We start from the raw sequence: 143,349 nt of genomic DNA on the forward strand, positions 1-143,349 counted from the left end.
CGGAACGAGCGAGCGCCGCTCCGGCCCCGCCGCCAGCGCGGCCGCGGCTCCCGCTGCCGGCGGGGCGGGGAGGCACGGGAGGGCGGGCGGGCGGCTGCCGCCGCGGCTCCTTCCGGAGCAGGCGAAGCGCTCCGCTGACAGGCAGCACTGCCGCCCCTCGGTGCGCGCCCAGCCAGGCGGATCGGCCTCCGGGGAGGCAGCGGCGCGGGGCGCCGTGCGTGGAGGGTGGACGGGCAGTTCCCCCGATTGATGTCATTTCCCTCTGCCTTTTGTTTAATTATTTTAAACTCAATTCCACGGTGAGGAAAAAAAACCCAACAAAAACAACAAAACCTACCAGCACCAATAATAACAACAACAACAACACAAAAACAACTTCAGGCTTCCAGATGCCATTACACTAATTTCTCTTAATTGCCTTCCCGATGCAAACAGAGCTGGGCTCCTGCGCGGCGCCGCCCGGCCCGGCTCCCTCCCAGCCTCCTTCCCTGCCTCCCGCTCGTCGGTGGGCGCTCGCGGGGCTCGGGCCAGGGGTGCGGAGCCCCCTCCCCGCCGCCCCGTTTCCAAAGCCGCCGTTCCCCGCCGCCTCCCCGGGCGCGGAGCCTCCCCCGAGCGTCCCCGCCGCAGCGACTGCCCAGGCCCAGCCCCCCCCCCCCCCCGGAACGCCCCCACGCCCAGAGGGGCCTCGGCCCCCCCCTGACACCCCCGAACGACGCGGCGCGGGGGCTTCTCCCCGCCGAGCCCGGGGGTCCCCCCTCGCCGTGCCACCGCCGGACCCCCCCGTCAGCGCACTCCCCCCGCAGCGCTGCCCCCCCGGGCAGAGCCCCCCCCCCCGCTCCGGGCCGGGCGCCGGAGCCGCCCCTACCTGTGGCTGCAGCATCCCCGTCCCCCCGCCGCCCTCGCTCCGCCGCCTGCCTGGCTCTTTGTTTCCTGCCGCGGGCCGGACGGGAGAGCGGCTCCCCCCCGCCTCCTCCTCACACTCATTGAAAGCAAACAAGCATCATGGCGGCGCTGGCGGCGGCGGCGGCTGCGGGCGGGCCGGCCCCCCTCCTCCTCCTCCTCTTCCTCCTCCTCCTTCTTCTTCTCCTCCTCCTCCTTCTTCTTCCTCTCCTCCTCCTCCTCTCCTGTCCGCTCTCCGCCCCACCTGCCCAGGCCGCCCGCACTGCGCGCACGCTCCGCGGCCGCGGAGGGAGCCCGGCGAGGGGGCGGCAGGGCCGGGGGGGCCGCGGGGTGATGCGGAGGGAGGAGTTTGGAGCGTGTTTTGGGGTACGGCCGCAGGAACGCGGCGGGGGGAAAAGCAGGTGAAAGTAATGTGTGGGCTGCGGAGTAAGGCATGCAACCCGTGCAAGTGGTGTGTGTCAGGGAAGGGGTTCCTAACAGGAGCCCCAGGAAGGCGAATGGGAATAGTCACTTGTTTGGAAAAGAACTTTTAAATTCTCCTGCAAAAGCCCAAATGGGAAACTCAGCCTTGAAGTGGATGAGCTCAGACACGGTGCGGGTGATAGGCCGGACGCTTTTTAGGAAGGAGAACATTTCTTCTATGTTTGTGTCTTTAATGGTAAACCAGTGCCTCGGATCCTTCGCAGTGACATACTCAGGAACAATGTTTACTGTGAAATGTCCCCCAGAATCGCCAGCAGCACCTTTCTGAAACTTGAGTTGCGGCTCGGCTTACATCATTTTCTCCTATGAACTGATTATTGGATGCAAACCAAGATATTTAGAAAAATAAAGTGCTTTCTCATTAAGTGTTACTATTACTGTCCCTGCACAACTAGACTTTATGATGAGAGATGCCAAGTGAAATGATGGCGGGGAAGTGCCATCCATGGTATAATATTAGCAAAACTCCTAAATAATGACTTCCAAATTAAGGATTTTCTCCGTTTTTCAGAGCATTGATGATGCTGCAGCAAATGAGCGCTTGGTTCCGCTTCATCCAAAGGAATAGTGGGGACAAAGACACTGTCCCAGATACAGAACCCTGTTTCTGATCTGGGAAAGCTGAATAGGAATTTAGGCCTCAATTTTGATATAACTGGATATGTAGCTGGAAATAAATGGCACTCACACTGTTGTGCAGTGAGGCATTCTCTTTTAACATAATGTGAAAGAGGATGGTACCTAGTCCAGCTTCTGAAGAACACCATCCCCATCCATCTGAGGCCAGTACTTTGGAAAACATGACCCTGGCATGCTGCGGACCAAACCTGCTCGCTTCAAACCTGCTCAGAACGTCCTCCACTGAAAGGCTGACACTTCGTTGGACATAATCCTGCTGTACTTCAGATTTATGCTCAGCCTTATCATATCATATATCTGAAATGCTCTTGGATGATAAACTATCTCCTCTCCACATGGTGCAGTCCTGCGCTAAGATATCCTAGCCTGCTCCATTACGGATGTGCACAGGCTCCGGCAGAATGCCATATCTGTTTCCCGGTCTTGGCTGGCTCTGGAGAGCTGACAGTCATTCAGAACTAACTCAAGTAGCTCTACATGTCATTCTCCAGCACTGCATGTCTTTTCTTTCCGATAAGCAGCTGTCCTGCACATTCTTCAGTTAATACTTTCTGGGTCAGATATGGCCTCAATAGACTATATCATTTTGCCCAGAGCTAATTCTCCAAAAGCAGTAGGAAAGTCTTTGAATACGTCGCAGGATTTTCCAGGAATTGCTGCTCAGCAAAGAAAATTCAGTTGATCATAAGTTTCTCGAAAATGCTTGCAGGGAACCTTTGTTCTTCAGGGATGGATGCTGGGGTAATAATACCTTAAACATGGAAAGGTCTACTGGCCTTCAGCACTGCAAGTGGAGAACAAATGGCAGAAAATACTGTAATTCTCAAATAACTGAGATAAGCAAATGAGAACATTAGAGAAAATAATTTAAAAGCAATTAAAAACAATTTTGTATTATTGTCCACTGTACAGACTAACAGCAGATTACAGCAATTTGGCAGATTTCAAGTTAGTGAATTTTGTGATGATGTTACAGGTTATTTATAAAAAACCAGCAATATTTGAAGTACCTAAAGTTATGGCCTTTTATGTAAACAATTTTTTTTTAACTGCCAGCTTGTGTGGTTTGAAACAGCAGAATGAAGTAAAAACAGGTATGTGGGGTTTTTTTTTTTTAGAAACTGTTATGTTCCACTGAATTTCCTGTTCAGAAGTGCTGTTGCTCAACTGTATGTCTGATTAACTTTTGCTCCCTGAAAGTGTTATCAGACCTGTAACCAGGCAAACAGCAGAGCAGATGGCCAGTGCCAGTATCGGTGTTTCTGGTCTGGGTGCTTAATGAGATCTGAGAGTGTAACATGAGCCTCTTTCATTTTGTCTGTCTCACATGGCAGATATACTTGGTGCAAGTGCTCTGGTTGCTCAAGGTCACAGATTCATCAATCAAAAGAGAGCCCTTCCCATTAATCTTTTACCTGCCCATGACAGTTCCATACATTTCAGGAGCTGCCATGTCACTCTGAGTGCTGTTGTCCTGAGTTTGGGACAGTAGTGCTGTGAAAGACAACGAGGTTAAGCAGAAATTAGTCACGGTTTAAAACACAACATTAGATGTACTGTACCATGAGTGTAAGTTTTCACTGATTAACCCTAAACAAAAAATGCCTTTTTATGCTGCAGAATAAACCTTCAGTTGGGCCAAATCTCCCGTCCCACACAATCACATGTCCCACACTATGAAGGTGAACATCCTACAACATTTCTGACCCTGCACTTGGAGATAGAAATATTTGCTGTGAGTGGTTTAAAAAACCTCAACACCACCCACCATCTTCCCTCTGCATGCACATGTCCGAGGCTGGAGCTGGGAGTGTGCCTGGGAGGCCTCAGGGAGGCTGCTGGGTGCATTTGACCAACATTTACAGCTGGTTCGAGGTCCTGGTGCCTCTGTGTGCTGACAGAGGGATGTGAAACTTGTGGTAGGGAGTTATCTTTGTGGCTGAGCAATGGTACTTTTTTGCTTTGTTTAAATGGCTAAATTTGGTGACAATATACTCTTGAAATACCATGTCGAGTTACACAGTAGAGGCTTGTTTGACTTCTAAGTTCTTTGTAGTAAAGGACATGTCCTTCATCCTGCATGGTTCATACATCACCCCATCCTCAGGGAGAGCAGGGACAGAGGTGTTGTGGCTTGTGCAATCTCTTGTGTCTGGGGTTACTGAAGAGGTGACCAAGGAAAAGTTCAGTCCTACCCACTCCCTCACTTTCTGTGCCCAGGAAATGTGACAAAAGCAGTGTAACTGGAGACAGGAAAGGAATCGGGGAGGAGAGCACAGTTATGGTAAAGCAGGGGAGATAATGAGGAGGAAAGAAGAAGTAACTCGGAGATGGAGAGGGATCCCAAATAGGAGGGCAGAGCCTAATTATGGTCTGCATTTTCAGTCTGCGTGGGTTTAGATACAGGGATCTGAACTGCAGGATAGCTTCCATGGCTGTTGAGATCAGTGGGATAGCTGCTCTGAACATGGCATATGCCTAAAATGACAGGTAGTCTGAAAAATGAGGACTTGGAGCACTCATATTGTGCTTCTGAAATCATTGCATTTTTAATGATTTCAGCCTTAAGTTTTATGGCCTGTTCTCCATCTACCGAGTGAATATAAGAGCATCTTCTTTCACAGCTGGATAGTAAAGATAAATCTCTGATGTTTATTGAGCATTAAAACTACAGTGAAAGCTCCATACAAAAAGCATTGAGGCAATTAATATTCCTGCTTTTCTCTGTGTGGAATGGAGTTCAGTGGTTTCCAGAAGACCTATATGTAAAAAGGTAATTGAAGTCTCCCCTTATGCATATCCACAACAGAGATGAATTCAGGAATTTTAATCCTGGCATGGCACAATTTGTAGGTAAGGTCTTTGGAGCCTTAGAATTACTTTAATATGCATTGTTAGACAAAAGTGGAATAAGTACTTTGAAAGAAACTGAATATGATCAAAAGCTTTTTTTCTAGAAATATCTGCATTTTAGTAGGAAGACTTCCACAGTGAGAGAAGGGTTTCTAACTCCTTTTTGCCAGTTATGGATACTACTGTTTAACTCTGCCACTGTCTGAGATGCTTGTGTACTATGTTTAGATGACTCATAATTGTTTAGATATTTGATAAATTGTCAGGATGGTAGCAGTTTAAAATGTGCATTGAATCTTGTTCTCTACCTCAAGCATGCAGGTCTGTGGAACATTGAGTCATTAATACTTTTTAGTGTGTGCATTTGTTCTATGCTGTAGCAGTGAAGTAACAGATCTAAGAATGCCATAATTCTTACTTGTCCTAATCAAAGATTAAAATCTGAAGGCTGTTAAGAAGCTGGATTTACGAACCATGATGTTGTTTACCTCATTGTCATTTTTTAGACACAGGCTGATTCTTGCAAGTTTTTGTTTCTAGAATCACCTCTCCAACTCTTGGTCACCTCTCTCCAAGAAGACATCCATCTTTTCATCTTAGAACTAAGTTAATAATATGAAAGAAAATGTTAATGGTATGACCTGCCTGCATTCATTACATGGGCAGAGCTCTTGGTTGCATTCAGAGCTCTGCAAAAAGAGCACAAGGCTTTGCCTTTCACAGCAAAAGCTTTTATGTATGTGACTGAATAGAGCAAATTGCTATGAAATACCTGAATGCCCAGTTATGGAGTCACAACTGAGAGGTTAAATGCCAAATAATGACATTATTGATATAAGATGGAAGGATTCTCTTTAGTGGAAAGCCAGTGTTCAAACTACCCATCCAGATTTTTGGTGTTTTCTACCATATTGTTTCCCTTTGTATCCATTTTGGCGGTTTTTTCCCCTTCCTCTGTCAGCATTTTATTTTTCATCTTTATTCATCGTTGCTTTCTATGCTTTTCTCTAGCAACAGAAACATCTTTACTTGCAAGCTGATCCCATCTGTGCTCCCGCATTGTAAAGCTTCCCCTGCCGTGGCACTGCATGTCTGATGGAGTTTCATACAACGGGTGGGAAGCTCCAGCCTTCCGGAGTGCCAGGATTTCACACCGCGGATCAGGCAGGCAGGGCACTGCCCACTGGGCGTGGTTTTTTAAAAAAGAGAGGGTGGGCAGTTTTTCTTGTGTAAGAAAATGCAATAATACTGTAATCATTTGTCGCCTGACCGTTCACTGAAATGGAAGAGTGCTGAACTTTTAATTTAATTGGGTCTCTCGTGCTTGCACTGCTTCCTGCTCATGAACCAGAATATATGCGGACTATAACTCAAATATACACTAAACTGTCCCTGCTGCAGTCTCATCCCTTGCAAATTAAGTAGGATCAGGACTCAAAAGAGATAACTAGGGGTCCTATGTCCTGGAGGAAATTACCGTGAATTACAAAATGATGGTTTCTCTCTTAATAAAAAATGAACTAATGCTCCAGTGTGACACTATGGAACTTTTCAGTTTGTAAAGGTACTGTCTTTCAGGAAATATATATGTTAATCCAGCTGTCATGCATAAATTCTCATTTGGGACCTGATCTAATTCCCGTTGAAGTAGAGATGGACTCAATCTACTTAAATTTCTCCATGCAGTTTCACGGCTTTCCACTATCTTCATCTGTTGTATCACATTACTGTGTGTGGGTAGAGTTGCCACATTCCACCCATGACACAACTGTTTCAGTGGCAAGTGAAGTGCTACGTGCATATGGCACACGCAGGCTTTACACAAACCGTATGCTTTCAGACAGCTATCTGTGTAATTGAGGGATGTTAGAGAGGCTTCCTGAAGAAAAAGTCCATTTGCTACATTATTAGAAAATTTTGCAAACTTTGTTTATTATTGCCATGATCTTACTTTTGATATTTGAGGGACAGGATGAGTGATTTATTGCTTACCTTTCATAAATTAGTAAGTCAGATTGATTACTTTGAATAACAATAAAACGGTTGCATGAGGATTTTGGAATCAATCTCTTTAATTTTATTATTTACTGTGTCAAATCTTAGGCCCAAATTTTGCTTATTTAACAGTGAGCGACTTCATAAAATTACCAATTACAGTCATACATAGTCTTCTTTATACTATGTGTTTCACATTTCCAAGATGTTGAATGTCCTCATTGCTGAATGTTTTATGTAGCAGATTATTATTATTTCTATGAAGAATTTTGGCTAAGGGCAGTCTCTGTTGGGGCAAAAACCCTCCAGAGAATTTATAAAGTACACTTTAATCTTGAGGCTATTATAGGCCTACTATTCTTGGGGTTTTTTTCTTTCATGGTTGCAAAAAAAATTACAAACTGTCTGAATAAATTTAGCTGGTCGTTAAGTGTGGCTATTTCTATATTATCTGAATTGACAATATACTTTCCTTAGGACATTAGGTATGCAGAGAGAGGGGACAACATAGTATTGGGTGAAACACCAACACAGTCAGCATAATTTAATATGAAAACTCATCAGCCTCTCATGGAGCTACATATTAGATCACTTCCCTCCTGCATGGCTGGATCCATTGCTTTGGGACACACTGGAGTAGGATCACCTGGAGTAGTGTGGGCACATCTGTGTGTGTGAGCTGCTCACCGAAGGATGCCTCTGCACTCAGAGGAGGCTGCAGTACCTTGGGGCTCTAATTTCTTTTTGAAGGCTTTGAAGGCAGGCATTGGAGCTGAGGTAATGAAACTGGAAGAGATTTGTTTCCAAGCGCTGGGAGACCTCAGTGAGCGGAAGGAAAGCAGGGCATTAACTGCTGCGACGGGCAGGGTGTGACTCTGTCTGCAGCCATGCCAGCTAAAAGGCTGCACCACAGAGCAGCTTCTGCTCAGAAGAAGGGTGAAAATCATTGCCTGCTTCCCAGGTGATCACTGCAGGTGACAGGAAGAAAATTTGTCCATCGTTCACAGCTGGTGATTGGTGTAGTACATTAAGGGCTTTTCCACTACTTCCAAAATATTAGACACTTTGAATAAATGCCCCCGGGAGGGACAAAATGCCAAGTTGAACAAGCCACTGATCTGACCTGCTGTTGTTTCCTCTGTGTCCAGAATTTCTGGTCTGCAAGATTAAAAAGGGACAAAAAATTTTCAGATAAAAAAATCAAAATGTTTGAGCCTAATGCAGCAGGCTTAGGCTAAATCAAGTTTCCCAAAGTGTGGCTTTCAATATCAAGCCTACTCCTGAGGAACTGGCAAATGCTCAACGAGCTCAACACGGAGACAACTGGCAGCCTGAGTCATTTTCGCATGTGATTGTTGAATGTGACAGATTGAGAATAGCAAGGAGTACGAGTTCATGCTATGAGAGTGAAGTAACCCAGCATCCGCTTGCTTGCTTGAGCCTACAGAGGGATGTGGAGTGCTGTGGCAGAGAAATGCCATCGAGGCTTTGGAAAAATGGGTTTAGCACACATGTTGTTTTCTTCCTTTGCTCATTTTTATTTCACCATAGAATGTTTCTTTCTTGTCTTCATGGCAGATAGAAAGTAAGAGAAAAACCCTTGACATGTTTGTAAAGCCTGGATTGACATTAACTTATTTGCCTTTTTATTTTTTCTCTGATTACCTTTTGCCTTTCTACTTGTAGATACTGTATTGGCCTTTTTATTCCTCGGTAGTTACTGCTCCAGAATGTTGGCTATACAGAAATGGTTTTGGATAAAACTGGGGTACAGTTGCTTATGGAAATGATCCCTTCCGAACCAACCTGGTGAGGTTTCTGTTCAGAACAAACTGCAACGTGTTGGGGAAGTCCAGAGGAGTTACCAATGAAATATCTGCTGCAAACCAACCTTCTGTTGCAGTTGATCTGAGTATTATATCCGAGTCATTTATTAATTAAATTTAGCCACACTTTATTTTCACACATGTTTTTGGAAGAGGCAACTTCTTCCCAATTTCTTACTCAGAAATGTTTGACGTGTGGTCTCTGCCAGCACAGCTGAGCACTTCGGCTGTTCGGGACATGTCTGTAATGTGTTCTGCACTGAGCTGCTGTTGGAAGTTGGCTGCTCAGCTATGTAACATTGTATGTGAGAGATTAGTTCATTTAATCTTTGTAAAAAAATGTGCTTGATTAATTAGTTGTAGAGGTGTTCGAGGGTTTTGGATGAGAGACATCATGGACCAGTGACATGTTTCAAAAAGACTTTGAGATGGGTAACATTGATGCCCAGGGCCCTTGCAAAAAGAGAAGCCTCTGCACAGGTTGAGAAGGATAAAGGCAGATTTTTGATCTGTCCAGAATTTTTTTTCATATTTTTTCTCCTGTAAGAGAGAATGTGGAACCATGGGTTCAGGACATATGTGGTTCTGTTTACAACAATTAGAACCAAACCCTTTTTCTCCCTTAATTCTTTATTTGCCAAGACTTTGGGAAGATGCTTCCTGGGAGCCCTTTGGCTGCAGTGAATAGTGAGTATCTGGACTGACTCCACTGGTCTCCATCTTGTTCTACAATTAATTATAGGTAATACATTAACACAGATTGCTGCCTACTGCACCGGGCACGCTCTGTTTGCTCACCACAGCAACAGAAAAGGATTAAATGCATTCTTTGTGTTTGTGAGCTCTGAGCCGTTATTCTTGCCAGCCCGAGGTGATTTATTGCTTCAGATCTGAGTTGCCAGTCCCTGGTGGGGATGTGTGGAAGTGAAGTGACCTGTACAGAAATTGGTCTATTTAAACCCATATTTATTCGGTGAATCGTTTGCCTTAATGGCTGTTTGTGACAGCAGCTGCCTGTCAGAAATGTGCCAGCTGGTGATGAGGGACCCCAGGAGAGCACCCAGGATGTGGATTTCTGAAGCTGCCATTCCTGTCTTCTCCATCTTGGTACCTCCACGTCTGTCCATGGATCCAACACCACAAGAAACTGCACCAGCCTGGGCACCCTTCTGACATTTAACCGCATCTCCTAATTCTCTCCTTGATGCTGCTTTTTGTTCATGAGAACTCAACAAAATCCCTTCTCTCTTTGGTGACTGGTACCCCTGAGTACCAAGACTGGCCCTACATAGACTGAAGCTGCTCTCAGTGTCCTGGGGCCAGAGTGGGACTTGGGGAGAGACTGTGGGTGCCAGGCCCTGCTGGGGACCCTGCTCTTCCAAATAATGGACAGCAGGTGGTAGCACATGTTCATTTCATCACTTTTGGGGTTTTTTAAGAATTAGGCTTTGCAAAGCTTCATGTGATTTTCTAGAAAGGGAGAGGGTGGGAAGGCTGCTTCCAAAGAGGATGAGCACCTGGCTTGCTTCCAAGTTTTTCAGTTTTTCCACAAAAGCTCAAGCCCCTGACATTTCTACAGACACTTTCCTCCCATGAGCTCCTTCACCGTGTAACCGAAAGAGCTTGTCTTGGCTTGACTGCAATCCTTGCTGGATAATTTCCCTGCGGAAGTGCACAGGTAGTGCTGAGCCAGCAGAGCACCAGGGCTGGGAACAGCAGCGAGCTGAGACAGACTCTGTGGAACTGAATTAAAGCTGAATTAAACTGGTTGCATCAGCTACCGGGGCTGCTGAAAGGAAACATGCTCTTCCAGCCCAAAATCCTCCTGAGAGGTGTGAAGGTAGCCAAGGCAGCATGTCAGACAGACAGGGCTGAGTCCACCCTCCAGCTGGCAGACAAAATATACAGATCCCTCTGCCCTGCAAGCTGAGTGGCAACAGGAGCAACGGAAGCATCTTTGGACAAATACTCCTGCAGGGTTTGTGATAAGACAGTACTTTTTGTTTGGCCTGGTGAGAGTGTCTGCATGGGCAAAGGCACAGACATGGTTTCGAAATATGCAGCCCAGTTAATCCATATGTCAATAATATATTCATTCTGAGATTTATTTAATACAGACACTTGGTTTACTGCTGGCTTTGGAAATATTTCAGCTCCAATAAAAGTGCAAACTTGTTTGTTTTTTTAATAACTGGACTTATATAATTAACTGACATGTTATGACAGTCCACTGTGGCTTGAAAAGCAGAGCTTCAATCACATGTCTTAAATGAAATTAAGACAATCTAACCTCAGGTTTCTTGTTTGACTGGGTTTATAATTGCTTTCAGACTGCTCTTAAAAACAGCCACATGTGGACGACAACACCTGCAGTTTGGCCATTGGGATAACCACTGAGTTGTTTCCTTTTCAGACCTGGGCCAGAGCCCAGCTGATGAGTGCCAGGAGGCTGAACCCTCCTACGTGGCCTGTGTTTCCAGGTGTAGCTGGTTGTGTAAAAAATATTAGATGTCTAATCTCTTGTATCTGTATATATCTATTTGTAGCAGGGAGAGCAGAAATGCCAGCATTTTATGCTCTGGGAAATGGATACTGTCACAGGAATATGTGATTTAGCGTGTCTCCAATTATTTTGAACTGTTTAGGTTTTCTCAGGACTGAACTACAAGCCTATTGTAATTAAATTGTGTTTAAGCTTTTATGTCTTGATTCTGACAATCCAGAACTTTTCTTCTGCAGCAGCAGGCTGGGATTCTGTTCCCAACTTAAATTTAGAAAAAGTAGCAATTTTCCAAGGAACTGGCCAGAATTCCAAATCTTCCAGAACTTCTGAGTAGTTTAAATTGGTTCTCAATACACTTTACTCACTGTGTCATCTGTTTTTCACTGCAAACCTGTCTCAGGCAGGTGCTTATTACCATATCTGGCAATACAACCTTTTGTTTCATTAAACTTTTACCGGTAAAACCTCATTCATTTTCATCTGGATAATCTAGAAGATGAATTACCACTGCAGTCCTCCTGCTTTCCAGAGTTGTAGTTGAGCCAAACCCCAGGTTTTCCAGAAAAGTGAATATTAATTTTGTATCCCAGTTGCTGGTAAATCACATGGTAACTGTTAATAGCAAAAATGGTTTCTCAATGACATTGCATTTTTTGTAAAGTTATTTTCTGTAATGTTTACAGAAAAAAAAATACTCTCTAGTAAACCATCCTATGAAAGACACATTTGAAGTGGAGAATAAGGGGTTTTGCTAGCCGTGACTTATTTGTTCTTAAGTGAATGTAGAAGTAGTAATTGATATGAAACTGCTGGTCAAACTTAGCCAAATTCTGACGTGTAAGTGCAACATGCTGCTTCATAAGGGTGGTGCTTGCAGAAATATCAGTGTATGTAAGTAAATACCCTTCAGGATGGGTTGATAGGAAAGCTCTGGGAACAAGTCCTGAAGCAGACTGGGTGTCCTGCCAGTAACCTTCACTGTGGTGACGTGGGAGGAACCACCCATTGTAGTAGCGCAGATGGCTCATGTTATTAGAGATGTCCCTGACAGGCTGGTCAGTTCTTTATTATTTAATTTCAGTACAGCAGGGAACATGCTATTAATTGGAGAAGGGATGTGGATCTGCAGGATCCTGTCCTGCTCTATAAACAGGGTCGAAAACCTCAATCTCCCTTCCATCTTCTCATACCCGGTGCTGATGGTATCAGGGGTTGGACCAGGGTCCAGGACAAATTCCTTCCTTTGTGTGGTGTCTTTTGTGCCTCCCAGCAAAAGAACCCAAGTTGTGAATAAACACTAGCATGGAGGTGGGTCTGGGACAATCTGGTTTTGCTTAGTGGTGTAAATGATTTTAACTTTGTTTCTCAGTCCTGGCTTTAAAAAAAATAAATAGAATTTCTCAGAGACAAGTCACAGACCTTCATTCAGGAACAGAGGCACTTCAGTGTGAAAGGCCAACTGAGCTGATGCAGGTTTTTCTCTGATTTGGGAAGCCCTGCCATTCGACTCCCTTGGTGGTGGTTCACATGGTGTAATACTTAAATGTGTCCCTTGACTGTCATTTAGTGCTGTTTTCTAGCCCAAGAGACAACATGGGCATGCCTAGAGAATAAAGTGATGCTTCATTTAGTTTTGGCACAGAACACAGTTCTCCTGCCATTACTGATGGGTGAGCAGGTTAAAGGCTGTGTCCTTCCCTAGTTTAGCAGAGCTGTACATCAGCTCTGGCTCCCTGGTGGGATGTCAGAGGTTCAGTTCTCTGGCTTCTGGCCAGGACAGGCAGGAACTCCCTAACACTGTCCTCCTATTACACACAGATGGGGGCTAAGGAGAGCATTAGTAATCAGAGCAACTCCACCCTATATGGTGGAGATACAGTACCCTGATGGGAGATTCTCATGGAAAACTCTGGTAAAGCTGATAAGAATCCACAACTGACCTTTGATGTCTGCAGCGTTCAGATGCAAAATGCTTAACATAAGGAAGTGGTGAATCTGACAGTGCTCCCAAGTGGATCTGGACAAGGGCAAGCCAAAAATATATTTACAGCTTTTACTATAGATGTGTGGGTTTAGTAGGGCCCAGCCAGAGGGAAAAGATTTTCCTTTCTATGAGAGGATTCTGTGGCCAATTTCCCTACAGAGCCCGGATCCTGTGAGTCTTGTTTGGTAGAAAAAAAGAGCTTCTCAGCTGGAGCTTTGCCCAAAGAGATTCAGAACATACCTGTGTTTTTCTCATCTTAAGCAGTTTTCATTTAAGTGTTTGTGCTGCTTAGGTGATGCTTGCAGAGGTCAGGATTGTTCAGGGTGTTTTATTATGTACATTTTTCTAGTGTACATCCCTGGAGGCTTGTACAGCCCTAAGGAGCACATTGGCCCTGTCACAAACTGTATCTCTCCAGCACAGAACTGAATGAAGAAAATCATAATACAGTGCAGCAGGTGAAGTAACCTTCTGGCTCATCACCATGGGAGAGCTGGAAGAGGAGGAGCAGTCCAAGCTGCAGACGTCAGAGGGGAGTGGAGGTGATCAGCATGCAGCAATGCAGAGGGGACATCTGCTCCAGACCCCAGCAGTGACAAGGCCAAGCTGCAGAAATACCCTTTTTTTTTTTTTTTTTTGGATGGGATATTTCAGGAATTCTGTCAGTTATCACTGAAAAGCAGACTGCAGCCTCAATCCTGCTTTCTCCAAGTGTGAGATGTGTGGGTTCAGATCAAAGGACCTGGTCTGTACTTACTTTGTATGGGCTCATCATGGCCCTACAAAGCATTTCAGTGCTTATGCAATGAATGTGGGTAATTTCATTGGTCTTATTGAAACTGGTGGTGTATTTAAAATTCCGTGTTGGAGTGCTTTGCATGGTTATAAAGGCTCCAGGAGAGAAAAAAAGCGATTTAATGGAAACATTCAAGCGCTTCTAAAAAAGAAAATTTTCCTTCATGCTGGACTGACTGAATTCAAATGAGGCTTCCCAGACCACCTCTTTGGGTCAGATAAAAAAAACAACCCAGATAATTCAGGGCGAAAATCTACTTTTAAAGAAAACTACCTCTGTTGGCATAGCTTCCAGTAACTTTGTTAGTGATACAGAGTTACTTGGTGCGTCACAGGGTATGTTGGGTGTATTACACCATGGTGTATGGTGTAAAATCGTTCTCATTTGGCAGGAGAACTGTTGGGCAGTAGTTTTAAGGGCCTGTAGCTTGTCCATAAAAGACCTTTGTTTTTGAACTACTGCACTGCTACGCACAGGAAAAGTGATGTTCCATATAACCAAGTTGTAAAAACCCCAGAGATTTCTGGGTTTAGCCCTAACTGGTTACCACTGTGGGCAGATGTAAAAGGCTTGCTTTTTGTTTTTTAGTTGTTTTTTTAAAATGTACTCAAAGATAAAAATGTTGCATAAATATGTCCTAATCATCAGATTTTTAATACAAGTTCTGCCTGCTCTGTAGTGTCTGATCTGTACACAGAGGGGACTGAGTTGATGCAGATGTTTTCCTTTCTGTATCACAAGTAACAGCTGAACACACAAATTCCAGCTTTTCTCAGTCAGAAATGATCATTGCCTCATACATAGCTTAGTAATATATAAAAAGTAGATTTCAAAATGTTACAGGGAGCAGAGCAATTGCCATTTTTGCCTGCTTTGTAACCCAAACCACTGTTTTCTGTATCCACTCAGATGCTCTAGTCAAGCTACCAGCTGTGAGATAAAGATATGTGTGCTTCAGTAAGTGTAACTGGCCCCAGAATGCAGGAGGAGGGTTGGGTGCTCCCTGGAGTGGCAGAGGTATGCTTTGAAGGAAGACCTTCACTGAAGGCCAGCTCGAAGTGATCATTGTTCTTCCTTTGCTCATTTAGATCTATGTCTTCCCTCTAATCAATAGTTGCCCTTACAGCATCTGACTGTGTTACAGATGATCCTTGTGCACTTAACAATATTAGAAAGGGGGCTGAAATGTGCTGTTTCTCTTTGGCACCCTTCCCAGAGGGAGTAATTGCAACTCCAAGGGACTACTCCTCACTTCCAAGCATTTGAAAGAAAGTATCTTGGATGCTCATCCCTGTAAGGCAGCAGAGAAGCTGAACCAGAGAAAAAGCAATTTAAAAAGAAATGGTGTAAATTATTTGCAGTTTGCTTTCTACAAACCAGGTTGCCTTTGCCATTGGTGAAATGCCCCAGGATAGTTGCCCAGTGGGGCATTTTAGCAGGGTTCTGGGAATACTGGAGTCCCATTTCCAAGAACCAGCAGCAGCAGGAGCAGGGCTGGTATGCCCTGTGGTTTGGCTGTGCCTGCAGTGAGGCACTGCAGAGCTTCCCCACACAGGACATTATGCTCCTTCAAAAGCCCAGCTCAGCTGTGCCAGCCACAAAGCAGAGCTTACACTGATCACTGGATTTTCCACAATTGTTCAGTTGCTTATAAGAAATTGGAAGGAAAAGCAACTCTGTTATCACCGCTGCCTTTGCAGGGAAAGGGAGTGGATTTTATGACCTGGTTACAAGCATTTTGTTACTTAATAGGAATTCCTAAATTACTCATCTGAAAGTAAGATGATTTGGGGACAAATACCTGTTGTCAACCAACAGTCTTTCCTTGGGTTCTTAGTACACCTTTAGAAGTGTTTTGATTCATACACATGTGAACCCAACTGCCAGGGTTTTTGTAAACCAGCAGCCCCCTCTTCTGTCACCATCCCCTTGTACCTGCTCCTGCCCTGCGCTGTCCTTTTCCAAAAGTGATACGGCTCTTTCTCCTTGATGTGGCAGCTCCTTCCTCTGCCTCTCTCCTGGCTTTAGTGTCTTGATCCCCTGCCCTACTTCACTCTGAAGACCAGGACTCCTCACCCTCAGACCCCCATCTGATTTTTTTTTTTGCTGCTGTGTCATCTGACTGACTGGCTATGGCCAACTAGCAAAAAGCCAGAGAAGGAGTCAGTACTAATTTGGGAAAAAAACACCCCATTAATGTTACATGCTTTAAAAACATTAATATATTTTGTGCTCTCCATCCTCCTGGCTCTCATCATTTATAAATTTGCAGCTCTCGAGAAGAACACACCCCTCAGCACAGCAGGATCCTGATTTGATCCTAATTGTGACTGCTGGGCCTGAATAGGCTGTTAGTCAGCAAACTGCCCTGTGCACACAGTGGTTGTTGGGGAGCCTGAGATGTGTGACCAGATAATGTGCCAGCCATCACCTCCCTGCCCTGTGCCATGCCAGACCCTGACTTACCTGCCAAGGAAGGGCAGGGGCACACGGACACCAAACCCACGTGGGTACAAAACTTTGAGAGCTGAGTAGATCAAGTTTTGATGGGCTAAACTCAGGACTAAGCCAAGCAAAGCTCTTTTAACTTAGTGACCACATAAAATTTTTCTAGTGTAAACATAGCCAATTTTACAAATTTTGCATCTGTAAAAGATTGCAAAAGAATACACATTTACAATTTTGTTTTCCAGACCACTTAACAGCCTATATAACCTTAAATACTTGTGAGACTCTGATTGAGCTCCACAAGAAAATATTACGGGTCAGGTTGGAAGCCCCCTGATACCTTGCTGCTCTCTGTCCCAGGAGAGCAGAAAAGTTATCTCACAGACTTATGCAATTCCTGTTTTGCATCGCTGCTGAGGGCCCTAATGAGCTCAGCTGGCTGTGCCCCTGGCCGGGGCTGTGCAAACCTGTGGCTCCCCCAGTGGAAATTGCAGTGAGATAAGTCATCTTCATTTCGTATCAGCTGGACTCCCTGCGATGAGTAGTTTTATCCTGATAATATTAGCCAGTCATTTCAGATTTTGATGGTTGCTTTCCCAATGGTGCAGATGATGTAAGAGAGAGAGATTCCTTCTCACTTACCAATGTGTACAATCCTGCAGAAAAATAACCTGAAAGAGATATGAAGCTATTTATTAAAATATTTTTTAAATTGATGAGCATGCATGCTTGTAGTCTTCTTCCATTAAACAAGTCACTCATCTATAGGATGATCCCTTTTGTGCCCCATAGTACCACAGAATTCAGCAGTGCTAGTTCTTATGGAAGTTGTGCTGAATGGTGAACAAACAGAAAACTCAACCTCATCTCCTCCAGAGCCACCAGCAACAGCCTCTATCAAGCTGGCTGGATTTAAACAAGTGACAAAGTACGGGATTCTTCTCCAGCCTTTGAGCAACCTTCCTTTTTTTAATGTTTATATTTGTATCTGCAGGTGGTATCTGATCCATAAGACAAATTAATTGAAAGCCTACTTTAATCATTAAAAAAATGTGGGAAATAGCTGGAGGGCGAAATATCAGGCTGGGATTATGAGACTAAAGCTGCATTTTACAAAGGAAAACCTTGTGCCTGGCAATTGTCCTTGTAATGTTGCAAGAGCCGGAGGCGTTGAATTAATTCCCAATACAGCTGAGTTCTAATTATCCAAATAGATCAGGGAACCCAGGAGCAACACATCCCCCACTAGTGCTCACAGAGCCACTCCAAAGCAGTGTTTCGGTGTTCCCTGAGATGTTGGGGTGTGTGCAGCCGCCATGGGTGGTACCTCAGTCAGCATCATCTCTTACCTCAGTGATATACTGAGGGATGCTGGGGTTTGTTGGTTTTAAATAAAGATGGGACATCCCCTTATTTAGGTAATTCAAGTAGGACATAACTCACTCTGAGGTAATGGAGAGTGGGATTTGAAAGGAAACCACAAAAACGAGGCTCCTGTAGGGGAGCTTGCACTCTCTAGGCAATTTTCCTTGTATTTTGAAGGACCTATATTCCCAGAAGGACAAATCAATAGTTCATGATCACATCGACCTGAAAGTTATCACATTCATTTATTTTAAATTGACAGAATAGGGTGTGGTATTTTGGGCCATGGGTGGAACATGGATTTTTGGGTGTTTTCCTGATTTATGATTGGAAATACTTAAAAAGCAATTTCTGTTCTGCAGAAGAATAGCTATGTCATCTTCCTGTGAATAACACAGGGTGTTCACATCTCCATAGTAATTGGATGTGATAAAATAAACAGATGTTCTGAGGTTCTGCGAGAAAAGTCCTGTAAAGGTCTGAGTTTTAGTGCTCCTAATGCACATATATCCCTTTGCCTTCAGATTTCTCATAAGTAACAAGGTCCACTGTGGGGCACGCTACAACTCATGGGAGAAGAAAATACAAATCTGAAGAGAATTATGGCTGAAAAAATTTTCGTTTACTTTGTTTTAAAAATATTGGAGAAGATTTTAGGAATAAGGCATGTGACTCAACATGCCTACCCTTTAGTTCCCTCTGCCCTAATCCTGTGTTCAACTTTCATTTCATATCATAATTCCTTTCCTCTTTTAGAAATGAACAGAGGTATTTCGTAAATTCCTCAGGCTCAGTCTCTTGCTCTCCCCAGGCTGCAGCAGTACAGCAGCCCCTTAAGGAAGAAGACTCTGATAAACACCCTCCTGCCCAACACAAGGCTGTTAACCTTTCACCATCGTGTTTTCGTGGGCACACACACACACACTTACCCACCACACAATTTCAGGAAGCCCTAAGAGACCACAGCAGTCAAATGAATTTGAGCCTTTATTTGAACAAATGTCAGAAATTGTTGACCTTCCTGGCGCAGCTGCAGAGCCCTTCTGCCAGAGCCAGCTCCTAGGGGGTCAGAGCAGCTTGGGGGGACTTTTGGGTCTGGGGAGGTGCTGCTGAGGTTTTGGGTTGTGTTTGCTACGCATGAGCGGCGATGGAGAGGAGGGGAGTGCTGCTGTCTAAGTCAATATATTCTTGTTGATATTTCACTGATGCCTAAAAGCCCAATGTGAGAGTGTAGCTGCTTCGTGCTCTGTGCTGCCTTTGGCCTCACACACACGCTGCTTTCCCGAAAGGCTTCATGCCCTAAATGGATGAAGCAAAGAGTGGGAGGGGAGTGTGGGGCGGTGGGGAAAGCTCCCACCCCACCTGGCAGGTCTCTGGCTGTGCTGGAGCAGCACCAAAACCTCCTGACTCCCAGCCCAGCATCTCATCCACACCTTTTCTTATCAATTTTTTTGCATTCTTAAATACATTTGATAGACTGCAGTTGCTGGAGCACCACAGATCTGCTGAGAGGCTCTCTGATGTGCTGGAAGATTCAAGTGTAAATAGAATATTTTTGGAGAGCTAGCCATATTCCACTGATAAGCCTGAGGGAAGAATGGTTCAGAACAACCCAGTCAAAGTCACTGCTGGCACATGGGGTGTCCAGCAGTTTTGGGAGTTGTCAGATTTTCTCTCACTTCATATAAATTGTAGAGAAGACAGAGTTTTGTCCTTGAAGAAAGAGGTATTGAAAGTATATTCACCACACTTTCCATCTTTAAGGTACCCTTTAATTTCAAATGCGTTGTTCCAAGTTGTTTTTGTTGAAGTAATTATAAGGTGTTGGAGTTTATCATCCTCTTGGATGACAGCCATACCTGGAAAAAGCACTGAATAAAAGCCACGTTAACAGTTAGCCCTGGGCTGGTTCCCATTGTGAGCCAAGCCCTCTCTGGAGCTCAGCTGTTTGCAGCTGGCAGTCCATTCATTTAAAAGCTGTGAAAACACCTAAATATTTTTTTCCTAGGAATTCGATGAAATTGAGTGCAATTTATTTCCGTATTTCTAGCAAGCAGTTCAATTCTTTTTGTTCCCCATTAGCTAATAAAATCTTGAGATGGAAAGCTGCTTTCCTGCCACAATGAAGAAATATTCATATTTTGCTCTTAAAAAATCAGTGTTCTTATGAGGGTCACAAAACATTTTGCAAAGGTGGATGACTGTATGGGTTGGTATGTATACACAGACATATATATATATATATATATATATATATATGCCGTCTGTCACAGGCTTTTCTGTCACACTGTTTTCTCTAACTGCAGCCACAGCTGGTTCCGGCTGGGGTGAAAGCTGACCCTCACCAAAGAAATGTGGTAACTTCCAGATCTCCAAGTTCTTTAGAGGTGGTTTAAAAAGTTTGAAAACATCCATTCAGTCTCTTTCCCTTCCTACTTTCATAAAAGAAAAAAGACTGGGAAATTTTGACTATGCTTTTTGCTAAAAAAAAAAGCAAGCAAACAACCCCCTCAGGCCAAGCTGACTGGAAGATTTATGAGGGTGAGTTGGGGGGAGCTAATTTTCTTGGAAAGTTTCAATTTCATTTCTAGGAAAGAAGAAAATAAATATTGAAGCCTCCATTTATTTTTATTTTTTAAAAATTAAATATAATGTTTTCTAGCCAATCCTAATTCTGAAAAACCCAAACAATAACTAACATGATCCAATCTTGGGTGCCAAGGAAAATCCTTTCTGGCTTGGGTAAGAGACCAGTGAGCTCTGGGCAGGCGCAGGAGCGTGGAGAAAGGTCAGAGCAGGATTTCTGGAGAGAATTTTTCCTCTCCAGGAAATCTTGATGGGAAGCCCATCAGCCCCGGATCTCTTCCCTTTATCCAACCAATAACTCAGGCTCTCAGTCCCCAGCCTGAGTCTGTCCCTTTGACAAGTCCTTTGGCCCCATCCTCAATGTCAAGGGACTGGTTCCCCTTTGGTTGTTAACAGCTAAGCCTCTTCATGCCAGCTTTTATCCTCTCCTGCATTTATCCTCACTGTCCTCTTCCTCTCCTCTTCCTCTTGTCCCTCCTCTCCTGCTCCCTCTTGTTCTCCTTCTGCTGCTCCCTCTCCCCTCCTCTCCTCTCCCCCGACACTCGCCAAGCCTGGCTTGGCCTCTCTCTTGTCAAAGCTCTGAGATGCTCCTTCTGCTCCAGTGCAGGGGAAATGTGACCACACACACTGAAAACCGGTTTGCTGTGGCTCCTTCCTGGGGAGGCGGATTTGCCAGGGAAGCAGGCAATGAACAGACTCAGTCCAGAGCCAGCAAGCATCAGTCTCGTTTGCTGCATGACGTTTTGAGGGGAAAGTCGCATGATTCTGCCTGATGTCCAATGACAAATCATGGCACTCTAATGCAAAATTGCTTCCAGTTGCTTTCCAGAAAGGGAAATGAATCCAACCCAAAACCACCCATGCAGGAGCAGATGAAGTTGCACAATGGAACATTTAACATCGGGTGATTTCTAAAGTGAGAAGATAAGGGGATATATTTCATTTAATTAGGAAAGCAACAGAGTCAGTTCAGAGATTTAGACTTATGAGCAGCAGCGAGTTTGGAAATAAAACAGACCTCTTTCAAAATTACTGTAAGAACCTTTGCCAAACATCTATTCTTATTCACCTTTCAGTGAACACTGGCCTTTTTAATTAAAAAGGGAGCAAATTCCATTATTATGAACTGCTGACTGTCAGTAGAAGCAACATCTGCCCTGTGTTAACTAAATTTTCAGGGTTTTTTCCCCAAAATGCCTCCTTTTTATAGGCTTTACTATAAATGCAATAAATTGTATCAATTTAAATATCCACCAAAATGAGCACTACACCTGACTTTTAATAACCATGGATGTAAGCCATGGAAGAGAAATCTTTATGAAATGCAGTGAAATTTTTATGAAATGGAGCGCAGTCACTGGAAGCTTTGCCATTAACTTTGCTGGAGTCAGCTTTTCCCTTCTGTCCACTTTCAACTTTCATTTCTTTCTCCAAGCACGGGGAGAATACCTGTCCCTTGTGCCACGTGGACCTAACCCAGGCTGGCCAGGCTATCCCTTCCTCTCCATCCACAGGTTTATCAGCTTCACCAAACCTGCACCACCCCCCTCTTTCCTCCCTATTGCTTTGCTGAAGGCAAGTAGAACCCAAAGCTGTCCGCAGGCCACCTGCCTGAGATGCAGCCAGAATAAAGTCTCAGGTCTGAGGCCACATCTGCACCCTGCAGAGATCAACATCAGCACTTTAGTTTAAGCACCATAAATTAGGAATTTGGCAGTAACACAGCCACCAATTTCATGAAGATTTCAAGCTGTACCACAGCATCACCTGGTGCAGGATGTGTTCCCCCAACCTTTGGCAAAATTATGGTCCCCACCTCTCCCTCCCTCCTTCCCTCCCTCAATCCCTCCCATCCTGTTCCCCTGCAGCCAACGGATTCCAATACAAGAGCTGACACTCTGAGCTGCTTGGATGCCACATAGTAAAACCTTGATGAGTATTAACTATCCTTCTTGGATTTATACATAGCTTCCAGAAATGCTGGCTTTATCAAACCGCTATAATAAATATAAATCTAAAATAATTTTTTTTCTATTAGCTAATTTCCCTCTTCAGGACTCAACAATCAACACCTTGCAGGGTATATTCTAAAATGAAGAAAAGAACATGTTCCATAACTAAGAAAGCAGGTTATAAATATTGATCAGGTTGGAAAATGAGTGGTTCTTTGGTGTTTGATGCCCATTCTTCAGTGCTGGGTACAGCGAGAGAAAATGACCCAAAAGACTCTTACCTCAGTAAAGATGCTCATTGTCTAAAATCTAGGAGACCACTCAGACTTTCTGGACACCAGCACATGTTGCTACACATGCACAAAATGCCTGGCTCGGATATTTTATTTAGCTTGGTTTGTTTTCTCGTTTCCATTCAGGCCTTGGAACTGGCCTGTTTTTCACACCTGAGGCTCACAGAAGATCTGTAGGTCAGTGCTAGACACGAGGGAAGGGGCAGGAGATGGCTGGCAGGGGAAGTGATGCTTCCAAAGGGTAATTATTTATGTAACCAGAATGTCACTTGCTGGAGCAGTGGCTGGAACAACAAGCCAGAGCACTGAGAGCTGTCTCATGCTGAGGGAATGGTGCTCCTCCAACAAGTGTTGCACTGATGGGTGGAATTTCTAAAGCAAATGCAGCCACTGCTCTGCCTCTTGTCCCAGGGCCCTGACCCAGAGCCTGCTGCAGCCAACAGGAGTCTTTCCATCAACTGGAACACACTTGGAATGGAATCTGAGCCACAGACACACTAGATCTTGTGCACAGAAAAATAATTAGAAAAATTCAGTTGGCTGCAGTTGTTACCAGCTCGCATGTTTGTGGATTTGTCTGGCTGGACACGTGGTTAGAAGAAAGAATGAGGACTGCACACAGATCCCCCTAGAGAATTAACTTCCCTTATTCCTATCTGACCAAACCACCAAAGCCAACAAACATCTTGACACCAGACTCTTTAGTAAGATGTTTGCTAATCTGTAATGGAAATGAAACTCGAAGGGCCAGATTCCATTGCTGAACAGGAGAGGGAGGACTGGCAATGTATCAGGGGAAAAAAATCTGTTTGAAGAACTCTAGGTAAATCTATCTTGTCCACAAAAATCTTTTAGCTGGAGATAAGCTCAGCCATTTGGGTCTTGGGAGGCTGGGATCCTCACTCCGGCTTGGCCATGAGCCTGCTGGGTGATCTGGGCAAGTACCTTTATTCTGTGTGGCTCATTGGAGGCACTTGAATTATTCCACAATTAGATGTTCCTGGCAGTCCAGATGCTTCACAGCTATTGGAATTTTTTTTTCCCCTTCACACTTCTGGGCACTCAATAAGAAATCTTGCATAACAGAGACTCTGGAGGCACAAGTCAGAAGTAAATCCTGGTGTCAGAGTGTCTCCAAGCCCTTCCTACAAACCTGATATTTCTGCTGACAGATCTTTTGCTGATGCCCAGTTTTACATCCACTCAACCTGGTTTTGTCCATCTACTGGGAGAAATGGTTTCTTGCTGAAGAAGAAAAGAGGGTTAATGTATGATGAAATAATGAGGGTGCTGGGGAAGCAGCCCTGAGTCAGAGGGCTGTGGGAGTGTGTTACTCACTGTGAGCACAGCCTGACTTCTGTCCGTGCTCTTCCTTGCTTAGGATCAAGCTGGACATGAGCCAGCATATCTGCACTGCAGCTAATGGAGGTTCACCTACTCATGCTAGACTTGGGTTTGCCCCAGTGTTTACATGGCTGGTAAAGATCCACTTGCCTTTTTTTCTTCACTTGAACTTTGACAAATCACAGTCAGGAGAAATATTAATCTGAAATGAGTGTACTGAACCTTTGATCGCCTTGAGCCAATGAGAAGCTGTGATTAATTTTAATCCTTTAAATGCTCAAATGCAAATCCAGAAATCTGAATTAATACATTTTGCTGGCATCAGTAGAGGATTGTGAAACAGGATATTAAGAGCACAATAACTTAAACAGAAGCTTATGAAGAAATAATGGCAGTGGTATGGGTAATGAGTCAGAGCAAAGGCTGGGCTGCTCAGAGAAGCCTGTAAGAGTGGGATACCAGTTTGGTGGGATTTGGGGACCTATTGCCCCTTAAGCTTCTGGAAAATTCCAGCCTAAAGCTGTTGCCAACACTTTATTGCAGGTTTATATATTCACAGTAAAAATTCTTAATAAAATTAGCTTTCCTCTGACCTTGTGCTGAGTCCCACCAAGGGCCTTTGCCTGGGGTATTCCTGGAGTCTATTGTCTGCAGCAAGGACTGATTTGTGTTGCATGGGAGTGATGCTTTTTCTTGGTCTTAAAATCAAGAGTCAGACACAGTTAGAAGAGAAAAAGGGATTTTAACTTTGATGCCTTAAGAGGCCTCCTAGAAACAGACTAGACAGGAGTAAGGGAATAAAAGTAGGTATTTATTTGAAGGGCCTTCAAAGGTACCCCCTGAGGAGCCAGAGGCTACTGCCAAGATGGACCCCAAGATGGACCCCAGGTCACGAGTTCTTCACACTTTTATAGGTTTGGTTCATTTGCATATCAGGGTTAATTCTCCAATTAACGCTTCAGTTATTGATGTAATTTCCCTAAGCTTGACCCCCCTTTAGAGGCTTTTGGTTTATACTTTTTGGGCCTAGGATGGTCTGGGTGTCCTTGGAGAGCAGACTCAGAGAGGCTTTGTTATGTCTACCCAGCAGGAGAGAGCAGAAATTAACAGGCTACAAGAAACTTCAGAGTTACACACTAAGCAGTACAGAATTTGAAAAAGATAAAAGTTAAAACCTAAAGCATCACCTGGTATTTATTTTAAGGATCCTTAGGTGCACTATGTCTAGGTCGAATGCACCGAAATGCACACCACAATGCACACCCCAAAAGATCTGGTATATCATTAGAGGTCTTATAATTAGCATATCTATCAAAAATTCTCCAATGAGAGGCTTGAATGAGACCCCCTCCCCAAGGAACCTTCCGCTGGATGGTTCTATCTTAGTTTACAGAATGTTTTCTGGAGAGGACCTTGGGGTCTGGGGCACACTATCCTGTACCTACGAAGCTTCTAAAATATTTGTTCTCTTAGCTGAACAAACAAGTCCAAGAATGTAGGCAAAAAGCACTAAGAATACAGGAGTAGTAAAAAAGGTATAACAGGGGTATGAAAGAAAAGGCAAAAAATCATTGTGGCATCAGGAGGAGTGGAGGAGGTCTCCATCATCACACCAAGAGATGCCGCAGTTTAATTGCTTCTTGTTTCTGATACTCGGCAGCAGCCTCACAAAACACAAGACGTAAAATGTATGTGGTGGTTTTGATCCTATAAACTTGGGTTATGCATTGTCAATTTATCTCCAGTGTCATTCATCATATTAAAAAGTGACATAAGTATTATTTATACATGATGGTTACCCTACTGAATTACTTGCAAAGATTTAATAGGTGATAGATGTTTCCATGAGGAACAGGTGTCACGAGTGAGTACAGTCATATGAGCAATAAATAACGAGTCATAAAAGACTAACTCGGTAACAACAGATTAATCATCATTAGCCCTCTCGGGAATATTTATAATTGGAATCAGTTCATTAATTTTCTGCCTACAAGCACCAACAGGTTAACCAGCCACTTGTATTACTGAGCTACACCTCTGGAGGCCTGATCCTGATGCCATTTGCAATCCCATAGGGCTGGGAGTGACCTTGCTCCAAACTCTGTGCACTGGTGCTCCTGGTGCTCTGTGCTGGGCTCCTCCATGGCTACCACAGGCAGGGGACGTCATCCCACTAACACAATCCTAAAAATACCCAAAATATTGACTGGTTTGTGTGCTAGTCAGGTCCAGGGGGAATGAGTTTGGGAGTCTGTAATGTCTCTGTTTCTCATGCTGCCGGTCTCCGTTGTCTGTAGGAGTCTGGGATTATGACTGAGCCTGTGGAGCTGAGGAACTGTGTGTGTGTGTGTGTCTGTGTCTGTGTGTGTGTGAGCCACTGCCGGAAATTCAGCATCTGGAATCCATTGTGCCACAGTCATCCTGAGCTGAGCTGGAAGCCAGAAGAGTTTCAGACTGCATGGGCGCATTTTTTTTCCTCCATGCTTGTGGGATTTTTAAAGCACGGAGAAAAACTCAAAAGAAATCCAAGTCCCAGCATCTCTAATCCTCACAAGTTGACTTCACATTCTTTGGTTTTAAGGGTCAAATTGTGACCCTTGCACAGGAGCCAGAGAAATCTCCTTCCTCCTGCCCTGTCAAACAGCACCCACCATTCCCAGGCACACCATGCTCACAAAATCCAGCCTTGGAGAGCACTGGCCACAGCTCCACACTGCCTGGGAAGGATGTGCAGCTTGATTTCACCTCTTTACGCCACTCATATGGTGGTTAACAGACCACAGAGGAGGAGGAAAATGACCCTTCCAGAATCCCATGTCTACCTCTGTGCTAGGCATCATCCCTGTGCTGTCTGCACCTCTCTCCCTTGGGGAATGCACACCAGAAGGAAGGATGGAGAGCAGAGGGAGGAAGGTGGTAGAAAGGGTGGGTGTGGGCTGCATTGTGCCAATCCTCATGAAGGGCCCTAGGGACCCTCAGTTTATCCCAGTGACCATGCCAGCTCTCCTCTGCCCCCAGAATGCCAGGAACACGAGGATTTTTACGCCTTTCGCATTGTTGAGCTAAGTTTTGCTCTATTTTAGAGAGAAGTTTCTCTCTGAGGTTTTCAGAGGCTGGAACTTGACACCTCCGTGCTGCAGGAGGCAGGAGCCAGAGCCTGGATTCAGCAGCCATGCCCAGAGGCTGGAGCAAACAACAGGACACTGGGACAGGAGCTGGAGCATCACCTGCTGTGACTCAGTCTGTGATACCTGTACAGCTAAAGAACAGCTGCCACCTCTGTGGCACATACTGCAGGGGTTCGCAGTGGCATAAATCTGGGAATAAATAATTCACCCTTTAGCACAGCCCCCTCCTGGGGAATGCCACAATTTGTGGTGCACTTAGTTGGGTTCTTTGCCTGTTGGAGGCTGTTCCAGAGCCACACTGCTCAGATGGTGCCTGATTCCGAGCCTGGACTGGTCTGTGGTCACTTAACCTCATCTGCTGCCCTGCCAAAATTGCTCTTAAGTAGCTCTTCTCTCTCACAGGCATTATCTTTCGAAGTATTTATAGAAAGCAGTCAATGTCCATTCTCACTTGTGTAGACTGAGGATGTCACTTCTCAAAATCTGTCTTTGAGGGACTCCCCAAGTGACGTGGGCAGTCAATAGTTCCTTTTTGTGCTGCTGATTTGGAATTTCCCTTTTCCACGCAAAATCAATGTTTAAATCAATTTTATCAACAGTTCCTTATCCCCTTTCCCCCAGTTTCTTTGATTTTCCTGGTGATACCTAAGCAAAGCCTTTATTGAAATCTTGGTGAGATCTACCACATTCCTGTTCTTTAGGAAATGAGGTATCAAGGAAATATTCTGAGAGTGTAATTGGTGTTACCTTTGATAACTTGCAATAGAGGTTCATCCTGTTTTTCTACATCTGAATGTGGAATGAGACTTCAGGCACATTCAGGTGCTATATTGGTTATTCCATGTATGGAATGCAGTGACTAAAGGTAGAGATTTGAAGGAGATAGATGTGGGCATCTTTTAGAAGATAGATAAAGCATCAGGAAATGAGGTTTGAAGCAAAATGAAAATGCTTTGGTTGTTAAATTTAAGAAAATCCTCCATTCTGTTGGGTTGTAAGCAAAAGAAAAAAACCAAACTGTGTTTCTTCTTTTGGTTTTTCTTTTGGTGCAGGACACACACCAAGACATGTGAGTCTTGACAGGGTGTATGAAATTGTAGATCAGATAAAGGAGACCCTCCCCTAAAATCCATTATTTCTGCCTTTCTCATACTTTCTGGTCATGTTTCCTTCCCCTCTCTCACGAACTGCCAAGCTGGAAGGTTTGGTGCCAGCTGGTGGAGAGCAAAGAGGACTGCTGCAATGGAAAACATGAATGCTCTCCCTTCAGAACAGTAAAATAAGCAGCAGGAGCCTCTGCCCATGTCTGATGAGCCTCTGGGGGTGGAAGGGATGTGATCTGCCCATCACTGATCAGAGCTGCCTTGTGCCAAAGAGATGGGAGAGATTCAGATTCAAAACCCCAGGAACCATGTTGGGTTCAATGTGGGGCTTGGAGAGCTCAGCCCAGTTTTGCCAGCCTGGTGTAAATGACACGGGAACGTCTTTCGTGTCTCTCGCACTCTGCTCTCCGTGCTGGTCACTGTGGACATCCTCTGAAGCAGATCACTGGTGTGAAACATGACAGCCCCACACAGCCCAAACAGCTCTTTCTCTTGGCACAAACCAAGGTTTGCTCCTGTGTCCTCTTGTAAACATTTTAAGTGTCATAAGAAACCAAAGAGTGTCCTATTACAATCCTGGACTTTATTGTCTTGAAACCCCACAGCTGCAGGAGTAAAAGTCCCCCTCACCACCCTCAGTACCCCAAACTGACCTAGTGATTCAAATACTCCTGATCTATCAGCTCCCTTGATCCTGCCACACAATTTATGCCAAACTCCAGCCAGCAAGTGATCACTGAGGGAGGCTTGAACTGAGAAAACAAATAAACCCTGGTGCATTCTGAAGCGATGCAGATTTTCACTGTGTATAAGCCTTGACAACATACATTATGTCTGCATTCAGCAACAAATCTGTTATCTCCTGGCCTCAAAAATATGCCACAGATGCAAGTTACAGAAAAACAGCTGCTACAAAAAAGGGGATGTGTAAGTAGTTACCATCAAAAAAATCCGCAAACCTAAACAAATGTGAACTACTATAATGTCTCACTGCTTACCACAACAGAGAAAGCAAGTCTGGTTTAGAGGGGAAATGATGCAAAGCACCGATCTCCAAATCAGAAACATCCCAACAAGACCTCCCATAGCAACAAAAGGATTAAAAATAACAGAGAGAAAAGAGGACAGGGCAGCCAGCATTACCTGGGCTGCATATTCAATTTAGAATCCCTCACTCTTAAGCCGAAAACATTCACTGTTATGCTGAAAACATTTACTGATTAAACCATCTCCACCCAGGAGATGCCACTGTCAGGAGTGGCACTGCAGTTGTGGTGCCTCCAGCATCACTGCTGTGCTTATCATGGGCTGATTACATGACATTAAGTGAGGTCTCCTAGATATGGTCTTCAGTGCACAACCCTAATTACTGAAAACCCCAAATTCTAATCAAACATATGGTTATGGTTTGGGAGAAGGAGCTAGATCAGAAAATGAGAAGCTGTGTATTTTAATTGGGCCCCTAGGATTATTGCCTGCTGCAGGGTCAGGCAGGGGTTACTGTGTTACATGAACTGCCATGTGACTATGGGACTAGAAATTAAGTGGGCCCTCAAGCACACAGGAATTGGCCATTTCTCAATTACAGGCTCACTCTTTGAGCAGTTTCAATGGACGTGGTCAGCTCTTGGCCATGAAATGTTGATGGAAAACAAATGCAGTGGATGAGCTCTTTGACTCTACCTGGTAAATGACAGATCTTCAAAGTGGGATAAGAACTGGACTTTACAGAAATTAATTAAGAATCAACATACAACAGATGGTGTATTCTGAGTTCTGGGTCTTGAAATCCTAAAATGTAGCCAGCTACTTGTACTCTTGGCTTTTATATTTTCTTTAATTACTTCAAACCTTGTCTCTTAATAGACACTTCTGTTACAAGCTACTACAGGGACTTCCCATCTCCATTCCTAGTGTGGCAGTAGGGTCTCAGACTATATTTGGATATTGGAATTTCAGGGTTGAAACAATCCACTAATTATTATTTTGGACGCTGCAGTGGCATATCAGGCTCCAACATCTTGGCTTCTTCCACTTCAGAAATCAGAGTGTCTCTGCTTCCCAGCCATGTAATGGTTATGTGCCAAGGAGCTTTCTGCCCAAGACTTTGTGGGCACATGAAGTTTACAAAATGTAAAGAAAAAAATTCCATTTAGCATTTTCTCCTGCCATTTTCGCCTACCACACTGTGACTCTGTAGTTGGTGAGCTCTTTGCCATATGAAAAGAAGAGCTTATGAAAATTCAGAGGAAAATCTCCCCAATTCCCTAAAGAACCAAAAGTGGGAACAACATAGTCTGAAAGTTCATCCTCAGCAGCCAAACTCTGATCCAACACAGATGTAGTTGAATATTGTACATGGAGAAGATTATAATTTTTATATATCGTTTCTCTTGCTTTATCATTCTCTACATTTTTATGGGCTGCCCACATCTTGCTTCATGCACTAATATAAGCACACATGTGAATGAACACTGTTGTGCAAAGTCTTTTTCGGATACCAGTAATGGGAAGTTTTCATCCCAGGGTTAGCTTACAGCACACTCACCTGCACGCTTTTGATTCCTGGGCATTATACTATTTCCTGATAATAAAAGTATGCAGCCCCAGTTTATTGCTCTCCATTTAACAAAGGAAATCAATGTTTATTTTGTATGTCTGAAAAGTACAAACTCAATTAAAGGAATGTCCGATGAAATACTGACTCAGGAGCTTGTACACACATTTAATCACATGTGTGGGAGAAACACCCCCTGGAAAACTGATTGTGCTCCCCATCAAGAATGATGTCAAAATCCATTACCTTCAACAGGAACAAGAACTGGCCAAATCTCCAAGTGCTCCAAGGCCTCTCCAGACTTGCAGTTGGCAAGAAAATTCCAGCATCTGCTGCAGGATCCTGACTTCTGCTGTGCACGCAGAAATGCTCTGTCCAGAAGAGCCCACATCTACAAGGACCCCCTGCTGCAAAGGGCAGCCAGCTGGATCCAGGCAGCCAGCAGAGAGTATCTCGGATCCCACAAAGAATTCATCCATCCTTGTGGTATTAATTTTACTGTCCTTGAGCAATGCACAAGTGTGGGCAAAGATCACAACTGAAAATGGCCAGTCATGTTGTAATGCTGAAGGGTGATGGCAGTTTGGTTGTGTATTTCCCATGCATAAATATGGCAAGTTACAAAACTCCCTAATGCCAGTTATTTAAAATATTACTGACAAATTTTAACCGTTTTATGGTTAAATTTAATGTGCCTCACTCTAGCAGCTCTTTGTCTGATTTTTAATACATGGAAAATAGAAGTTTTTTTGCTGGAACAGTCTGCATCTTCAACATCATCACTGGTAAAGCTGAAGTCACTGACAAAATTTTTCAGTTGTGTCATTTTCAGTGTGATTTGGGCACAGCCACTTTCAGATGAAAAAGACTTTAGGAAGGAAAAAAAACCCACTGGGTGTTGTAACCATAAGAGTGACCTGTTCGCTTCCCTACTACGAATGACTTGCGTAATTTGATGGTCAAGCCTCTTGAAACTACACAACATACTCTGTTTTTCAATTTCATGGACAGTGATGTAACTCCAAAACAAGCAATGATTAATGAAATATCATTCGTCCCACCCAAAGCAAGAAATGTCACACTGCTCCAAGCTTTGCAGTTACACTGAAAATGTCTAATAAAATGTCTCTAGAAGAGCTTCAGCAGTGCTGTTTCTGTCCCAGGCATGGCAGCTGGTCTTCTCTGCCACAGAAAATTCCGTGTGACATGGTAGGGATGCACTAGGTACATCTGGAGAATCATTCAAGTGGTTACAATCGGGTAATGGTTCCTTGCTCAATATCTTCAGTCATTATATCTGCTAGCTTTTGTGTTTTCTTTAAAAACAAACATTATTGGGTTATCTCATGCAAGGCCACAGCTGAAAAGGAAATATCAGAAGAGAAAATATATGAATTTGGAAATGTCTCCTTGTGGAAATGTGACTCTGTTGTGTCTCATGCATCAAAGGCTTCCTCATGCCTGAGTGCTCTGGGAGGGGTGCATGAACCCCACACCAGGAATTCACACAGAAACCTCAGAATTTCAGATAGACTTGTTCGCTGCTCAGCTTCATCTTCTTTCATCCTCATTAAAATATCATATAAACCAGGAAATCACTCAGTAAAGCTTCCTCTACATTAAACCACACTTATGGAGTGAGAGATGAAAAAGTAAAAGACAAGACTAAAGCAAGGCACACTAAATGCAGAGGCAAAGCTGCCGTGTGAGATGTGTCTGCCTCCAGGGTCACGAAAATCAACAGCAGATGTTTGAGATAACCTCTTGTGGCTGGAACTTGACATGTCAAAGAGCAGTTCTGCCCTACAGACCTTCAGTTCGTCTCCCCTTAGGAGGGTAACAGGAGATCTTTCTGTCATCCAGTGGAATTTCTCTTCTACCACGATGCTAACTCTGATAATTCGATACATATCAGCCTCTGAAACTGATATATATCAAGGGGCTGCAGAGGTAGGAATCCCTCCAAGCTCTGATACTATTTTGGGGATTTATTGGGACACTTCCATGGGGCAAAAAACTGTGCTGAAATGTTCACAGCAACCCACATTCCCTGGGGTCTGCAGCAAGTGGTGTTCTGTGGATGGGCTGCTGTTGTGCCAAGCACTAGTGGGATTTGGGGTGAATGGAGCTCACGTGCACAAGATTGATCTCTCTGTTGGTGTCACAGCTCTCCTTGCAGGTAATATAACTAAAAAAATGGTTTTTTAAGGAGGCAGTTGGGCTCTAATCCCTCACAGAAGAGCAACTGTGACATGAATGAAGCTGGCAAAAAAGCTTTGCAAAAAAAACTCAGTCATTCAGCAAGTTACTGGGATGAATACTTTGTCACCAAAAAGAGGCAATTAATTCTTCACCCAGGGGATCTCTGTCCTCTCCTCTTCCAGGCAAAAAAGTTTATATTCTGATATTCCTGCAAAGTGCATTGTAGAGACATGACAGAAACAAGAGAGGTATCTTGGATTTGATTAACCATCATATAATGAAGGCATGGAAAAAATAATGCCCAAATAAAGGCGAAACTGAAGAGGAATTTCTTCAACATCTTCATCTTTCTAGAAATAGTTTATAATTTTCACTCAGCTGCAAGGGGCAGCCCCGGGTTGGTGGGCTGGCAAGCAGGAATGTTCCTTTGGTAAGGTCACCACTGAAAGAAACCCAATTGAATCAATTCACCTGAACCGCAGCAATAACCTGGGCAGACCAAAGATCCAAACTGAGTCTTGAAGTCTGCTCTTAACTAATCCTTATTTTATCACATTGCTGCACTGTAGACAAAGGATAAGCCTTCCCTCACCCTCCATCATCACATCTTTAACACCACTACACACATATGAGTCTAAAATACCTTTATCCTCCCCAATAATTTTAATCATTTTTTTCCTTCAGAGGCTAAGTTCCTAGTTATTCTCCTCCCTGCATAACGAAAAGTACTCTAGTAAAGAAGAAAATGCTCCTGGTTATAATGAAAACCACATTATGGCAGAGCTCTGGGGACTGGGGGAGGTGGAGGCAAGGGGGCTCCCTGGCTCTGCTCAAAAGTATGATCCAATAAGTCATTTCCAGGGTAAACACATAAATCTGTCCATCTTGAACAGAATCCAAACAATCAGAAGTATTCCCCTTGCCCTATTCAAAACATCTCTGCTGCTGCTGAGGAAATAAAAGGAGTGGATAAAAACAAACACCTTTTGGTGGAAGCTGAAAAAGAAAACGTTCAGTGTAAATGTTCAGATGGCCACTGACTAACTTTGCTCAGAGGTAAAGTTCTGGCTGCTGCTGCTGTTCCCTGCCTCACTGGTGGTGTCATGCATGCCCTGATGTTGTTCAGAGTGCTAGGATGAGCTGTTAGGATGGATGCCTCAGAGAAAAGAAGAAGTGGGATGGGAAAGAAAAAAAATCTACATTTCTTCCCCTGCAGCAAATACGGTTTAGCTAATGTGCAAGTCAGGATTTGTACAGAAAGCAGAACCTACAATAGCAGCCTGTTTTCATCAGCGTGCCCTGCTGGGGAAGTGTAAGACTGGCTCAGTTGAATGGTAAAGATCAAGGAGAAAATTCTTTTCATGAGGGTCAAAACTGCTTGTAATCTGCAGTGTCAAATTAAAAACCCAAATCTGATAGACTTTGCAGTGCAAATGAAAGCTATTGAGCTGTCATAATCCAAGATCTCCCACCCCCAAAATCTAGTTCTGTGTGTAATGTCATTGAAGAAGTCACGATCTGCTACAATTAGTGTCAGGTATGGCTTGCCCTGCTGTAAACCAGTGTCTCTCTGAGGAGATTTTAGACCTAGTGCTATTGTCTGGTGTCTTGTTTAAAGCATTGTCCAGGTTGTTATCTTAAACACCTTTTCTGCAAAGGCAGTGATGTTCTTAGAGAGCTGGGGTCAAAACACCAGGTGTTACAGAAGTGTTTTCATCTAGGTAGTGATTCCAACTGAGAGTTTAAAAATGGTGATACTTGAAATCACCTCTCTAGCTATCTTCTAGGATTCATTTCTGCTGCAGAATCCTAAAACTTCCCAATTTCCTACTGAGGTGATACAAACAATTCTAAGTTTTCTACTTTAGGTCTTCATTAGGAACACTGGAAACAAAACACAATGTTCAGCTTTAGCTCTTTCCCAAATTGTGCTATTCAGTTATTTTCCTTGGAGACCCTGTCTTTAACCTCTGCTGTTAGTTTAGCCCAGCTACACTTCAAGTTTGTTTGTTTAGACAGGTTTATAACCCAGTAAAAGGTGAGCCAGGTTCCCTGAATTATGGCTGTAGATAGCACAAAGGCAAACAAGTCATGGCCAGTAGAAGTCAGGAAGATGCCACCAGTCAGTTCATCCTTTCTGTGTAACCAGCTGGATCCTGCCCTGAGGATCTACAGGCAACTCAGCAATACAACTACAGGTAATTTTCCAGCAAACACACACAGGAGACCGAATATCTCTGTGGGTCTTTTACAACTCTTTGGTAGCTGCATGCTTGTATTTCCATCTGGTCAATTCTGCTCATCAGTCCAAATCTGCCAATGTTAATGTAAATTGGCTAGCTAGAAGATGGTTTGGACTTTCTCTAGGTTGTATTTTCCCTGCCTCTTGCTCAGCTGACACCAGTCTTGAGCTTATATTTCTTGCAGGAGGTTATGAAATGTGGTTCTCGAAATTGCAAGATCTGACGCTACAACTCCAACGGGTCATTTCTGTCCTGGTCCTGCCTTCCTGCGTTAGCTCAGCTGGATGTGTCACTGAGACGCACACCATCCCGTCACTCAGCTGTTTCTACACACAGGGCAGACAGCAGAGTGAGTAGTAAGGAAGGAATTAAAATTTTTATGTCACTCCCTTCACTGGAGAGATCGTTTAGAGACATTATTGGCATTATAGTCAAGTGGAGTGTTTTCCAGAGTAGATTTCACCAAAAGGCTTCAAAACAGTTTAAGGACATAGCTTTAATATTTAGATGATTTTGCAAGGAATAGATTAATTCAGCCTTGCATTAGAGCTGAAGAAACTCCTAGCAAGAGCAAAATAAAGCCCAACACATTTTGTGCAGATGGATTCTCATTATCTGAACTCATATGGCTCCTGCAGGAGGTGTCAGGGAAATGGTCACTGGTGGGGACCAGAAAGTGGAATCTGTTCTTGTACATCGAGAAGGAAAGCAATAGAGCACCCACACAAAGAAGAGCTGGAGGGCAACTGGGGCACTTGAGAAAGGTGTGGGATGGGTTTGGCTGGTAGGGGATGGATATGTTACATACACACATCTGGGAGAGGGTTCACAGCTATTCTGGCAGAGAGAACTCTTCCTTGTCTCAGATACACATATCAGGTCAGAGAGATATATTGGGCATCTGTTTTATCATCTGATCATCTTTCATATCAGGTCAGTCGTGGGTAGATTTGATGTTTCAGTGCAGTTTATTTCCCAAAGGACATCTTTTCCTCCTTAACCATGCTCTTCCCATGTGTAACTTAAAAGTGGCTACTGAGGGCTGAAAGTGCTGCTGAGGCTCAGGACTTAAATTCCCAAGTTGCCTAAGCACAAGGCATTATAAAACCAAGGAAACTGGTACTCAAGTATTTTTAATGATCTGTATTTTAGTGACTTCCCTACATTTATATTAAAAAAATCAATGATGGAGCAGGAGATTTAAATAGGGTCTGCTAAAGCTCATTTAACCTTTCAACCCTTTAACCTTTCCCCTGGCCTAACCGGTGCTTTAGAGCTAAAGGAGAATGCCACAAGCTTATTTCTAGGGTTCGCCTCGGAGACACCCCTAAGTAGAAAGCAGATTCGACAGGTATTTCATGTCCCTGAAGGGGTACATTGTGCTTTCACAGCACTTTGTGAAGGTCAGGAAATCAGCTGCTCAGAGCCTGTTCTGAACAGTTCGCAGACTGGGAACTCCATCATCTGGGCTAGAGGGATTGTGCTTCAAAGGAAAGTCATGAGGAGTGGGGGCTCCCTTGTAAAATTGGGCTCCTACTTTGCATCCATTGATACTTCTTGTCTCGGTGAAAATTGCTGTTCCATTTCTGTGAGATGACTGCTGAAACTCTGCGTGCAGCTGCTAACAGTGGGGTGCTGGGGGATATAATGCATGTGCTAAGCCATTTTCTTGGAAGCTTTTTAGATATCTAAATTCAGTCTGGAGAAGGAAATGATTTCCCCTGAAGATACCTTCCTTTTGATGGCTTGCTCTCCCAACGGCATTCTTCTGATGCCTCACTTTGTGCTAGGAAGCAGAAAGGCTGGTTGCAAACAGTGAAGATACTGTTTTACCACAAAAGACCTGGCAAAACGTCTGTGGGTTTAGTTTCATTTTGAGCAAGATTAAGACCCAACTTCTTTCTCTTCCTGAATCAAAACATGGAAAGCAGAGGAACCACAAATACTGGAAATAAACATTTTCATAAAATCAGAGGCTGAACTTTTCCTTATAGTGTTATTACTCTAACAATTATGCCCAAATAAAACACAACCAACTGGCAAACAATACATCAATCTAAAAGAGAAAATGAAACTAATATTGGTTGATAGTTTATTTTGCATCTAACTGTTCTACCAGAACCATTAAATTTTGGTTAGCTTAGGATGGCTAATTTGATTTTGAAAGAAATCTCCATCTGTGTGATATGTTTTGTTAAATCTAAGCCAAATTCGGTAGAAAGGAATTGTAATTTTGCCTACCAGAAAAGGATATATTTCCTGCTAATTTTGCAGACCTGCCTTTTAATTTTCTGCCCAGTGCATAGATCCATTAAAAGATGGACCATGTCAGTCATTACTGAAACCTCCTCTAAGTTGTCAGTAAATGCTATTTATGAAACGTGGTCCTTTAATAAAAAGGGAACAACAACTGGATGTAGCTTACCCAGGGAACACTTCTTCGTTCTTTCTGTTGCCAAGAGGCCAAAGCTTTTATTGCATTTTGACAGCTTCACTAGCAATGCACATGACAGGACAGTAGGAACAGGTAAAGAAGAGATGGGTACTGCAATTGCTCCTTTATTTTTGTTGGCTGCAAAAAACGCATTCAGTCTCCTCTTGGATGTGTTTTCTCAAGTGTAGAATAACACATCAGCAAGAATTGCAAGGTAAGAAGAGTCTTCAAAAGCAAAATTTGTAAAGGGCAGGTCCTACCTGACTAGATCATCTGAGAGGCTTCTTGTATGGAAAAATGAAATATTTCATTACCTTTGGTTTTCAAGTGTGATCTGAGAGGTGAAAGAAGGACTGTTGTGATTGGGACAGAGACACTACAGGTGCTCCATCCTCAGCATCACACACCGCCTCTGGCTTTCTTTGGGACCTTTGGTAAGTCCTTTATCCCATGAGAAGGAGTATCTATTTATCACTATATTTATCTCCCCAGCAGATGTTTTGTCCTTTTAAAACCAAATGCAACTGTTGACTTGTAGGTGCCGTGAATAATCTGTCTTACATACAGCTCTGTTCATTAAAAGCCACAGGCACAGATCTGAGATTGCAGCTATAACAGGCAGCCCTTACCCCAGCCCCAAAGTGCATTTACTGCCCCCAGCACTATCCTTCTGTGCGTGGGAGCTTCTAGCAATAAAGACTTGCTTTCTTAGGAATTTTCCTAGCAGCTGGTTGCTTTTCTAAGGAAAAGTGACAGATACGAGCATAAGCAGACATACAGGTACCGGATGCAAATTAGCAGTGGGAGAAGATTCCCTGCGGCCAAGTCAGCCTTGGATATAGCCAGTGACCACCTAGCCTGGAGCTGATAAGAAGCAATTAAACCCAAGAATCCACCAGTCTGAATAAGAAAGGAAGAAATAGGCTTCATCTATTCATCCTCACCTATTTTGATGCACGGGATAATGCAGAGGGTAGCCCTGGGGCCAGGCTCAGGACCTGCAAAGCCACACCCAGGTGGTTGGGCAGCCCGTAGAGCACATGTACCACTGCTGCTCTTGAGCACTCCCATGTGGGCTGCTCCGTTCTGAGCCAGTTTACAGAAAGGCCTGAGGGATGCAACATTCATAAATGTAGTTTGTGCTTCCAAAAGCTCAGATCTCATCCTAAGTCCTCAAACCACCTCAATGGAAAATAGAACTAGGGTTCCTGAAGCAGCTGTGTAGTTGGGATCTTTCTTTGAAAAGCTGGTAGTCTCCACCTGTGAATTAACTCAGCTGCTGTAGATCGGGTAAATCACTCTGTTGTGTGGTTGAACTTCTCTTATTCCTGGGTGACCCTTGGCTATATTTTATTTATTTATGTAGTCATCACCAATTGTACCTGACAGGTTATGCCTATGAAGGAGAAGTGTTTCTTTTATTGTTTAGTCTTTGTTTTGTGGTTTGGGTTTGTTTTTTTTTTTTTTTATATTTTAAATCCATCAATTTAAAGGATAAGAAAGAAGTTTAAGTTGGTTAAGTATTAGCAGGTTCAAGGCAGTGAGTAAGCTGTGGTTTACACCATTAACAGAGTACAGAGCAGAAGATTTAGTATTGGGTTTTGTATTTTGCTAGTCAGAAAAATAACCAAAATAATATTTATTTCTGTTCATGGAAATTTATAGGAGCTCTGTCCCTAGGAGGAAAGATGTGCTCTATTCAAAGTTGTGCTTTTTCCCAGCCTATCTGGAAAAAATATCTTCATGTAGGCTGTAACAATTGAAGCACAAGCTATTTATGCACTGATGGGTATTTCTGACTTGAAATATTTGACAGGCTCTATGTTAAATATCTGGTTTCAGTTTCTAAATGTCTATCTCAAAGAGTCTTTTCCCCCTGTGCCTTATTAAAAGAAAGGCTGTAAGAAAGGAAATGAAGAAATTTGGAAATTAAAAACATTCTAGGAACATATAGGAAGCCTTCCATTGTATCAACTCTCCTCGCCCTCTTATTAGGGCATTGAATTTGCTATATTAATTCTATTGATCAATTAGTTTGTGTTTCTTTAAAAATTGTAAATGCATCTAGGGCTTTTTAAGGAAGAAGTTGGCATTAAGGATGGAGCTCCCAAAGACGTCAGAATCAGACTTTGCTAAAACTTTATTTACTTCACAGTATTTGCCTCTGCAGTTGATGAGGATGTGTTTAATGGGCTGAAGGTAAGAAGCAATTGCTTCAGCTGTGTCTATCTGAAGAAAATTTTGTTAGAAATCACCTTACAAAGGCAAAAAATAAACCCCTGACCTATTCAAGAGGAGCACCAGGCTGCCTGTTGTGGTTTGTGGTGGGAACCTGTCTTTTACAGGCAGGGCCTGGCTCAGGTTGGTGCCTTTGCTGTCGAGTCTCACTGATGATGCCAAATGTGCGAGCAGGAACCTTGTGCTTCTGGAGCTGGTGTCTGCAGGAGGGCATAGAAAAGTGGGTCTGAACCTCTCAGAGTCACTGAAGATCCCGTAGTATCTTTCAAAAGAGGACAGGGCTTAGTGCTAAGGCTTTAATCAGGTTCTTCCCATCAAATGGCACAATGGGGGGATGAGGCTGATGGCTGCTGATTTTGCAGAGGATACTCCAGGTGCCAGCAGCACATTCAGGGAGCACTCCAAGCTATGCCCTTGCTATGAGCAGGCTTGGATGTCCCTGATGGCCACAGAGCTGGACAAAATTTGTCTTGTTTGCAGTGTTAATGCAATGATTTGGTTTGAGAGACACTATAAGCTCAATGGACCTTCTAGTTCATACACTTACTGTCTCCTTGGAGCTGCTGGGCTGCCTGGACAACAGCAGCTAACAACAGAGCTATTTAACATCAGTAACGTGCAGCATTCCAACTCCTGCCTCCCAGGATGGGTGGTAAAAGCCCTGGTAGTGTGCTTTGCCATCCACTGGCTCCTTATTGTAAGAATTTTCAAAACCAGTGGAAATGGTTCACCTATGTAATCTTGTCTGCTTAACGTGATCAGCATAAAGCTGCTGATTTTCACAAAGTTAAAGGTAAAGATAAAGCCTTGCACTGGACCTGGTGGGTTTCTCTGCTGTTCTTCAATAACCCTGCAAATCTGAGGGTGTAGAAACACAAGCAACTGCAATATTTTGTTACCCTTCATACAGCTGTGCTTCGTTGTTGACAACATGATTGGGAGAAAGCAGATGGTTTTGCAGTCCAGAAGTCTGGAATTCATTAGTGGAAATTTTCAGACGTGGGTTGGGTTTTTTTTGATTTTTTTTTTTAAATTATTTTTTGGCTTAGCTACAAAAAGTCAAAACAAACAGAGCTGAAAATTCATCGTGAGGGGTGTTAAAGACTTTCTTTGCTCTCTTTCACCAAAGAAGTGACTGGACAGGAAAATCACTTGAAAGTTACTTTTTCCTGGTTTGCTTTATTTGTGACAGCAAACCCTTTCCTGAGAAGAGGAGCTGTTAAGACGTTCTCTGGAATTCAGGTTTATTTGGAGAACACGAACTAAAGCCTGCAGTTGTACTAACCTCAGAAAGGAAAGGGGAGGAGACAGAGAAGGGATGTTAATTTATTCACTGAAGAGTTCAAACTGTGCAGTTTTTCCCCTCCAAGGAACTTTTTCTCCTGCTCAGGAGTAAAAACTGCACAGCAAATGTTAACCTGTGACATCCTGTCTCAAGACAGGAGCGGATTGGTTTGAGTTTGTTTTCTAGGCACTTAGTGAGAGCAGACTGCAGCATTTCAATACTGCAACTGCCTGGAAGAAGATGGAGGTGGAATTTGTTTGGCAGGAGTAAAAAATTCTTTGCCTGAGTGAAAGCACAGGAGTGCTGAGCCCTCCCAAGGCAGGCACCAGCCCTGCTGCTGGTCTGGCAGTGCTCTTGGCCAGGTTCTGCTTTGAGCTCTCCCTTCTCAGAATCTCATATCTGTTTCTTTCACTTTGTAGGTTTTTCATCCATTCCCACCATCTAGATTTGTTGCTCCAGGCTCCCCCTCTTTATGGGGACAATGGCATTGTCTCAGCTCCTGGCAGCTTCTTTCTAGAGTGTTTTCCAAGAGATCCTGTGCTCCAAGCCTGCTCCAGGATCCACCCTTCCCTGCTATTCTACTTCCCATTATCCTTCAGACAACAAATATTTCCTATCTTGTTACACTCCTCTGATGCTGAGCCCCGGGAGAGCCTGGGCTCCGGTCCAGGGCCAACAGCTTTCTGACAAGCACAAGCAACACCGTAACAAATAACGCGGCTTTGGAGAGCCGCCTTTCCATAAGGAGAGGGAAGGTGGAGAGGGAAAACCGGCATGTGAAACCCCTCCTGCTAAAATCTATCAGCACACAATGTGGATCTGCTACAAAGGTTTCAACATGAGCTTCTGGAGCCTGTGCTGCTCATGGTTTACACACACCTTGTAAAGTCTGGGAAAGCCTTTAAGCCTTAGGTAAATACAGGTTACCAAAACTGTGTTGCCTGGGCCTCAGAAGTGTTAGATAAATTTCTCTGGGAGTAGGGGAATTGGTTGTTTAAAAAAAAAAAAATTATAAATCCCTGTTTCTGCTTCTCATTCTTGGTCCTCTTGGATTTCCAGGCTGAGTTAGGTGTTACTCTCCCATGCAGACGGGGAAGCAGTTTTGGTGTGTCACAGCAGCCATGAAGCAGAATTGATGTCATAAAAAAGCTTTGCCCCAGTCCAGACAGGATGATGACTGTCTCTAGTTGGACTAAGAACTAGCTAAACCCCTGGCAGCCCTCCTCTCAAATCTAATACGTAGAGAAGGTGCTGCAGCTGGTTATTTAACATCTGTGCTCCTCGCGCTCAGACAGCCAGTAAGCAATGTGACTAAGAGACAACGAAATTGGAAATTTTTTTCTGTAAACTGTAATGTGTAATTATGGTAGATGATAACCCCCCATTTCTTGGAAAAGCGAAAGATTCCTATCTGGGATTTTCTTGGCATGACACATTTCAGGAAGCACATGACTCTTCACAGAAGTCATTGCAAAGCTAAAGTCGCAAAATTCTGGTCCTTGGTGCCAAGGATGCTGGTTCTTGTGAACTGACATGCTTCTATTTGTTTTCCAACATGAAAATTCTTGTTGTAACTCCAGTGGCAGATGCAGGACAGGCTGTGAAGCTGTTCCTTCTACCTTCTTCTACTGATGCTTCTTGTAAATGAACTCAGAAGATACGTGATATAAAATACAATGGTTCTTTATTTGAAAATGTTTCGTGAACTTATGATATTTTTAGCACATCCAAGTTAAAACTGCATTCATTTATGTTGCTTAGAAGTAATTTCAATTTTTCATGCCAGGTAGATTCATAAAAGCACACACTCCTGTTAAATGTTGGCCATTTAATTCAATACCTACCTGTGTTTGAGTTAATGTAAAATGTAATCGAGCTGTATTAAAACAACATATCCAAGCTTTGAGCCTGGATTGACTGTATTGCATTCAGATCTCGGGCTGCAGCAATGCTGTGCCTGTAGCTGTACAGGCACCAGTTTAAACATTACTATGGGTAGAAGATTTTAGCAATACTTCCCTTCAAAACATGGGCAGAACTGTTGTAGCCTGTAAGGACAGAAGAGGCTTGTGATCACTCCATGTCCTACTGCAGGACCTCAGGGTTACAGCCTTGATGCAGAGTGGATGTCCTGCAACACGATCATCTGAGGGGGGTGGAGGAGAGCCCAGTGCCTGCAGCTGTACAAATAAGGGATTTAGCTGCTTGGGTTTCAAGTTTGCCAGCCAGTTTTGGTCAACTGAGTTCAAAACTGCCTGTCTTTGCTGTCAAAATGTACAGCACATAAAAAAGGTTTCAGACTTGAATTGAAATTAGATGTTTTGACTGGGGGAGAATATTTTTTAAGAGTAAATCCCTTCATTTTAAGATGTAACTAAAATACAGAAAACAGAAACATCTATTCCTCTTTAGTTTTCTAGCAACGTTCTCTTACTTCCCAAACTCTTCCTTAAATTTTGTCCAAGTTACCATGAGTTAGTATTTTTTCTCTTTAAATTGCAGAAACAGTAGGAAACATTTAAGAAATACATGCTCAGTTTCAGCACACAACTCAAAGAAGCACAGTTAAAAGTGGAGATGAAAAACCATGATCGTCTCCCACTTGCCCACATACAATGATGAGGTAAACTGCAGGCTGACAGAAAGCAGAAAACTCAATTTTGAAGCAAAACATCGTCCTCAGCTTACCCCATCTGGTATGTTCACACCAAAGTACCCAGAGCCCAATGACAATACCACAGGAACTCTGGTTGCCAAAGGCAACTTTGCAGTGCAAGAGCATAAACACCCCCACAGGGATGCCATCCTTTCATGCATCTCATGGGACACTCTGAACATGAAGTTCTAAACCCATTTAGTAATTGGAGCTGTTAGGACTAGATAGAGTCCATCTGAGTGAGGGAACCCTGAAGGGGATTTCTAATTTTACTGTAATACAAAATCCTGTGCTTAATAGAGGAAAACTATACTTACAACCAAAATGGAAAAATAAAAAAAGAGAAGGACTTTTTACTGACAGTAAAACAGTGCAATTCATAGCCTGGTCATGAGAGCTGTTTCACTGTGTAGTTGGCAGAAGCTGCCAGGGACAGATTTACTCTCCAGCCCGAGGGGCAGTGGCAGCAGAGGAGGTGGTGTGGGATGTGCACTTGAGGTGACACCGTGGGGGAGCTGCCATTTCACTGCACAACTTTTCCTCCATTCCAGGCTAACTTAAGGATATCATCCTGCACACTTTCACAGGTTGTAGAGCACTGTTTCTGTTAATTATCAACTTGTGACTTCTATTCAGTGGTCTCTATCACCCTGTTCTGTAGCAATACTCTGTGTGTAGTAAACAAAGATGCTCTGCATTGTTTTTTTTAGATGCTCCTTAATCTCTAGTACAGAGGAACTGCACAAAAACTGAACTGGTTTTGCATATGGCTGGTGACAGAAAAGTTATCTTGGAATCTCCTGTGTACAATATCTTTATTTCTACCAATGTTGATGTGCCCAAATCTGATTTTGACAACTGGTAGATTATGGCAGATCTAATAACCCCAAACCCCTGGAAACAGAGATATAGATGAGTCATTAATTGCCAGTGAAAGAAAATGACTGCTTCTATTTAAGCAGAGTTAATGTCATTTTTCTTTGAATAAGCTGCCAAAAGAACAAGATCACAAGCTGTTAGGAAAACAACTTGAAGAAGCTGTAGCTGTGATTTGTGTCAAGCTCAAAAGAAGGAAAAATATAGAATCTGTAGGCAAGAGCGGCCATCATCACAATAGCTGTGAGTCTGGGACAGAAAATAACCCACCTGTGAGCATAGTTTTGTTCAATATATATACTGTATCAGTTGCTAAACAATAGCATCACATATCTATCATAACTGGTTTTTATTTATTAAAGCTGGGGAATCCCTGGTTACCTGTGCTTGGACTTAAGGTACTTTACTTTCACCCTCCTCTAAAATAAAGAGTAGCACTGAAGCTGCAGTATTAAATACACCAGTCCTAAAAATTAGTGTTGTAGCTTCAATCTGGGCTCCCCCCATTTATTTATTTTAATCCCAAGTGGGACAAAAGGGGAAGAGGTGGTGTTTAAATTCCCAGTATGTAGTCCTTTGATGCCTATCTCAATTGGAAGGAAGTGATAGGGACAGATTAAGATTTGGGGATAGGGATAAGTAAAACAAATAGATTTGAATGTGTGGGGTAAAGCCAGATGCATCTTGTTGTATGGGCTGCTTTTAGAAATCTGGGGTTGTTTTCTTTCAGCCTAGAACTGCTGATAACTGGAGCTGTATGGCAGTAACTCACATTCCCAGCACCTTGCCTCCCTCCAGCTCATTCCAGAGGCTGCTGTAGCAGCTTCCTGCTGGGCAGTGGTGACAGAAACAATGTTAGGGTTGAGACAGTGGAGAAAACTGGACTGTTATTCAGCTTGGCTTTGTGGAGAGTACAGGTATGTGTTCCTGTCAACAGGTTTTTATTTGCAAAATCAGAAGCTTCTTGCCAGAGAACTGTTTGAAGGGGAAACCCGAGGGCAGCCAGCAGCAAAACTATTTTCTAGCTTCAGAGGTGTTCTTCTCAAAGGCCAGCACAAATCCTTGAAACATTGAAGCTGTGAAAACAAATTGAGAGAAGAATGGAATGGAATTTTTCTTACCAGAATAGCAAGCCAGGTTCATACTTAGAAATAAAATTAACCAGAGCAGTGCAGAAGTTACACCTCACCCTGCTGTGCTCCGTGGTGATGAGTGAGCCAGTGCAGCTGGGGGAGAGCAGAATTATGGTACACAGAGGGTGGTTGCTGCCAGGAGGGCTCTGCAGGAACTGTGGAAGGAGAGTGAGGCTTTCCCTCAGTGGAGGAGTAGGAGGTGATGCTGTGGCCTGTGTGCAGTGCGATGTAGCTGTATGAGCCATATGGAGTAGCTGCAGCAGCTTTTTTGGTTCTTCAGCCAGTTCCTTGCCCAAATGCTTTCAGCCAAGCCACGTTTTGGTTCATTACTGGAGAGAATTAACTTCTTGTAATGCTTTTTGCATCTTTGGATTTTAAGCTTCTTGGCTTCTTACATGGAGATGCTTTCCGCAGCTGTTGTAAGTAGCTAGCTTTGCTCCCTCCAACCCCATGTAAGCTGAGAGAATCCTGAATTTATGAAAAATAGTGAGTAGATGGACCTGATTCCCCGAAATGGAGCAGGGGAGGGCAGGTATGCAGATATCTATGTTAGTCTGTCAGCATTTCTCACTCTTGACCTGAAGGACCACACAATATGCTAAGAAATCCAGCACCAAAAGCTGGTTTGCTTGAAAAACCTACAGACTTTTCCAAGCATTTATTTTTCTCTCTGACACATGCCATCAATTTATTTGCAGCTCCTGTTATGAGGAATTTACATCAAAACCTCAGGAAACCACTTAATGCTCTTTAAAACACAATGCTTTAGATGAATTATTACTATATGTGCCTTTGTGTTTTTTAAAGTATTTAAGATCTAGTTAATTAGCTGGGTTGGTTTTACATTACACATGTTCCTCACAACACTCAGCTGAAAAGCCATCATTGAATTAAATCATGGTTACTTAATCCTCAGTCATAGGTATGATGTTGATTCACATTTACATGTAACTCCTCCTACCACACATAATTTTTATAATTTCAAAGTCAACTGTTTGACAGTTACAAGTGATGATTAACTCTCCCCTGTTCTCAAATTAAAAGCTGTTAATTACTACTATGTACTTTTAAACTGAAAATACCAATGGTTTAGCCCTAGAAAGATCCTAGGTGAGCAGCTAGTTGACACCTCCACTGAGAGAACCATCAAAATAACAAACATTTTTTTCCTCTCTTTTGAACTTCTCAGCAGAAGAAAGGTGTTGCTGTCTTCACTTCAAAGGCATTGCTGACTGTTTTCCAAACTCGCTGTGGAGCTGAAATGGATGCAGAGGGTGTCCTGAAGCGCAGCCTGACCTTCTTCACATGACAGCAAGGTCAGCACTTCGTTTTTGTTTTTTCTGTTGGTGAAATTCAGCTTCACTGGAGTGACTCCTGGTTAACAGCAGTCATCGTTAGCAGACTGGGAAGAAATCAGAGAGATCCAGACCAAGCTGTCAGCCCAAATATTCTTGAGAGCCCTGGTAGGGAATAACACTGTCCCATTTAGTTAAAATGAAAGTGATGCTGATGAGAATGTTCAGAATTTTTCCACATTTTAAATATTTTTATTTGGAGTAATAAATAAAAATTGCAGAAGTGCAGCAGCCTAGTTGAGGGGAATGATGATTTTTAATGTACAGTGGCTGCTTTTAGGCTCTCAACTTCCACATTTTGAAGCAAGAGAAACTCTAAATATATAATATATAATTATATGTAATATATAAATATATTATATAAATTGAAATAATTGATTGTTATTGTTAATATACGAACCTGTGCTGTGTATTCTAGTACGAATATAGAGACAGGCTATTAGTTCTCAGAAAATGTTGTAGCCACTCAACCAGCAGCCCAAAAAGGGCAATTTAAAAGGGGTTTTATAACCCAGCCATAATCATGCAAGTGCTGGAGTGGGAAGGGACTGCCATTTGGTCACCCCATGTCCTTCACACCACACACAGGTCACTCAGTGGTGACTTACAGGACAGGGTCTATTCCAGTGGTGTCACCAGTAAAAGGGCCACAAACCAGCCTCTGTGGCCTGGTCCATTGCATAACTGCTCCTCCTAATTTTTTCCTGATATTTATCACACTTCTTCCCTCTTGCACTTCACATCCACTGCTTTTTTCCTGCCCCTGTTTACTAATGAGAGCGGTTTGGTTCTTTCACTTCCTGGGACAAGGAACTTACTAAACTCCTCACCAGGAAATTCAGTCCCCGTGGGTGTCAAGGAACAGAACAAGGTATTCAGATGTGTATCTGTACCTCTTGAGTATGCAAATGCATTTTGAAATATCTGTCCTTAAAAGCAGCTGATGGCTGCTTTTCAGGGCAGATCATAAATGCTGTGAGAACTAGGACCTGTATTAGGCTCAGAGGGAGCCTAAAAATAAATCCCTCCTCTTTCCAGCCACACGCTCAATGATTTTCATTGCCCCTCACCTTTGCCTATTGGTGCTCCAGGCAAATTCCTCATTACCTGACACTAAAACAATGATAGAGTGATCTCCATCCTGTACCCTACTGTTTCCTACTTCTATTTTTCATCACTTGTGTGAAGACAGAAAAAAAAGAGAAAGATGTAGCTGGGCAAAAATTCCTCATCCTTTGGGTGTCACTTCAGATTCATGTTCAAACTTTACTGGGAAGCTGAACCAGCTGACCTCCCTGTTGCTTGTCAGTTGCCTGTCTCTTATGGCAGGAAAATTGTAACCTTCAATTTACAAACTCTATCAAAACTGCTCTGTTTTGTTTTGGTTTTTTTAATGGTCTCATGAGAAGAGCACTCTTCCAGAGTATGGCAGAATTTCTGGATTCTTACGATGTTGAATACAATAGGTGATACTTTCAAATATTTTGGCTTTTAGAGTTTATGAAGCTGTGAGATGGGATCAGTTCGATCATCTCATCTGAGTGCTGTAAAATGTGTCCTTCAAGCCAAAAAAACCCACCAGTAAAAAGAATTAGTGTACTCTCTAATGCACTTCCAAAAAGTCATGTAAAAGCCAAATGGCATCAGACAAATGTGTCTGGGAAGTGTTGACTGATAAGTTACCAAGGTGACACAGTAACCGCTAATTAATGCAGTTCTTACTAGCAGTTGAATCTCATTTTGTTTAGTTTTCTCCCCGGGAATGTCACATGGAAACATGAAATGTCTTGCATGAGTGGAATTTTGGGCCCTAACTCGTGATCTTTGGCAATTAGTATTGCAGTGACGTTAAAAAAAAACAAGGGTTTTTTCCTACTGACTGCATCACTCATTAGTTAAAATGCTCCACAAGGAACAAATAAAAAGTTTACCTTTATTGTATATAATTTAATATAAATAGCAGTGCTACTTAATATGCAGAGCTTCAATTAGGAATGTCCCCCTCCACTCTGGCTGGCCTGGGGGAAGCAAGATCAGAGATTACTTTAGAGGAGGAGCAGTTACCCAAACAGACTAGAAAAACTGGAATGGAGTGTCAAAATGACTTGCCTGATGTCACGATGTCACGTTGCAGGTCAGTGACAGAGCCGGGACTGCAACGCTGCAAATCATGGCCCTGTTTGGTCTTATTCTGGGAGACTGGGGGAAGGAAATACTGGCTTTTAAGGAGTATGGTGTGCATAGCTGTTTCACACATTAAGTAAAAAATACACTTAATGTATTCCTTACATAAATTAATTTAAAAGAGAATTTAAACACCTTAAATTTTATGACCTGGAAATATTTTAAACATAGTTTTTTACCTTAAAATTGAGACAAAGTTTCTCTTTCTTAAAGTGGCACAAAAAGGGTTTTTTTGTAATTGAAATGTTAATGTTCCAATCTTTATCCTTCATTCAACTTCTCCATCAAGATGAAAAGTGACAAAGTTTGAGGGAATCACTAATTTAGATTAAAAATTATCTGCAAAAACAGATGCAAGAGGAAAAGAGCCATTAAAGTCTAGCTTAAATAAGACACCTCACACTTGAATTTCAAGAACTCTATGAGATAACTAGGATCATGTCTATAAAATACTTTGGTACTTTGTAATAAGGAAGAAGAAACTATTTCGTGAAACTTTGTGTATTTTTAAAAGTCATGTTTGTTCAAATAATGGCTTAAGCTGCTCTGTGAATGCTGTCAGTCCAAGTGTGCTGCAAGGCGCTCGCTTTAAAAGCCACCATTCATTCCTTTTGGTTAGAGGAGGCACTCTGAGATAAGAGATGGGGTTCTTTTAAAGAAGATAAAGCTCGAGACACTGCATGGGCCATGTCTGCAGACCTGACCCTGCGCCAGAGGCCATGGCCTTCCTCCTTCTTGCAGTGCCTGCCCCCAGGAGAGAGCCTGGACCAGGAGGCAGCAGCTGGACAAGGCTCCTGGAGCAGTTTCTTTCTTGCCAAGTACATGGAGGAGACCACGGGCTGAGCAGGATCTTAGGCTCTCCCTCAGGTGAGCCTGGCGACCACGTTCAGCCGAGCACGGGGCAGGAGCTCCCCGTCCTGCCTGTGCGGACACAGGTGGCTGCTGAGCGTGTCTGTAAATTCTTGTGGCTGGAGGACGGGGGATCCCTTCCCCTGCCCAGCTCCAAGAGGGGCTGCCCTGACAGGACGGACTTCTTTGCTGCCTGTCCTGCTCCTTCATGGCACTGGGAGATGGAAAACCAGAATCAGGGCACAAAAAACTCCTTGTGCCGCCCATGGTCACACAGCCAGGTCTCTCTGGGGTTCGTGTCACCCCGGAAATCCCTGAGTTGGACTGAGTCACCAGACCTGAGGAGGACACGGGATTCATCCTGTCTTGACATGACTAGAGGATGTAGCCTAGAGCTGTGCCAGAGAAGGTTCAGGTTGGACATCACGTAGAATTTTTCCATGGAAAGGGATGCCAAGCATTGGAACGGACTGCCGGGGGGAGGGGCGGGTAGGGTGGAGGGGGGAGGTGTGGAGTCCCGATCCCTGGAGGTGTTCAAGAAATGATTGGACGTGTCAGTTAGTGCTCTGTTCGACCAGGTGTGATCGGTCAAAGGCTGGACTCGGTGATCTGGGAGGTCTTTTCCAAGCTTAGTAACTCCGTAACTCCGTGACTGCCCGTGAGCGGAGCTCGGCCGGGCCGGGCCGGGCAGGGCGGGAGTGGCCGCGGCCCCACCGAGCTCTGCCCCTGCGGGGGCCCGGGCAGGGGGCGGGGGAGGCAGGGCCGGCCCGGCCCTATAACCGGAGCTATAAGAGCCGCAGGCGGCGGGGCCGCGCCGGCGACAGCCGCGTTTGCCGGAGCGGGAGGGACCGTGCGCTGCCACCATGTGCGGTGAGTGCCGGAGCCGCGGGCAGAGCGGGCCGAGCTTCGACAGGGGCCGCTTTGTCCCGAGCCCAGCGCTGTCGGGGCCGCGGGTTCGCTCGGGACTGGCCCCGCTGTGTCCGTTTGGGGGATGGGAAGGACAGGGAGCGCCTGGCAGGTGAAGGTGAGGCCCCTCGGCCCGCCCGTTCTCCCAAGGAGCGGCGATCGCTGTTCCGCTCCTCTCTCCCCGAGCCCCCCGTGCCTGGCGGCGCGTCCCCGGCTCTTGGGATGGAAATCGCCCCGTTCCCACCGCCCGGCTGCTCCAGGGGTGCCCGGGGTGCGTGGTTAACCTCTGCTCCCGGTCCCGCTGCCTGTGATGCACGGGAGGCGTTGGGCTCTGTCTTTCCTAATCCGGGACTAGGGGTTGATTAATCGTGATTCACTTCCCAAGAGCAGCGATAAGGGAGAGTTTGTGGCTTTCAAACAAAGGCAGTGAAGGAGCTTAATTCTTAGCTGTTTTGAGTTTATTCACGTCATTGTACCTAATAAAGATGAGATGGTAAAGATAATTCCTACACTGTGTATACAGTTGCTTAGATATGCTTTGGATCAGATTGAAATCAAAGTGTGGGTTCAGAAGCTGCTAATGCAGTTGTATTTAGTTAAGGAGGAAAGTTTAGTGAAACTTCGCCTATCTGTCCCTGACACATCCTCTCAGGTCTGGTGAAAGTAGAAAAATTTGCACTTGTACTTCTTAGTCGTCATCAACAAAACCTCTTTTGTGGGATGCAGACTGAAAGTGAATTGAGTTACTGCTCCTAAAATTGAACTTTTGGAATTAGGTATCTTTTCCTTGCCTCCACATCCTTTTTAATTGTAACCTCAGACAGAGCAAGGAGCTGAGGAATCCTCTTTCGCTTGAAACACGAGGTGATATTGTTTCAACTCCTATTGTTTGAGCTCCTACGTGACAGATCACTATCAGTGAGACAAACTCGGTGTCTTCTAAACAAAACCCCTTCAGGTGAGAGACCTGGCCCAGTGCCTGATACACCCTAAAGTGTTCCCACTGAGTGAGACAGGTAATGGTAATATCAGAAACTTTGTGTGTCTGGGCTGTGTATTGATTGGGAAATGAAGATGTTAACAGTGTTCAAGGAGTTCAGTGAAACGTCCGATTTGGGGTGGAGTAAGTGACTCAGTATGAAATGGCAAAGAGCAGCAGTTCACGAAGGGCAAGTAAGAGCAGAGCTAGTTTTTTTCCCATCAGCATTTAGAGACCTTTTATATTACATCCCTTTTCATGAAAGATATCCTCCAGCCTGCTATGCTGATCTCTGTAGGGAGTGTAGGAGTTCTTGAGACTGCAACCAGCAGTTTCTAAATTACTTTTTTGTTGTTGTTTTTATTTTTTCATATCTTTCCAGGTTTAAGTGCTGATAATACACCCTATTGTGTTTTCTTTGGCTTCAGGTAGCATGTGAAGATTTATAGCCCTTTTATTATGTTTTGAAAATACATAGGTCATAAATAGTGCTATAAACATGCTCCTAAGGAAGCAAAGTTGAGATGTTATCATTCTTACATGTAAGAAGACAGCATAGCAAAAGTATTAAAGCAAAAGTATTCAGGGTTTAAAAAACAGTCAAGATGTACTTAAACTGATGATCTACCCATTTTAAATCAAAGTTATTTTATCAGGATATGAAGTTGAGACTCTCTCAAAGCTAAGTTTCTGGCATCAACAATGTGCTTACCCCAAGAGAGGCATCATTTTATTTTTCAAAAAATAAATAATTTCGTTCAAACTTAAAGTATAGGCTGCCCCCTTCTTGATTTTGGTGAAGTCATGCAATTGCAAGAGTTCTTGTGGAATTTTCCCACTAAAAATACTCAATTTACTTTTCCTCTTCTTGACGCTCTGCTTGTAATCCTGAAAGGGGAAGCTCTAAAGGCATGTAAAGGGAGAGCCTTGCTTTCAGTGTCTGCACGTGATTGAAGCTGGTTTTAGTAATTTTTTTACAACCTTCTGTTTCTGTTTTTAGTATCTGCTTCTAAAGGTAAGCCATATGTGATTGACCTAGTTCATCCTTCTAAGCAAACTGTAATTATGGAAAGTTATAAACTGGATTTAACATTCAGATCAAGAGGCCAGTGTCCTAGTAAAACACTTACTGGGTGCTTTTCCTGGATTTTATGTTTTTGAGTCTTCTTAGGGAAGCAAGATCTGGAAACGGCATCTAATACCTTGGGGAGGGCATCATAAAGTAACTTGTTAGCCTCACAAAACTCTTATCATAAGTATGATTCAACTGAGATTCAGTCATACTGGTGTGTGTCCAGAAAGAATTAAGTTACAAGGAGTCTTTATCAGAAGTTGTTTCTACACGACTTGAGTAATGTGCTTTAAATCTGGCCAAAATGATGACAGAGGAGGGAAAAAATATGTGAGTGGATAAATTATGAAACAGAAACGTACTAGAGAAAGTGTTACTCTCAGTGCTTAGAGTAAGATTTATTTCCCTTAACTGAAAGAGTTTATAACATGTCCTTTGAAGTCAGGCTGCTGCAATTGTTTTCATTTTAAATGGCCTCTGGTGACTTCTGCATCTTCTAATGCACGTGTGTGGAAGTGCAGCTACAATTCCCTGGAAACAAGGATCTTTTTAACAATTGCAGCACAATGGTAGCATTGTAAGGACGGTCCCAGAGGAAGGTTCTTCCTGGAGCTCTGTGTAGTGAAAGATGCCACATGGAACATACAAGGATGTTGAGGCTTAAATTCCTTTTGAAATTTGGCCTAGAAAGTAGAGCTGGATCTGGAATGAGGTGTGTGGCAATGTTTTGGAATGATGTTGAGAAATTTGTATTGAAGAAATTGAAGAATGCTGCTCTTGAGGTTGGCGATTAGTGCCAGAGAACGGTAAATATCTATCTGGAAAAATGATCAACAGGCTCTCAATCTGAAGTGACTGCTTATAACAAGAGGCATTATTTTTCAAAGCATCCATGAAGAACAGTATTAAGCAGTTCAAATTCCCAAATTCCTCCTTAAATGCAACTATTGTCTTAATGTCTCTGTTAATGTTGGATGCACTAGAAATAATTAGGCTGAGCTCCTCATAAATCTCACTTCTGAAGCAGAAAAGTATTATCCACCCTTTAATCCTTCCAAAACATTCAGAGGCAAATGCAATACTCTCTTTGTCTCACTGTCAAATCAACAGTTTTAATAGCTTATAAACCAGTGGAGTAACCAAATTCACAGCAATATTTATAAGGGAGATTTATTGGTGTATCATTATAACAGCTTCTTCACTATGGCCATTTACAGTTCAAAAGCCTTAATTGAGGGGGAAGAGGGTGTTAAATTTCAAACAAAGGCTTTCTCTATCTAAAACACTCGTCTGAACTGCTTATCTGTTGAGCTCTTAAAGTCTGGCTTTTTTCTAACTGTAGTCTCCAGTCCTGACTTGTTGCGTGGAGAAACTGTTGAAACAGTGAAATTAGTTGTTTCTGTTTTACTGGGATACAGATTTGCAAGAGTTAATAAGAGGGCCTAATGTATCCATATAAATAGCAGAATCCCAGGGAGAGCAGTAGGCAGAGAAAAGGAATGGCTGTGTTTTCCTTTGCAGGTGACTCTTTTATTACACCTTTTCTAAAGATAAAACAACATCCTCAACATCCTTCTAACAAGAAAATGCCAGTGTACTTTTGCTTTCCAGAAAAAAAAAAAAAAATAGGGTGGAGAACCAAGCCCCAAACTAAAAAAGCCTCTTCTTGGTTGATGACTGGTCTATTCAAGAGAAGAGGGATCAGACTCTCAGGCTCTTCTCAGGCTCGACTGTTTGCCGAGTAGGCAGGGAGTGAGTTCACGGCTCTCCTTGCGATGCCCCTGGAGGAGCTGACACGGGGCAGGCACAGGGCTCTGGTGTGCCTGGCTGGGTTTGGCAGGCGGGATCGTGCTGAGGCAGCACAGGGGGGAGTGCTTGTGTTTTGGGTGACCCTGTTTTGTACCTTCTGTTTCTTTCCTTTGTTGGCCTACCCTGTTGACTTCTGCCCTTTCCTCATGTTTTCTTCTCCATTCTTTTTCTGCTGGAGTGACTGTTGTATACAGGATTAAGCTGGAGCCTTTCAGAAATAGATGTTGTGCCTTGTACCTACCCATGGGTATTTAAGGCCATGACTTGGATTACAAAAGTCTCCTTGTGTTAGTACTGGTGAATATATTCCTTCTTTGAATGTCTGGATATGAAATAGATCACAATGTTCCCATTTTCAGCTGTGGTTTTCATGAAAAGTAGAATTTTTTTAACCTCTCCTAACTGTTTAACTCTTGGTGGGTAACATGAGGAGAGTGAAACTTGCCAGTAGAGTTTGTGCTGAAATGAGGCTTCTGAGTCCTTTATTGTATTTGAATTCTTTCCATTTAAAAATGCATTAGGAGGAATTGCACTAAATGGGAGGTTGGGTGCCCCTAGGATTTCTCCCTGATACTACTTTTAAAGAGTTTTAAATTGAGACTGGAGTGATGAAATTTTTTTTTAAAAGCCTTTGCTTCTTTTCCCCCCTCCTTCCTCTTTTCTCTTTAAACAGGAATTTTTGCTTATCTAAACTACAGAGTGCCTCGCACTAGGAAGGAAATATATGAAACCCTGATAAAAGGATTACAGAGACTGGAATACAGAGGATATGACTCTGCAGGTATGTTAACGAACTCAACAAATTAATTTTAGCAACCAATAGTTCGTTCCATTACTTTTTTGGGTGCTTTCAGTGTCTGGCATCTTGGATTTTTCTTTCTTTATTCTACAGATTAACAGATCAGAACTAATTAGCTTGGTTCTTGGAGTGCTACAGCTTTCCTCAGGACTTAAAACTGGGTGTTTAGCTTTGTAATTAGGTGGTTGAAGTTAGTACACATAAGCAAAACAAACAGGGTGTGGAAGAAGATCTCTATATAGGGCCATGTAGTTTGTGCCTCAGCCTTTTTTGTGCATGTGAATCCCAGTGAAGGATGGGGAAGATTAAATTTGTCTTAAATTTGAGTTGGCTCATTTCATCAGGCAAGGTATTTCAGTCTGTTGCCAACCACAATTTGAGATGGCTCATGTATGTTTTAATCTGTGCAATGGATACAGACTTGATGTAGTTTCATCTGAACATGCACAGGTCTAGGAACAGACTTCAAATATATCCCTTTAAAGGGTAATTTAAAAATACTCATTTCAGTGGTGTGAGCCTGTATTTTCTCAGCCTTTTCCTTATTCTAGTGTATTTCATGCTTTAAATAACACTTAATGACTATGTCCTGTGCTGTAGGAGTCGCAATTGATGGAAATAATAATGAAGATAAAGAAAGATTCATCAAACTAGTTAAAAAAAGAGGAAAAGTAAAGGCCCTGGAAGAAGAGCTGTACAGTAAGTGTTAAAAATGACCCCTTTACTTTGGCCTCCCAGTCAGATACCATCTGCATCTCAGCAGAAAGTCAGACCATAAAATTGCAGTTACGATTTTGTGTCAGCAATAACTGCACTGGGGAGTCCAAGCAGCTGAATTTTTTGTGCCCCTCAAATCTGCGCTCAAAAAGCAAGCTGACCTTCAGATATAGCACTGTGAAATTGTCAGTCTATACTTCCTTCTTTTGGTTGCTCCTTTGTTCCAAAGCTGGGTGTCTTTGGTGCTTTACTCATGAGATTTCTGTGCTGCATGGCTGAAACATGCACTCTGACAGAATTTACAACCATTTAAGCAGCTGGCTGTCATCACAATCTGCTTTATGCAGTGCTTCCATCTGTGAAAAGCTGAAGTTGTGTTTTAATACATTTACATTATAATTTGTAGTAATGGGGTCTGTTAGCCTGGCTGTTAGTATTGGCTAAAAACGCTCAAGTCTTGGCAAGCAAGGATTTAATCACAGTAGCTTGAACTTTTGGAAGTGTAATGTCAAGAAAGCAAATGGTTTAAAAAAAAGCCAGAAGATAGCTTTTAGAGTTTTGCCTGTAGGAATTCTCTTTGTGTTTTACTAATCGTGTGTGCATGTGTGAGAGAGAGAGAGAGAGGCAACATTAATTATTCAGTAAACTGATTTTCTCCTGTATAGAACAAGATGACCTGGATTCAAAAACAGATTTTGAAACACATTTTGGAATTGCTCATACTCGCTGGGCGACCCACGGAGTACCAAGCGCAATAAACAGTCACCCTCAGAGATCAGATAAAAGGAATGGTATGTAATCTCTGGAGCACTCAAACCACATGGATCTGAAATGATTCAATCCACAGAGCACATAGGTTCTCACTATTGTTATGATATCTATTTTTTGTACTAGGGCTAAGCTGTTGCCATTCTATTTAGCTTAAACATGTATAAAACAGCCTCTTCTCAGGCTAAAGTAACACTAAAAATTAATGAGATCTGTTCTCTGAAAATTGCATGTTAATTGAAGTACAACATTCTTGTTTTGAAAGGTGAGACTGAAAATAGAAATGTGTCAATATTGCCTGGGCCAGAAAAGGGAGATTTCAAATCATTCTTTACTTGAGATGGCTTGGTGCTCTTCTACTGGGTGTTGTTTAGAACTCTCTTAATTTGGAACTGCCTTTGTATGCTTTTAGAATTTGTAAGCTTCTGCTTTCTGTTGTCCATATTGTGATAAACTGTAGGTCTGAAAGCTATAGCTACAGTTTCAAGTGTACTTCTAAGCTTTTTTCCCCTTGTAATTTTGTGTTCTGAATTAAATATCTTAATTTTTCATTGCTCATGACTACATACACCTATTTTTTTCTCTTAGAATTTGTTGTCATCCATAATGGAATCATCACAAACTATAAGGACCTGAGAAAATTTCTGGTGAGTTTGTGGCAACTTGATTCTAAAACTAGAACATTAATACTCCTCCAAAGTACCATCTGATCTTTCATGACTTCGATGGAACTTGAATTCAAGTTTCTTGATATCATAAATAAGCTGTGTGAAAGAGTCTGCCTAATAAAGATGCTCAGGAGCTAGTACATGCAATATGTTCCTGTAATCCTAAATGCAAAGTATTTATGAGTAGAGTAGCAGTTTGTGCTGAAATTCTTTGAGAGGGTGTGTGGAGTGGGCTCTCTCCTGTCTCTTGGGGCTTGACAGATGCTAAGCAAGTCTTACTACGTGTCTTATTACAGTATTTCCCAAAGATTATCTATGGCACAATAAGTCCTTGTATTTTATCTGTAGTGATTTGTATCCACTGGTCCAATGTAGTGCTCCGAGCTGTCTGACTCTGCAGTTTCTGGTGGGAGGCAGCTGAGAGGCCCTTCAGCATTTCTGGCCTGAGGATGGACACAATTTTTACCCTTCTATATGGTATTTCAGGAGAGCAAAGGCTATGAATTTGAATCTGAAACGGATACAGAAACAATCCCCAAATTGATCAAATACATGTATGACAACAGAGAAAGTGAAGACACCAGCTTTTCAGCCTTGGTAGAGAGAGTTATTCAACAGTTGGTAAGTGGGAAATTACTTTTTTTCCTGTACCACAGTATAAGCTACGTGTGGGGTTCCTTAGCATTCTGCCTTATGCATTAAGATCCTCTGCAGGAGTTCTTAGAAGGTGCTGCAAATAACACTTTTAGGCTTCTAAACAATGCTTAATAGACCAAGAAATGATATTAAAATTTTGGGGACTTTAAAGGCTTTTCACTGTTAAATCTTTAAATTGCAGTAGCAGTGGGTTTTGTTTGTGGAATTTTTTGTTTTGTCTTGGTTTGGTTTTTTTAGCAAGAAGTTAATGCAGCTTTTTAATGAAGCAGTTTAATTTTAAAAAAAAGTAATAGGAACCTCTGGGGGTTAAAGTCTCTCATAAATGGCAGTGTGTTCTTAAAGGTTATTCTGATCGTGTTGAAACACTGCTGTGATTCAAGTTTGGCCAATGCCTTGGCTCTCCTATTTGGAAATAGATCTAAGAAGCTGGACTAGTTTCCAAACTGTGAAGTGGGAATCTACTGTTACTCAGTATGTGAATACTTAAAAACTTTGATAGATGCATTGCAAACTTGGAGAAAGCTGGCTTTGTTTCCTCCCCCAGTCTCCGGGCAGATGTTTTCCCTCCCCTTCCTGCAGTTTCTTACACTCTTTTCACCTCCCCGTCTCCTCTTTAAAGCAGCTCTGTAGGATTCCTTGGAGCGGGGCTGGAATCCACACGAAGTCAAGGCCTTTGTGGGTCAAGAGGGAACAGCAGTGCAGGCCCAGAGCTGAGGGGAAGGGAGGCTTCACCTGACCCCAGAACAGGGGCAGAGTGCTCTCAGTGGAGCCCTGTGAGAGGAGGGAATGTCACCATCTCTGTCCCACTTGCAGGGTTGGGGGACCTTGGCTCCTGCTTTGGGAATCCTCCTCCAGGATTTTGCCAGCTCTGTTAGTACTATAGATTTATTTTTTTGGTTTTTTTTATGGTGTTATGGATTTTTTGTGTGTTTTGTTTATGAAATACATTAATGAGAATTTGCTACTTGAACTAGAAATAGTAACTCCAGGTTTTTAGTTGAAACTGAATGGTAATGCTCTACATGCAAATTCTGATTGAAGGTCTGACTGAAAGTAAATGTCTAACACTCTTCATGTTGATTATGAGTAACATCTCTGACATTTTCATAACCTTTGCATTAGAAGTTATTGTTTTTATTTATAAAGAAAGGCTAAGTGCTCGCTTCCTGATCTTTCAGCTGCTGCACTGTTAATGTGCAGGTCAGCTTGTTCTGCTCCACAGCCAATTCCTTTAAAGGTGCAATTTGCCCTCCAGGATGAGATTCCTGATAGCAGTTCCTTCAGTGCCTCTTCAGAGAGGGGCCCCAGTTTAATGAGATGCAACTATTTGAGATAAGTTGTTTAGGATCTTTTTTTTTCTCCTCTGTGTTCATGGTTTCCAGGAAGGCGCTTTTGCATTGGTTTTCAAGAGCATCCATTACCCAGGTGAAGCTGTTGCTACCAGGTTAGTAAAAGTCCATTTTATACATAATGCATGCTTTTTATTAGGAAAAAAAAAAAAGCCAGCATCTCTTAAAGATACTAAAATATTGATGTTTAAAGTGCTTAATTAACCAAAACTCAGTGAGTCAATAAAGAATCTCAGTGTATCTAGTGTTTCTAAATTTGTATTAAGAGTGTGCTAACATTTTTCCTATATCAAAAAGGGGAGAGGGAAGGGATATTACTCAGTTTTAATTCCCATTGAGTAAAGACTGAGGTAAGTATATTCATGTTGGCTAAAAGACGATCATAGTAACAGGTTATACAAATAGAGTTCTATAGCTGTCATAGCATTTATGGTGTCTTTCTGTGTAAGCTCTACTTTTATTTATGACTTGGAAAACAACTTTCAGGAAATGTAAAGATATTAACATAGCAAGTGACGTAGCGGTGGGAATAAAGACTCTTTTATGTTACAACCCAAAAGCCCATTGCTTCTGTGGTCTAAAATAAGACTACATTGAAATTGTGAAAAAGCCAGCTGTACCATCACTCCAACTGGAGAACATCTTCTGAAATGAACTATTCTATATGTGGTTCAGGTTGGGGTTTTTAGGGCTGAGGGATTTAAGAGAAGCTAATCTTGTAATCTGAGTGTGACTTGTTATTTTATTCCTATGATTTTTTTTTTAATAGGGTCTTCAGTGTGACATGTAACCCATATAGTTAAAAAATGGTCTTAATATTCTACAGTTTCAGAGGTGCAGTAGTGATGGTTGATGTTTCTGAGTTTGAAAGGCTAAAGAGTGTAACAGTATTTCAATTCTAAAGAGCACGGGAGTTTATCGTTGTCTCACTTTAGAGGCAAAGTAAACTTACGTTTCAAATTGGAGCCTGTACTAAGCTGTTTTCTGATTACTGGAAAGAAAACAGCTGGCTCATATACAATTTCCTATACCTGGATGTAGTTTATGGGTAAAGAATCACCAACGCACATGGTACTTACTCATATAATAATATTTGGTGAATCTTGCAGAAGAACCAAGTTTATATAACACCTGACATGTAATGGCCTTAGAATCGTGGTTGAAGGAGGCTCTTCCTGTTTAGGAAGCTAGATGGGATATTGTCTTTTCAGCTTCACAGATGTCCTGTAACCTCTTTGTATGCACATTTTTCTTTATAAACTTGAGTGTTTTGCTTTTTGTAGGAGAGGCAGTCCTTTGCTCATTGGGGTTAGGAGCAAGTACAAACTCTCAACTGAACAGATTCCTGTTTTGTATAGAACATGTAAGTTGATAAATCAAAATACATTATTTTTAAGAACTAAAATTACTGTTACTTTATGATGAGAAATTAGGTTAATTGGTTCTTGTACCATAAAACTACCAGCTGATGCCAGAAATAGCTTCTTGGCTGAGGATATTTTTATACTACTGAATGTGTAGTTCATGTAAAAGTCCCATCCCCCAAACTATTTTTGTAACTGTGATACCCAAACCTGTATAGTCTGTAATCTTAACTTGAACAGAACTGGTTTTGCATTTAGAATGTCTCATTTCTTTAATAGGCAACATTGAGAATGTGAAGAACATCTGCAATTCCCGAATGAAAAGACTGGACAGCTCAACCTGCCTTCATGCTGTTGGGGATAAGGCAGTAGAATTCTTCTTTGCTTCAGATGCAAGGTAGTAAAAGTACTTCAACTTTTCTGAAAATACTAAAAGTGAGCTCTGAAAATCTTATGCTGTCTTGTGGCTTTCTGAAAGAAGAGCTTTTAATCCAGGTAACATCAGAAAGCCCCCAGGCTCAGATGCTCAAAAAATGTTTGCAGTTCAAATGCTACTGACAAACCTTCAGAAGTGCAGTATCTGCCAGTTGCTGACCCCTACGTGAAATACATCCAGTGTAGGAAAGTAATTTGGGTACAAATGGACACTTAACAGCTGAGCATTTGGGCAGACTATAGGTTAGTCAGGGTCATGATGTCTTTAATTCAGGTATCAGAGGAGTAAAATAGCGGTGCAGTTCCAAGCTTGGCAGGAACCTGGACATCAGGCACACATTTATCTGGAAACAAGAGCGTGACCTTAGCAGGATCCATCAGGGACCCTGGGAGGCCACTTCAGAGCAGCAGTGGTTCCTGAGCCTCCTGCTGTGGGTTGCTGTGAGAGTGCAGAAGGAGCAGCAGATGGAGCCATTGCCTTTAGGATGGCTCTGTCTGTAGTTACGTCTGAAAGGAAGAGAGAAGCAAGGCTGGAAATGCTCTTGTGGCATACTTAATTGCTTTGCTGTTACCAACTCTGACGTGTCAGGTTTGTCTTGCTTCTGTTTTTTTCTCTGTAGTGCTATAATTGAGCACACCAACAGAGTGATCTTCTTAGAAGATGATGACATTGCAGCAGTAACTGATGGGAAACTCTCAATTCACCGTCTGGAGCGTTCAGCTAGTGATGATCCTTCCCGGGCCATCCAGACCTTGCAGATGGAATTGCAGCAAATCATGAAGGGTGGGTTGAAACATCTGTAAATGAGTATCACCAAAGATGGACAGTTACTGTTTATGCAGTAGATGAGGCAGAAAACTGCTAATTGGTTGTGAAAATTACTTTTTATTCAGGCTGTTTGTACTGGGGGATGACAATTCCAAGTTTTGAGACTAAGTGAGAATGGACAGTCTGGGACCCTATCTATTTTAGCCTTGGAAAAGTCATAGATACTTCTATTCATTTCAGTATTTAGTGAAAATACAATAATGTTAGCATGTTGTCGTTGTTGGCAAAGTTTTACTGTAAATTAATAATTGAAGTGGAACAGAGCAGTTTCCTTATGAAGGAATTTATTTACCTTGTCAGTGCTGGGAGATGGAACCAACCAACCAGAGTGAACTATCCATCCTTCCTTTCGTCTTGCCTGTTCTAAGCTTTTGTTTAAGCTAACACAGTCAAGTTAGCTTGTTACCACAGGTCATCTTAGAAGTTCTCTTTGTAACTGGAATAGACTTAAAATAACAAAGCTAAGCATTGCCATGTCATGTTTTTGTAAATAGGTAACTTCAGTGCCTTCATGCAAAAGGAAATCTTTGAACAACCAGAATCAGTTGTCAACACAATGAGAGGCAGGGTGAACTTTGAGAGCAGCACAGGTAACTGAGAACAGCCCTTCAAACTGCACTAAGTTTGAAATTTGTAAACATGCTATCTAGAAAATTAAACACGCTATCGATATATGTGTATTTATTTGTTTGCAGTTCTGCTGGGGGGGCTGAAGGATCACTTGAAGGAAATCAGAAGATGCCGAAGACTGATCATTATTGGCTGTGGGACCAGTTACCACGCTGCAGTGGCTGTATGTTCCCAGCCTTGGTTGAAATGCACATATAACTGGGGTTTCAGACAACAGCTCTTCATCTGCTTTTTCTTCCATCTCAAACTCTGTCTTTCATTGAGGGGTCTCACTGTTTTATTTAGTTTTCCTTAGTGCTACATTCTTTATTAATGCTCCAATGCCATTACCTACCATGCTAGAAGCTAACTTTTTCCACCTTGGTTTTTAAAGCTCTGGTGAGCTCTAATTACCAGATCTTCTATTAAGAATCCATTTAGATTTTCTCTGACTTGTAAAATGTCCAAATGTTAGCAGGTGGCAATATTAACAAATACTGTGTGCTGCTTGAATACAGACTCGACAAGTCCTGGAAGAATTAACTGAATTGCCAGTGATGGTGGAACTTGCCAGTGACTTCCTGGATAGAAATACACCTGTATTCAGGGATGATGTGTGCTTTTTTATAAGCCAGTCAGGTGAGCTGCATTTGCTGTTGAGTGAGTGCTGTAAGATTGCTTTCCATTGCACTTTGCATCGTGTAAGTGTGGATACAGTTATTTAGAACACACTTGTGTAGAATTTCATGCTTTTCAGGAATCATTATTATCCTCTGCCAACCTGAAGTCAAGATGTGAATGTTTTCCAGGTGAAACTGCAGATACACTCATGGCCTTGAGGTACTGTAAAGAACGTCGTGCTCTGACAGTTGGCATCACAAACACAGTTGGAAGTTCAATATCCAGGGAGACTGACTGTGGTGTGCACATCAATGCAGGACCTGAGATAGGTGTGGCAAGCACAAAGGTAATTGCTGTTCAGTGTTTGACTTTCATCCTTCAGCCCTGTGGAATACAATTAAAATTTTAATTGCAGCACTTCAAACTGAGATCATATTCACTCTCTGCAGAATTAGCTGCTAAATGTTTTTATTTTGTCTGCAGGCTTATACCAGCCAATTCGTGTCTCTTGTAATGTTTGGCCTAATGATGTCTGAAGACAGAATTTCCTTGCAGAAAAGGAGACAGGAAATCATAACTGGACTAAAATCATTGCCAGGTATATTGATATTTTGGGTTTGAGGAGGTGTAGGGGATGTTGGCAGTGTAAAATACTACTCAGGGATATTTCTTTCTCATTTAAGTTTCACTCTCCCCCTCATACTGAAAGGCAGACAATATGAGAAAAATGGACTGTTAATTTCTGCACTATTTGCCAATTTTACAAGCGCCCTTCCAAGAAACTTGGCAGGAAGATTGGAATTTTCATGGGTTGGGTTTTCTAATTACAATAAGGTAGTTTTGTATGAGAAATATTACTTGATCTCCTAAATTCATGGTTAGAAATTTTTTAAGCCTCCCACTTTAAATCAGGATGGATAAAAGGAAACTAATTCAAAGTGACTTTCAAATGGATGTTTCACAACTTCCTTTAGAAATTCAAATGGGATGTATGAGCACTGCTTAAACCAATAGTTGCTTTAAATTTATTACTGTAAGGCTGGAGAAAATATCCTTAAACTGCAGTCAAAGTTGCTAAGTTAATGGTTGAATTGTATTAAGTGTATTTATTCTATTAGATAATTAGAACATTCTACTACAAGTGAACTATTTTTTCCAGTTAAAAAAAATTAATTTTTTTTTTCTGTGCCTCAATAGAAATGATTAAAGAAGTCTTGTCCTTGGATGAGAAGATACATGATTTGGCTCTTGAACTGTACAAACAAAGATCATTGCTGGTTATGGGTCGTGGGTATAATTATGCCACTTGTCTGGAAGGAGCTTTGGTAGGAACTTCTCAATATTGTTCAATATTCTTGAAAAAGAGATTTTGTGGCTTCTGCAACATAGTTTATTTCTAATATTTCATTACAATTTAATTCTACTGCAGTAAAACTGCTATCTATAACTAGGAGCATTTAATTCAACACATACATAGGGTGAACCTGGATATGATATCAGTTCCCTGTTTCACATAATAAACACAGTGTTTAATGAGTGTTTAAAAACAAGAAACTAACAATTTAAGTTGCTGACCCATTTGAAAACAACATCAGAAAAACGCAATTTGCTGATGTTGAGAAGAGATGCTCATGCAGGAAACTCATGAATTATGTTATGAACGCTCTGGTAAAATGGACACATACCCATTTCTCAGAGGAGTTTGATGTGTTAAAGGTAGACTGCAGTAGCCAAGGTTGTGCTGGGTGTTTGGTTCCTAAAATTCCTGTTGGTCACTCCATGTGCATGGGCGAGCTCTGCTGCTGCCCACAGCCTGCTAGAAATCCCAGCAGACACCCGTGTGTTTTCACTACTACTTGATACTGTGTATATGTATTTAAGTGGCAGAGGTCCAGCCTTGGTGTTTTGCTTCTTGTGGCTGTCATTTCTCAGCTGATTTAGTAATAATTTGAGGCATTTCATTTTTTTTAGAAAATAAAAGAAATCACCTATATGCACTCGGAAGGTATCCTGGCTGGTGAGCTGAAACATGGGCCCTTAGCCCTAATAGATAAACAAATGCCTGTTATCATGGTGATAATGAAGGATCCTTGTTTCACCAAGTGCCAGAATGCTCTGCAACAGGTCACTGCTCGGCAGGTATGGTGTTTAACTAATTAACTTATACCATGTCACAGGAAAAGAGATTGTGCACACTGCATTGCTGCTGACTGTGCATCTGGAAAGGGACGTACTGCTGATTATTTTTAATTATTAAGTTGTAAATAAGATGATACATCTGCATTGCAGGTTGTTATTGCAGGTTAACATTAGCAGTGAAAACTGATTTCATATGGCTTGTTTGTTTGTTTTGGGGTTTTTCTGTTTTGAAGCAAATGGAATTAATATTAAAACTCTACAGGGTGAAAACATTCAAGTCTTACAATATAGTGAAAGTCAAGAGCCATTATGCAAGACTGGTATTGCCTTTGTTAGCTAATTGAGTGTCTTCAAAGACGTGCAGGCATGCTATGAACAATATTTCGAAGTAGTTCTAGGCTAGCTGTTCACTTAACATTGCAAAATTTTATTTTCAGGGTCGTCCAATCATTCTGTGCTCTAAAGAAGACACTGAAAGCTCAAAATTCGCCTACAAAACCATTGAGCTACCTCATACAGTTGACTGCCTTCAAGGAGTGTTGAGTGTCATTCCTCTTCAGTTGCTTTCATTCCACCTGGCTGTTCTCAGAGGATATGATGTAAGTGTTTTCTATATTTAACACTCCATTTAGTGCAGTTTTGAACTTCCTCCTACCAGTGTAGAGTGAGAGACCCAGTTATATGGCATATCTAAGAGATAGCTATGAAAATAGCTAGTGAAGTTCATAGTGAGTGTGGTTATAGAGGTGGCATTTCAGTGCCAATTCTTCAGTTTTGTATTTTTAAATTAGTATCCTTCTAAAAAAATTTTAAAGCTCTTTTGCTTAGTTTGATTAGTTAAGAGTGCAAATGGGACTTTTTCAGAGAACTCAGTCTTGAAATGTGATATTGTAGTTTAACTTAAAATAGGTCAGTGCTTTGCACAGCTTGGTTTGTTGATGCGTTGGTGTGTCAGTTTGTGATGACTGCTTTGGAAAGGTACCCTGTGCAAAACAAATATGTATTTGTTAGGCGGGTTTTGGAAGCACAGATGAATTCAGCTGCGAGTCATTATCTGCAGATCTATAGCCTGTTGTGTGTGTTAATGTGTCTAGAATAAAGCAGAACTCATTAGGAAGTCTGAAAGAGCACACTAAATGAACTGTCAAATGCAGAATGTCAGTATTACTCTGTCATACTGAAAGTCTGTCTCTTCATTCTAGGTGGACTTTCCAAGAAATTTGGCCAAATCTGTTACTGTCGAATAACAGCCAAGAACAGCTGATGTGTTTGTCACCAGACCTCTGAGTTATACTTGTAGAATGTGTTGTTCTGAACTGATAGGTAAATGTTCTTTCTAAAGAGAATGACAGTGCTAACTGGAAAGTGTCAGATGGATTTATCTTGCAGCTTTAAAAGCTTTTGATGTGCCTTGTACCCAAGTGCTTTTGCTCACGGCAAATACTCCTCTAAGTTCTGAAATTGCCAAAGAAGATAAAAATTGTTTACACATGGTATACTGAATGAACTTTTTTACTGTGCAATATATATATATATATATACAGCTCTCTCCAGAGTAACTGTGAACATTTTTTTAGCCTACACTACGTAACTAGTTTTAAAGATATAGTATTTATAAGTACAATTTGTATAGCTTTTTTTAAGTTATTTTTTTAGTACGTTGCTTATCTGTAACATTGGTAATGCTCAGACTGTAAATACTGAGCGTGTTGATACTTGTGTACAGGTGTTAGGGATTTTCCTTCTTCAGCCTCAAACTGGAAATTTGTTGTCCCCTCTTCTTTCCCAGCTTCCCTTCCCCCTTTGCATCTGTGTTTCATATTTAACCAGTCATTTACAAAGTTCTTCTGTGGCTGTTAATTCCCAGCTATGTTTTAAATGTCTGCTTCTTTCAACTGTTTTGAAAAGCCAGAACGACATTTGTTTTGTATGCCACCCCAGCTCTTATTTGCATAACATGTATAGTGCAACAGAATAAGGGAACTGGATGTCTTTCAATTGATATTTTTGTTTGAAGAGGGTACAATGAAATGACAATACAATTAAAAGATTATATAATTCTTCTTGTTTTGTGGTTTGGTTTTGTGTGTTTGGGTTTTTGTTTATTTTGTTGTTGTCTTTTTTTATTTTTTTTAAATTGATGACTTCTATCTCAGATCTGAATCAAGTCCTCTTTTAGTACCATATATGTTTGCAAAAGAACGCTTCGCTAGTTGCAAACCAACTTGCAGTAGGGGGGGCTTATAAACCTGCAAAAAAATAAGGTAAATACACACAAGAAGTTCCCTGCTCATTTGTTTGGTTTTTATTTCCAAATGGCCAGAAAGCATAGTATTTAGTTTTTCTGCATTTTATTAACTAAATACTTCACTAGTAAAGCTTCCTTTATGATATTCCTCTGCAGGCTTGCTTATAAATTGAGGAGTTTGAATGTTTACTTAGGTTAAGAGGTTGAAAGTGTTACACCAGCTTGTTGTAATAGAGGCTACTTACTGGAAACTGCCCTAGTACTTTTTATAATCACATAAAAGAACCAAAATCATAACGAAAAGTATAGTACTAATCTGACCTAAATGCCAAGAATATGTAACACTGTGTCTAACATGTTTTGGTAGAATGATGAGAAGGCCCCTTTTACTCTCTGTCTAGAATTAGTATTCTCTTCATATTAAAAATTGGAACTATCAAAGCATATTGATGTCATCTACTCTATATGCTCCATTAAATTGATTTTATTGAAAAAATTGCAGGTGCGTTTTTCTAAAATCATCTGTAAGAACAGAAATCACAGAAATGAAAGGTCTCATCACTCCTGGGAGAGGTGGAAAATGGAGTTTATTTTCAGGCAGCACCTGTTTTAAAAAAACAAGCAGTTCTCATGTCAAGGTGGGGGGTATGTAATGGACAGAAGGCTTATGATTTTTGAGTGTGGTTGAAAATAGCTCGGGGAGGGAATCCCTTCCCTTCTGAGCCATCCCCCTGGAAAGGCTGTGGGAAGTCCGTGCTCCAGGGCTGTGGCAGAAGCAGCAGTTCAGGGTGTGCAGCAGCACAACGAGGCCGTGGTGTGTTGTGACGTGGTGACAGGCTGCCACCATACGATGTCATCCTGCCACTTGGAGGGCTTCTTGTCCATGGCAGGTGTTTGTGTCACGGAGGGCTTCTCCCGGCCTGCTGGAGCTGTGAGGAGCTGGCAGTAGGATTGGTGCCATAGCCAGTCATGACATGGTGCTGCAATCAAGTGACATCATGACTATCGCGACAGCCTGGTATCATGCGATGACATCACAACTCTCGTGACAGGCTGACGTCATAAGATGACATCACGATTATCGTGCCAGTCTGACGCCACGCGACGACACCACGACTGAGGGGCGGCGGCCGAACTGCCCCGTCACTGCGGGCCTTCAGAGCCCTCCCTTATATAGCAGCCAGCAGGTCCCGCCCCCAAGTCCGATTGGCTGAGCTCCCCGACGGGGGGCTGCGATTGGTCGGGGCGGCTGTCAGTCAGGGGCGGCGCCGTGCGGAGCACCGGGAGGCCATTGTGGCTGGGGCAGCGGGAGGCGGCGGCTGGGGCCGGTCCCGCCGCGTCCGACCCAGGTGAGGGGGTGGCCATGAGGGGCGTGCTGGGGCGGCGGGGCTGGAGCCGGGGCGGGACGAGCCCTGGGCCTGACGGAGTCCTCGGCTTGTCCCGCGGCGCCCGCCCGCCGTGGCGCGGGCAGAGCCGGGGCGCCCCGCGGGCCGCTGTCCGGGCCGGGCCGCGCCGGAGGGACGCGGGGGAGCGGCAAGGCCGGGCCCGTCCTCCTCTGGCCGAGCCCCCCGCCCTGCCCGTGCCGCAGTACCGGCCCTGGCGGGAGCCGCCTCTGCTCCTGCCGCTCCACTCTCGCTCCGTGCCGGCTCCGCCGGTGCCCGTGTGCGGCCGGCCCGCGCTCGGCGGTCCCCAGAGCCCCGTCCCGGGAGGGGAGCAGGACCGAGGGCTGCGGTTCCCGCTCGATGGGCCGCGTCGAGCCCGGGCTTTCTGGAGCCGAAGCGATTTCTCAGCAGAAGTTTTAGGAAAGATATGAGAAGAGTGTTTTTGCTCGGTTCTTACATAAACAGCGAAATGCACGTTTAAACTTTTTCTCTCTTTACCCCAACTTGCCCTGGCAGAGTGCTGAGATTCTTTCAGTGTTCGCGTGTGTGTGTAGCAGATAGTGGTGAAATCTTCGTTTGGTCAGTAGTAACGTGGGTTGCTTAAAGAAGAATGTCTGCTTTCCAAGAGTTTGCAGTTGCAAACTACCTCTAAACTGCTGTAATCCTTCGGCATTACTCAGCTGGTGCTTTGTTACACTTTAGTTTTAAAGGTTATGAGTAGAGGAGTGAGGTGTAACTCGCTGTGATTTTGTAGCTGGACTCTTACCTTTTGTTATATATTGCTGTAAAGATTAAAAATACCCCTTGACACTATTAGATGATAGTCCTTAAAAGAGCACACCTGAGGTTGAAGTGCTTTTGCAAGGGGGTGAACAAGGGAATAAGGGGAGATTTTCTGCACAGAATTCCCGTATGTTTTCATACACACATTTCCTACGTATGTGTGTATTCATTGCTAATATTGTCAGCAGTAGAATTTTAGCTTAAGGCTTAGAAATCAAGCTAAGTTTCGTGTTGTTCTTGTGTTTCATTGTCAGTAATAACATTTCTGTAACCAAAACAACTCTGGGAATGCGTTCCCAGTCTGTTTGTTTCATATGCTTTCGACTTGAAGATATCCAGAGGACAGATCTGGTTAATAAGAAGTTGCCATTTTAATAAATATATTTTAGGGAAGTGACTGTGTAATATAGGATATATTCTATAGTGCAGTTGCTTTCAGCTTTTAAAGATTTCTCACTGGAATTCTATATAAGCCTACTACTGGCAGGTTTGATGTGTTGGTTATTTTTCTAGTAGGAGAATAATGGATAAGGACTAAGAAACTTATTTGACAGATATACTTCCTCCTTGCACAGCAGGAAATCTGTTTTTATTTGGTGGCTCTTGCCCCCAGAATGGATTGTCTGAAGTCCTGTGAACAGATCATGGCACCTAATTTTATATTAATATGTATGTCTGAAGTAATATATGTCCTGATGCATCCAAGCAACTTGAAGCCCAAGTGAAAGTTGACTTGAGATGGAGAGGTGCTTTGCACAGAGAATGGCAAACATGTTGAAGTACATAAAGCTTGTGTGTTCTGAAGCCCAGTTCTCTCTGTGGGTCTTGTCTAAAATGCTTCCTGATTGCCTGGTGATTTTTAAAAGGTGGCTTTGTGCAGACAAGGGTTCTTAAAGGGAGGGGTTTTTCAGGATAATTTCATTTCCCCTATTTTTTTATCTCTGTTACAGAAAAGTGTACTGAAGAGATACAGCATAGTTTCTTGTGTAACTAACAAGTTGATATCCTGTAACTTGATACCCAGTTTATGCAAAACCTGTACTTTTTTGGTTTTGTCTCTAAGTCCTTGCAGAGGGAGGATCTTGACCTTTCAGCTGTGCCTTTCTTCCGATAATGAAAATTCAGTGAAAATACCATAGCTGCTCAGGAATGGTTCATCAAAAAATTTGGTACCTCAGAAAGCATAGCTTTGGAGTAATGAAAAGGGTTGGAAAGAAGAGTGGGATGTACTGGGGAAGTCTGGGAACTGCTCTTGAGGCATCACTTTGGTCTCACGTTAGTGTGAGCTGGCTGTGGAACTGCATCTGACTGCCTCTAATATGCCTATATTGTGTGGGAGATGTTGTTTTTTCCCTCCTTCTCCCTGCAACAGAGGCAGAAAGTTGGTAGCCTGCATTTTCCCTTTGCTGATTGTTTCTCCTCTAAAGCTTCTAAGAGGAAATGTCGAGTAAACTGACTGTCTAAATTGCTGCTGGAGATGACCCAGTTGAATGTCTGCCTCTTAAAATGCTGCATAGATTTGGAGAAACTAGAAAGTAAAAGGGACTCTAGACATTTCTTGACAATCTCTTAAGACTATTTCAGTTTGGTTTAAACTTAGTCTTTAATAGGATTGGGAGGTCTTCCACCTATTTTACTGCAGATTCCTTGAGTTTATCTGCTGACATAAAACATGGAAAAGGTGCTGCTCCCTCCTACGTGCACTGAGGAAGAGAGAAATCCGGATTCTAATTCTTGAAGCAACTAAAAGTTATTTCTGTGGCTTTGTGCCCTTCTAGGGTGGGTGTCTGGGTACTCTTGAGGCTTTCCTATTTTGCATTGGCTCACAGATACTTGGTGGGGCCAGTGAGGAGAGAGATGAGCTGTTCTTTCTGTAGCCGAAGCAGACAGCACAGGACCCAGCTGCTCTGGGGGAAGGGGCTGCTTGCATTTCCTGTTCTAAGGAACAAGTTTCAAGTGATCTGCCTGTGCAAATCACTCTGGGCTCTAATGGCACTGTCATAGTGAATGTAAAATGAAAAAGGGGAGAATTTGTTAGCAAATTCTTCAGTAATTACCGAGGTAATTTTCTTGTGAGGTTTGGAAGGGGGATGGACACCCAGGAAAACTGGTGGTCTGTGCTCTTGTTACTGTAGTACATCAGAGCTAAAGAGGTTTAGTCCATTACTGTGCTCTCTGATGTGATTACTTACCTCTAATTCATTCTTGACAGATGGATTTGACTTACCCTCTATTGTGGCAGGAAATAATATTGTGGCTCTTTTAAACTGTAGCACAAAACTCTAATTCTGTAGTACTGTAAGGACACTGATAGTGTCGGGTGTTGTGGTGTGTATAAAATGGGAAGGAGAATGTGTTGCCATAGGTCAGGGAAGGGTTACCTGGCAGAGGTGAGAAGGCAGAGCCCTCCTTGAAATTTCCTGCTGAACAATGCTGAAAGGGATGTTGGAGAAATTGCAGCAGCCACAGGGATTTAGGGGGCAGTTTTGTTTTTAACCAAGTCTTTTATTAAAACCCCGTTTCTTTCTGTCCATGGACTCCATGGATGTCTGCAGTCACTTTTATCTATGTACTCAGTGTTTGAATAACATAATTTTTGAATTTTTTTTCTGTAATACAGAAATTAGTACAGTCCTAGCACATAGTAGTAGTTCTAAGTTATGGAGTAACCTTCAAGGAGTAGAGAGTTGTATTTGGGTGGTTTTGTTTATACAGTTGTTTACTGAGATGCTTTTTGTTGAGGGATTGGAGTAGGAACATGCATTCCCTTAAAGTGTGAAAGCTGTAATTGCTGTCTGTCTGCAAGTACTTTTCATTAGCAATGGTAATGCACAAAACTGAAAGAATGTTTGTTTAATGGTGTGCTGTTGAAAAATTAATATGTATTAAAATATGTATACTATTTCCCATCTTGTCTGCCTGAAATTAGTGAGATATTGAACATTTGTTTTCTTTCTTTTTCTTTAAGATCTTGAAAACTTTGCCAGGTCCCTGAGAGACAAAACTACATGACGCTGCACCATGACTGAAAGTAAATGTGATAGTCAATTTTACAGTGTTCAAGTTGCAGATTCAACGTTCACTGTACTAAAACGTTACCAGCAATTGAAGCCCATAGGATCAGGGGCACAGGGCATTGTTTGGTGAGTAATAAATACTTTATTTAAATATGAAAAGCTATAAATATAAAGCAGAATTTGCATGCATTTCTGGTAGAGGTACCAGAACATAAAACACTGGTAATAAATTCTTATGTTACAGGGTTATAGACTAAATAAATTCTAAACCAATTTCTTGCTATAGTTCATGTGCAAACCTATTATTTTGTTTTGTTTTTAGGGAAAATTAATATTTGGATAACTGCATAGATTAGAATGGTCAACAGATTTCTTCATTTCTCATTAACCACTTTATTTCTGTTTCTAGTTCTCCCATTGCCCTTGTAGTTGTCATATTGCAGTGTAAGGTATGACAATGGTGAGAGATTCTGGGTTTTACTCGTTTCTTCATCATGGCCCCCTCTCTTCCCCCTCTTTTATTCCCAATCACTCCTGTCCATTTCTAGGAGCCATCAATGCAGTACCTTGCCATTAACTGGCAGGATGAGGCAAATCAGTGTCATTGTCACTCCATGGATTAACCAGAAAGGGATGCTGTGTGAGGGGTTGGGCTGGCCGGCTCTCCCTTGGTGTGTCGCCCCAGCTTTGTGTCCAGCCTCCACTGGCCCAGGACGTGGGAGTCCTTAGGCTGATCCTGAACCTTAGTCTCTTGTATGGCACCACACCTCTGGGCCAGCTAAAGGTAAACACTTTCAAATATTTTTTAGACTGCAGCAATCCATTCTGCACAGCTTAGTGCCAGCCCATATTTTGTTGGGCAAGACTTACTTGGTAACAGCAGAAATGTTTATTGATGTGGGTTTTCATTCCATAAACAGGGGAGCAAACAGATGTACTCAGGAACTCTGTGATATTAACTTAATCACAGCACATGGTGGGCTGTTCGTGCTTTGAATCCAGCCTGCAGTTTGTCTTCATCTATAAAATCTGCAGAATAAGTGTGATGACTCATGTACTGTGAACAACTTCTTGTACAGCACCTGCCCATGTCTTCTTGGCCTTTTCATAACCATAATAAGTTATATAAATAGGAAAAGAGTGCATTTTTGTTGGAGCATGTCTTTATTTTAGAATTTTTTAGATAGCCCTCTTGCCCTGCTGATAGATGATGAACAAGCAAAACGAGAACACCGTATTTCATTCTTCTTCAGTGGGCTGAGTGATGAGAGGGTCCTAGATCTTGGCCATTAGGATTTGGGTAAGATTTAGTATAGTACTGACATTTTCCAGGTATAAGTGTTCTCAGAGTTATGCTTGCTTTAGATGGCATGCAGGAATTCGGGGTGGTTGAAAGTATTTCTCCTTTCATTAGAAGCAGAGCATTTCTAAGCCAAATGACTTTGACTATGTCCCTGCTTCAAAATGAAATGCAGGTAGTGTTAAGGTCAATGTGTTGGGAAGAAGAAATTATTTGACATATTGACTTGTTTTGAAACTACTTGATTTATGGAACAACAGAGTGAAACATTGCATAAATTTTCATCTTCCTGTGAAATAACTCAAGTTGAACAAGGTGCAACATCTTAATTTCTCATAAAATCTTTACTCAAGGGAAAGATACAAAAAATTAGGAAGTAAAATGTAGAAAACTCAGTGTAAGATGGGTGCTGTCCTGCTATGTTTGGCTGAAAAAATTGTCAAGTCATTAGTGTAACACACAGAAGTGATATTTTTTTAATCATCCCATGTTTAACATAAAAATTAGGAAAAGTGTTTCTGGAGTTTTGTGTCCGGATTTTATTCCTTTTATGAGAAATTTTTAATACCGCCTGTGTCACTTTAGCTAGGAGAGGTCTAAATTTGTGCTTTTTTCCCCATTATTTTAATGGGAAACTCCATTGGTATTACTCCATGTAGTTTTATCTTTGATATTAAAATGTAGGAAAAAAAGTAGTTTTAAAAATATATGCTTGGGAAAAAAAGTAAATGAGAGCTTGAGGAAGATGAAAAAGTAACTCAGTTGTTATTTAGAGGATATTCCTAGCTCACACTGCAAACAGGCTAGGAGAGAAACTGGATATACCTTTTGTATTTTATGTACAAAGCACACATATTTAACTTACTGCACTTCTTTGTTCCTAAATATTAATACATCTGAAGTCTGGTAATCTGTTTTGAACTGAATCAAAATAACTTTTGTCTTTAACTTCCTGGCATCTTTTTTTTTCCTTTCTTGTCCTTGATTTCCTAAATTTTCTAGTCAATCTCCAAAATAAGAGGTTCAGGTGGAGTTCTTCGTATGTGCTTAGACTGAGGCTTGATACGTCTGATTTGTTAGATCACAGAGGAGCACTTCCCCTAAAATTATTCCTCTATCCACTGCTGCCCTGTGATTTACAGCTAATTCATACAGACCCTGTTGGTTACTGATTTAATACTAATTCACAGGTATAGTCATTAACATATGGAAGTCATTAAACATTAAAGGCATTGACATATAAAAATTAATTTACATGTAACATCTTTTGGATGAATATTGAAATATCAGTGCTTTCATGTTTGGGAGGAAAATAATTTCTCCAACTGTCTGGCCAGTTGCTTTCCTCCCACTTTGTGTTTCCTTTTGCACAGGCATAAAGGCTTTAAATCAGAGATTGGTCGTGGCATTCAGTAATGACTTGTGCATTTCACAGAACTAAGCTGAAATAAATGCTAGCAAGTCTTTAGGGTAAGTGGCACGTTGGTTCAAATTTGGAGGCATGTCCCAAGAAAACACAGCATCTCCTGGGTGAGCCCTGCTTTGTGGTGGTTTTGCTTTTTTCCAGGAGGGAAAGCAGCGACTTTATGCTGGGAAACTTGATATAATTTGAGTATTGTTGTTCTCAGAGGGAAGCTGTACCTTTTGTTATAGTAATGTAGTGTGATGGTCCTTTTAAGTCTGGTGTCACATATCTCGATGAGATAGGAAAGGAGCTCGCAAAGAGCTTAAATGTGCATGGAAAAAATGTGAATGAGAATTCTTTCCTACCCTATGAAAGTAACATTAAATGGAGATAGGGTAATGTGGGAATCCTTATTTCAAACTGAAACTGTTTTAAGACTCGATCTCCCGAGTAGCATGTGCTAGGAATTCACATATATTTTGCCAAATAGTCTGTGTAACTAATGAAGAATATTCCCACTTTAGTCTTGTTTTGTTTGTACAGATACTTTAGCTTTAGATTCTTATAGCTATTAAAGCAAGTGTAAACTTTGACCTCAAACTGCAGAGGGAAGGAACAAACACAACTGAAAAACAGGGTAAATTTAATGGTCATGGTCACTTCTAAACTCTTGTATTCCTCCCTTCAGTCTGAGTTTTCCATAGTTCTCAATTCAGTGCATTTTTTTCCACCCAGAAGCAGATGATGAGTGTAATTTTCTGCTAGGCACTACAGTTTTTTATCATTGCAAACTATCCATGTACAGGAGAATATTGATCCCTGCAGAGGGGATTGTGGAGACATTGTTGTCATTCTCCTTTAGCAAAGAGAAATTTCCACTGCAAATACTAAATGATTGTCAGTCAGCAAAAGTGTCCAAAAAGTATTCCAAATATACAGACTAGGCAGCTGGAATGCTTCTTGATTTCAAATAAGCCTAAAATATTTTTAGATCTTGCAATTTTGAGTGTGAGTCTTGAGTCAGCAGTTTGAGTCTAAAGACAGAAAGGAGATCAGGAAGACCTCTGATGAATGTCAGTGGCTTCTGTTTGACTTATTTGTATTTATTAAAGGATGTGTAGTTTTTAAAGGATGTTTCTTTTCTGAATTAAAATTAGATGTTGTACCAACAGGTTAGTGGATATACTTTGTCTTAAATCTTGGTTTCTTTTCCTTCCTCACTTCTGCCTCCCTTTTGCACCTCCCCCTCCCCCCCAACAGACTTCAACTTTTTGTCTTTGAACACTTCTAGTGCTGCATTTGATACAGTGCTTGGAATCAATGTTGCTGTGAAGAAGCTGAGTCGTCCTTTTCAGAACCAAACCCACGCGAAAAGGGCCTACAGAGAGCTCGTTCTTTTAAAGTGCGTCAATCACAAAAATGTGAGTTGGGCTTTGTGTTTCTCATTACTGTGTGTTATCAAAAAAGCTTAGGATTTGCTCTCTCACTTGCTGTTAGTAACCAAAGGAATGGAAATAGTGACTGGAAAGATTTGCTGGGGGCAATGCAGCTCTCCCCAATGCATGGCTCAGTTTTTGGGTGAGCTGCTTGGGGTATGAAGTGCCAAGGGGAGGAGGTTTTTGCTGTGTTGTTGGTACAGGGCTGCCATCAGTGTCAGCTTTAGAGACCAGGCCTTGGTCTCTTGTATTTGCCCTTTTTAAGTCATCTGCAGCAAAGCCTGTTTGGCACTGGGATGGTTTGTGGCTTTGACCATTGTAACTTCCCTGTATTTAAATCTTCTGAGCTTAGGCAAGATTTTTATTAAATACAGTGTTTAACTGGTGGGGTTTTTGGGGGTGCAGCACTGTCTAAAAAAGTGAAAGGCTATGGACAATACTTGCGAATTTTGAAATCCTTGAACCCCCTAAAGTGAGTCTTGATGTCAATACTTCAATGTTCAAATACAAGAATGTAGGGTTTATGTGACTGCTGTGTTCTGGTACTAATATGAACTAAAACATTGCTGGTCATTGAAGTTGTGCAGTCAAGTGTCAAACTTCCTGCAGTCAATTAGCCTTTCAGGGTTGCTTTTTAAGTAAGCTTTTGGTGAGGCCCAGATGTAGCAGAATAAAAGCAAGGTGGTTATTAAAGATGGCAGTACAGTAATTTTAGCAATTCTGGAAATAGTACATCATAATCTAAGTTTAATGGGATGGCATGGGGCACCTCTGTGCACGTGGTGTTGGACAGCCTTGGTTAAAATTCCTTGCACAGCATGTGATTTAAAAGAAGAGATTATTATTTATGGGGGGGGAAACAGGATATATTTCAGGTACTAGGGAGGGAGATAGAAGTCATATAACTTTAAAAAAGAAAAGAAGTGATTTTGTCCTATCTTGGTTGCTTTGGCACACATGCTGCAGTTTGGAACTATTTCTGAATTGGCAGTTTTTCAGCATATGTGAATTAAGTGCAGCCAAGTAACATTCAAATTGTGTATATAGTAACAGTGTGCACTTCATTTTGCATAGTAACTTCTGCAGTAGTGGAGTTTTATGTGAATTAAAGCAGATGTTTCTTCTAATGTTTGTTTTTATTTTATAGATTATTAGTTTATTAAATGTATTTACACCACAGAAGTCACTAGAAGAATTTCAGGATGTGTAAGTACTAGATTTTTTTCATTTTCTCTGACAAATACTGGCCTAAGCCCTAGAGATGGATTTCCAGTATCCTACAGACTTCACGCTTTGAAAGTCAAGAGTAGCTAAAAGCTGAAGTGGGAAATAAAAAAGGGATATTTACCTTTTATTCATCAGCCTGCCATACTTTGCTTGCACATGCATCTGGTTTCTGTGCCTTGTCCTTCAGCTGCATGCATCACCTCAGGATAATAACTTGGTCTGGATAACGTGAGAGCAATTTTTTACTGTACCAGTCACATCAGCACAACAGTATTTTGGCCTCGATTCAGAACTGAATACATTTCTTTTTTATTCAAGCATTATCAGTTGGTCTAGAAAGGATTCATGGCCATTTGATTGGTGGGGTATCTAGGTTCCAGTGAATGTGCTGTTGTGAATAGGCTGCTTGGGTAAATGAGGGAGTGTTGTGTCTGAAGCGGGTAAGTAGATGACAACTGAAAATTATTTTATGATTCTTAGTTTTCACTGTGATTATCCTAGTTTTCTTATTTTTTAGAGTAAAATGCAGTGAAAGAGCATTTATGTTGCAATATCTGCAATCTCTGCATCATCTTCACTCAGTCTTAGTTTTTCATGATGCATAAAGATAGAATTATTCTCTGTATTACTGTTTATAAAACTAGTGGAATTTTAGTATTTTGTGACGGAATATTGAACACTTAATTTTTAATAGTATAACATTCTGTATAGCTAATTTTACTTTGTAACTGTGGTCATGTGTGGGTTTTTTTATCATTGGCTTTTTGACATTTAGGTTAGCAAAGTAGTTGAATTTTTTTAAATACCTCTTATGCTAAGCTTAAACCTCATATGAAAAATAAGACTTGAGTTTTCTCAATGCTTTCTTTTTTGTGCTTTAGATATTTGGTTATGGAGCTGATGGATGCAAATTTGTGCCAGGTTATTCATATGGAATTGGATCATGAAAGAATGTCTTATCTTCTTTACCAAATGCTCTGTGGTATCAAGCATCTCCACTCAGCTGGTATCATCCACAGAGTAGGTAGTAGTAGATCATTAACAATACTCTTTGTGAACACAGTTTTTATGAAAAAGGGAGGAAGGGAGGGGGTTGTATAAATATGCACGTACACCAGAGCAGGAAAATGCAGTCGTTAGTAAAGGGAATTTTTGGCTTATCCTGATTGTGGAGGGGGGTGTGTGGGTATTATTATTAATCCTTCCTTAACTGAAGTAATTTCTTGTTAGGATTTGAAACCCAGCAACATAGTAGTAAAATCAGATTGCACGCTAAAAATCCTTGATTTTGGACTGGCAAGAACAGCATGTACTAACTTCATGATGACTCCATATGTAGTAACACGGTATTACAGAGCACCGGAGGTTATCCTGGGAATGGGATATAAAGAGAATGGTAAGCTGATGGAGTAATGCTTTAAATTATCTGTCTAAAGTATGTCTCTCTTGGAACATAACTACTTTAAAAAGAGGAGGGAGGGCTGATTTCCCCCATCAAGTTTGTTGTTATTCTAATCATGGTTTTGGAAATCAAAATTATTACAGCACAATTTTTTGTTGAGAGTATAATAGTTTTCTGTGTGCCTTTCTCCATGTAACATTTACTGCTCCCTCTGCCCTGCTGTAGTTATATCTTGTCATATATTCATCTATTATCTTTTTGCCATGTTTTTTATTCTAAGAAAACTGTTTAGACACTGATGCTGGCTGATACTAAAAAACAATAAACCAGAATATCAATATATAAATAATAAACCCTTTAATCAACGTAATTTTATTCTGAAACATCTTCTTTTGACAATGTGTCCCCTTTTACCTCTCTATTAAAATATGCTGCAGATCCCTACCATAAACCATGCCTTATATTCTCTTAAGTCTGCATAGTGCTCAAAGGGACTGGGTGTTATATTATTAAAACCAACACAGCTGTAATCTGTTGAACATTCAGCCAACGGAATTGCTGCCAAGGAAATTGTCTTTGCATTATTGGGGGTTTGCTTGCTGATTTTTCCTAGCACTGGACTTGTATGCTCTTTGCTTTATCACTAGAGCTTGTGGATGCCATGGTTTTGTATACCTGTAGTTTTGGCTGTCTAAAACAAGGGACTTGTGGGACCTTGCTGGGCCCTTGATAATGATAAAAACACTTTATTTAGTGCAGAAGTCAGCTTGTACAGCACATACTGATGTGGATCAGAACTTCAGCAGAGATTGTTCTGGTTGGGACAAAAATAAATTATCTGCAGGACTGTGGGAATACAGTGTGAGTTTTCAAATAAATAATTGTGGTATTTAAAAGAAAATGTCTTTAATCTTTTGTCCTTGTTGCACCTAACATATGATAGTGGATATCTGGTCTGTTGGGTGCATTATGGCAGAAATGGTCCTCCATAAAGTCCTGTTCCCAGGAAGAGATTGTATCCTTCTTCATGGTCATTTCACAAGTGTAAACACTGACTATGTTTTACAACATGCTAGTAACAAAATTCAGAATAGTCAATTGGTGTTGATATGATTGAAAATTCATGTGAGCAGTTTGGTTTTCCACATTGTTGTGTTTTACTGTAGATGCAGATGGTTTTGTTTGTTTTCCTCACATTTGTTCATGATACTTCATAATTTGATCATTTCACTTTTATTTTCAGTTGATATCTGGTCAGTTGGGTGCATCATGGGAGAATTGGTGAAAGGTTGTGTGATATTCCAAGGCACTGATCGTATCCTTCCCTAGTCATCCTTGAATCCCATTCCACTTCCAACAGAAACACAGTTACTTAGATCTGTATAAAAGTATAAACAATGTTTTCAAGAATATGTTTTACTAGATCCACTGTGCTCTTTGAAATTAGTGTCATTAACCAAATTGTTGAGCTTTCCATTTTATTTTCTTAGTAGACTACATTTGATGTAATTTATAGTAGTTGAATCCAATGTGTTATGAGCTTCAGCTTTTGTAGTTTAAAAGACAGATCCTGCTAGGTTTGAAATACAGAAAATATACTTAACTGCTTTTTTACTCTTGTTCTTTGTAGATAAGTGTTTTAAGCAAAAGCCTACAAAGTTACTTCTTAACTATGCATGGATTTTGCTTATTATTTATTTTAACAGTAGACTAATTTTTATTGCACAATTTTTTGAGTTTCAATCAGATTTTTTTCTTGTTTATAGCGCTTGCTGGGCAAAGGTGACCTGATGGCAAGCACACTGCATGAGATCTTTTTTTATTATTATTATTTAACATAAAAAGAAAACCTTTCTGTAGGTTCTTTTTTTTCCCCCATTTTATGAAAATTTGATTTTGTATTTACTTTTTCTATAAGATTGTTATTCTTCCATTTCTCCCTCCAATATTTTTGACCAAGATTTCATAGAATCATAATCTGAGAATAGTTTGGATTGGAAGGGGCCTGAAAAACCATCTAGTTCCAACTGCCCTGCCAAGGGCAGTGACAACTTCAACTAGACCAGGTTGCTTCAAACCCCGTGCAGCCTGGCCTTGAACACTTCCAGGGATGGGGCAACCACAGCTTCTCTGGGGAGCCTGTCTTCATAATTGTACTCCAAGTTTTTTAAGTCAATATAATATTTTTGCTCATTAGCAAGGAGCAACCACCACTAAAACATCAGGTGCCTGTTCACAGATACCTGTGTATCTTATAGAGGAGGACTTCCAATTTTAATGCTAAATTTCATGACAATGATCTTCAACAGTTGATCATGCATTATTTAGTAGTAAAATGACTAAATGTTAAATAAGTCTCTTTTTTTTTCTACCTTTCTTCCTTTCTATACTTATTATTTTACCTTTTGAAGCCTTCAGACCAACCTAACACAATTCTTCATGGATGTTATGTGTCTTTCACCTGCATGTTGTTAGCATGGGCTATTTTGATTTATTCATGAATAAATGAAGGAAATTTTGTTCATACTTGTTGAATATGCAAGTTACGGTTTGTGATTATCTCAGGGTCACTGAAGTTCCACCAGTCTATGTTTCAAGGAGTCTCCTCCTCTGATAGGGCAGTGCTTAGCTGTGCTTACAGGGATTTTTGTTTCTTGTGAGAGTTTCAGTTCTCTTTAATGTGAGATATTGAAAACTCTTTGTGTTGTTGAGGCTTTTCCTGAGTGATCACTGCGTTGGTCAGGTTGTCACCTTCAGCCGCAGGATTGTCTTGGCAGGGTGGTTTATGGGCAGTGCTGCTGTGCATGGCCATGAAGCTTTCCATTTGTTGATTGTGTTTGGGGTTTCTTTTGTTCGGTTGCTTTCTTTAAGTTAAATTTTAAAATGTCTTAGTATTTGGGCATTTAGAGGAGGGAGCTCAGTTCAGCCCATTGCCCAGTGCTTGCCCTTGACTATCTTCCGGAAAACCTACTCTTAGATTCAGCAATTTGTATTTTCCCAGATGGTGGATGGGAGTTTCTGGAATACTTGCAGCAGTGCTCTGGCTGGAATGAAGTGCTCTGCGTTGCCAGGGTGATGGGTACACAGAACCTGCTCCTGACTGTGCTGGGTAGGCCTGAGTTACTACCAGTTGCTGTTGCAGTGGAAGCGAGAAATGGAGAAAAACCAGGGAATGTAGATACTTAAGGTGAAATAATGGAAAAGCCTGGCAGCAGTGGAGTGTTTTTGATGTTCTGTCTGCCCGTATGGAGAAGGAAACTGATTGCCTGACCAATGCAAAAAGCATGAGGGGTATTTGTGCTTTCTTGGGAAAAGTCATGCTTTGTTGTGATTGTAATAAGGACTCTGTTTTCAACTTCTCTTCTTCCAGAGTCCCAAAAGGCACATAGACTTGGAATGGATTAAATGCCTGATTCCTTCTGACCCCAAAGTCTCTAGAATGGGGAGAGTGGCTTTGTCTGAAGGCTGCGAGGTCATTCACAGAGAGCTTACTCTGCCTGCTTTATACTGAAATCCCACTTGGGTTTCTGATAAGAAGCTTATTTTAAGTCCATCCTATGTTGAGAATTTTTTTTTCAACTTTTACCATCTGTAAAGCACTTTGAAACTGAGATACTGGTTTTTGCCCATTTTTACCTCTAAAGTGGGACAGGTCATTAAGTTTTCTGCCCTCCCTGTAGTCTTCTGAGACCTCAATAAACTGTTTATCTGACTAACCAGGCTGCTGTTACTCAAAGGAGAAGCATCTTGAATCTAGGTTGGTGGAGATCTCACAAAAATCAGTTTCTCAGCTAGGAACAAAATTTCCTGATGTATGTTAATTTTCTCTTTGTGTTTTGTTTTAGCATGACAGTTAACAATATTCACTTCTTAATTTTGATTTTGATATAGCTTTTCCATTGGAATGCATTCAATAAGCAAATAAAATTTTCAATCTTTGTATCAGAAGTCTAAAGTCTTAGCATGGAGCAGTGACTATACATACAATCCTAGTTATATTCTTGACACACTAACTGGAATAGAAGCACCTCAGTGTTTTTAAAATACATCTTAATTCAAAGTATAGCATATTTGTTGTTTAGTTGCATAATCTGTCTATGAGAATGGATAGGTTGAAGTGCTAGATTGTGAATTTAGCTATTAATGTTTACAAGGTCAGTGGATAGGCTCTGCTGGAATTGCACATTTTTATCAGGAAAAACTGGAAAGTGTCGATCTGAGTAGACTTAAATATCAGGAATATTAATGCAGTGTCTTCTCACTGTGATAAATGAGCTTTGTTTCCCCAGCTAGGCTGGTTCAGAGCAGGCTCTGGTATCTCTGTAATGAGTGTCACCATGTCTGGGGAAAATGCCTTCACTTGAGAGAGGGAGAAGGGACAGTTCTGAAGAAACATGAGGCACAATTTCAACCTGTGGCTTGTAAATACTGTTCTTATAAAATATTTAAATTTTGAATTCAAGAACAGAGTTATCTGGGAGTATTACCACGGTTGATACACTTAAACAAAAGAACCTGGTACAGAACCTTCTGGAATATGGATTTCCTGTTCAGAACTCTTCTGCACCTTTTCTGAAGTTGAAAAAGGAAAAGAAATCAACCCCACCCAAACACCAACCAAAAAAAGCCCCCAACCATCCAACTACACCCCTGCAAAACGCTCCAACCCAAAACTTGATTTCCTTAGGAGACAGGTACAAAATTCCTTACTTTGGATGGGATGCATTTGTGCTTTAGGGTTTTTTGTGTGTTTTTCTCTACCTTCAAGAATTTTTAGTGTTCCTGATGTTATATTGCACTTCAGAAGATTCCACAGCAGCCTTTCTTTTCTGACCTTAGAGTTGTTTTGCTATGGATACAACTGCCAAATAAAGCTTCTTTTGGACTCCAGAGAAGTATTATAATTAGAAAAAGATACTTAAGCATAATGCATTGTGCAGCACTTCCAGCCTGTCCTTCAGATTACAAAATCTGAGTCTTATTTTTGTGTCAGTGTAGCTTTTTGCATGGCAGCTCAGAATACTGCTGATGCTACCATGAAGTTCATCTTTGTGTCCTCTGTTCAAGTTTCCATTAGCTTCTCAGATTTTGTAAGTGGTATTTTTGTAGAGTGCAGACTTCAAATTGTTCAGCTGATTTTCCTAAAGATATGGTGCAGATATTGATCAATGGAATAAAGTTATTGAACAATTAGGAACACCATCAGCAGACTTCATGAAGAAACTGCAGCCTACAGTGAGGAATTATGTAGAAAACAGACCAAAATATCCTGGTATTAAGTTTGAAGAGCTCTTCCCAGACTGGATATTTCCATCAGAATCTGATCGTGACAAGTTAAAAAGTAAGGCGAGTTTTTTCTCTCCTTTTTTCTATGATGTTAATTTAAAATGTCTGTAGCACACTTCATTTAAAAACCTAATAAAAGTATTTATTGTAGTAGATGTCAACATTAAAAACTGCATATCTTCTGTTTCTTTCATTTATGACAAATTCTGGAATCTTAGTAGTAGTTACTAAATATGTACTATTTCCCTGTCCCCGGGATTCTGTTTAATTCTGTTAATTTTAATCCATTGAATAATGTCTGTCATTTAATGTTCTCCAAAAGTAATACTTGTTATTGAGATTATTGCTGATCATCTTTTTCTAGTGCATACAGCTCATGTGGGCTATGCTTTATCTTTAGATAATTACTGAGAAAGTAAACCCCCTCCCAACAATCCACCTTATTATATTCTGTAGAAAAGAAGTGAAATGTTGCAGTGCATGTCCTGTGTTCCAGTATTCATTTCCTGTGTCAGACATGAAACTCTACAGCTCTTTTACATGTGTGTTCTTTTCACCTTTACTTTCTAGCCAGCCAAGCTAGAGATTTATTGTCAAAAATGCTTGTAGTAGATCCAGACAAGAGAATTTCTGTAGATGAAGCCTTACGTCATCCTTATATTACTGTCTGGTATGATCCAGCTGAAGCAGAAGCTGTAAGTTTGCAACTAAAATAAATTTTTAAGATTCCAATTTAATAACTTTAAAAATACCTTTAGTTTTAGTCAAGAGCATGCTTTGAACTCATTCATTGGCTAGCAGGAGTCACACAGGAAGCCTTCAGATGAGCGTTAGGGGAAGAATCACCTGAAGAACAGCTGCTGGTGGGGAGCTGATGTAACTTTGAAAGTGGCTGTTAATATTTAATTTTAGTTACAGAAAGAGGTGCCTGTTTGGTGGCACTCCTGGGCTTTTTGAGACAGGGACTTGCTCTAAGGCCCTGTAAAGCATTACAATGAATTTAATTTTGGTTGATGCTTTTAAACAGCCTTTCAGGACTTAAAAGCAGGACTTAAAAGCAAATTCTGGAGTTCTAAAATGAATGTGTCTTTGAGGTATAGGGAATAAACTGCCAACAAGGAAGGTAAAAAACGCTAAAAAAGTTGTCATTTTTAGGTTTTTTAGTTAAGATTGGGTGTGTTAACCTGATGTAGTAGACACTATAGACTTCTCTTTTTTTGTAGCCTCCACCTCAAATCTATGATGCACAGTTGGAAGAAAGAGAACATGCAATTGAAGAATGGAAAGGTAAGAAGTGAGCATGACAAATTACATTTATTGTCATATCTTGTGTTATTAATGAGTGGCTGCAGCATATGCTGGATTGTGTAACAGACTGGAACCCACTATTCCAAATAAGCAGTACTGTCTGTGGCAACAGGAAAAGAAATCAGTAATGGAAACATGTTGTGTGGAGTGAATATTACATAGGTGTATGTATGTTCATATATATGTGTAGCATCCTGAAGTCTGTTCAACAAAATGCTGCAGTTTTCTATTTTCCCTTCCCATTGTAATCTGCATAGCTTTTTCCTTGATAGAGAGTTTTCTGAAAAAGAAACATGCCTCTTCTCAGTGTGCATTATTTAAGCCATATCTCTTGACAATATTTACTAGTTCATTTGTTCTAGAAATCTTAAATAGCAGAAGAGTTCTTTGGTGTGTTTTTTTTTCTTTAATCTCATTGCTTATTTATTGACCAAATAGATTAAACTGTTGACTTAAACAAAAGAGTAAACAGCAGTGTGGTACTAAAATCAATTCCACCTTACAGTTTTAGTCAAAACCATTAAATGGTGAGGCAGTTAAAATTTTAACATCTGCCATCACAAGACCAAGGGTAATAGACATCTTTTATGACTACTTTGAAAGCTGCTTGCTTTTGTAGAACAGCTTTATAAATTTCAGATATTGATTCTGGCTGATACATACATATATTATCCTTAGGGCATGCCTGCGCAGATAGGTAGGCTTCAAATCATCTTTGATTACTGCAAGGTGGAAAAGTAAAATGGATCAGCTAAATCTAATTGAATGCATTTGTAAACATTGTTACTCAGAATTGAGATCTTAATCTATTTAGATACTGTTATCTAAGTTACATTAAGATTCTGGGTATTTACACAAGCTTCTGTGATTTAAGTTACAACTCTGTATTTTTCTGGTTGTCGTTCAGGTATCCTAAGTTGTCCTTGATTAGTAAATGAGGGTTTTCATGCAATATTTTAACTGTTTACCTTCTTCAAAATATCCAGATTTTCCTCAATACATCCATGGAAATGGTTCTTCAAGAATAAATATTATGTATTATTTTGTTATCAAAGTAAAATTTCCACGGAGGTTTCCATAGAATCATATTTTGAATCCAAATCTGATTTTTAATTTTTTTTTTTTTACAGTTAATATTAGTGCATTGTAGGTATACATAAAATTTTGGGGTGGGATATTTGTTATTTTTAAGTGGACAGCTATCCTATTTATATAATATGTTGATTTTGGTACAGTCCTGATGTCTTTCTGTGATGCTTGATGAAATCTGTATAATTCTCTTATTGCTGTAGGGCTGGAAAGAGGGAAAATAAATACCTCTACTGTTCTACTTCCAGACTGACTCTTAACCATTTCCTTGTACCTTGATACAAATGTGAATTGTATGCAAATCCTCTGTGATTTTACAGTGCTTTTTCTGTCTCTTCTCTCTTTCCTCCCACCGTTCTCTCATAAGAATTAATATACAAAGAAGTTATGGATTGGGAAGAAAGGAGCAAGAATGGTGTGGTAAAAGATCAGCCCTCAGGTTAGTCATTGTTTCAGTAGTTCTGTGACTGTCACACATAGTGCTGGTCTATGAATGAAGAAATCCTGTTTAATAATGCAGGTAGGCAAAGTTTTTGTTGTTTGGGACTCTTGAGACGGATCTGCCTTTGGAACTCCATGTGCTCTGATTTTTAATTGTTACGAACTTGTAGAAAAACTTCATTAGTCTTGTGTGTGCGACACCCTGAGCTGCCTTCTCCCCAAAGGGCTCAGTCATCAAATGAAGTTACCAGCACCACGTTACTTCATCTGGTGCTCAGGTAACTTCTGTGCTGAATGCTGTTCTGTGGCTCAGCATGAACCCCTTTCCTGCAGGGTTAAACAGCCTTAGGGCTCCCTCAGGATACTGAACAGTGCAAAGTATTTGTGCCCATGATTGAATCCTTGTGTTTGCTGCTGTTCTCACGGCTCAGTAATCAGAATATTGTGCTGTCTTTTATTAACTCTATCTGTTAGATTTCTTGACACTCAAGTCACTATTCACACTATACATTGTTAGTTTTTTCTCCCTTTCCTCCACAGAGAGGGAGAGAAATAAAAATCTCTTAAAAGGTCACCTTGGCTTTTGAGTGCTGGGGCCCTTCGTGCTTGTTTTTCTCCTTTTTTATTAATTCCTTGATTTCCTATGGATTTCTGTGGGGAAAGTGCTGCTCACAGCCCAGAAGCGTAGTTATTTGTGACTGTAATATTGTCTTGCCTCAGATTTTATTATGTTTGGTTTTCTTAGCACAGATGCAGCAGTGAATAGCAACACCAGTCCTTCCCAGTCATCTTCTATCAATGACATTTCATCCATGTCAACAGAGCAAACATTGGCCTCAGACACAGACAGCAGCCTGGATGCCTTGACAGGACCCCTCGAAGGATGTCGATGATCAGCCATGACTGCAGACTTGACTTTGGAAAAGAACTCTTGTTTCCATTGGGCCTGAATTGCTTGTGAGTTAATGGAACCAAGTAGAAAAACTCCATGTTCTGCATGTTCTGCTGAAGTAATGCCTGTTGTTTTTTTTTACTCAGTTGTTATGAAATTGCCTGCTTAATGTTGTAGAATGAAAGCAAATCAATGTCTAAAGAACAAAAGAAAATTAAATTTAGACACTCTTATAGGCTTTTCTTTGTTTCAGCCTATTTCAGGTGAGCAGTTATAATAGACTTTTAGCCAATAACTCCTCTTGAGTGGGTTCATCAATCCCAGTCCAGCTGGCAGGCTTCTGTGACACAGTGGTTGTTTACATTTTAGTACAGTATTGCTCGTTGGTAGGCTTTCTGAATGTATAGTCCCTGTGAAGTTTGTTTTAATGTGTGGCTGTGGCAGTTTGCTTTATATAACAACTGGAATGTTGTGTGTAAGTGTGAGCTCACATGTGGAACACTCTCAGTACTATGTTTAAAGGGCAGTTTTTCTTCCACATAGCACGTTTTTTTTCTTTTTTCTTTTTATATCAAACCCTTTCTATCTTCACTTTTCAGCAATTCTCTCTTCTTGTAGAAGAGATAAATGTGAAGTTTAAAGCATAAAGCCATTACTTTGTATTTCACCTGAGTGTCTCTAACTTTTTCAGTCTTTTAAATGTGGATGGAAGATACAGTGGCTTAAATAAATCTTGAGGAAGGATGAGTGACTTTTCTGTGAAGCAGTGCCTGTTTGGAAGAGGACAGTGTGCTAAAATGTTCTGTATTTTCTAGCTTGCGATACTCATCCTTTAACAAACATAAACAGAAAAGGAAATTTTGTCTATGATGCTCTTCATTCACTGCAAACTGATAAAAGGAGAGGTGACTTGGAGAGACTTGCAGCCTCAAATAGCTGCATAAATATTTTCCATTTTTTTTAATGGGTCCATTCTATCCAGTGAGTAATTAAAGAAATAAAAGTACAGTAGTTCTGAGTCACTTGTAAATTAAGTATTTAGTTAACAGAGCTTAGCTCTATTCTCACCTTAGGAAACCCTCTGTACTGAGAAGAAAAATGTGTTTAATACGTATTTTCTAAACACAGTGTCAGACGAGGAGGAGGTTATTTGCTGCTTCCATACAGATTTATCAATACAGTTTTCAGAATCAGATAATACAAAATTGCCTGTTACATTGCACAATCTGTTGAATTAGAAAATGCATTTGCAGTAGAATAGGGCTTAAATTGCTTTATAACACACACTTGTGACTTTGTGCACGTTCACTTTGGAGTGCACAGGTGTGAAATTTTGCTAAAGGATCTCCTGTGTGCATGTGTGTGACTGAACTGTAGAACTGTAAGAGTAATAGACATGTACAAGGTGAGATAAAACACCACTTTCTTAAAGGCACTATATTTAGCTGTTGATCAGATACTCTTGTCTTGAATGTATAAATAGAACCTGTAACATATACTGGCCCAGCCAGCCACTGCATTACTGACATACTTCCCTTGTAAAACACAACTGTCCATTGTTCCAGACCTCATGTCTAGAAAAGCAGCACTTTCTCCTTATGCAAATACTGCTTTTATATTGATTTTTGCCCCTTTTTAATAGCTTAATTTGCTGTAGCAAAAATATCAAGATTTTAATGTCCCAGAAGATTGGGGGGAAAAAAAAAAAAGTAGTTAACTTTGGAATTATTCTGGCATCTCTGGTTTTTAAAATTCTGTTTAATTGAATTGCAAGATATTGAGGCTTGTGTTTTTTCTTATTGTTTGGTTATAAACCTATGGATAACTTACTCTGATCTTTGGATACTCACAGTATATGTGAAATATTTTTAGTGCATTCTCGTCACTGGAGAAACATTTAAAAATAACTATTTACCATATAGCAGAACAGTACAGTTTGCTGTTCATTTGCCTTTTTCAGTCCTTGTTATTTGTGTAAGTTAAAATAGCTGAAGACACCTTCTCACAGCAAACAATTAGTGATTCATTACCAAAGTCATCTGCTGGATTTCATTTTTCAGGACTTCTAAATTTTTCAGCTGAAGGTGCACTGTTCTATGTTCATTTTAACAGTTTCTGCTTTAGAAGACTTAAAGATTTATTTCTTTTTCCCCATGTGATTTGAATATTTGCAGAGTTGAGTTTTTCCTGTTGGACTTGGGCTGCTCAGCACAATGAAGGGTTGGACCAGATGACCTCCAGGTCTCTTGCAACCTAAATTATTCTGTGATTCAAATTGTCTTTTAATGTTTTTAACAAAACTGTCCTGTCTTCATTACTGGAACTGACCTTCTCCTAGTACATACACTTAGCGTGAATATATACTCATGGCACAAGACAAGAAACCCCAACCTTGAGATTAACTGAGTTTATTTGTAAATCTTGTAGGAAAAGCTGTCTCATACCTAGATTTTTTTTTTAATGTCTTCTTGCTATGGTATACATTGAAGCTTAATTACAGAATGCCTTCAGAGCATGCATGAAATGTCTGTGGGTATTGTGGATTTTGACTCCACTTTAATTCAAAACCAAATTGCAAGTGCACATGGATTTCCAGAGGACACATATGCAGACAATACACAAAAGCAGCCAGATGCATGCTGCAGTTCCCAGGTTATCCCAGAGTGTACATGCAGGCCTTCAGTGCACTGCATGCAGCTTCTCCCCATATCGCTGTTCCTGACTGCAGGGGAAATTCAGTGCCAGGTTTGTGGCATGGTTGTCAATGCCACAAGAACCTCCTCACTGATGGAAAACAAAATGCAATGTAACTTGACGGGTTTAAAAATAAGGAGAGTTTGGTGTGCAATATAATCACTTTTATTCCTAATACTAAAATTATGTATGTAAAGTGATGCAATTGACCATTGTTTTGCACTTTGGCATTTATAAATATTTATATGTATTTAAAGATTATGTGTGTGTATACATATATATTAAGGAAACAGCTCAGTTTTGTAAACGTGAATGTTACTTTCCTTTGAGAGACTTTGTATAGTGTTACCACTACTGCAGCATACATAGACAATTTATGAACTATGACTAAAATAAATGGTGGTCAACATAGATACAATCTGTAATCTTAACTGCTCACCTGAAAAAGAAAGGGATCTTTGGCTGTCAATAGATACTTTACCAGAAACTTTACTTAAACATCTGAACACTGAGTAGCTGAATGGCATTGCAGAAATGGAGTATGTTTTAAACAGTTAATTTTATCTGTGCTTATATAATTTCTCCTCAAAAAAGCCTTAGAAAAAGAAGCTTGGCATTTTGAAATCTGGGTAAGCAGCCTGTAAGTGTGCTTTGAGGAAATACTGTGATATGATAAGTGTAGGTCAAAATTAAGGCTTTGTCTGCATGGATCATAAAAACTAAACTAGTCTAAGGACTGGAAACTACAGTTTGCAAACAGCCTTTGAAGTTTTGTAATGTTTCCTGCAGGGGCTTGCATTTTCTTGTCAAAAAAATGAAAAACTCAACATTGACTAGAAATTAACTAGTTGGTTGGAGAGTTTCAAAAGCTGTTAGGAACCAGAGTGCTCTTGAGGTTTTGGTTTTTTTTACATCCAAACAGAGCATATATGTTTATTCCAAATTAATTAAAAGAAAAAAGCGATTCCATATGTTTAATTTTCCTTTCTTAAAGGAAGGACCTTAAGTGCTAAATCGCTTTCCTTAAAGTTACAATTTTATGAATGAAGTAGGATTTCTCTGTTCCAAATGTAGCTGACATAAGGAGTCTCCGAGGATGGGCTGGGTGAGCCTTGTGTTGTCACAAGGGCCTCCCTCCACTTGGGAGTGAGCTCGGAGGTCACAGCTCCAGGTGCAGACAAACCTTTGTGGTTGTTGGGGAGCGCGGGTTCAGCCTTGCAGCAGCAGAGGGTGTTTGGGTAAATGCTGAGCTGCCTTTGTCTGCATATTCTACATGTGTTGTATGGATTCTATCAGGGCTTGATGCTAAACGTAGTGAGACCATATACTGGGAACCAGATTCTTTCCTGGGATGTGTGTTGTGTAATTCCTGCTCAAAACTGGTTTTGATCCAGGGACACCTGCACCCAGATGCAGAATTTGGACTTGAGTTCTATAATGAATCTAGTGATTTCTTTGCTTTTCCAGAGTGTCTTGAGTTATTTTTTTTAACATGTTGAAATATGACAAAAAAAGTGTATTCTGGCTCATTATTTTACATATTTTAGATTGTCTTTTACATGAGTAATGTTTTAAAAGCTTCTTACACAAGTTGTCAAATCAGTTTTGGTTTTTGCCCACTCTGCATGCTAAAATAATGTCTGGAGCTAAAATAATGTTTGAAGTAAACCATCTTTTCTCATATTAGCTTTGGAGGAAAGTGGAGAGATAACCATTGTTTCTGTTTGTGTTTTATAAAATGATTATTTTTGTAGTTAAAATTTCAGTTGTTGGATTTCAGTCCCACAGTGTTGCTTTGTGGATATTATTTTTCTGGGTCCGCTATTTCAAACATGTGTATAACGTGTCCAGTATAAAATTAAACTAATAAAATGCACTCTTCTGCAATTTGTTATTGAAAAGATGGCAAATCATTTTGGTCCAAGAATTCAAAACAAAATAGAGAAAAATCCATTTAGCTATTTAAGTTTATTCCTTGATGCTGCTGCTTATTTTTTTAAAAGGTGCTTGCAGTTTTGCACAAAAGAAATCAACTTTATTAATTGCTGGGTTTAAGCACTTTAGGATTCTTCTAAATACAACCATATATGGTGTGAAAAGGAATGAAAACATGCTTAATGTGTTTAAATTTTAGTTGCAGTCTTTGCTATTCTGATAGAGTTGATCAGCATGTTTCTTTAAACCTGTTTTCAGAGATTTGAAATAAGAAACTTTTTGGGGGCTGAAATTTAACACATGGTAAGAGATCATTTGAGAAATACCTTCTGAGTGGGTCACTTGATTGGCAGTGTGACTACCTGGCCATCTATTTGATAAAGACACAGCAATGTCTGTTCCTGTAGCAAGGGCAGCTCACTGTGAGCACTAGGATTCCTTTTTTTAAACAAAGAAACTTTTCTTAACTCTTGGCTATGCATCATAAAGTAGTTGTATATGCTGTGGTGAGGCCAGGACATCTGCCTTGTGGGACTCCCTTGCAGCAGATGCTCTGTGACTCCCACAGGAAGACACTGTCCCTGCTCTGAAATGCTCCAACAAACCCCTGGTATTTGCTGGGGTGTCCTTGAGCAAGTCCCTGTGGTTTTTTTCCCCAGCTGAGCAGTAGCTCAGCACTCCACAGGCTCCTTAGGATAACAAAGCAGAGGAGGAGGGAGTCAGGTACGAAGAGCATTTGATGCTGGCTGCCTGAAGCAGAGATCATGTTTGTTGCTGATCACAGAGCTCTTCAGTACCCCTGAGCATGTGCTGTTGTCTTGTCTTCTAACTGGGAAAACCATTTTTGGAAACCCAAGTGTGTCACAAGCTTTTCTATGAATTCAGATGCTTAAATTGGTGCTAATTTTTTAAAAGAAAATGTAACAGATGGTTAGCAGTGTTATTTGTCTGTTTTTGATACCTATATTTTCTTAACTGGTGGCAAGCCAAACTTTATAAAATGACTAATGTGCATTTTCAGCTTCATTGGATTCCCAGATTTTCCTAAAGTAAAAAGTTTAAACTTTCATGGTAGCTACTGCTTCTTTGGAGCCATTGCCTTCAGGTGTTTTATACACTAATCAAATGAACACAAATAGAACAGACAGCAATACCTAATTATCCCTTTCTTTAAATCACAATGTGGTTCCCTAGGTGGTTTTAGCAGTTTAGTGTGATCAAGATGCCTAATTAAGAGCAAATCAGAGATAGCTGTGTGCAGTTAACTCAGTGCATTGAAGCCTTACCTGGTTGTTAAGATAATTTATAAAGATTATACAAATCTTAGTCTATTTTAAAGAGGGAATAACAAGCAGAAATAATTAACTGTTTTCATACAAATTAAAATGTAAATTCCAGAAAATATATTATTTAATGTATTACAGAACATGGGCTATTAAAGAGTGTAATAGGCTCATTGAGTGATTAGTTATGAAATCCAGTTTTATCCAATGACTCAAACCCCCTCCAAAATGTAGTTCTTTGAGAATTTCTTTTGAAATGCCTTCAAGTTTAACTCCCCTCACAATCCTTTGTTGGTTTGGTCCTCTTTCCCACCTTCTGTTTACTGAATGTCACCAAAAGTAGCATCAAGCCCTATCACTTCTTACAGTGTTCTGGTTTTATGGGCTTAATATCAGTTATAGTCTGGTATATAATTTCAGAAGAAAGATGTGCTTTGAAGTCTAACTATAGATACATGTGGCCTCTTCTGCCTACAGAATTAGGCTTTGATTGTCATATCTCATTCTCGATGCTTGTGCAATAGGAACATGTTCCTCTCAATGCAGTGGCTATTTTGTCTGATGCTGGACTTTGGTTTCAGGATGACTAGAAAGTTTTTTGGGGTTTGTTTGGGTTTTTTTTTTTATGGACAGCAGTCATGCTTCATTGGTTTTTTGGACTGATACTCTTTAGGAAACTAGAATTTCATAAGGAAAACTGTCAATAACTAGTCCTGTAGTTCTAGTTAAAGCCTTGTTCTGAAGCTTTTTGGTTGGTTTTTTTTTTCTTTCCAAAAACGTTATCGTAAAACAGTACTAAAGCCACTGTAAAATTGCAAATAAATATGTGTACATAAAAGATTTTAGGAGTCTGTCTTATTTACTATATTTTTTCTTTCTTGGTTCTTCCTGTGTTGAAGTGGAATGTTTTATTTAACCAATCATGTATAGATTACTTCTTTCAAAACATGCAGTTTCAGGTACCACTTTAGCTTCCAGTTAACCGAAATATAAGTGTTGGCATGAAAAAACTTTAAGAAAATGTTTGGAGCAGCTTTTTCCTGAACAACTGGAATGTTGGGGCACATTAACAGCGCTTGGTTTTGCTGCCAAGTGTGTTTTGAAACTTACTGGGGGTGGGGGGGGAGTTGTTGTTTAAATGGTAGAAGCTTGAAAAAATAGTTCCACTGTGCTTCTTTTGAGGACGATGTGAGTATTTTTGCAAAGACAGTGATGAGGTTTCCAGGCACCTCGCAGAGCTGTCTACTCTAGCTCCGGGGAATGGGGAGTAAAACTGAACTGCTGCTTTGATCTCCTGGATTTAATGAAGGGTTTCTGATATTAAAGGGAGGATTAACAGCTGCCTTCCCAGATCCAGGGTGAGGGCTCTCAGCCAGCCTTTGTTGTTGTGAAAGCTTCACCTGGGACAGTCTGAAATTCTTTTTACAGCAGTGTTAATTTCTTATGTGGAGAACATGGAAGTTTTACCTCTTCTCTACAGGGCTTTGCAATAGAGTATCTGGATAAAGCAGGGATGCCCAGTACATCCCAAAGCATCCCTGTATTAGATGATGGGATGTTTTTCAGGTTGTTGTTTGGGCTACAAGGAAGATTTAATCTGTTAAATACAGACCAACAGCAACAAAAAAATCAAGCAGGATGATGTGTGAGCGGGGAAGTGCTTTACAAAGCATTACCCAAGAACATTCCTCACTTATGCAATACCTTTTCTTTATGTTTCCTGCAAGTTCTCGATGCTGGCAGGACAGTTTTAAAAAAGTAAGGAGGAAGCGGTGTGATTAAACAAGACTCAAATATTTTTTGAGGAAAGCGGGACTTCAGAAGTTGATATTCTTCATAGCAATGAGGTCTAAAAAAGAGAGTAGAAAAAAAGAAGAAAGCAAGTGCTGGAATTCAAATGAAAAACCTGCTCATTTGTGATTGCTTGGTGGGAAGGTGGCAATGAAACAGGCTCTTGTTCAGTGATGCACTCATATGAGTGCATGGAAGGGGTTGGCCAGGAGGCACTTGGGAATGAAGATTTGCAGTGCTGCCTGGGGCTTGGAACAGAGCAGGGCTGTCTCATTCCATGAGCCTTGTGGGGTAAGACTCCGGGTTTTTGATTCATTCATGTTCGGTCTTAAAACAAGCTGCTTGCTATTCTTTGGGGAAGGAGAAAAACATCTGTGTGCTTTCTGCTTACACACCATTGGCTGCTTTGGTGACACCTCTCAGGTAGGTGGCCTCTCTTACAGTTAATCTGGCTGGAAGAGCAAATAATGAACCACATGTTTTTATCATACAAAGTATAGTTTTAGGTTGGTACAGGTTTAAGTAACATGCTATTTGTTTATGTGACAGTTCTGCAGTGGGTTAAAAGAACAGGGGTTATTTTGTTGATACTTAACTGTGTCATTAATGCTGTATCAAGGTAGTTACTGTATTTCTTGAAACTAGTGTGTTCTTCTGGGAGTGCTGTAGGGAGGCTAATTATAATGCAGAGGAGCGAATGGCTTTGTAAGAGACCTCCTCTCTCTCCATGAGTGAAGAATATCCCTTCAGTGGGAGGAACAGCACCTCTGCTCCCAGGCACAGAGTGCAGGTGGGAGCCGTAGGGAGGTGCAGTGCTGTCTCCTTGTTTCTGTGTTTGTCTCTACCTGCAACAGCTGCTTTGGGATGCAGGTAGGAGCTCAGCACTCTCGTTAAAGCCCAGGTAATACCTGTGGCACCTCTGGGATGGCTGGTAAAACACTCCAGCAGGCATGGCATCCTGAGATTAAAACCACTCAGGCATTTAGAGCATCACTCAAAGCCACCTGAAAAGTACCAGAGCGCTGCCCCAGTGCACTGCACAGGCTGGCTTGGGAGGGGATTGTGTCAAGAGTCCCAAAGATTTTTCCAGTGGTGAGAGAAAGTGTCCCTGGCATTAGCAGGGCAGTGCAGAGCTCCTGGGGGTCCCGTCGTGTTTGTAACAACTGCTCACTGCATAATTGGCAGCCAAGGTTTTCTAATTGGGTTGGGTTTCCCGTTTCACCTCAACAGGAGCCTGTGCTGACACCGGGACTGGCCTTTCTCTCTCCCCCAGTTTAGCTCCATTTCCCAGTGACGCACTCCTGTTTATTTCCACCCGTGCATTTCCCCAAAGGTTCCAAAGAACTTCTCCATTGCTCTTTGGAGCTTTTCATTTCTTCTCTCTGTATCTTCCTTTGCTCTCTCTGCATTTCTCATCCCCATCTCCCCCCAGCCTGTACCACTTACGTTGCTGTCCCAGTTTCCAAAGCATCCCCTGAAACTCCAACTGCAGTGCTCTGTTCTGCTCCAGGCTGGTAGAAACACAGATACTGTAAACCACAAGATTAATTCCCCCCTTAGAAAAGTTCTAGTCTTTTAAAGTTAGCCTTTTGAAACATATGTTCCCATAAATACAAGTATTGGCACCCCCAATATGTTTCCAGTCTTTGGTGTTATGTATTAAAAGCTGAAATTTTTAGTTATACTAATTTATAATAAGTATAAATAACCATATGGCCAAAGGAGTCAGTTTGTGGGTTGATTGGTTTTTTTAGGGTTTTGTTTTTGTAGTGGAATGCTCCAGTAGTGTAACAGCAAATGGCAATGCAATGTATTTTAGGAGACACTGATGATTCTGCTTGAATTGCAGTTCCCTTGTACTGCAGGGGAAAATAGAAGAAGAATACGGCAAAGATATTAAAAAAAAAGAAAGACTAAAATCCTACAAACAGTTCCTTTACTTAGAAGAAATTGAGGAATACTTCAGGAAGTTAAAGATTAAATGGATTTTTTTTCTTTACGCAAGGCAAAGTGTAATTTGACATTACCCACTTGCCATCTGTTCAAATGCTGCACGTTGAGGTATTTTCTGGTTTATGTCAATTTGCATGACATACTTGTAACTTTTAACTAATTAACAATGTTATATTTAAAACATTCATTCCTTTTAACTACACAATAGCAGAGCAGCAGTCCTTGGAAAGTGAAACTTGGAAATGCTGCTGCCTTTTGGCTTTGATAACAAGCTATGGGTAAATTTCTATTCAATTTCTAGTCGTGAAATTGGGAAAATACTAATGAACACTTTCCTCAGAGTTGTTAAAATTCATGACTTGCAATTTGTGAAGAATAATGACTTACTGCTAATGCTGCTGAGCAGCCTGCACATTATTCCCTGGAGAAATGCTTGATATTGGATTAAGGCAAAAAGGGAAAATACACAATAGACCAGAGGCTTTTCAAGAGCTCTGTGCAGCCCTGCAAAAAGTCTTTTAGATGCTCTGGAGTTCCTCAAGCACCTTACATGAAAATGAGTTTGGATAACTGAATAATTGCCTACCTAATCCTGTAGTGCTGGATCCTGGTGCTGTTCCCAGTGATGCAGGGAGGCATTGATTACAGCAGCATCCACAGACCCTGCACTTGGTTACGTGCTGTAGGAAAGGATGCCTTCCCTGACGCCTCATAGTGTTTAAAATCCTCTACCTTGCAATTATAGATTTGTACTCGGCCTTCTATCTGGCCATCAGCATCCTCAGAGCTGCCAGGTGGTGCTGTGAGGGTTTGCTGCCAAGTCCCCAGGGCAAGCGAAGCTGTCACTGCCATCCCCTGGGACGTGTCCTGTCTTTTCCTGATCCCACAAAACATGACTTAGAGCTGTGTTGGTTTCTTGGGAGTCTTCTGGCTGGGCAAGTTTTGATACCTTGAAGGAGAGTTCTCCTCAATCATGGTTCCTCAGCAGGAGCCTGCTGAGCTGCCCAGCCGACTGTCCCCAGGCCCTCCAGCGCTGTTACCCACTCAGTGCCTCTTCTGCTCAAGAGGGGACCTTGTTTGTGTCTGTCTTGCTCTGCCTTGACACAGGTCCTGTTTTCTTCCTCCCCACTGCTGTTTGGAGCTTTTCAAGGACTTGGAAAGGGTCCATTTTGCCAGAGCTGGGATTTTATTTCAGCCTCCAGCTTTGCTTTTTGTGTGCAGCAGGTTGAGGTCTTGAGCTGCTGTACCCATCTGCTGCCCACTCCCATTGTCACCATGGCTGGTTTTTTGCCATCTCCAGGAGCTACTGCTGCTCGCCTACCCCAGCTCGGTTGGTTGTAGCTTCTCTGACACCTGCAGGTGGCCCATTTGAGAGCTGCCCACCCTTAAATTTAACTCCCTGGCTGGAAGGGGAATTCTGCAGCACTGTCCCAGTCCCAGGGCTGTGCAGGGAGAGGGGGGTATCCCCTTTGCAGGCAGCAGGGACACAGCAGAAGCCTGTAATGTGTGTTTTGGCTGTGCTGTGCCCAGCTGGTGAGGCATGAGAAAAATTGCATGGATGTAAAATGGCTCATGCTGCTCATCCCTGGAGCATCCACTGCGTCAGCTTCAGAGCGAGCAAATCGCAGCGGTGCAGCGAGGGAGGCGACTCCTCCGGTCACGATGCTTCAAGGACAAGAAGCTGGAGGTTAAGGAAAAATAGGCCACATCAGCAGTATTTCAATTCCTTTCGGAAAAACTTTGATGTGAATAGATACAGAGTGTTTATTTTAGCTGCCTGTTCTCACATGAGAATCAAGCACAGCACAAAAATAACTCGGTTATAACTAAAGGAAGAGCAACCCTTGCAGTTTAAATGCATGTCTCAGAAATAATCATCTCTGATGGTTTAAAATAATCTGGAAAGATGTTTTCTCTCCCTCATCCCCACATGTTCAGTCTCATGATTATAAGAAATGCAAATGAACTGGTTTAAGTGCTGCTGTGTTTCTGTAAGTGTTTTACAGGTCTCATTCTGAAAACCTCTTCACATTTCCCTCTGCCCACCTGACAAAGCTGGGATGTGTTCCTGGCAGAAATTGGGTCTGGGAGGTTATTGAGACATTTTCCCATCTTAACCTACATTCCCTTCAGTAGGAAGAGTCCTTAGAAATGAGCAGGCATGTGCCAGTTTTGGGAATCTAAAGAAGGCCTGCGGTGTAATATATAAAAGCCGAGTAAGTAAGGCTTAGCTGTCTGAGGGGGAAGATGCTGTACTGGAGGAAGGTGGGGAGGAATCCACTAATTTGATTTTGCAGAAGTGAAATAATAAACTGGTTTAAATTCCACCATCAACCACCCTTCCCCACCCAGTGCTGCAGTTGCTGCAACCTACACTTTTCTTCCAAACAAAGATCTTCCTGCAGTATTAATGGCAGTGCTTTACAGGAGTTCTGTGCCTATTAATAAGCTGACAGATGGCTGTAGTTTCTGATGAACCAGATTAGGTTTCATTGATTAATCTGTTTTCGCCCTACCCCAAAGGACAGGCACAGCTGTGCCGACCAGCAGCTGCTCTTGCACAGACCTGATTTCCACAAGCACATCTGCCTGCCTGGCGAGGAAGCGATCCCGGTGCTGCTGCCCTCGGGAGGCTGGGAGGGAGCTGGTCTGGCGTCTCTGCTAAGGCAGAATGGAGAAGCAGGGCAGCCAACGGGGTCCCTGTTTGGGAGCTGAGGGACTGGGAGGAGTCCGACCTCGTGGTCCCCATTGCAGTCACACTGTTAAAACAACACCATGTGGGTGAAATCAGGGAGCTCAATGGGAAATTCGGAGCTGACCTCTGGTTGCGGTCCCCAAGCCCTGTGTATTACTGGAACTGATTCACATGACTGACAGGGGGAGACCTGTTGGAGGCAGCAGGTTTGCAGCACATGGGGCTGGGACCTGGGAACAAGCAGCCCTTAGTTCTGTGCCTCTTTTACAGGGTGGCTGCCAAGCTCCAGGATAGGAACCCAAAGTACCTCAGAGCAACATCAGTGGGGTGTCAGAGCTGGAATCTCATCTACTCTGTGCTTCCTCTCCCAGTTATGATCTCGATGAGGCAGAGCACCATATGTTGATTTCCTCCCCCACACCACTCTGGATTTACATTTATTCATATGCCAGGTTCTCCTTTCACCTTCCCTGTGGCTTCTCCAAGAAGATTGCTTGTATTAGTTTCCTGACAATGTAAAGGTCAGCAATGAAAAAGACTGTGTATTTTTTTATTTTTGCCCTGAGGCAGAGGAAGAGCTCTGTTCCAGACTTTTATCTTGCAGAGAGCTGGGATGTTTTGAAAAATTGTTTCTTATTTTGGACTGACTTGGGATGGAGCTTGTGATTCTCTGCTGTGACCTCTCCCTGGAGCGCAGAGACGATGCCATGTGTGGTTAAAATTTAACATGCTTGAAATAGTTCCTCCAGGCAAGCTGTGGGACTCAGCCTCCCTCGGTTCTGGTCCTGTGCCAGCTGCCTGTTCCCCTGCAATCGCCTCTGAGCTCTAGAAGAGAGACCAGAGTCCCCTTGCTATGCCTTTTGTGGGGTATCCTTTGCACTACAGACAGGAGATGTGACTGTTCCAAAAGGGACGTCGATCAGCCCTGGAACTGTGCAGTGTCTGGGTAAAAGCTCACAACTTCCTTCACACAAAAACTGATGGCAGAGTTAGAGAGTCATAGAATGGTTGGGGTTGGAAAGGACTTTGAAGGTAGTCCAGTTCCACCCCCTGCCATGGGCAGGGACACTTTCCACTATCCCAGGTTGGTCCAAGCCTGATTCAACCTGGCTTTGAGCACTTCCAGGAGCGGGGCAGCCACACCTTCTCTGGCAACATTTTCCAGGGCCTTACCACCCTCGCGGGGAAGAATTTCTTCCTAATATCTAACATCTACCCATCCTTTGCCAATTTGAAGCCATTCCCTCTCGTCTGGTCACTACCTGCTGTTGTCCAAGTCCCTGTCAGCTACACAGCTGGAGTGTTGTTGTAAACTGGGTTAATCAGCACTTTCTCACCTTCAGCCTGGGGCTAGAGCTGAGCTCAGCAGCCAGCAAGGGAGAAAGCAGAGGGATCTGCACACAGCTGGCAGAGCATCTCCTTGTGCCAGGCTCAGCTCTTCCAGTGTGTTAAAGTAGCTGTGTGGTTTGTGCAGGTAGCCAAGAGCTGCTCAAAAGGCATTTCCAGGTGTGCTCTGGAATGGCTGGGCTTGGCACGACCTGAACCCACCACTGTGCTCCCAAATCACCCTGTTCTCCATGAGGCCCTGGTGCAGCTGGGCTGGAGAACATGTCCTGGTATGGGGAAACACTGCTGGGAGCTGCTGCCCTCTTCTGCAGGATGCAGTCGGAGCTGTGTGTGGAATGAATTACTTTAATGCTCTTTTGGTTTGCTGTTAATGAATTGAAAGTTTTGTTCTTGCTGGGTTTTTTTTCAGCCTGGACTTCCATGATGTTGGAATAATGAATGTCATAGCCTCATCTCTTGTTTTCCTCTTGCATCTGAATTAAAAATTAAAACAGTTTCTTGTACGTTTTTTTCAAATCCCACTTGGGTTTTAACTCTGAACAAACTCTTTATTGTGCTAAATATGGTGAATAAAAGGAAACAAAGAAAATGTTCTCTGTGCACCTGCAGAAAGTGAACCAGGATGGACCAGCTTTGGCTGGGACAGGATCTGGACCCAGGCACCTGCCCATGTCCTGAGTCTGAGCTCTGTTAAACTTCTGGCAGCAATCTTGTATTGTTTGATCGCAATTGTTTTACCAAAAAAAAAAAAAAAAAAAAAAATAGACACAAAATAATAAAAAGCAAACGTTCGTAACTTGATTTTGAAATCTAATTACACTTTTAATCTTAGTTTGCCTTTTTATGATGCATGTTCTTATACAAAGGTGCTGCCACATTCCAGCAGAGGAGGAACAGGTGTGTGTGGCTCGATGCCATAAGGACTTGAGCTTTTTAAGCTTTGGGGCTTGTCAGGAATATTGGATATTGCCCGTCTGCATCACATAATGCTTCTGTGCATAAATAAAAGTCTAGGGCTGCAGCCAGACAGCATCACAGAAAACAACGGTGCTTGCCTTTGGGCAGCTGGAAGCTGCTTGAAAAATAGAGCTGGAGTCTCCTTCCTGTGACCCCAGCAAAGAACCGTGAGCACGTTTTAGTTTCTCTGGCTCATTGCCGGCTGAAGCTGAACGTGGCATCCCCCTCATCCTCCCCCAGGGCCGGGTTACGGCCCCGTGGCGGGGCTGGGGCTGCCGGGAGCCCTTCCCGGTGGGACAGCCGTCAGAGGGACGGGGATGTGTGCGAAGGGGGAAAGGACCTTTTCTCTCTGCTCTCCAGAGAAGGGCAGTGCTCAGCCGATCACCCGCTAGATGTCACGGCTGGGGCTGGGCTGGGGCTGCAGGCGCTGCCGGAGCCCAAACGCCCGGAGAGGAAAAATCCCACCCTTATTTCAAGCTCTGTGACACTTTGTAACCAACATTCTTTAAAAACAAGGCATGGAATTATTTGCATTCCTTAAAAAGGGACAAAAAGACCGGTGAGGGGGAGTATTTGAACAAACACAGGCTCCTGGCAGGAGAGGGCACTGTGTACTTTGCTATATCCGAGGGAATATGTAGCTGGGATGAGCGTGTTTCAGGTGGAAAGCTGTGCAGCCGCAGAGCAGGCACCCCAGTGCCCCTGAGGTGTGACCAGCCCTGTGCCATGGACAAAAGCACCGAGGACAGAGCTTGTGAGTGTGGAGCTGCTCCTGCTCCTCTTCCCACACCACACTGGTTTGGATTAAAACCTGCTTTGTACCTGATGCTGGCTTACAAGGGCAGAGGGGCTGCTGAAGGAGTGGGCTGGGATGAAGGCAAAGCCAGCATGGAGAGGTGGGAGACAGGGCTTCGTCATCGGCAGCATCTGCATCGCTCTGCAACAAAAGCATCCTCACCAAATATGTTCAAATACCTTTAAGATGCTTTTCTCCCTCACCAGCTGTATTTTGTATCATAACCATAACTTACCTGTTTGCTTTAATGTAGGGTTTCCATCTGGGGGATATGCAGTTTCACTGCATTTCAGATTACCTCTCTTATCCTTTGTTTTCTTCTGTAAAATAACTCCTGTTGTGTTATAGTGGGGGAAAATTGCTTGGAAGGAACCCACCCAAACTGCCTGTCTCATGGACTTGGCTTTTAATGGAGGCAGTCTTGATGTAATTCCCTACTTTAGTTTCATTTTAGCTCTACAGATCTGCAAGGAAGGATTTCAAGTATTGGGTTTGCTCAGCACTAAAGGCAAGCTCAACACTTTCTTGTGCTCTCAGAATGACCCTCAAACCCTCACAGGGAGCAGCCTGTTCAGTTCAGCATTTGTATTTCTGGTAAACATTAATGGGAGCTGCTGGTGTTCAGGCTGTCATTCAGTTTAAGGATTTTGTTTCCCTTTCAGGTTCTTCCCAAAGTGTGTTTCCATGTGGGACTTTTGTCTTTGCATAAGGACGAGGCTTTGACTTTAAAATAGGGGAAATGCTGAGAGCTCCTGGGATCCCTCTGGAAATAATCAGTGTAACAAATGCCTGCTGCTCGGCTTGAAGCGAGCTGTCGTGTTTAGCTGCATTTTGGATGGTGTCTATAAACACAGCAGCTGTCTGCATGCGAATGGGACTTTCCAGCAGTGCATAATATGAAAAGAATCTTATTACCAGTTAAAAAAAAGAAAAAGCAAGAAAGGCTCAAAGAGCTCGGATGATGCCAGCTTCCTATCAGCTCCAACAGCAGTCTAGACATCTTGGAGAGTCATCAGACTAATGTGATGTGCGTGAGGCATTTACAGCTCTGCGTGCCTTAAAGACAGCTGGGGAAAGGGAGCTTTCCTCCAGGGATCAGCACAGCTCCTCAGGGCTCCTGCTGCCCTCTGTCCCACTTCTCACCTATTTCTTCCTCTCCTGCTGGGGTTGGGGTGTCAGGGGTCACCTCTTCAATGAGGCACAGCACAGGATGATGATTTTCCTTTAGTGTCGTTAACCTCGCTGACACCTTTGCTCAGAAACCTCCTGGGTTTTTGCAAACCCTCCTGGGGCAGGGCTGTGGTCACTTCATTTTGGCTGAGCCCTGTGGCCATGGGAAGGGCTGAGGCTGTGGGAGCTGCACGGACACTGTCAGGAGGTCGAACACCTCCACTGTCCCCTGCCCTGGGCCTTTCCTCAGGGCGGTGATGGGACAAAGCCGAGGTCTGACCCCACTCCCAGCATTTCCCCCAGCCACAAGCTGCTCTTCCATCTGCTCCAAAAACTGCTGTGCCGGGGTACCCCAAGGTGGGACAGCTTGTTCTGCCACAGACCATTTCTGAGTCAAATGTCCCCATCACCTCCTGAGCCAGGCTGCTCTTTGGGGCAAGAATAAACCATCTCTCTGTTGCAGGACTCAATTTGTAAAACATTACAAAATTTTGGAAAAAAGCCCCAATCCCTTGCTATTTAGCAAGTAATTTACTTGCTTGAGTGCAAAGAGAGGGATCTAAGTGGGTTTTGTGCCATCCCTCGTGACTAGCTGAGCTGTGGGTGATGGATGCCACAGGGAAAACTTGGCTCTGCCTGCACTGAGGAGGTTCCCAAAAAAGACATACCAAAACACCAGAGGAAAGACTGCTTTAATGATAACTTCTGGCCCATCCAGAGGGAGAAAACGTCAGGAATTTCCCAAGAATATCTGTAGTCTTTGTCTTTCCAGCTGAAATCCAGAGCTGTCTGGGATGGAGGAGCACCAGAGACTGCAGGTGTCCTCCCTCCCCTCTAACACCCAGACTTGGCATTTCTCACAGGGCTCTATTTTTAATAAGATTCAACAAAATTTATTTGGTGCTTCTGGGGTTTTTGTTCTTCTGGTTTGTGTTGACAGTAGCATGTTGGGCTGGATACACGGCTTCATTGTTTGCATGTTACAGGGGGGAAAGCAGAAAGAAAATGGGGAGGCTTGTGGAAAACTAGCAGTTCTTTGCCATCATTTTTGGGGAATACGGCACAAAATTCACTGGTCCCAAGCAAAGGTACTGAAGAAAGAGGGAAGGAAAGAGATCTATCACTTAACATGTTAATTTTCCTAGGCAAAGCAAGCAGGTAGCAGCAAACAGTGGAAGGAATAAATCCATGTTCTTATTCAAACTGATAAGTAAAATGTGTATTAAAAATGCAGTGAGTGATTGCTTTAGGGGGATTAAAATTACGGCCCTAAAAAGCCCCAACAACTTACTGGTTTGAAGGTACATGACTGAAAGTGGTTCCTGTCTAATCATTTTGGCACAGAGCCACTTCCCAGTGGTCAGCAAGGAACAGCCAAAGGCCAGAGCACCAACCCTGCCTTGGATGGTGCCATGAGCTGGGGATGGCAGGGTGCCACAGCCTGGGGACAGCAGGGGGGGGACAAGGCTTTTTCCTGGGGATCCAATGCAAGTTACTCCAATTGCATGGAAGTAAAGGCTGATGTTCAAGTTACCCACCTGGCCCTGGTCCTGCTCAGGCCAGGGCTGAGGCTTCCAGCAACATTGTGAACACGAATTTGCTCTTCCCTGCACCCAGTGCTGGAGCTTTGTGCTTCAGTGCAGAGAGCTGAAATCACCTCTCAGGTCAGGATCCTGCCTGTGGGGTGGGGGATGCCAAGGGTGGGTCAGTCCGTGTCTCTCACCTCATCCCCCCATCCATGGAGGATTTTCAAGGCTGGAGGGGAGCAAGAGGAACCAAGGGTGCCTGGTTCAGTACACAATAGGGCAAAATTTTGGTGAGAATAAAGATAAACAGTGAGTGAGCCCTGTCCCGCTCTGATGCTGCCAGGGAGGAGAGGGCTGAGGCCAGCCTGGCCCAGCACAGGGGACAGAGAGGGGCAGCAGCATATTAGACCCTCTAATTCAATAATTTTTTCCTAAATGTCACTTGAAGAGAGTGGTCGTAATGTTGAGTCATTACCAACCATTTGCATGTACAATAACAACAGGGAAAAAGATAAAAAAATCAATACCAGGATCAATGGAGAGCTCCCTGCTCTGGGTCTTTTGCCTGGAGCTTATCATTAGTAGACACTCACAGAGCAGAGTGCTATTAATTCGAGGAAGCATTTGTAATCCACAGGAAATGACTGGCAGGTGGAAAACCCTTGGATTTTTTTTTTAACTGAGCTTTTGGAGGTGGGTTTGTTTTTCCTTTCACTTCTGGACTCTTCAGTGTCCTGAGTGAAGCGTCCCCTTCCCACCTGTGTTTTGAAGAAAGAGTTTTGTCACCTGGAATTACAGGAAAGGATGACTTTCCAAAAGTCAAGCTCTGCTTGAGTTTAACCCCTCTCAAATCACTGGGCAGTGAACCTCTGATGCTCCTCTCTTGCACCCTTTCCCCCAGCACTGCTCACAACCTGCTGTAGCACATAAATAACAAACATTTCTTTTGCTTTTGCAACAGCAGCTGATGAATTTCCAGGAGAGGGGGCTCTGGGCAGGCAGAGCATCCTCCAAGTACTGCTGGAAGCCTCAGCCCTGGCCTGAGCAGGACCAGGGCCAGGTGGGTAACTTGAACATCAGCCTTTACTTCCATGCAATTGGAGTAACTTGCACTGGATCCCCAGGAAAAAGCCTTGTCCCCCCTGCTGTCCCCAGGCTGTGGCACCCTGCCATCCCCAGCTCATGGCACCATCCAAGGCAGGGTTGGTGCTCTGGCCTTTGGCTGTTCCTCGCTGACCACTGGGAAGAGGCTCTGTGCCAAAATTCAGCTCCAGAGCCCCCAGCCCACCCACTGAAAACTGCAGTTGTAGATCAGCAGTGAGAAAAGTACACAATTAACTGCAAAAAATCCAATTATTTTGTTTATTTTTGACAGTTCTGTGAGCTAAAAGGAAGACAAAATGAAGTGCATGTGCTTAGGGACAGCTGTGTCATGGCTATGCCGAGGTGAAGCTGTGCCACAGCGGGGCAGGGGCTGCTCATGGATTTGTGTTGGGGAGAACCCACTGGATCTCAGGCTGAGGATGAGGACCTCAGCAAGATTTATTTTTTTATTTAGCATTTTGGGGGAGTTACCACAACTTTAAGAGTGTGAGAGTGTACACAATCCTGCCCAGACTTGCTGGGCTGTGAGCCTGGCTCTTGGCACTCTGTTTGCTTTATTGTCTGTGGTTGTGCACTTACTTTAATTAAGAAACAAACTCTGAAACCACATTTGAGATACTCTTCCTCCTCTGCATCATGGTTTAGCTGATCCCAGGCAGTCTCTATTAGATGGCTTTGTATTTTGGGGTTTTTTCTTACTTGCTATTACTACCATGAAATCATTTACAGGCCCCAGGGAAGATTGGGAAAAAAATCTCTTTAAAAACAGCAATTATTCTTAGTAAAATATTCTAAATAATTCATTGCTTACTGGCTGTAGTGCACTATTAAATGCCTTTTAGCTACTGCTTGTATAAACTCTTAAAGCCCTGGTTCAAAGCCAAGCTCGGGTTAATGATACAGCGATTTCTGTGGGAAGCTCCGTGCCCTGACAGAGCAGCTCCTGCAAAAGCCCCATGGAGCTGGAGACAGAGAGGTCTGTGTGGGCAGGTGCCTGTGTCACTGTACTTGGTTTTAACCATATGCTCGAGATTTCTGGACCTAGGAAGTCTCCTCATTCTTGGCCACCTTCTGGAGGAGCCGGGTGGACACTGTACCGTATTGGTGGAATGCTCTCCCAACAGCAACCCACGAGATTGAAGAACGTGACAACTGCCTATAAAGCATGAAAGAAAGGGCCACAGATGTGAAGCCAGCAGTGGCTCTGTTAACCTGCCTCTCCAGCAGCCTGTTCTCCATACATGGCCACTGGAGATAAAGGAGAGCAGACTGGGCTCAGTGCAGTGCCAGGCACTGCCCATCAGTGTAGTGTGAGGGTGTTTTTTCTTTTTCGTATGCCTGCCCACCTCTGCCATGTATTTGTTTCTGTTTGGTTTAATCCTAACACAGCACTTCAGCCCCTAAATCTGATCCAGATGAGTCCTTACTTGTCTGACAAAAACTTTACCTCAACACTGGTAAAAATCTGTGTAAGAGGACTGACCTGGGCACAGCATTGAACCCAAGGCATTTGCCTCCAGCTCACCTCTTTGAGCGTCACTTTTGGGTGCAGCTATAAAGAAAAGACTGAAAGATACTGAAGCACAAAAATTTAAATTTACATTTTCTGCATAAAGCTTTTTTTAGTTGCCTATTAGCAGGTATTGGCATCTCTTTGCATCCTTAACATCTGGGTAAAAAAGAAAAGCTATGACATGGCTCAGCAGCCACTGGGTACATCAGATCCCAAGGCCATTTCCATCAGCAATTCAAGCAGTGCCTGTGCAGTCTGTAGGATGGGATGTGTTTCCAGGAAAAATGGCTGGTGGAACCAATTAAAGGTTTTCCAGTTTCATTCCTGTTTAAATGACGAACATTGCAGAGTTTCAGCAGGCACTGAGCTGTTTATTTTGCCATTTCAAGTGAAAATAGTTCAATTCATGATTTAAACCTTAGAACTCTTTGCAGAGCTGATCCAGGTTAGTTTTCTAGAAACAGTAATTTGTTACTAGACCTGACAAACACCCATCTCGGCTGCTGGCCCTCATCCAGATGCTGCTTACCCCATGGCACTGGGATCTCTTCCCTCAGATCAGCCAAAGACCTGGGATTTGCAGGATTTGGCTCAGGGTGCTGTTTGGGAACCAGCAGACACGACCTAAGTTCTGTTCCCCCAAGGGTCTCCAAGTATTTCACAAATGGTGACCTTCACTTTATCTCTTGGAGGTAGGTAAATAGTAATATACTAATTTTACAGATGACTAAACAGCATAGAGCGTTTAAATGATTTGGCCAAGGTCAGAGCAGCCAGCAGTGGGGCTGGGAGGAGATCCAGTGCTGCTAAATCCCATCACCCCCTCCCACAGCTCTGAGCAGGCCCTGCCTTTCACAGAGCTCAGTGGCATGGGGTTGAATTTAAATGGATCTCAATTTCATTTACAGCAAACTCCATGATATAGACTGGGGGTTTCAGAGCAAATCTTTTATCTGGGCATTTTTTAAGGACTGTGTCATTTAAAATTGCACTTGGCAGAAATCGGGCTCTTAGAAATCAGAAAATAAGCTGCCTCCTGAATGACAGCTATGAGGGAACAGGCGAGTTAAGGGATTAATTTGTTTGATTAAATCTTTAAAGAGTTTACTGAGAGTGCAGATAGGTCTACAGATTATAGCATGGGCACAGTGGTGGGCAAAGGAGTTATTAAGATAGAGCCCAAGTGCTATCTTTCATTTTTCTCACTCCACAATTACTTATAAATAAAATAAAAGCAAAACCACAACTGAAGCTGCGGAATTAGTTACCATGCTATTTTCCTCCTCCAGGACAATAAAATAGTGTGAATGACTGATGGCAACAGTGCTTCCTGCAGCCACCAGCACCCTGACATGGGAGCTCCAGGGAGAAATCAGTGCCACAGCCCAGATGGGCTTTTGGGAAATTCCTTTTTACCTTCCCAAACATTAAGCAATCACTGAAAGCGCACATTCCGGATAGGAACTGGTTGAAAACACTGAAGTTTTTGATCATGTTAATGAGCTCTGTTTTCATTAGGGCTGAGAGGCTGGAATGTCCCTTTTGTCTCCAGGTTTTGCTGAGCCCCTGGGAAGCTCTGCTGGAGCAGCTTCCGAGAAGGGGTGTCTGTGTCACCAGCCGCTGGCTGCTGCCATGGCAAACATAAACACATTTATTTAAGCCAACAGTAATTAATGTGGGCTTTTTCTTCATTTTTCTTCCTATGATATGCAATGCAGCAGGAACCCAGGAACACAGGTTTCTACTTTCTTTAATGACTCTGAATGCAGCAGTTCCCTGCCAGCCGACGGGCTGTGAGGCAGTGGCTGCTGCAGAGCAGCAGCTGAAGGAGCTGATTATTGACTGAGGCTTCTTCCCAGGAGCCCGAGGCTTTTCACAAAATGCAACCACGGGGTAAGGTGCTGCTAACCAGGGACACCTTCTCTTGACCAGCCTTTCATGGCACACATTAGGGACAGGTGGGACTGGATCCTCCCTGCACCCTCTGGCCTAGGGGTACTCTCAGCTGCATTAATCACTTCAGGGCCAATAAATCTTTTGCCCAATTTACCATTAGCTGCCCAGAAACAGGGATGAGCTTGTTACATTTCAGCACTCCACCTGATGGCCCTGGGGTGGGTCTAAATAAGGGATAGCCCCCAAAATCTGAGGTTTGCAGTGTGGCTGAGGTTGGAGGTAGGCTGAGTTTATGAGTAAAGATTTTTGTCTTGATTGAAAGTTTTGAAGGGCTGTGAAGCTGCTGAGTTGAACCATTAAGCTGCCTAAAGGAGATGCTGGGTGAGAAATATGAAGTTTTTTAACATAAGAAATTACAGAGGAGCTCCAGACACTTAAATGCCTCACCAGGCACTTGGTGGGCTTGTGAAAGTCCCATGTGTGGAATGAGCATCTGCCTTGTGAGAATGATGGCTCAGGTGGGGGCCACATGGTGAAGCATTCAGAGTGGGATCCACACAGGATATGTCCCTGAGCACAGCTGTAGGGAGTGGTGTCCTTGGCAGCCCCTTATCCCTGTCCCATGCCCTCAGGAAGAGCTGCTGCAGGGGTTTGCTGTGTGTGGTTTGCTCTGCTGAAAGGCTACAAGTGACTGCTCTGAGGGGACTGGTGCCAGCCACGGGGGAAGTGCTGGCATATCCTGAAAGCTTGGGAACCCTCCCTAAAGCTTGAAGGCACCATGGGCCTGTGGGGTTGGGGTCTTTTTGGAAACATTTGGCATGGGAAAGGGTAGAAGTGGCCAAACGATGCTGTTGCTGTCATAAGCTGTCAGAAGCCTTGGAAGGACTTTGCTGCAGGTGGCAACTCAGAGCCTCCCCCTCTGTGCTGAGGTCCATCCGTCCCTGATGCTTTGTTCCCTCATGCCTGATTTATGAGACAGGGTTTGGTTGGTGTCCCCCCCATGAGCCCTGTCCACACAGATGTGCTGTGTGCCAACCTGTTGGGCTGGGCTTGCTCGGTGGGGGTGATGTTTCCCAGCAATGCTGAAGCATCACTGCACTATTGACAGAGCAGCTAATGGATGTGAACATCACTCTTGCTTTTTATTTGCAATTAATGCTGGGTTTGTGCCTTGAACTCTTGGCTTTTTTCAATGCACACAGACCTGTTCTGAACAATTAATCTGACAGCCAGTGAGTAGTAGCCTTTATTTTGTTGTTTTCAAAACAATACCAGTCCTTTTCTGGAAAACGAATGGAAGATCAGGTTATTAAAATACTGCAGGAGCACTGTGGTGAGGCACTGAAAAACCAAGGTCCTGCTCTTATCCCAACTGAAGACAGCAGAGCTTTGCTGACTTGTGTCAAGGCAAGGGTCTGACTTACTGTTTTGAGTTTGCTCTGGGGCAGGATGTAGCTGGCTTGGTATTGATGAGAAAATCCCCCTTTCTTCATGCACTGATTACCTGGGGGTACCACACGGTTTGGTTGAAAAGTGGTGTGTTCTCTGTAAAATGGCAGATTTTCAACACAAGCCCTGTCCTGTAGGATTTCCCACATCTGAGGACGCACGAGTCTTCTAGCTTGGTCAGTGGTGAACAGGAGCTGCGTGCACAACATATATAAACGTACACAAATTTGAAATTTCTAGTGTAAAACATAAAAATTGAAAACAAGTGTGTTTCCCACTATCCTTGTCAAAATGGTAGTGGACAAATCCAGGGCATCTCTCCTCAAGAGTGGCAGAGGCTCCAAGTCCACATGGTGTTGCTCAGAACAAGGTGAATCTTTGCAGCAAGTCTTTGCAGAGCAAAGAGTTCCTGTGCAGCAAATGGCCCTGAGCTGTAATTTAATTGCAGTTCTGATTTTTTTTTCTATTGTTATTGTTCCAGAAGCAGTTTGGACTCCTGTGCTATTCTGCTGTTAAATGCATATGTAGGCAACAGTCTGGTAGGAGGAAGCTTATGGTGTAAAAATAAATGTCCTGGGGGCCTGACTGTCTCTGAGATAAGGTTTAAACTCAGTTTCTTCATGAGTTCTCCCAAGGCCTCCCCTGAAGGAAGGGATGGGGCAGAGGAGCAGCAGGTAACATCCCTGCTTCCACTGAGAGCATTGCTGTCATTCCATCCAGCTTTGGGTTGCAGGGAGAACTTGTGAGACTTCTGCGTGGCACAGCCCAAAAATGCACAAGATGCAGCATGGAGGTAGAAACAAATATGGAAGCTATAATATTGTAGTTCTGTTGTAAAGGCTGAATCACTTGAAGAGAGAAAGGGAGTTACAATATTTTGTTCTTGTTTGCAGTTTGTAGTGTAGCCCCCCCCCTCTGCTTTCTTGTTACTGCAGCATAAGTATTTAGCAAAGCATTAATCTTGCTTGTCAGTAATAACATGCAAATTAAACACCTGCTCTAGGAATCTGTAGTGCTTTGTTCCATTAGATGGTATTGACATGTCAGGTATTTGGACTTTAATTCAGAAAAATGGTGCCATTTTCATTTATCTCCCCTAATGAAGAATGAAGGTGTGCACTGATACAGGGCTGCCCACAGCAGCGCAGCTAAAAGTGAGAAACAATACTTAATATCAGCACTAAATTACATGTGACATCTCATTTAAAGATAAACAGCCTGAAGGCATATGTCCAAGTGGCATTGATGAAATTTTTAAATGTTCCTTTGAATTTTCATTTAACCACCAATTGGGAAGTGAAGGTGCTGTGCTGGCTGGGAGATGTAACACGTTGCTGCTTTAAATGTGAGCTGAAAGGAGAAGTAGGAGAAAGCTGCAGGTCCGGAGGGCCAGGGATGTGGATTGGCCCAGACATTCCCCTCCAGTCACATGGGAAAATGGGAGCTGTGCCCAGTAGATGGTGGCTGTGAGATGGGTGGAAGCAGTTCTTAAGCTGTGAGGTGCTAAAGCTCCCTTGTCCTCACCTGCACAGTGACTCTGGTGCCAGAGGCCGGGCACAGCACAGGGGGACTTCAGCCTTGCGGGGCTGTTTCTGTGAGCAATGTCCCCTGGTCCCATGAGCTGCAGGCTGGACACTGCTGAGCCCCCACTGTGTCGCATCTGACCCCCTTTGCACATCTTGCTCTTCAGCTTTCCATCATTTTCTGGAAAAGCTCAGATCCCCATGGAGAAATGTGGTTACAACCAGGGGGAATGGTTTTAAACTGGAGGAGTAGGTTTAGACTGGATATTAAGAGGAAATTCTTCCCTGTGAGGGTTGTGAGCCCAAGTTGCTCAGAGAAGCTGCAAATGCCTCATCCCTGGAGATGTTCAAGGCCAGGTTGGATAGGACTTGGAGCAACCTGGTCTAGTGGAAGGCATCCCTGCCCATGGCAGGGGGTTGGAACTGGATGATGTTTAAAGTCCTTCTCAGCCCAAACCATTCCATTACTCTATTAAATGTTCCTTGGCAATTTAAATATGGAAATTAGGTCCTGTTTTCCATCTTAGCAGGGAAGCCCTCTGCATTTGAAACTCATCCTATTCCTTGCTTGTTTTCTTTTTTCCCCATCTAAATAATCCCAGCTCATTCCTTCTTTTTCCATGAGTTTTTCAGGCAGGTTTTGTTTTCCTCTGGACCTGTTGTGATTGGCTTTGCTGTGTCTTGCCCAGCTAGACACAGTAACTGAGCTGAGGTTCTTCCAGTGTAAAACAGAAGGAAGATCCCTTTTGTAGGGTTATATTCTGGCAATAGAAAGCCCACATCTTCAGCTGGGCTTTATCCTGTGACTTTGCTGGTGTGGGTAATCTGGGCTGTTGAAAAGCAAACCTTGTCTGTATGTGCACTTGGGGCTTCTTGGGATCTTCCACAGCCTGTTCCTAGAGGCAGGCCCTGGGGCAAAGCATCTTGTGACAGAAACAAAGACTTCCAGAAGGAAGGCACATAGTGCCATATTCTCCTGCCAATACTTGCCTGTCTCTTGAAGTGATTGCTAGAACTCGCTTCTCTATAATGTTTATCCATTGTTTTTGGATGACTTTGATTTACTTTCAACTAATTTCTTTTGAAGAGTGCTCCAGAGACGAGCTCTGTGATTTATTTTCGTCCAGATCTCCTGAATGTGTACCAGAGATTTTTTGTTTGCTTGCTTGTTTTCCCCCAGAAGGTAGCTGGCAGCAACAGGAACAAGCTTATGCAGAGGGTGCTTTTGTGGCCAGACACTGAACACACAAATGACCAGGCTGCAGATCTTCAAAAGCATCCAGCAGCATGAAAAAGCCACGCTGGAGGCAAACAGCAGGCACTGCTGGACCATTCCCTCCTAATCTTTGATTAGTCACATTTAATGGGATTTCTTCTCATGCTTTTGAGCTGCTCAGCAATGCTGGAGTTTGACCAGCATTCATGGTCACCCATTACTGGCTCCAGCCAATCTCCATACAGTCACTGAATGTTTATTTGTATCTCCTTGATAGATGTCAGGCTCAATCTAAGACACAGCTCTCAGGATTTCCTGGTATGGGGTCAGTAGGATCCAGCTCTGGGAAAGATTGCATACTTCTACTTGTTCAGTCTTGATTTTGATCAGGAGAAGAGTTGATGTCATTGCATCATTCTTAAAGCTCACCCTCCCTTTTGGCTTTTTTTTCAAAGAATATAAAGCAATTTGACACAACAGGCTGTGCTTTGTTGGTTCTTATTTGCATCTTGCAGTGTGACAATATCCATAATAAACACAGGCTGGGATTGCTTGTGGAGAATCTACCCTTATTTTGAATAGAACCTTTCCTTTTCCTCCAAAGATGTTTAAACCTTGCCTTATTAAAAATAATAGAAATGCATTTCCCCTCATATAAAATATTAAAAAGAGGTTTGATGGGTTTTATTGTTTAATAAATAGTTTGCACTCCCAAGGCTCTTTCCAGCATAGAATATGAGTACTTCACAATCCTTTCTGGTGTCTGGCCATGCATGTTGCCTCCAGCAAAGGGAGTTCTTAATTCACCAAGTACCTCCCGACGATGTGCAATTGTCAACCCCAGCCCAGCGTGCTCTAATCGCGGCTGGCACAAGCTGGCCCTGCTGACATCCACGCCGCAGGGAAGTCAGACATTTCCATACCCACTGAATCTCTGGGTATCTCCTGATGGAGGCAGCAGCCCATTAGAAGCTGGACCTACTCCACAAACCACACAGGAATGGGGTATTTCGAAGAGCAGCCGCATTTATTTACACCACTGAAGCGTCTGTGTATGTCGTAGCCATTCATTTACTTACCTCCCCCAGATCACAGAACTTGAGGTTTTTCCATGTTTCATCTTGTCCAGCTGGGAATTGAGGCCCAGAGAGAGGAGGGGACTGCTCAAGAGAGCCCGAGGCAGAGCCAGGAAGCCACGGAAGTGCACTGGTACTGCGGCCTCATCCCTGCTCCGGCTTCTCACTCACGTTTCCCTGAGCTGTGCAGCCCTGTGACAAGTGACATTTCGCAAATCATGTCAGGCTGAGGATTTGTTGATATGATTCTTCTGGCTTGATGGGAGGGGGTGGGGAGGAGGAAGCCTCTTGGTTAACAAGGAGGACTAGACGGAAATACTGCCAGATCTCTTTTCTACAGCAGCAAATACTTGCAAAAGCAATAGAGCTGTGCAGGGGAGGTGGGGCTCTGCTGAGCTTCCTCCACCTCTGTCTCTGCAGCTTCATGGCAGGTGCTGCTGTGGGTCACAGATGATGACTTGCAATGTTTTGGTGGCTTTGCCTCCTTTCCCCAGCACAATGCAGGTTATTTGGGAATGTTGAGGAGCAGCCCCTGCCAGCCCAGCCTGAGGATGGACCTCTGTGGTCCCAGCACTCAAAGAAACTTAGGCTTCATAATAACAGGCTTAAAAGTCACTATTACACAGCCAGTTATGGGGCCCTTTGTGTATATTTTCTGATTCACAGAACTCCTCTGGATGGCAAATCCAGGGCTCTCTTGGCCCACACATTGTGGCATCCTTTAGCTGGGTGTTTATGGGTGATAGCTGCTGAAGAAGGGGGGGTAAGTGGTGATCTCAGCTCTTCGCGCTAAGGGAATGGGGTGTTTGAGACTGCTGTAATGAGAAGTGAGCAAAAATGGCAGCAGGGAATAAATTCTTAATTTAAATAATGAGCACCCTTTGTTGCCTGACAGATGGTCATTTTCTGAGAAATGCGAAGTCTCTTTGGAGGGGTCAGATTGCTTGTATTTACATGGAATAATGAGGGAGAGGCACTGGTCCCAACACATGCTGTGTTTTTCACATTTTTCCAGGGGTATTCCCAGCAGTCTTTGAAAAGAACAGACTTGATCCTTTGCAAACCTTGTGTGAATCTGACCACGCGTTATTGCACGAGGAAATCAAACAGTGATGGGAGTGTCTCTGATATTCAGGCAGCTATTATAATGCCCTTTAAGCATCTTTAGCTGCTAGAAAAGAAGCTTGATACTGATGCCAGAAAACATCTTGGGCCTGAATGTGCCTTTACTTGTGCAGGGCTGGCTGCAATCCAATATCCAGCTATCTGCACGCTGGTGGTGTCTCCGGGATTTAACACGTGGGAAGGCAGATGGATGGCAAAGAACTTGTTTGGGGTAGGGCACCTTCCTACACACTTCCTCCCTTGCTGCATCCACTTTTAACGTAAGAACTAAAGATCAGGCACCCAGTACTCTGTTTTAACCATTATTTTTTCCATCAGTTCTGGCGATGGGCAGCAGGGGTTATAGAGCTGGAGCGGGTTTGGGGTACATCAGGAATTCCTTGCTGTTTCATGATAATTTAGCTGGGATGGCAGCAGCCCTGTTGGGCACCATGTCTGCTCTGGCTGAGGTGTCTCAGCTGTCCATCTGCTTCTCTGCAATGTGCAGGTTCTTGCTGTCTCATCAAACAGAGCAGAAAGGGAAGCAGCCTGTCCCGAGCCAGTGGTCAGGAGCAATGATCCTGGTTGCAATTGCTCATTCTCCCATGATGCTCAAGGACTTTGTTTCCTCCTGGCCAATGTCAATATTTTGTGTACACAAGCATTTGGAAGAGGTACAATACAAAGTAACCTTTGAAGGAGTAGTTTGACCATCCTTGAGCCCCCACGGAAGAACTCTTACTGGCAATTGGAGGTCTTAGCATGGTTCTCTTACTGTTCATCAGTCCCTACTTAGGCTGATGTTTTAGCCCAAGTAAGATCCTTACAGTCCCATTAAGCTTCTCCCAAAACAGCAAGGAAAACAAACACTAGTCTTGAACCAAAAACTTTTCTAATGGCACAGGCTGTACTTGGGTATTGGGTTTCTGGCTTTTCCTGTATGTGGGTCCCCATTCTGCCCTATTTCTTCCAGCACCAAAGAAGGATGAAGACTTTCTGTGGGTGAATGTGCAGTGCTGACAGTGTCCCAGACAAGGGAGAATTTGGTACCCCTGCAGATATCAAAACAACACTCCTCTGAGCTCCCTTCAGCAGTGTAGGGATAGGTTTTGCTATCACACTTTAAAAAGGCTAAAAAAAACCCCTGACACCTTCCCAGCCTCCTGATTCTGAAAGTGTAGAAAGGCACATACAAGTTTGAAAACACTAAAGGCAGTGCCTTTAGTTATGTTGCTCAGCAGCTGAGAGGTGCTCCCATAAAATTCAGCAGTTTTGTACATCCTCACCATGTGTTCCTTAATCTCTGGGTAGCAATGTGTTTGGAAGAAGCCAAGGCAATCAACACCCATTTTTCACAGTGAATCAACTACTAGTGTCAAATTCTGGTCTGTGTTTTGTGCCAGAAAAGGCTTGTTGTTGCCTAAATTTGGAGTATGCCATGTCAGCCTGCAAAATCACTTGTTTCCTGGACAGGGACCTAAATTTTATATTCCCTGTCAAGTCTTGGAGACTGGAACCAAAATTGTACTGACAGGGTTTTTCCCCCTTTTGGTTAATTCCTCTCCAAAGGTGGTTGCCTGCTGTTTTCCATATAACCTGTGCTCAGACTGACAGATTTGGGCAACATGGGGACCCTGTCAAGGTTTTTGCCATTCTGTTGGTTGATGCTCCTTGCCAAGAGCTCTGTGCATCTGGGAGGGAGTTCCCAAGGACCTCAAATTTCTGGACAGTTTGCAGAACACTGGCCTGATCTGCATGGTTTCCTGGCAGCATATGGAGGCATTGGATTTGCTCTGGCATGGATAAGCTCTTACAGCTTATTAAATATTTTCTTTAAAAAACATGTTTTATCTGGTTGACCTGCAGAGAACCAAATAGGTGTGTTTACCAGTGGCATGCATGTGGACAGGACTTATTTTCAGGGCTGGGAAGAAAAGGAGGAAGACAGGAGTGGCCAAGCAGTTGACAGTGTGCAGCACTGTCAGGGAGTGAAACCTATAACCAAAACCAAAGCACAGGTAATTTTTAAAGGTTAGTATTCTAAATTTAGCTTCAAAGATGCTAAAAGAAAATGGGCAGATGTGATCACAACAGATCAGTGATCTCACATGCAGTGAAAAATGTGTGTGAAGCCAAAAAACACATTCATGATCTTCTGTACCCCCTCACCCACTCAGGTTGTGCTTGTGCTCAGGGGTGGCAGTGGTGTGTACACAGGGTGGTGATATCCAGAGCTGATCTACTGGTGTGCAATGGGATGCTCCTGAAGAGCCTGCTCAGCTCTGTTGTGTTGCCTGTGAATGCAGGTAATGAAATACCAAGGGCTTTCATTACACTTCCAAATATAAAGGAAACCTTCATTTATCCATGCCTGGAGAATCGGAGAGAAAATCAGCATCAAAGAGAGCCTTCTACTGAAACCATTTGATGTTATAAAGGATAAAGAGTATCTGGCAGAGGCCTTAGAGGGGGAAAATCTGACAGGCACTCAAGTGCTACGAGCCTTGTAGCCTCCAGTTTAAACGCTCCAAGAGTACGATCATAATGCACGGGGGATCCAGAGCATAAATTGATGCTTTGTCTTTGCCCTTTTTTTTTACATTGCACTAAGAATTTGCCCTGCAGCTCCTGGATTAATTAAATGCTGACAGTCTACTAGGATAGGGGTGGAGACACTCTCCTGCCCTTTGGATGTGTTGTGCAGAGTGGAGTACACAGTGCCCCTAGGAAACAAGCTTGTTCCATTAGGCAAAATCAATAAGGCAGAAATCTCTGTGAAATTCTTCTATTAAATTACAAATAGACTAAACCCCTAAACCAGGTGACAGTGATCATTGCTTTTATGTCCAGAATAAATGCTTGTGGGAGCACTTTGGTCAAATAGGCACATGCACTTCTGCAAACATCAGCTTCAGGCTGCTTCCTGTGGTGGCTGATTTTTACCTCCTTGGGCTATAAGAACAAAATTTTATTTTGCCTCTGTGCCTATCAGCTGTTTTCTGGGGTACTTAGTGTAAATGGTATACCCGTTCGTGCAAACATTTACCATAGAAGATCATTTCATGACAATAAATTCGTGCTCCCTCCCCAAGAATGTCATCCTTAAGGTCTAATTTTCCTTGGTTGTAGCACAGAAGTTTTCTTATCACGGTGGTTTCTGGAGGGAGGTACTGGAAAGGGAAGGTGTTCTGAAAGTTTGCTTTGGTTTCTCGTTATTCTTTTTACTTTTAGTTCTGTTGGTAATAAATTTTCTTTATACTGTTTAAGTATGGACCTGTTTTGCCCTGAAGTTTTTCTCTTTTCCTCAATAATCCTTATTTCACCTTATGAAAATGAAGTTTCAGTTCCCGCCCCCCTCCCCCTCCTTGCCTGCATTCTCACCCTTCTCCCAGAACTTTCTTCCAAGTCACAGGAGTTTTTCTAAACTGCTAAACCACCACACAGTTTTATCTCTGTTCCAAGCTTGGTGCCTTTTGCCACAGTGGGGCACGAAGAGCTCAAACAGCTCTTCAGCAAGTGACACCAGTGCCCAGGCACTGCCTGAGATGAAGCAGCAGATGTGCAATGCATTTACTGTCCTTGAGCAGCCCAGAGTGACACACTGCCTGTCAGCAATTTTTTTGTCACTAATCTTTTAATATCACAATACTCTTCTTTTGCAAACACCTCTTGGACTTCTTCTTGGCTGGGGCAAAGATCAACAGGTTGATTATTCCTGAAATGGTTGGATAGGGCTTTGAGCCATCTGGTCTAGAGAAAGGTGTCACTGCTCTTGGCAGGGGCTCAGAACAAGGTGATCTTGAAGGTCTCTTCCAACCCAAACTATTCTGTCATATGTCACAGGAAACCTTTTCTCTAAAGGCAAGAGCTTGGATACCAACAGGTTTTGATGGGATCTGAGACCTGCCAGGCCTTTCACCTTCTCTCACATGTCCTGTCTCCAGCAGCTCCAGGAGCTGTTAGAGCAGCAGATGCCACAAAACCTGATCTTCTTAGGACATGCAACACAGGAAAAAAATTGCAAGGAGATCATGATCCTTATTAGTGTGATTTTCAAAGGAGATTAGTGTCCTGTTGCTCCAATCCTGAAAAAATTCATTTTACCTACTTAGATGAACGTTGGTTTTGCTTACGCCTGGTGAGTAGGGCAGGGAACAGCGGAGTTCAGCTGTAGCACCCAGGGCACATACTGGGCATTAGAAGAACTGTGGGCAGGGACTGGGTTTCTTTGGTTGGATGGGAGAGTCTCCATCTCGAGAAACTCTTAAGAACAGCCTGGATAAGTTTTGTCAGAAGTGTTTTCCCTGACTGACAGCCCAAGGAAAGGCTTAGGTCACTTCTCCTGGTCCTTCTCAGGATTATTTGTCATCAGTGCTGAAGGTCCTGTGCTGCGTTCCAAACTACTTGTTTTTTGCAGGTTTCCAGAATCAAACTGCTCCTTGCAGTTCCTGGAAAAAAAATGGCTTTTGGGAAACATATTTTGTTATGAGGGTCAGAGACTAACACCCTTCCCAGCATCCATAGCAACCTGCCTTCAGAATCTCTGCTTGGAAATCTTGTAATCTTGCTTAGATGCTTTTTGAACAATTTCCAGGAATGTTCTGCTCTTTCCCATTCACGACTACTAAATATATGCTCTGTTTGGACTGCAGACCCCAGTCTATTTTTATATTTATTGCCAGCATATTTTAATTTTTCTACCCTGGATAGAACAATTTGGTCTGTTCTTAAACCCAAGACCTTGCTGCCCCCTCTCCTGCCACTGCCTGATTTTGGCATCACTTACAAGGAGTTTATTATTCTGGGGTGCTTCTGTGTGGACAAGGACTGTGCCAGCTTCTGACTGACTGGAGACAGACTTAAAACCAGAAAAAAAAAGGGCAGGAAAGAAAGGAAATCAGTTGTCCCTACACAAAGGACTAATAAAGGGTACAGAAGTGCTTTATCCTGTTTGTAAATGGTTAACTGAGTTTTGGGGTTGAAAACACTGTAATAGAGCAGTGAATTCCTACTTGTGGAGCATTTCTCATTCCTCTGGGTTGAAATGGCCAAAGGTTTTCATGTGTGAGGCAGAAAACAAGTGGCTGCTTGCTTTCCTGTCCTCCTGTGTGCTCATATTTAGCAGGGCTTTATTTATTTGATTAGGTGCAAGGAATATAGGCTCATTGTTTACACTGCATGAACAGGAATGGCAAAAAATAGATTTTTATCAGTGCTACTCTTGCCTTTGGTTGCTACCCTGGCCTCTGGAATGTTTATTTCTACATCTGGTGAAGATTTAAGGGTAGGGAGCAGGATTTGAGAAAATATTCTCAGGCATGTGGGTAGTGAAGGACTATTCAATTTACGCTGTGTCTTGATTAAGCTTATATATCTCCTTGTGACCTTGACATGGAAATTCCCCCTTTAAATAATGTTCATAAGTCTCCAGGGTCAAATCCAGGCTTCTGTGATGCAAAACATGACTAATGAAATTACTGTGTCCTGAGCTGACAACATCTTGCTGGGCTGCAAAAGGCTGAGCCCAGAGCAGTGCTGGGATGTCCCAGCTCTGCTGGGAACCTAACTCCAGCCTTTGGGAAGGGGGTCTAAAGTCAGAAACAATGACGTCTTTAAGTGTGGGTTGAAGCATTGCGAAGCTTCAGTCCCACAGGGACAGCCATGGATCTGTCCCATTACTCCTTACTAACACCCACCACAGCAGCTGGCTTGGCTCTACTTAGTTATTTTTCCTCCAGACAAGGACTGTGACCTTTGATAGTGACAGAGGGAAACTCTCCCAGCAGTTCTGGTGCTTTAGAAATAAGGGGAAAGGAACCCAAGCCCTGTATCTGTTGCTACAGAAAAAAACCCACCGGGGCAGGATGGTGCTGCAGGATTGCTGACTGGAGTTTCCAGCAGAAAGGCAGGTGAAGGGGTTAAAGACAAAGCTGGTGCTTGTTCCTCCATGGCATTATCTGTATGATTGCTTTTCATATCTTGTTTATTGTGGTTAGCGGAGCATCTAGCACTCCGTAGCACTATAGAGTGTAGATGCAATAAATCTTGTCATTGCAAACAGCACACTTTTCATCAGAGCTCGAGGAATTGCAAGGTAAGCATTCAAAGGCAATCTATAGATTTAATTATATAGAAAGTCTAACCCGTGTGTAGATCTTAAAATAAATTATAACTGTGAAGACTGCATTATGTTCAGTTTTATTCATATTACGTGTATTATCCTGTTTTAATTGTTGCGAGGACACGGGGAATGGCATTGCCAACCCAGTGTCTTCTGTGGTTTTGTATCAGCACTGAACAGCCAAGGATGCTGGTAATTTAAGGGATGAGGGTTTTTCAGCCTTTCTGACAGCAGTGTCTGTAAATTTACGCTCCTGAGTTTTAAAATCTTCTCTGATGCTAATTGTAGCACCAAGAAATCCCATGGGGTGAAGGAAATCATCTCTGATTTTATTTACTGAAAGAGGCCTGTGACCACAAAGCAAAACACTGTGCATCAAAGTGACAGGTCCAAATTGCTCTAATCACCACACTCGGCTCCTGGCACTGGGCTGGCCACAGCCTGTCCCCACCCAAGGGGCACTCTGCATGTCCCCCTGCCTGGGGCAGGAGCGAGGAGGCGACTTACCCTGCCAGCAAAAACCACCCACCCGAGTCCTGGGTGTATGGGATTACAGCAGTTTCAGCAACTTTCATTTTTTCCTGACTTGTAAATCCCCCAGCTTGGTGGTGCTGAAGTGTGGGCCTGGGGAGGTTGGCTGGCCTGTACTGTGGTGTCCCTATGTGGGACTTTCCTCCCCCAGATCAAATTTTGTGAAGGCTGTAGGAGTGCAAGGGGTGATGTGAGAGGCTTTTGCTGAGGCTGGTGTTCTTGGGAGATGCTAATTCAACGAACCTGCTCTAAACAAGCTTCTGGGGGTTGAGCTGCTCTCCTTTGGGCAAGGTGAGGTTCACTGATGGTTCCCCCAGCTGAGGCCTGACAGGAGCTGCTCTCTCTAGAAGGGGCAGAAATAGGACTGTTAGAAATGGAGAGATGGATTTGTCATTGCCAATTAGCCACGAGACCAAGCTGGGTGAGAACAGTCCAACATGACATGATCTCTGGCTGGGAGAACCTGTTCTGGCCTTCCCAACCCAGGAGAAGCTCCTGGGTGGTAGGTAAATGTGATGCGTCACTGAAGTGTTTCACTTGGACATAGTCAAGGATGATTTTGCAACACTCCTATGGACCATGAGTCAGGAGAAGGTTGCCCAACATGCCCTCAGGGCAGCATGTTGCTCAGACAGGTTTGTCCAGGAAGGAGCACCACAAAATTCCTGCTGGAAAGCAGAGCAGGCAGTGGATGTGCTCTAAATTCTCCACACCTTTCTCATCAGCAGCCCTGAGAAGGACTGCGAGGTGTTTCTGCCCATGTCACTGACTCACTGGTCACCCTGGTCTTATGGTGGGGAAATGAGGTTCACAGCTCTGCAGATGAAAACTGTGTAAAATTGCTGCCAGTTTATTTCATTGTCTTGGGCTGTAAACTGTGACTCAGGAGTTACTTCACAAGGGCTTTTGCTATTGGTGGCACAAGAAGACTCAGGAATGGTGCCAGGCAGGAGTGGAGGGGTCCCCACAGCACCAAGACTCACAGGTTTTGGTTCTAGTCCTGTTTTTCACTCATGGCACTGCTTGAAGTCCCCTGGCTCTGCAAACTGCTGAGTTCGTCCAGTGCTTCCATTCATCATTCTTTGTTGGACACAAGGATTTCCTACTTCACAGTGAGGGTTGAAAGAGAAGTAACTGGTAACTGTAAAGGACTCTGCTTAAATGGAGAGCAGTGTAAATATGAGATAAAAACTAAAAAGCATATTTTCTTCCATCTCACTTGCATGAAGTAAACCATGTCTGACTAGAAAATGTAGTCTAAAATCAATTACAGCTAAGCTGAAACAACAAAATGCATGTATTTAATTAGCACAAAAGCACAAATTTATTTCCATTCATAAGCAAGATGCTGAGGTTTCACTCCTGTCTCATTGTCAGCAGTATCACTCTCTTTGTGCTCCCCTTGCCAAATCTCCTGAGGTCAGGGGGACAGCAGCATTTTGGATTTAACACAGTTAAGATGCTGTAGTGGTTTGCTCCAAAATACTCATTACTGTTTACCTTCTGTGAGATAAGAATTAGGAGAAATGCAAAGCAGGCACCAAACTTGGAAGAGTATAAAGAAGTTTATTAACAGACCTAAAAGGGAAAAATAAAATCATACCACACCTTCAGAACACTTCTCCTCTCCCCACCTTCCTCCCTTCTCCCACTGACAGTGTAAAAAGACAACCCTTGAGATGTTCAGTCTGTTTATCACTTCCATAATAACGTTGTTCAGTCCATTTTGGAAGAGGAGTCTCTTCTTGCTCGTGCTATAAAAACATTATCACAACGAGACAGCCGCCTGGGTTGGTTCTCTGCTCGCATGTGAGTCCCTTCTCACAACTTGCAGCTTTTCCCACAACTGCTTTCGAGGGTCCAATCTTGAAGTTCTTTGGGGTACAACTTTAAGGTTGAGCCATTCAGAAACAAAAGTTCTCTTCACCCATCTCTGGGAGCATTTCATCTCTAAGAACAGAGGCCCTTCTCCTTCCCTGGGAGCAAAGGGTCCTCCTCATCTTCATCGTTAGGACTGTCTCTGGGAGCATCTCTAGGAACAGAAGTCTTCCCCTTTCCATGTGGACTAAGAGTCCTCATCATTTCCATCTCTCCCTGTTCAAACTTCTCATCAAATTACAGCTGCTTCAGCATCTGCCTATCTCAGTGCAGGTGCTTTTGCTCACAAGTACAAGTTGAACGCTCCACCCCCCCATGCCTTCATGAGATTACAACAGGTACTCTGATACATCATAGCTTTACAACAGAATTTCAGCTTTAAGCATCTCCTCTTTCTCCTCCCTCAGGTTTTCAGCTCTTCACAGCACTAAAAGGGTTAATCTCACCCAGGCCTTGCAGCTGGAATTTCCCTTATCGCTGTTGCTCACATGATCTTTGCTGGACAGCGGTGCAGCTTTCGGCTGAATCTTGGCCGCACTGGAGAGGGGGAGCTGGGCCGCTCTGGCTGCCCACAGCAGGGCTGTGGGGGGGTTCCGTGGGTGGAACAGGGCCCATTGGCTCCAGAATGGCCGTGGCCCGGCCTGGCCTGGCCTGGCCCGAGCAGGGCCTGGGCTGAGCCCACCAACCCCCACACGGGGACCCGCAGCCACCTGTGCCAGCGCTGGAAACGAGACAGAGCTGTGGGGGGTGGGGGTTGTCTATTCTTAAGTGTGGATCACAGAGGTGGTCACAATTTGAGGTAGCTTAAAAAATTGTCCATATTCAAACTGGCCAGATGATAGGTTCTGTCAGGTCACAGAGGAGCTGTAAGAACCCCTTTGCAAGAACATCACTTCCGAGACTATGCTTTGCTAACCCATGACAGATGCTGTATGGGGTGAATTAAAAATATAATAATTGTCTGACAACTGTGCCAGTGATAAAACTTTTCATACCTATTTTCAGCTCTGTGCTGGGGTGATGGGATAGGCAGAGAATGGCTCAGTCCCTGCATGGCAGGAGCAGGGGGAGGTCACTGCCTGATCTCAGTGTGAGCAAGGGACCACCTTGGTGGGAACTTCTGCAGGCCAGCTCTCTGCTTCCCTTGCTGCGCTTTAACTTCATGGATTAGTTTTTTCAGCCATGTTAGTATACATTTGAGCAGCAGCACAAGAAAGAGGCTCTTTTGTTCATACACGCAGCAGGAGCAGAGATGTGTAATTTGTTTGTGCGGACTGGGGAAATCCCATCCCATGTTGTTTTTAACGAGGTGTTCTTAAAAGCTGTTTTTTGTGCTGATGGCAAACCTGTGATCAGAGCTGGTGTCAGCAGCTGTGCACACAAGGACTTGTGTGCTTATTAGTTCAATACAGGCATGTGATCATGAGGAGGCCTCTTCCCCAAAACCCTCCCAGGACCTGTCTGTGACCACCTCTGCCACTCCCTTTACCTCTCCTGCTTTGGTGGGAAAAGCAAAGCATCTGCTGTGACCTTCCACCTGTCCTAGTTTTTGGCAGAGCAGGAAAATCTCTCCCCTGCAGTTCTGATACTGATCTGGGTAGTTTCTCCTGTGCGGGATCCATAGCACTCAGAAGTTGGGGGCTGAGCTATACCTTGTTGCTTGCACAAACCTACGTTCTTGAAGTCCCCAGAGGAAATCCCTGTCCTGATTCATCCAGACCATAGCTGGGGTGATGCTGAGCTACCCTAATCTCACTGTTCTCTTTCCAGGGGCTTCTCCAGGGGCTGAATTCAGGATTAGACCCTGGGGACTTGTGCTGTCCCTGCTCCCTTGCTGGGCAGGTGTTGGGTTGGTGATAAATGGGCACAATCGTGGCACGTGTCTTGCTTTCAGCACGCAGAGCTGGTTTGTAAATGGAGTGTTTTGCTAATGCAAGAGGAAACGGAAGGATATTAATTGCTGTCTGGCAATTTGTCATTTTTCCTGTTGGTTATTGATGAAATATCAGGGACCTGAGGGAAAACAGCTGAAGAGACACAAATGTTAGGAACAACCTGAAGTCAGAGGAAAAACCTTATATTGGCTGGAAGCAGAAATAAGCTGCATTTTTTCCAGTAGATATACCAATACCCAAATATTTCAGCAATTCTTGGCTTCACCACACTGCTGCCTCATACCACTGCTGCAAGAAAAACTTCTTCTGAAGGTCAAAACATCCTTTCAGTATTTCAAAATGAGTCATTTTGACTTTTCTTTCAATCCCTTTGCATTCCTTTTATTATGAAAGCCACAAATTTTTGGGGAAGAAACCCCCAAAACCTAAACCTCATTCAGCCCCAGATTGAGAGCAGAGCAATATAACTTTAGTTCAAATAGAGAGGGGCCTTGTTTTGGATTCCTAAAAGTTTTGCAACTTCTCTTTTTTGCTTTTTTCTTTCAGCACATCTGCTTTCTTTAGGGGGATTGCAAACAAACTAAAATAATGATAATCATGCAATTATTTTTCTGCTGTGGATGAATTCCTCTGCTGCAGTGGAAATGGTGGGTTTATGGATGTTGGACCCAGGAAACCCTTGAGTGGACAGAGCTTAGATGAAAAATGCTGGTACTTTGGTGCATGCTGAATCCAACCAAACATCATTATGATCATCTTGGGCGAGCTCTGGGGAGGGGAGTCTTAATTACCCAGGTTAGGTCTTCATTTATTAACTGCTCCAATTTAGCATAATAATCCTGAAGAGGCAATGCTCCTTTGCCAGCAGTGGCACTCTGTGCTCCTCATGGTTCAGAGGGGAGCAATGAGCAGGTACACATATTCAATGAAATTTATTAATTTCCTATAAACAGCAGAAGGAACCAAATTATTTTGCCCTCTACAGATAGAGTTACAGCTTCTTTAAAGATGCAGATCTACAACATCCTTTGGTTGGAGGAAAGTCCAGGGGAGAACAGAGAGCACTTGAATTGCTTTTGCTGTGAGTGTATGGAAAGGTTGGACCATAAAGGGAATATTAATGCTTTGCTCTGTCTGTCTGCACGTTGCATTGCTCAGTGATGCTGCCTAGCTCTCAGCATGCTATTTCATTTATACACACAATTCTAATAATCCTCACTCCGTGCTTCAGCCTCTTCTCCATTTTTCTTTTTTTTTCCTCCAGTCCCCACATTCCTGGCAGTTGGAGTAGGTTGGGCTGTCCAAGAGCTGGTAGACAAAACAACCCTGTGCTCTCATCACCTTTAAACACAAGAAAGATAGAGGCTTTTCCTAGAGAAAAGGATTTGCTATTCTGCATTAAGTAGCACTCGAGTTTCACATCCCAAAAATGAGATTCTATCCTTCTCCCTGAGAGCAAGGCTGGGAAAAACTCTAAACAGACATAGAGCAAACAGTCACTGAAATGCATCACTCTCTCTTTTTTTTTCTTTTCTTTTCACTGCTTCCCTACCCCCCACCTATGAGGTAAACTGTAATTTGGCTGACATCTGGTGCCAGCCACATACATCCTATGCGCCATTAATATCCTTTGCACCCACTGGGCCCCTTATCCCCAGGAGGGGTGGCTGCATCATGTGTCCCCAGTATAACTGTGTTCCTGGGCAGGGGGAAATTCAGATTCCCCAAAACCCAGACGAGGAGGGATGAATGGGTTGCATAGGGCTGGTTTTACATAACCTCAAACCAAAAGTATTCATTACAGCCAGGATTGTGTGCAGGTGCTGAGACATGGCGGGGTTTGTAGGTGATAAGCAAGTGTTGGAAAACCTGCAGGAATTTTTTTTTTTAATTATATACTTGTGTGGGAAACTGTTGTTTAGACTCTTCTTGGAAGGAGTTACTTAGCATGTGTGGTATGATGCCATTCAAGAAAGCCAAGCTTAGCTGGGTTTCTGGCTTGGGGTGATGGCAGGGGCTTCTCAAACAGGGACAGACAAACACCCAAGTGACCACACAAGAGATGTCCTCTCCTTTTGGAGTGTCCTGAGGCAACCCTAGCTCAGCTGTCATGCCCCAAAGTAGCTGGAATTTAGGATCTGCCCTGATGTTTTTGCAAACACTCCAGCAAAGCAGTTCAGAGTTATTTCTCCCACTCCCTAGAGTGGGACCACGAGTCCTGTGGATGTCACTGTCACAGGTGAGAGGCACAGCAGAGCCTGGGGAAGGGACCCTGTGCGCAGCCTCCGAGCAACTCCTGCTGCCGGCGTGTTCCTGACTTCAAAGGCAGGAACTGAGAGGTTTCTCGGAGCCTCAGCTTTGTTGTTCGTCTTCTCCGATGCTCATAAATTATCAACAAACAACCTCAGCTATCAAGTTGGTGAGGAGGACTGGGTAATTATATTTGTGGTTCAAAATGAAGGTTGTCAATTTTAATTAGGGAAATCTGAGGGCACAGGGAATTTTTAATGTTACTACCTGAACTCTCGAGTGCTGCACAGAAAATAATTGTAAATGAAAAATTAATCAGGGCTTGGTAGGGAGTGCAATGGATGCTCCTTTTCCTCCTGTTTTATAATTTTGCTTTCTTTGAATCAAATTTGGGTCTAGTGATACAACTGCCACCAAGTTTGATTTTAATTACAATAAGGGGAAGGTATAAGCATGTACCAAAGGGTGATTTAAAGGGGAATCAGGTTTTCAGAGCCCAACAATTACTAATATTTGAACATATTTCTCAGGTATGAATTTCAGAATTGAATTCAGAGCACTGAAGGGTGCTGCTCCCTGGGGTTCTGGTATCAGCAAGACAATCCTCAGCTGGTGCTTATGGCTCTGGCCCTTCCTGCCGGTCTCCCTTGCCCTAATGCTCTGCTCTGGTAAAGGCAGGATTTGGGCTTTGCCTCCTTCCTGGGCAGGGTTCAGCAGTGTGCATGGAGGAATCCTAGGACTAAACATCATCCCTGTTCCTCCTAAAACTAGGGGAGTTTCATCCTTTAATGTCACCAGCAGCCAGAGGGGCTGTGGCTGTGTGACTGCGGTATCTGAAGAGCAGGCAAATGTCAGCCGAGTGTGCACTAAGTTTTAATCAGCAGGCCAGTGTCTTCTCCTAATTTATTTTCCTTCATTTAGACAGGATTTTCAGTATTGCATGTGATGCTGTGAATATTTATGATGAGATTGTTTTTTTCTTTTGCTGCTGCTGTGATTAACTAATTTGGTACTTCCCAAGGATGAGCACAGTGAAGGTTAAACCGATCAGGATGAATCCTCACCTGGCAGTGTCCTTTGAGCATCAGCAGAATGGTTAGGTGTGATTTTGGCCTGTGGGTGTTCCCTAGGAAGGGTTGTTTTTCACAGCCAGACAACTCTGCCTTGCTTCAACTGCAGTTGGTACCAGCAGAACTGGGTCCTAAATAGTCTCAAGACAGCAGAAAGATGTTTTAGTGGGCTTAGATCAGCCCAAAGGGTTTCCAGGTGTCTGCCACATAGGTGGGTAAGGTCACAAATTAAGGGAGGAAAGGAGAGGAGCTTGTGTTCCCAAACCCCCTGGTGCTCAGACACCTCTGGGGCACTTGCACATCACTTGGATGCTCACTCTGTGATTCTGAAAAGCTGGGAGATGTCTGTGGTCTGGGAGAAGAACTCAGAGGATTTTTTTTTTTGCCAGTCAGGGTGACCCAAACATCACTGATGTATCATCCCAAATCATGCTCTGGAGGCAGCTGCCTTGCTGCCTTTCATGAATTTTGACTTCTCTTGCTGCAATTACTGATTTGCAACCAGTCCTGAGGAATATTCATATCGAGGAAGGCTGTAGCCATGGGAATTTGTTTTCATGCCACTGTACCCACAGTCAGCTCTTCAACTGTTCGATACTTCAGCATTTGGAGGGAAGATATGCACAACAGAAATACTCCTGGGAGCCTGCACATTTGGGATGGTTTCTGCAAATTGCTGCTGATGGTGTTTCAGGCTTTGCTGTGATTTGGAGCTGGCAGGTCAAAGTCTGGAAACAAAACAATTTGGCCCCAAGATTTTGAGACTTGGGAACACGATTAACACACAGTTACTTGGTTCCTATTTATTATCCTTGCTCAATACAGCTTCATATCCGAAGATCTGGCCTATTTATGGGTTTCTGATGTCATGAAGAGACAAGCTGCAGGATGCTGTCCTGTAAATTGTTTGGTGCCCTCAATTATTTCTCTCCAGGAGCCTTCTTTGTTCAGCTGCTTCCCAGGCGAGTGCCTGGCATTGTCTGGAGGGCAGAAAGTGCCGTCGTTCATCTGCACCACGGTGGAGAGCTTGTAAACTGTCTGGCTGCAAATGGGATAGAGGGTGGTAATTAAAATGTGCTCTCAGAACACAGAAAGAGGTTGCAGACAAGTATTTATTGTCTCCCAGGCCTTCAACAGGCTGGTAAAACATCAGAGTACATTTAAAACAACAGCTTAATTAAATGGTACTACAGTCTTAACCTTGCCTGGGAAAATCATTGGCTTATTTCCTCTAAACTGTGCTTTTAGAGAAAGTGAAGGACGAGAACATGCACAGTCAAAAACTTGCTTGCCAAAAATACCCAAAAATGCAGCCAGGGGATAGAGCATTCGGCTGGGCTTTAGGACAATGACCCTGGTTCTGCTGATGGCAGCTTCTCTGAGTTCCCCTGCTCTCTAGGTCTCCTTCACTCTGTGCATGCAGAGGCAAAGCTGGTTTGCAAAGAGCAGAGCTGAACCAGGCAGCTGACACTGCCCTCAGTCCCTCCTGGGCAGCGCTGCCTGTGCCTAGAGGCCATGGGATGGCTTGGTCTAAAAGAGCATTAGGGGGAATAAACGGCAAATGAGTGAGGCTGAGCCTACAGTAAAACAGGGAGGAGAGGGACACGGTGCTTCCAGTCACAGGCTGGTGCCATGCCAGGCACAATCCAAACCATGTTAAACCACTGGGTAGTCACTGCTCTCCTCAGTCCTCCAGACCTAGGTGACAGGGGATAAAACAGCTTCATCAGCCGGATTTTAAAAATGCTAATGAGCCCAAATTGAGCCTGGCTTTTCTCTCTGTGCCCAGAAATGCTTCTGCTTTTCTGAGTGCTGTTCACTGGGCTGCTCTGCAAAACATCACCTTTGAGCAGGGAGCTCTGTTAAACTAAGTGAAGGGTCTGTCCTCAGTTCCTGCAGTCTGATGTGGTTTATTTTTGGAGTTTCACACAAGTGTAGCAGTGGGCTCTAGAGGCTCTCCTTGCCTGTATGTGCAAGGAGAGTGTGCTGGCCACAAGTTATACGAGCACCCCAGCAAGAGCCAGCTATCCATGCCCTGGTGCAGTGCTTTGAGTGGTTTGGGTGCTTGTTACAAAGCTAATCCCAAAGGTGACTGTAAAGAACCACAAGCGCCTTCCTCCCTGTCTGTTTGCATTTGTGGGATCCGACCTACTTCTTGTTATTTGTAACACAAAAGCCTCCCTTGTTTTCTGACTTGCAGTGAGCTGCTGCAGGAGTGCCCAGTGCCTGAGAGTCCCAGCAGCTCCAGGAGAGTCCCCGTGTCTTGCAGTGCAATGAGCTTCACCTTAGAAAAGCCCTCCAGGGAAGAAAGGTGGTTTTATGGGAGGCTGAGTTAACTGCACGTGTGGCAACCAGGACATGTCCCCAGCCTGGTATCTCTGTCCTGCCTCTCCTTGCACCTGAGCTCAGAGCCAGCCCTCCCACAGTCAGGGCTGTCAGGGTGTGGGGGTTGCTGCCTTTCTGCTCCCAAAACCCAAACGTGTAAGCCCTCAGAAATAAATCCTTCAAAATCATACTTTGTGTGGCCACAGCCTCTCTCTATTTCTGAAAGGACAAGGATGGTTAAACCCCCTTGGGGTGGGGGAGCTCTTCAGTCTCTGTGCAGCATCACTTGGCAAGGTGACATTGCCAAGAGAAGAGGGGGATGTGGAAGGGCAGGAGTGGCGCCTGCGGCTGTGCCTCGGTGCAGGGCAGCAGCACATGCTGCTCCTCTTGGTTTGCAGCACCAGCATCCCATGGCCCTGTGTGTCCCTGTGTGCCCATGGGGAGCTCAGCCCTTTTCTCTGAGGACATATATTTTGTCTTCCCTGCTGCCCATCCACCATCAATCCCTGGCTGCCCTCCCCCTGGGGCAGAAGCAGCTGATATGAGCCAGGGAAGAGGCACACAGGATGCACTGTGGAGTTTAGAACTGAGCCTGAACAGCAAGGAAACATTAATATATGCTCTTTCCCCTCGTAAATATTTCTTCAAAGACACTGCAGTTATCTGAGATGCTCCTACACAACAGCAAGTCATAAATGATGGCTTTCTTCAAGGAGAGTAGACTGGAAGTTCAGTTAAATACATCAAATTGCCTGTCAGAATAATCTTCCAGGAGTTGATGAGCCCAAAGATTAAATGGCATGTTATTTCTTCTCTCTGCTTTTTTTATCTTAGCGAAAGGGATTTGCAGTATATTCCAGAATCCATATTTTAAATGAATTGCAAATAGTTTCTAGTAGACTTGGCCTATATGAAAAGATTATTACCCAAAACAACCCCTCTGTCAGGGGGAATGTAGGTTAAAGAAAAACAGGAATGTAAATAAATGTAAAGCCTTTACAGTGAATTCTGCAGGGGCCATATTTATTTTCTCTTGAATCCCCAAACCTGGCTTCCTATGTAATTAAAGGGTCTAGCTCTTCATTGTAAAACATACCAGCATTTTTTGTGTGTGTGTGTGATCAGTAAATATTTGGGCTGAAACCGTTTAAACATAAGCTTTCAATAATCTTTGTTTTGCTTTTTCTCCTGTTCTCTGGCTGAGCATTGGTTTGAATTTCCATAGACTAAAAATGCATTATTTTATTTGAAGAGCTTAGACATCTTGTTCATTTTGCTGTTTAGCAATTTCCAGGAAAGTCTAATCCTCCCCTGACTGATGTTCAGCATCATACAGTCAAACAGGGATACAGGATGTGCAGCAAGAAGTTGTTATTCTTAACCACAGTCTTCAGGTACCTGAGCCCACTGCTGGCATTGTTCATCCACCACATATTAAATTCCATTGCCCTAACAAAAACTCCTGCTACAGGCTGGGAGAAAAATGGTAACAAATAGATGCAAAAGGGTGATAAAAGCCAGCAGTGGACAGGGTATGAGAGGCACATGGCAAAGAGAGAGATTGGTAGCTGTCAGTCCTGATTTTCAAGATAACAGCCTGACTCTGAGGCGCTGTTCCCACATTGTTCCTGTGTGAACACTGACAGGGAAGGATGGCATGTGCCCAACCCATGGCTTCAGCCTTAGCTGTGATGCTTATCCAAGGGTTTATCTGGAGCTCTGAATTTCATCTCCCCTTCTAGGATGTTTTATAGTGATTTCTTTAATTTGTTGAAAAACCTCTAGGGTAAATAAGCAGGGAGAGGAAAAGAAATCCAAAGCTTCTGGGGGATTTCCCCATTTACTGTGCTCCTGGATGTTCATGCCCAAATTTAAAAGTACCATTAATTACAAGCATCTAGAAAGGGCCATAATCATCTGTCATTCATGGTGACAGGATGACATCTCCTGTTTGGATGTTTCAGCATTATCATTTACAAGCTCAAGAGCACAGGCTGTGATGATAACTGTGTCTGACAAGCTCAGGAGACGAGTTGGACATTTTGGATGTGTGAGTGTGTGCAGGGGAGGTGGTGTGGCAGCACAGGTACGTGTTAGGGCCTTCCACAGATGAAGAGCAAACAGGTATCTTCATTATGAGCAACTTTTAGTTTGGATAAAGGTGGAAAGAGGCACAGAAGAAAGAAAGGAAAGAAAGCACTGAAGGGGAGTACCTTGTGTACTCTCCATACAGCTTCTATTGCAGATTCACCACCACATCCAGAGTCCCATAAAGCCAGATGCTGTAACACCCAATGACATTAAACTGCTCCAAACAGCCACCACACAAAGCTGTGATAAGTTTTAAAATTTGGCAGCTCAGTCATGCATCTTATTCTTGCTCAATTTCCACTTTTATCTGGAAGCACATGAAAAAAAAACTTCCCCTTTTCCAGGGTCACAGGCTGCCCACTGGCTCAGTGACCTGGCTAGAAGGGGCCTCTGTGGAGCTTAACTTCATCCTTTGCTTCTGGAAATCTCATGGATTTTCTTGCTTGCAGTATGAGTTCCAGGAGAAATGCTTGTTTGGAAAAATAAACAAACAGTAGTAGCTATTAAGAGTTGGTCTGTTTATTCCCTCCATCTATGGTGTTATGATTGCAGCTGTCATCAGAATCTTGCTTGCGAGTGCCTAAACTGAGTAAATTGGACTGGAGAGCAGCAGGGGCAGGAATGCCAGACCCAAATAATGGGTTCAGCATGCTGATCCTCCCCAGTTCAGGACTGGTAGGCACCCACGTGCAGATGAACAGATGGCCAGTATCACATCTCTGCAGAGCCAGGCCTCAGAATGGCAGGTCTTTTTTTGTCTGGGTGGGTATTTTCCCTCCTGTCAGATATCAATCTCATAGAGAGCTGACATCTCACATATCCTTCCTGGCTTTAGCTTCTCTGTGTGTCTGCATAAAGTGGGTCTGCTTCCTCCTGCTCAGTTCAGAGCAGAGTAGGAGTTGGGAGACTCTGCCTGCATTGCTGCCTGCCCCACAAAAATGTTCCTGTGTGCCCTTGTTGCCCGTCTGCTGCTGTGGCTCATCCCTGCAGTGCACTGCAGGTAGTTCACAGGCCTGGGGTTGGTCACGTAGCTCAAGTGTGTGAGGGATGCAGCATCTTCATCACTCTTGATTAATAATGTGTCAAGAGAGACAAGAGCCACTTACCTGTGAAATTCACTAATGACGTGTTGTATTAATAATAACACAAATGAAGAATAAAGAACAAAACAAACAAAAAAATCCCCATCCAACTCCAAATCCAAGTTAAATAATGTAAGGAGTGTCTCCTGTGATCATCTCACTGCAGATTAGATCAATAACAACATCTGAGTAAAGCCAGGAGAGTGGCTCTGAGCCCAGAGCTCTGCAGCACTGGCAGTATTCTCAGCCCTTATCGTGGTTTACTACAGAAATGTTTTCCCTGTGCATCACAAGGTTCCCTGGCTGGCTAATATACAGCCAATGTTGAAACAAATATTTCGTTAATTTTTTCTTGTTGGAGGAGAGATCAAGCAGTAATTGTTTGCTGCCACCTGGAAAGAATATGCAAAGCCACTTCTTCAAAAGGTCAGACTTACACCAGACACTGAATATAGATAGAAAAGGAAATCTGTGCTCATTCTCCCTTTGGGTGGATGCTTGACATCACAAAGTTTGGTGTGCATAGTATTTTTATGCTTGTGGAATAAAGTTTATAATGTGGACTCTTGAGAAAGCTTGTAAGAATCTCTGCTGGATCTTGACGTGGAGTTTCTAACTAACATGATGAATGCCTTTGTTTGCTGTGTTTATTTTTCTCCCTCAACTGAACCAGTCTCATAGTGTTTATTGTGTAGTTCATTATTTATACCGCAGCATTCAGCTGCCCTCATCGGATCAGCTCCCTCTGTGCAAACACACAGTGGGAAAGTCCCTTCTCTAAAGAACTTTAGCCATCGGTGCTAATTAGAAGACAAAGGTGCCTGCTGCTCTCCCGTACTTTGTTCTCGCTCACAATAACAGGCAGTTTGTTTTCCGCGATGTCCCAGGAGACAATGGGATCGTACCTCCCACGGGTCTTCTGCCAGGAGTCACCGCCCCAAGGGTGCAGGTTCAGAGCGGCCATGGAGGATTTACCCATCCTGCGAACAGATGAGGATTTGCAGCACACTCCTTGCCTGGAAGATGATGAAGTTCTGGCATGTCTTTGGGGTTTTTTAACATAAAATAAATATCCCAGCCGTGGGAGGTTGTCATTCAGGTGCCTTTCTGTTGGGCAACCAAAGAGACCTGGCTTTTCCTGACAGGAATGTGGCAAGAGCTGAGGTCACAGCAGTGCACTCCAAACACTCTGCTTCATTTCAAGGACTCAAAAGGATTTGAGCTGCAACTTCTTCCATCTTTCTTTATCTTCGACATTTCCAGTCTCTGTTTGGGAAGATATGAAGGAATGGTTTCCCACGTTTCTGATTATTACACAAGGGGAGTGCAATATACAATGAGAGTTAAAATGATTTATAATGTGGAATGCTCCAAAGGATACACAACACAGAGAATGAGAGAACTGCTGGAACACAATCTTTTGGCAGTGCATGAAAGCCCAGCAATGATCTTGGAAACTTATTGATTCAGGGATTAACATGAAAGGCATCAAGCTAGGATGCTTTGTTCTGTTTTGGGTGGCATCACTGGAGACCTTGAGGAAGGTCAGCAGATCACACTGACTCTCAGTCATTCCAGCTGGAAGTTGGGCAAGAAGCAAAGACCTCATGGAGGACCAGATGCTGTATCCACACTTACTGTTCCAGGATAAATAAAAGAAGAAAACACTTTTCATTTGTTTGAGCAGCTGTTGTTCTCCAGTGACTCTTCCTCTCCATCATTTTCAAATGCAAATTGGCTAACTGTACATATTTCTAATGACAAAGATAAAGAATCATTTAAATACATAATTCTGCTGCCATTGAAATGGCATCAACCATGCTTTGATAGAGCAGTCAGAAAGGTTATGAGTGTAATGACACAGAAAAGGCCGGTTGTGCTAGCCAGGCACATCTCCTGACTGCATTACACAAGTATTTTTGAGAGAGGACAGAAAAGTGGCACCATGAAATAAGACCTGGAGGATCTGAAATAGTTTTAGTTTTGTACAGCTGCTGTGACACTTGCTTCCCCATTTCCCTCCCAGCTATTTCTGCAGTGGTGGCCATCAGATGTGCCCAGAAATGCAGACTTGGCAGCATAGACTGGGTGCAAGGAATCCTCTGTATCTTAGAGGAAGATAAAGCCTTGTCAGGCTAGAAGCAGAAAGCTGATACTTTGCAGTGTAACTCTCCTCTGAGCCCTGCACAGCCTTGGGAGTGGGATGGGCAATGCTGAGACCACACGAGATCCAGTCCTGTGGGCAGCCCTGGGCATGACACTCCTGCCTGGCAGCAGCCCTGCCCTCCCCCCGAGCTGCTCCAAGCTCTGGCTCCTGCACCTCGAGCGCGAAGAGCAGCACATCCACCACTGCCGGTGCCATGGGGCCCCTGCTCACCTGGGGACAGCCCCTGGGAACACCTCTGTGAGGACACCCCTGCAGTTGGAGCAGTTCAGTCACTGATTTTTAGGAAGTTTTCACAATACACAAAGTCTGACTGCAAACTGTACAGCTCCTTAATTAATGACTTGCTGGCTTCCTTCCCAACTCACAGCTTCTCCATTTAGACTATTCCAGTCACATACACTCTCAAAGCAGCTTTAGCTTTTACAAAGGCAATCCAACAGATGAATAAATAACAATAAGCTCTGGCTGAATGCATTCAGGAAACTTTTGATAGAAACTAATTTATTTTACTTTATTATTTAGCAAGCCAATATATAAAATTACCTATCACAATAGCAGATGAGCTGATGCGCTCACTTCCTGTTAGCTTTTGGTTGCTGCTATTGAAAGGTTCAAGTATATTTTTTGCGAGGGAGTTACGTAAGAAAGAGGTTTTTTAAAAGGCAAGATATTTTCAGAGTTTCCTGACTACTGAAATAGCCCTGTATCATCAAGCCTTTAAAGTAACTAAGCTTCATCTTGAAAAGCTTCCACTGTCGACTGGTTTAAAGGAAGACATCACTGAAAACCCTTCATAAAGATTGCAGCTGACACCACCTGTCCTCAGGTGCAGTCAAACATCCCACCACATGGGAGAAGTGTTCCCAGGGGATGGCTGTGCCTCCCAGGAATGGAGCATTATCTTAGATCTCCCTATCCTCATCTCTGGAAGCAGAGCCCATTGCACTGGCTCATCTCCCCTAACATGAAAAGGGAGCAGCACACACAGTGAGAGTGAAACCCCAAATTAAATCCTATAAAAGCAAAATATTCCTTGCACGTAAGTTCTTCACTTGAGAAGATAATAGAGTGTGCACTATCCCTGCTAGCTGTGCTGTCCTTGAAGGGCACTGGCGTTTCAAGCAGTTTCTGGGCTTCTCCCTCCTGCCAGAGGCTGCAGCATCATGTTCAGGTTTGTGTGACAGAAAAACTTGTCACAGGCATGTGGGTAATCCTAGAAAGCAGGAGGACTAAAATGAATCTCCAGTAGTTTGGCTGTCCATGCACCACACTGACTCTGCTCTGACAGCACAGTGTGGGCAGACTCCCTGGAGTCAGAGGAAACCAGACAGGGCAGCAGAAAGAGCAGCCAAATATATTCCCCTGGCTGTAAATAGACACTACTGCATAAAACATCTTGGTGGATATGGTGAGTTTGCATTCCTGAAAAATACAGTTACAATGCTAAGGGTGAAAACTGGAAGAACAGTGGACTCATTGGTTTTGGATCCCCAAGATGTCCAGTAAAGGAAAGCAAATCTTCAGTAATTCCAACTATGGTGGAGTTTTTTCATCTTTAGACATTTTCTATTGTATTCTGATCTCTCTGCTAGACAAAAGAAACAGCTTGAAATGCTTAAGGCTCCATTCCTGAAAATGAGAGTCAGTTAAAGGCCTCAGTACCTGAAAAAATGTGGGGGCCTTTGCAAGAGCCATGACTATATTTCTATATGGTCATATTCTCTGAAAATCTTGTTTTGTAGAAACAAAAAACCTGATCATGGGTAACCCTGAAAATTTTATGGTGGGTCCAGACAGTAAAGAATTATTAATGGAAATCTGTCTATTGCATACCAGGAGATACTGAAAGTTGAGTGTGTCACACGCTTGAGCTGCTTTATTTGTACAGTCATTTATTCAGCAGTCATCCTGGTAGTTTTTCTACCCCTTCAACTTTGTGAAAATGTAGAACATGACACAGTTTCTTTACAAAGCTTTGTGTGGTTATATAGAAATTAAACTCATCATTACTCATAAAGGCCGCAATATGCAAGGAATTTGTTGGTATATTTAAGACTTGGAATGACATTCTGTTCCATTTTAGAACATTTAGCAATTAGTTCAGCATGAGATGTGTCTAAGAAGTCAGTAACCTGAAGATGAGAGTTTGGTAAGTAAAGGTAAATATACAATTCTTGGAGAGAAAATAAATCGAGAAGAAATCAAGAGCTTAGTAAAAGAAATCCATAACGGTGTATTTTCTTCCAGTGTATTTAAGAAGGCACTTAAATGGCCAAGACTGGCCAATGTGTAAAATAGAAAGTACTCAGATACAGACAAGTCAATTTTAAGACAGGGTAGATTAAGTGACTTTGAGTCTTAACAATGTCCCCAGGGTTCAAGGGGATAAAAAGAAGAGAGATGCATATCCAAAGTAAATAGAATATTGAGTGTACTAGAAAGAGCTACCACCAATTAATTTCTGGGATTAATGGCAATGCAGAGCAATGTGATATATGTCTGGGAGAACCTGTGGAAGAGAAGAATGCCTGGCAGGGAAGGGCAGTGGGGAAAAAATTGTCCTCCTCTGTTGCCATCAAATATTTGTCCATCTCTCCACATCCTTCCTAGCTCCCAAAGGCACAAATGCCAAGCTGTGCCTGGCTGTCAAACTGCCTGAGTAACCAAGCAACTCCAAATATATATACACACACATATATACTATATGTCTTCTTTTCCCTCCTATATATAAATATAGGCAACAGTATCCTGGCTCGGATTCTTAAACTGGTTTCCCATTTCTGTGATTCCCTCCCTGAATACAAGATGGATTTTTGGTGGGTTTTTTGTTGGTTTTTTTTCTTTGTGTTTGTTTGTTTGTTTTTTGTTGTTGTTGTTGTTTGTTTGTTTGTTTGTGGTCAGTGACCAAAAAATATTTTGCTACCTTTTGTGAACAACTTTCTGTGTATTTTTTGGTTCTGGCCCTTTACACCCTGAGCACCCCACAAGCCCTTCTTCCCACTCCAGCAAAGCCAGGCTGTAACTGAGGTGGTTGTCTCCTGCTCTGCAGCACAGCATATGCACTTGTAGTGATAATTCCCAAGACAATTGAGCTGTGCTTTGAGGAATTAGTTAAACCTCCAGCTCTACCTAGAGCTGAGGGGTTTGTGGGGGTGGGGATTCTGCATGAAAAGTAGGCAGCATGAGACAAATACAGAAGCTGTCAAGGGAAGCTTATTTCAAGCCTGTCCCCCCAAACCCACCAGTCTATTATTCCAACCATAAATTTGTCCTTCAGTGTTTGTTTTTCTTCTCTTAGAGTCTGAAAGGCCTATTTCTAACATTGTGAAGCCTCAGCTGTCATATCTGCTTTCCTCTTATTGCAAGCTATGCACTGAAGCACCGTGCCCTTTCATATCAAATACATCATTAAAATAGAGCCTTTTTCCTGTCAGAAGGAAGCTCTGGGTGCAGCTATTCAAGCATTTTCTCTTGCAGCCAAGCCAGTCTAAGAGTTCCCACCTTCCTGACCTGTTTCTGCCCACATGTACAGTCTCCCTCCCCTCACGTGTACCTTAGGGGGGGAGCAGAGGGGGGTCCCCATGAATATGATCCTTGTGGTTTAAAACCAGTGCTCTGAAAACACATGTCTCAGCACATCAGAGGGGGGCATTGACCCCTGCCATGGAGAGAGGGAGTGTGTCCTTGTAACCACATCTTCAGACACAGCTAAAGGCTGTTTCTGCTGCTTACAGGCACTTCTCAAAGCAAAGCCTGCAAGCAGT

General features: G+C 42.8%; 3 protein-coding genes across 7 annotated transcripts in view; 2 read left to right on the top strand and 1 right to left on the bottom strand.

Annotated features, from left to right (window-relative positions):
• The window catches only part of LOC121658087 (CCR4-NOT transcription complex subunit 6), a 33,022-nt gene extending 31,981 nt beyond the window's left edge, over nucleotides 1–1,041 (bottom strand). The window contains exon 1 of one of the 2 annotated variants that reach the window (XM_042014526.1): nucleotides 866–1,041. The gene's annotated coding sequence lies outside the window, so the exon portion shown is untranslated. The remainder of the gene's footprint in view (nucleotides 1–865) is intronic. The other variant, XM_042014524.1, reaches the window with a different exon arrangement.
• Nucleotides 1,042–50,974: 49,933 nt separating this feature from the next.
• On the top strand, nucleotides 50,975–67,994 carry LOC121658043 (glutamine--fructose-6-phosphate aminotransferase [isomerizing] 2). The gene is made up of 19 exons (XM_042014426.1): nucleotides 50,975–51,080; nucleotides 55,650–55,757; nucleotides 56,376–56,474; nucleotides 57,158–57,283; nucleotides 57,849–57,907; nucleotides 58,415–58,549; nucleotides 59,968–60,029; nucleotides 61,218–61,297; nucleotides 61,578–61,695; nucleotides 62,354–62,517; nucleotides 63,057–63,152; nucleotides 63,258–63,355; nucleotides 63,690–63,810; nucleotides 63,981–64,138; nucleotides 64,276–64,390; nucleotides 64,990–65,117; nucleotides 65,764–65,931; nucleotides 66,369–66,530; nucleotides 67,134–67,994. Exons 1-19 carry the CDS (start codon nucleotides 51,074–51,076, stop codon nucleotides 67,176–67,178), a joined length of 2,049 nt encoding a protein of 682 aa, XP_041870360.1. The 5' UTR covers nucleotides 50,975–51,073; the 3' UTR covers nucleotides 67,179–67,994.
• A 1,428-nt stretch (nucleotides 67,995–69,422) lies between these two features.
• Nucleotides 69,423–95,899, top strand: LOC121658044 (mitogen-activated protein kinase 9). Of its 4 annotated transcripts, none has more exons than XM_042014428.1 (12): nucleotides 69,423–69,528; nucleotides 73,313–73,487; nucleotides 77,358–77,487; nucleotides 78,650–78,708; nucleotides 79,611–79,749; nucleotides 79,960–80,125; nucleotides 81,075–81,146; nucleotides 85,290–85,472; nucleotides 85,988–86,112; nucleotides 86,641–86,704; nucleotides 88,182–88,253; nucleotides 89,006–95,899. In XM_042014428.1, the coding sequence occupies exons 2-12, from the start codon at nucleotides 73,366–73,368 to the stop codon at nucleotides 89,146–89,148; spliced, it is 1,275 nt and encodes a 424-aa protein (XP_041870362.1). In that variant the 5' UTR covers nucleotides 69,423–69,528; nucleotides 73,313–73,365; the 3' UTR covers nucleotides 89,149–95,899. The 4 variants fall into 4 exon arrangements, with proteins under 4 accessions (XP_041870362.1, XP_041870363.1, XP_041870361.1 ...); XM_042014429.1 differs by lacking the exon at nucleotides 81,075–81,146 and adding an exon at nucleotides 81,375–81,446 and having other exon boundaries at nucleotides 89,001–95,899; XM_042014427.1 differs by lacking the exon at nucleotides 81,075–81,146 and adding an exon at nucleotides 81,375–81,446.
• The last annotated feature ends 47,450 nt before the right edge of the window (nucleotides 95,900–143,349 follow it).

This window comes from Corvus kubaryi, unplaced genomic scaffold, assembly GCF_017639235.1.
Source record: "Corvus kubaryi isolate FWS band 111438036 unplaced genomic scaffold, C.kubaryi_AGA036_p1.0 split2-37374, whole genome shotgun sequence".
NCBI classification, from domain to species: Eukaryota; Metazoa; Chordata; class Aves; order Passeriformes; family Corvidae; genus Corvus; species Corvus kubaryi.

Excerpts from the sequence above, each read along its gene's own strand:
- LOC121658043 (XM_042014426.1), top strand. Across the intron at positions 57,284-57,848 it reads GAGATCAGATAAAAGGAATG|AATTTGTTGTCATCCATAAT; the intron begins GTATGTAATCTC and ends TTTTTCTCTTAG. Across the intron at positions 66,531-67,133 it reads CTGTTCTCAGAGGATATGAT|GTGGACTTTCCAAGAAATTT; the intron begins GTAAGTGTTTTC and ends TCTTCATTCTAG.
- LOC121658044 (XM_042014428.1), top strand. The coding sequence starts at position 73,366 with ATGACTGAAAGTAAATGTGATAGTCAATTTTACAGTGTTCAAGTTGCA. Across the intron at positions 77,488-78,649 it reads AGTGCGTCAATCACAAAAAT|ATTATTAGTTTATTAAATGT; the intron begins GTGAGTTGGGCT and ends TTTATTTTATAG. Across the intron at positions 85,473-85,987 it reads TGATCGTGACAAGTTAAAAA|CCAGCCAAGCTAGAGATTTA; the intron begins GTAAGGCGAGTT and ends TTTACTTTCTAG.